This window comes from Aplidium turbinatum, chromosome 18, assembly GCF_918807975.1.
Source record: "Aplidium turbinatum chromosome 18, kaAplTurb1.1, whole genome shotgun sequence".
Taxonomy (NCBI): Eukaryota; Metazoa; Chordata; class Ascidiacea; order Aplousobranchia; family Polyclinidae; genus Aplidium; species Aplidium turbinatum.
The window spans coordinates 12,862,223-13,006,401 of NC_137489.1; the positions used below are offsets into that span (position 1 = coordinate 12,862,223).

The 144,179-nt window shown below is 38.1% G+C and overlaps 5 protein-coding genes across 5 annotated transcripts; 2 read left to right on the forward strand and 3 right to left on the reverse strand.

Moving 5' to 3' along the window:
• Positions 1-7,500: 7,500 nt before the first annotated feature.
• Positions 7,501-11,694, reverse strand: LOC145787187 (uncharacterized). Its single transcript, XM_082598910.1, has one exon. The coding sequence runs from the start codon at positions 11,692-11,694 to the stop codon at positions 7,501-7,503; it is 4,194 nt and encodes a 1,397-aa protein (XP_082455036.1).
• A 17,760-nt stretch (positions 11,695-29,454) lies between these two features.
• Positions 29,455-31,641, forward strand: LOC145787188 (NXPE family member 3-like). The gene is made up of 2 exons (XM_082598911.1): positions 29,455-29,999; positions 30,681-31,641. Exons 1-2 carry the CDS (start codon positions 29,455-29,457, stop codon positions 31,639-31,641), a joined length of 1,506 nt encoding a protein of 501 aa, XP_082455037.1.
• Positions 31,642-38,791: 7,150 nt separating this feature from the next.
• LOC145787503 (uncharacterized) lies at positions 38,792-64,315 on the reverse strand. The gene is made up of 3 exons (XM_082599259.1): positions 64,040-64,315; positions 42,096-42,212; positions 38,792-41,362 (listed from the first exon to the last, which is right to left on the reverse strand). Exons 1-3 carry the CDS (start codon positions 64,250-64,252, stop codon positions 41,186-41,188), a joined length of 507 nt encoding a protein of 168 aa, XP_082455385.1. The 5' UTR covers positions 64,253-64,315; the 3' UTR covers positions 38,792-41,185.
• Positions 64,316-65,795: 1,480 nt separating this feature from the next.
• LOC145787579 (uncharacterized) lies at positions 65,796-76,383 on the reverse strand. The gene is made up of 16 exons (XM_082599346.1): positions 75,922-76,383; positions 75,460-75,557; positions 74,831-75,028; positions 74,446-74,611; positions 73,715-73,891; positions 73,132-73,308; positions 72,376-72,512; positions 71,901-72,046; positions 71,127-71,279; positions 70,208-70,343; positions 69,576-69,686; positions 69,210-69,384; positions 68,749-68,866; positions 68,145-68,271; positions 67,536-67,662; positions 65,796-66,825 (listed from the first exon to the last, which is right to left on the reverse strand). The coding sequence occupies exons 1-16, from the start codon at positions 76,366-76,368 to the stop codon at positions 66,613-66,615; spliced, it is 2,706 nt and encodes a 901-aa protein (XP_082455472.1). The 5' UTR covers positions 76,369-76,383; the 3' UTR covers positions 65,796-66,612.
• A 39,594-nt stretch (positions 76,384-115,977) lies between these two features.
• On the forward strand, positions 115,978-120,203 carry LOC145787189 (uncharacterized). Its single transcript, XM_082598912.1, has 3 exons — positions 115,978-116,065; positions 116,848-117,033; positions 119,863-120,203. The coding sequence occupies exons 1-3, from the start codon at positions 115,978-115,980 to the stop codon at positions 120,201-120,203; spliced, it is 615 nt and encodes a 204-aa protein (XP_082455038.1).
• Positions 120,204-144,179: the final 23,976 nt, after the last annotated feature.

Sequence of the window (144,179 nt, forward strand, 5' to 3'; positions counted from 1 at the left end):
TAATAAGTCAAACCTCCAGTAGCCTACTAGTTTGAACTGTATGTAATTTAGCTGTAGCCTACCTTCCTCATTAGGCTAAGGTAAGGCCATTCAAAAAATAAATTATTAGGCTCTACGTAATGTCACCATAACTTCAAAGGTGGATAAAAACTTTGAACTCTAACTTATACAGAAATCGAATTCCGATGATTATTATGCCCCAATGCAAAGTGTGCGTAACAAAAAATCGTTTGTAAGCCTGAGCTGCAGAGTGTGTCAAGTTTGTCAAAAACAATTTTGGAGGCAAGTGCCCGCACCAAACAAATTGTTTTTTCTTTGAACCTCAAATTTTAATACAAGATTTTCGATTTTACTTATACCTGCTTAACAATGCCGTTTTGTTATATACAACAGTGAGTTTGTTTTTCTGTTGGTAAATTTTGTCGTGGGACAAGTTTATCTTTGAAAGGAAAATACTTTTTGAGCCCAACTTTTTCATTTTCACAAAAAAAACCTTAAACTTGTCAAAAGCCGAAACAGTCAACTTGCCAAACTACAGAATAGTTTTACTACATTTTTGCAGCAGAATAGCTTTGATAGTTTTCGTGCAAGTTATAATAGTTTTGCTTGTTTCGTTTGGATACAAATGTGACATCTCATAATTTGTGATATTTACTCTTGCTCGTTCTTTTTCTTTAGATGCAGTTCATTATTACTTTTTCTTGATATTCTGCACCCCCAACTTTGTTATCTGTTTCGCAGAAGGGGGCATCCGGCCAGTGCCGGTCTTAGGGCATTTCAGGCCCTGTGCGAAATATGCTTTGCGGGTCCCAATGACAATGATCCAATTCAGTATCGTAACTAGGTATTTTGAAAGAGGGGGTGTGGGTGGTTTGACGGCCGGCGAGCAAAGACACCCAGTGATGGGGGTCTGGGGGGCCTCCCCCAGAAAATTTTGAAAAATTACTTTGAATTTGGGGCATTCTGAGAGCATGTTCAACAAAAATTTGGGTGTGAATGTTACTGTAAAATGGTGCTGTCTGGTGGCATGGCAAAAGGATAAGATCGTGCTTTCTTTGGCATTTTTCGGAAATAAAGCTATGTCTCTATGTTGAGTGTGGATACAACCTATTTCGTCCCCTGAAAAATTCGTATCCCGATTTCGTACCCTGAAATCGGAGTAACAAAATCAAATTTCGATCTATTTCGTCCCCTGAAAAGATCGAGAGAAATTTTGAAATGTTTGCGGGAACTCCGATCAGCGACTTCGGCTCTGTTTTTTTTTCTCGATCTTTTCAGGGTACGAAATGTTCAGGAGACGAAATAGGTTGCACCCGTTGAGTCTCTATGTTTTCTTGTTGGTAATCCCTTTGCTGAATTTTTCCATTGGAAATGACAAAATTACTGCATTTTCTGAGTAAATTGCGGGCCCCTAATTTGCGGGCCCTGTGCGATCGCACGGTTTGTACACCCCAAAGACCGGCACTGATCCGGCATCCGCTACTTTAAAAGGAGGGCGTTCCGCTATAATAAAGTAAAAGAGCGGCGCTACCGCTACTCAGACCAAACGTAACGCGCGTTACCGCTACTTCAATGGGTACTGTTGTCTTAAACTGCCACTGGATAGCTTTATTTAAGTACTTGCGAAGTCAAAATGACCTTGAAACTGAATGATATCACCTTTCAGTACCATATTAGTTTGCACTGCTGTTTCAACAAGTTTTAGGTGAAATTTTATTCTTATGCTCTAGTATATCCATCAAAAATCTCTAAAACGCTTTCTTTTTTTTAAACTTTCAATTGGAATGTAGCTGAAGTACGACTGAAGCAAATGTAGCGTCTTTCGGCTTCCGCTACATTGGAAAAACGTAGCGCGCTACGGCCCACTTCTGAGCGTTGATATTGTAGCGTCTGTGGCTTTTGGTTTGGTTTTGAATCTTTATCCTCGGACTGACAAAGCCTTGATAGGTTATTCCTGGTAGTTTCGCATACCTGTAGAGTGTAGAGGCTCTTGACCAGGGCTCGATTAACCACGAGGCACAGGCCTCAGGCAGAACGCAATATTTCTGTTATTTCACTTTTAATGTAAAATTTCATGCTAGCATACACTGAAATGCCCACCGAGGCATAGTATAATACTATTATTATTATTACTGCTTGCATGGTCTTGGGCACATTTGCTACTTGAAAAGTTACTTGCTTTGTTAGGCTTTAGTTGAGCACTGCTGCTCTGCATCGAAAGCGATTGCCAATAGGAGCCCCTAAACTTAGCTGTGCCTCGGGCCCTCGAGAGCCTTAATCAGGCCCTGCTCTTGACGCAGGGCCGGTTACCGAAATTGGCAGAGTGAAGTTTTCCGATTGTTGAAGTGTTGTTGCCGTGGAATTATTCTATTCACTAGGTGCCGCTGAATGGAGAGCAGTCCTGAAAGCGCGTTGCTCAAGCGAAAACCCCGAGAGTCGAACCAGTGTCGCGTGATCTTGAGCCGGCGTAACCACTGAGCTAACGTTGCTTTTTTTATGTTTCCTTGTGTCTTATTGCCGTTGCGAAAGCTGAAGGCCATTTAGGTCCCTTCGGTTCTGCTATTAGAATTTGTGCGTTCTCTTGCAATCGGCAGTTTGATACACATGTAGGCTACGTAGTTTTACAACTGTTTAGCGTTGTGTAGCTTAATTGAAGCAGATGAAACCACAAAGCAATATCATGGCATTCATCACGCAAAGAAAATCAATAAAAGTTCATTGCTTCCACGTCTTCAATTGCTGAAACAATGTAAAAAAACTGATTTGCTGTCTGAGAGATTTCATGTCTTGTCTGCATGTTATTTTGTTCCCAACGGAGAAAACAATAGGCTTACTAACAAACAGAATCCTTTTTTTTGTAAAGATTCACTGAGCTATAAATACACAGCGAAAAATCATAGTTGATGTGATTTTCTGACATTAAGTTAACGTGAAACAACAACGCATCAATTCTGGTTTTTGGTCGAGTTGTCCTACGTGAAGTGAGCCATATATCTAAATATTGTTGATCATCTGCTTGAGTATAGTGATGTAAATATCGCACCAAGGGAGGGCTCAAGGAGTTGCTGAACCACCATGTTGCGCTACTGTAGCCTATATCAGTCGGAAAAAATGTCACTTACTTCGTTGTACTGAAGTGGTGTGTTCAAAAGTATGAAAATGGAGACATGTCATATTTGAAAATATCTTCGGCATTACAGTATTTTGTTAAGTATATCAACTGTTGCATTACCTGGTGGCGCATCATCGACTCTTCAGCATGGCCTCGCTATGAACAATGATACTACGACATATACGATATGCTATGAACATTAAAACAGCTATTTTCCTAAGCATGCAAAGTAAACTTGAAATTTGATTTAAAACCCTGTATGCAGTGTCCATGACCAGTTGGATATTTGTATGTTTGCAGGCATATACGGTAATTGATTGAAAGTATCATCATCATCATCATCACGTGCCGTCTCCGATCCGAAGGTTGACTGTCATTTTCTTTCACAAGTCACGTTCTTCCGCTACTCTTTTTGTTTCTCCAATGCAGTGATTCTCAAACTGTGTGCCGCGGCACACTAGTGTGCCGCCACAGATTCTCAAGTGTGCCGCGAATCTTTTTGAAATTTTGGAAAAGAACTGTATAAATATTTAAAATAAGCAATTCAGACAAGCATAATGCGACTTAAAAGCGCTTTAACTCTTTCAATAGATGATGAATAAGTATATGTGACGATGAAACCAATTATGGCATTGCCGATACAGCAGGGTAATTGCCACGTCACTATTGGGCTGCTATGTTAGCTATTGCTATTGCTAACATTACTTCCCACCATTTGGAAGCAATGAATCAAGCAATCTTTCTGCAGAAGAAGAACAGCTCATTGATTTACGAAACGACTCATTTTTTCAAACGCTGTTGCCACAAAAAACTTGGATGCGTTTTGGCTGTCTGCTTCGAAATTCTATTTCATGATCCGTGCAAAAGCAATCAAAATTATATTATCATTTGCCTCTTCATGGCTATGTGAACATGGCTTTCCTGTTTTGACTGAAATTAAAAGCTGTAAACGAGAGAGACTGCTTGGAATTGACGATGAAATTCGGGTATATGTTTGTCAACCATGCAACCTCGTTTCAGTCGAAGCTTATATTGGTATAAAGAAGCATTGACACGCATTGACATTGACATCCATCGCATTGACACGTGAAAATAATTTTTTTTAAAGCAACTTTTCTTCTTTTGTAAGTGTGCCGCGTGCGTTTTATCTTTTTTCTAATGTGCCACAAGCTAAAAAAGTTTGAGAACCACTGCTCCAATGCTTGACAAATCAGCCCACTGTATAATAGGGTGGGTCGATTTCTCCATTTATCATATAAATTTGAACACAGGTGCCACTTTACCTTCTAAACATTTCCTCAAAGTTTAAAATCGTTTTGTGCACAGCAACCCATTACCCCAATGACCTGCTGTTTCTATAACAGGGTTGCCAGATTGGGCGAAAAGTTGAGGAAATTTTGTCATTTTATCTCATTTTTTTGCCCAATCCGGCAATCCTGCGCAGTGAGCGAACTTACAATAGTTGTGCGGTTTAGAACACCACAAAAAAGCTTTGTGAAATTGATTCTTTATCTTATTTATCCGATAATGATCCGAGTTTCATGGAGAGTGTCTCAACAAGTAGTGCCTACAATACCATCCCAATTCCATGTGTTGCAAGGGAAGCCCATCAAAAGATGGTTTCTGACAAAACATTTGCTGCTACCGCCACTGCTACTTTGCAGGATGCGTTAGGAAAAGACTTCTCCACAGACATCATTATTGACCCACGGAAAGTGAGACATAGCCGAGTCAAGGGGCGTACTTGATTGAAACCAACCCAACATATCGTCAATAATTTGATATCGCTCTATTTGTTTGTTTGTTTTGTTTGTTTGTTTATCTTTATCCTGCATTGCGGGAAAGCGGACTTGAGCGCTATGCATCGGTGTACGCCTTCCGACATACACCTGACCCACGCTGCAGCCGACGGCAATGTCAGTTTCCGGTTGTCTACTCTACTTATGACTTAAATTTCGTACTACCCATTACTCGAAATCGATCACTAGGTAGAGGCAATTATCGTTAAGTTTCTTGCCCAGAGAAACAACAGCAAGTGCGGGTGGCTGGAGTCGAACATGCAGGCTCTCGACTGCGAGCCCAACGCGCTAACCACTCGGCCACGGCTGCCGACATTTTCGATGGGAGAAATATTTCGATGGGAGAAAGGATGAATCATATGTCTTTGATGACTACCACCACAGGAGAAAAATAAAAGAATACCATTACGTTTTACTGACACAACCTGGTGACATCTACATCTCTCATGTCACAACACCAAGTGGTCGTTCAGTTGACATTTTAAAATGTATGATCGACGAGAATGTGAACATGGATGTAATTCGAATAACATGTTGTGACGGGACAGCAGTGAACACTGGAAATCGTAATGGAGTAATTGGTAGAATAGAAGATCATATCCATTATCCAGTATGAAGGTCAGTGGAATATATGTTGGCCTATGCTGCCCATCAATGAGTTACCATTGCGGCATCTATTTGGATTATTTGGAAAGACATCTGGTCCAGAAACATTCATTGGTAAAATTGGCGATATTCTGTGGTCAAACCTTATAGCCTTGGAGATCGCATTATTTGATAAAATTGAAACTCCCCATTTGCCAAAATTGGACAATTTAAAGATCTAAGCACAGACCAGATGTACCTTTTGGAAATCTGCCATGCAATCAGTTCTGGGGAATGCTCTGAAACACTCTTACACAAAGATCTTGGGAAATATAGCCTAATCATTCACAGCAGCAAATCGAATGTGCCGCATTATGTTGTTAGGCGAATTCTGAAAGCACGAAAGCTTTCATCTACAATAGCCTACTTTGAAGATTCCATCGTCCTGCTGATCAACTTAATCTTAATGCAATAGATTATATTGATATGATCGACTGGACACAGATTGACGTAACTGAACTACCATTATTATCATCTAACTTAAGAACTAAGAGTGAGGATGAACTTTGAGATGCAATAAAGTCAGTCCCAGTAAAGTCGTCATACACACCACAGACTCATGCCGTTGAAAGAAAGATTTGTGTGGTCGCTGAGGACAGCCTCAAAACTGTCGGAAAGGAGAAAAGGAACCCTATGATTTATTCTATCTTAAATACAAGGAAGCAGCGGCGTATATTTGAATCAAAGAAAGACTGTGTTGTTTAGTTTAACATCCAGGTGTGGCTTTAACTCATTACATTTCAATTGTGTTTCATTTTCACTGTAGAATAGCTATTGAATATAATTTACCGTGAAGTACAAAATTGTATTTTTCCATACCACCTGGGGTAAGTGGTTAGCAGCACACCATCACATTGAAATTTTAACACTTTATTTAGTATGGCAAGCCTCACCTAAATACCGATTTATGCGACAATCCGACAATTTTATGTGAAAATCGACCCACCCTACAACGTCATCTCCCCATGTTCGTCTCCTTCTTCCCCTGCACCTCTTTCCTTCCACCATACCTTCAATGACCAATTGATGTAGCTGTCCTGCCGATCCTCTCAAAATATGTCCCGCAAATTTCATTTTTTGTTTTGCTAAGTCGTTTGCCCATCTATCTTGCTGTAACGTCCGCTTTGTCTATTTGATTGCTACGTTACAGTGACGTATTTTGTTTGTCGTTGACCTTCGCTCTATTGAACTGCCTGGTCAGTTTCTTCTGTCTAGATTGCTTCCAACAACACGACACATGAATTTGAATTGGTTTTCACGTGTTCTTTTAATGTGCGTTTTTAGACAATCTTTTAAACACAGGTAACTTTGAGATTTCTTAATTTGCGACCGTCCAGAGAAAAGCAATTTTGTAGAATGAAACAAATCGATTTACAGTACAATTTACGAATTCCCTTTCTCAAGGATTGACAATTATTGAAAAACGAATAGGTCATAATGGTTGTATAATTCAATGAAAACTGACGTTGTATCGTCGACTAATAAGTTACTGATTTAACGAAAACAGACCACAGGTGCCAAACGCATATGCGAAAGAGGCCAAACAATATAAAAGAGAAACAAAAACAGGTGGCTTTTTTAGTACAGTGGTCGGCAAAAGAGAAAAAATCCAAATATTAACAAACGAGTCACAAATGAACGCAGAGGGCTTAACTTAAGAAAATTGGCAGTAACATTCCCTCCCCTTTAAGGCCTCGTACATTTGTTCAAATACACAGGTATAAACAACATGAGAAAACAAAATCAGCACAAATTTACATTGGTTTTGCAGGAACGATCAAGCATAACTTTTGAATTGGTCTGACAATCAAGGACTGTTTAGTTTGAACGCTAACGCTACGGACAATGCCATTTTTGTCGGGAAACGTTTGAATTACGCGACCCATGAGCCAATTGTTTCGGGGTGTGTTATCTGCGATTAAAACTATGTCCCCCACAGTCAGATTAGGAGATTTTTTGGTCCACTTTTGTTTTTGCTGGAGCAAAGGTAAGTACTCTTTTACCCACCGTGTCCAAAAGACGTCGGCCATGTATTGGATTTGTCTCCAGCGTTTTCGAGAGTAAAGCTCTTTTTTGTTTGTGAATGAGCCTGGAGGAAGGTTTATTTGCTGTTTTAGAAGAAGCAAAATGGTTCGGTGTGAGAGCCTCCATGTCATTAGGATCGTCTGACGATTTTGTAAGTGGACGACTGTTAATAATGTTTTCTACTTCACACATGAAGGTAGTCAGCGTTTCATCTGTTAAAGTTTGGCCTTTACAGATAACTGATAAGATTTTCCTAATGGATCTGATTTGTCTTTCCCACACACCACCATGATGGGATGCACTTGGAGAGTTAAAGATCCATTTGATGCTTTTCTGTGTTAAAGCATCTTCGATCTGACTGTTGTTCCATGATTTGATGGCTTCTCTCATTTCTCGTTCACCACCAACAAAGTTTGAACCATTGTCAGATCTAATTTCTTCTACTTGCCCTCTTCTTGCGATGAATCGTCGTAGAGCGAGTATAAAAGATGAAGTGTCAAGAGAGTTTGCGATTTCAATGTGTACGGCTCTTATTACAAGGCAAGTAAAAATGACACCGTATCTTTTATGTTCTGTTCTACCCTTTTTAATAATAAATGGGCCAAAATAGTCTACACCAACATAGGTGAATGGAGGTTTGTCTGGTGTCAATCTGTTTTTAGGAAGATCAGCCATTTTTTGTGTGCTGAGTTTTCCGCTTCTTTTGCGGCAATCAACACATTTGGATAAAACCTTGCGGACTGCTGAATTGGCTTTTATAATCCATAGATTTTTGCGCAGGGCAGACAGGACGTGTTCCCTGCCACTGTGACCAAATGTGTCGTGCATTTCTTGAATGATGAGAGGAACTATTTGGGAGCGATTTGGAAGGATAATTTGATGTTTTGCATCGTGTTTGAGAGGTGCAGCTTTGATGCGGCCACCAATTCTTAGTAAATTGTTTTCTAAGAAAGGGTCGAATTTTATTAAGCTACTGCAGTTGTTTAATGGCTTTTGTGCTTTCAGTTGGCTGATTTCGTTGGCAAAGTGTTTTGACTGAACAAAGGTAAAAATAAAGTCTTGTGCCTTTGTGAGCTCATCTGGAGACAAGCAAAGATTGTGTGCTGGGGCATTTTGTTTATTTGCAAGGTTAGTGAGTCTTAAAGTCAGAAATTTATGCTTACAACGGAAAAGCCAAGCAACGATTCTTTTCAGCTTGTACCAAGAAGAATACTTACCCAAAAGATCTTCCAGAAAGTGGGATTCGCTTTGGGTTGCAAAACACGTTTGCTTTGGTTGTTTAATTTCTGGGTCATTGTCCACGACTTCGAGAAATTTTGGTTGCTTAGGCCATTGAGATTGTGGTTTCCATAGAAATTCAGGGCCGTTTTTCCATTGATTGCATTGAAGAAAGTTTGGAATTGAGAGACCCCTTGAAGCATGATCAGCAGGATTACATTTAGTGGGAACGTATCTCCATTGGGAAATTGTTGAAGCATCTTTAATCTGTTGAACTCGATTTGAGACGAAGGTATGAAACGCTTTGTTTGAGTTGTTGAGATAGCGCAAGACAGTTGTGCTGTCGGTCCAAAAAATTGACTCTTTATTAAGATAAGGTACCTTTAACTCTCTTTGTAGTATTTTTTCAGAGCTAATTGAGATTGTAGCAGCTGATAACTCCAATCGAGGAATCGTCATTGCCTTCATTGGTGCAAGTCGAGTTTGGTAGTGCGAGTCTTCCAAAAGTTTGATACTAGAGTTAACAGATTTCATGAATTGAGCTTGTTGAACAGATAATTCGGGTTTACAGTTAACAATTGAGTCAACAGCGTCAAAGCACATGTCGCACATTGGATGGGTAGAAGTTTTGGTAAAGAAATTTTTAGTTTTACTTTGATCCTGTTTGCTGTTAGGACAATTCACTAGCCAGCCAACGGCCGTTTTGATGGCATAATAGCCACCTTTTGCTTGTATTACTTCTTGTGGTTGGAGAACGTACGGATTGTCATTGCCGATAAGAAGTCCTACCTCTGCGTCAACATCGGGAATCGAGATGTTTGCAAATTCTGGAAAGTGTTTAGTGTCTTCTAGGGTAGGAATATCTGTATTTGAAACAGGAATTTGAAAAGTGGAGTAAAGAGAGCTTAGAGAAATGTATTTGTTTTCGTCAAAATCTGACATTTCGACATTTGTGACCACCTTTACCTTGTTACGTTTGCCAGTGTTGTTTAGCGTGATGGTACAAATATTAGTTTCTTGACAGTCGGCAATTTGCAACTTTTCTATCAAATCATTTGTTATGAAAGATGTTGTACTTCCACTGTCCAAAAACGCTTGTGTAGTGATAGTTTGATTACTTCCTTGCAGGCGAACCTTTACTGGGATTATGGGAAGCAGACTGCGAGAATTTGTTCGTGTGTTGACAAACCCATTGCGTATTGCTTGTGTAGGTTGATTGATATTAATTTTTTGAGTTGTGTCTTTAGGTGTGATATTTGTGGTGATTTGTGTTGCATCTGGGGGATGCAAGAGAGTAGTGTGGCGTTCAGTGCATCCTAGTTTTATGCAAGGGTCCTTCCTTTTACATTGATATGCCCAGTGACCAGCATTTAAACAGCACTTGCAGAGTTTGTTGTCGATTACAAATTTAAGCCTTTGGTCAATATTCATCATTCGAAATTGTTTGCATTGATTGAGAAAATGTTTATCTCTGCACAGATGGCATGTCCTTTCATGGTTCGACGATTTTATTAGCGTTGCAAAGGTTACGCTGCTCCTACGTTTGGAGTTGGAATCATCGAATTGTTTTTTAGTAGATTTTAGAATATCGCATGCCAAATTGGTCGTTTCTCTCGTTTTGCGCGAGACGTACCGTGAGAGATCTGAAAGGCTTATTTCTTGATTTCTTTCATGCAAAATTACGTCAACTTCGCGTAACCAGCTAGAATACCAGCCACTTGGCAAGCGTCTTATTATTTTTGTTATGGTATCCATGTTGTCCATTTTCTGTAAGTAATTCATGCCAGACAAAGTACATATGCAGGAAGTTAGTTCCGAAGAGAACTTGATTAGAGAATCCTTGTTAGAATTTTGAAGAGATGGGCCGTTTATGACGGAATCAACACATGCGCGAGCTATTTGAAATTTTTGACCGAAGGTTTGTTGTAGCAAAGCTCTTGCTTTTGTGTAACCTTCGTGGGGAAGCATGTATTGACACCCTTTTACCAAAGTGTGCGCAGAGCCTTTGGTGTATTGCAACAGATAAAAAAGTTTACGTTTAGGCTCTGTGAAATTACAATCAATTAACGTATCAAATGCGTCTATAAAACCACAGTATTCAGCAGAATTTCCATCAAAGATTGGGGGTTCTACAGACAACAGTGGGGACGGGTTGATAGTAATATTTGGAATTTGTTTCGAGTTTACTGATTGATTATTGTTTATTTGATTTAGTACAGGGGTCTGGGCATACGACGTACTCGGCTCATGTCTCACAAACGATTTATTTGTTACTGTTTGTGAAGGATTAATTTTGTTTGAAACGACAATAGATTCGTGAATGTTAGACCTGGCTTCTACGCCACTCAACGTTAATTGGGATAACATAGGATACACAGAATTATTGTTTACATTAGTTGCTAAATTCGATTGAAATTGTCCGTTTATATCAACATTGTCTTTAGACATTTTATAGCGCTCACCAGCATCTTCTTCCGATTCTTCCGAAAGTTGGGCAATTGTCTCTTGGAGCTCTGCCTTTAGTTTAGCTTCCTGGACTTGTTGCAGGAATTTTCTTTCTTGTTCTTCACGTAGCTGACTTTGTTTTAGGACCATTGTTTCAAATTCTGCCCTTGCTTTCGCTTGCTCTTGTTCCAACTCGCAGATCCTTTTTTGTGATTCCAATCGAGCTAATATTACCGCCTTCTTAATTTTAGCGCTCATTGTAGAGGAGCGGCTTTTGCTGGAAACTTTGCTGGTGCTGTCGCTTGGGTGCAGACTGCCATTTTCTGCTTGGTAGAGCATTTTTGATTGTGATCTTGTTGTCACCTTTGATGTTTGGGGTTCTGGATTTGTTGATTCTTCGGCATTTGATTTATCTGCCACGTCTGTCGCCTTTACAGAATTTGTTGCCATTTTCTTGGCATTCAACTTCGCTCACTGTCAACAACGACGACTTTCTTGATTGAAATGTCTAAAAACTGAATGTAACGTCCGCTTTGTCTATTTGATTGCTACGTTACAGTGACGTATTTTGTTTGTCGTTGACCTTCGCTCTATTGAACTGCCTGGTCAGTTTCTTCTGTCTAGATTGCTTCCAACAACACGACACATGAATTTGAATTGGTTTTCACGTGTTCTTTTAATGTGCGTTTTTAGACAATCTTTTAAACACAGGTAACTTTGAGATTTCTTAATTTGCGACCGTCCAGAGAAAAGCAATTTTGTAGAATGAAACAAATCGATTTACAGTACAATTTACGAATTCCCTTTCTCAAGGATTGACAATTATTGAAAAACGAATAGGTCATAATGGTTGTATAATTCAATGAAAACTGACGTTGTATCGTCGACTAATAAGTTACTGATTTAACGAAAACAGACCACAGGTGCCAAACGCATATGCGAAAGAGGCCAAACAATATAAAAGAGAAACAAAAACAGGTGGCTTTTTTAGTACAGTGGTCGGCAAAAGAGAAAAAATCCAAATATTAACAAACGAGTCACAAATGAACGCAGAGGGCTTAACTTAAGAAAATTGGCAGTAACACTTGCATTCCAATTCTTTTCCTAATTGCTTCGTTTGTAATGTGTTTTTTATATGATATTTTTAATATTCTTCTGTAGCACCAGAGTTGAAAAGCATTAATTTTTTTTGTGAATTTCTTTGCTGTAGGTCAAACTTTCACTTCCATATGACATGACTGGTTTGATGTAATTGTAAATTTATTTCTCCTCTTAAAAATTCCTTGCATTTCCAAAATGACGCTTTTGCTTGACCGATTCTTCTTTTTACATCATTGGTGCATCTTCCATCTTGTGTACTGAGGGACCCTAGGTGTGTGTACGTGGTGACCTGATCCAATTGTTATCCTTCCAGCTTAATTTTTATTTTATTATTTCCATTGCTTTTTTCGATCAGCATTGTGTTTGTTTTCTTCATATTGAGTTTCATTCCGTATTTTTTACTGATTTCATTGATTTTGTCCATGCTTTCTTGTAGTTATTCTTCTGTGTCGGCGAGAATGACAGTGTCATCTGCGTATCGTATGTTTACAGGCATATACGGTAATATTGATTGAAAGTGTCATGAAGACTAAAAACTGTAAAACAGCCATTCAAGGTTTCAGATTGTTTCAACTGACGTCATTTGGCTCAGCGTTGGTTTCAGCTGAGTCAGTTCCAACAAATGTTGCTATTAAAATGTATTTGAAGTTGTATGAAAAAAAATAACGGAGTCTGATCGATGGACAATTTCAACCATAATAACAACAAAAATTATCCTCCCCGGGATAAGTTAAGTCCGCTGTGGGACTAATGACTAATATCAGCTGTTTAGAAGCATATCAAATCATTTGATGTGGAAAATTATGATTTCAACAATTCCTCACAAAATTTTGGGGGAGAGGCCCGCTCCCGCATAAATCCGCACCTAAGCCTACAGTATAAGTTCATAATGCTGTTAGACAGTTTCGCATACTTGTAGAGGCCTTGAACCGCTGCCGCAGGGTTGTTACCGAGATTGACAGAGTGAGGTTTCCTCTTGTTGTCTGTGAGCTATTTCACCCACCCGGTACTGCTGAGTGGATAGCAGCCCTGAAATGCGTTGCTCAATCGTGCAGCCCTGCGAGCATTGTGATAATTGCTTGCTCCCAACATTACAAATGTCGGTTCAATTGCAACCGTTATTCGAGTTTAGCGTTTGATGCAACCTGATCATCTTTCTGTGATGCTTTATTGAAACTATGAGAAAATGCGGTCGCACTTTTCGTTTGACATCATCATGTGCCTTCACTTTCAGTTTTGACAAAGCGTCATATGACGTTGTCAATCTAAACATCAGAATATGACCTTTCCGACAAGTTCCTGGCAAGGCTATAGCGAAATCCGACAAGTTCCTGGCAAGGCTATAGCGAGGCCAAAATATCATTTCGCTCATGAGAAGAACAAGTTGCGCAGATGGTCTTTAGCCTAAGCTCACAAAACACCGCACTTTTTACAGAAAAGACATTTGTCGTTATCGTTTTGCAGCACGATCTTATTGCACTAAACTTGTTTTACCATAGTTTTGTAGGAAGGCTACAAAACGCCTCAAAATTTCAAGTAGGCCTCAAAATTTAAGGTAGTACTGTGAAATAGAATATGTGGGTACCGCTAACAAAAGTTTTGTAACCAGCATAATATAAAAAAATGTTGCTTTCTATTCACAGCGTTTGTAGTTTTGCATTTGTTTTCTTAATATTGTCAATCATCTTGGCTGTTTTCTACAGGCAAAGTAGGGTGGTCGTAATGTGAGACTTGTATATTGATCTGTGTTCCATAGACTTTGTTTCCATCTTCATACTCAGCCATGTCGATCATAGGATCTTCATCGTCGTCGTGAACATGCACAAAGGTGTGGTGGCCTCTCCTCGATTTCATCTGTAGCAAAATTGCATTTTGGTGTTTTGCGGTTACTAAAGTTTTTTCGATTCGTTGTGCACAATGTTTTCACCAGCGCAGCGGTCAGACAAAAGATTGCCACTCCGACTACTTGGTTTATAATTGACCAAATCTACAAGTATGCTATGCGAAACTGCCAGGATTATGCTCTGCTGCAAAAAGCTTTCCCAGTCCGAGGATGAAGATTCAATCAATCAACTCTGACTCCGGACACGTCAGAATCCTTCCGCTTCCACAGCCCTGGTTTTTACGCTGTGAACAAGACTCACAGCCAGAGCCAGCCGATTTCTCATTGTTACTTTACAAGTTTACATTTGCCAGCAACTCAATGTAAAAAATCCTTTTTTGCAACAACAAAGCTATTCAAATCTAGTCGGCCAAAAGGCTGCTAACTCTTCGTTTGCTTAGAATAATGCTCTATAAAATGGTAATGTGTAAAAAACATTTGTTAGGCTAATGGTGAAGTGTAGACTTTAGTTAATTAAACGTTGCCAACTTTGAGCGTTACCTAAACTGAAAGTAGGCCCAAGTCTTGGATGAAATAAATCTGCATTTCATTAAAACATTCATGGCCACCTATGCGTTACAATACTCCTATAAGCTTCAGTTTACGAAATTTCTGTCAACACGATGTAGTTTTATATTATAATTTCAGTAGCCTAGTTTTTGGCAGTAGGTTAGCCTAATCTACACACCTTGTACCAATGTACCATGTGCAGGAAGCGAAGAAAGCAAGAACAGCTACTGCGACAACGGAACAGATGACGATGGCAAATATCTCGGTGGGAGTCAGGTAACCTGGCGTTAAGTTTCCAGGATTCTGTAACAAAAAACGTGCTTTGTGGTGTTCAAGTTGACAGGCTAGTTTTAACATGCGTTTACTTGATACCTCTTCACAACCAATAAATACGTTTACAACGTTGGAGATTATTTCAAATCTTCATTTGATGCACATCAGGTAAGGAAAGCTTCTCGGTTTGAGTGAAATAATAATAAAAAGATTGAACCAGACGTAAAGGTTTTATTTAAGTTTACTTTAAATTTTGGTCCTGTTGAGAACCTTTGCCTTAGAGATATCTCTAAGGACAAGATTGATGCGATCAAGCGAATATTTTACGACGATGATGCCGTTATCAGCAGGTAGGCTGCTTACACTGGGAGTTGACCAAATTAACATATAAACTAGAGGCTATATTAAATTTTAATTTGCAACTGCTCAAGGTAGTCGAATTCAAGCATAGTTCATATAAACGTAGCGATACGTTTTCTTTACCGGTGGAAATCTGAAAATCTGATTTGTTGACTATAAAAGCAAATCTAAGTAGCCCTACACAAAATTGTATTAGTGATGACAGCTTAATATATTACAAGGTAGCCTACAATTTAATTTGGGAGAAATTGGCCACCAGGCTTCCCGTAGCTACATTCTTCATGTAAAGTAGGCTAATGATCGAAAGGTCGGTCACAAATTCAAGTTACAGATTTGTAAAATAAAACCGGTTCATCTCGCACTAACGCAATGCAGAAATTTCAACGTCGAGCGATTTAGATTGCTAGAGGCTATGTTGCTAGTAGCTACACCAGTTGCATAAATTTCAGCTATTTGGAAAATTTTGCAATAAAAATATGCCCTTTTTGTAGAATTTTGACTCACTTGCTACGAAAGAGTTTCCAGTGCTCTTAGCCTACTTGATGTAGAGGCAGAGCCCAGTGAATTCATCATTCATTCATTTTCAAAATGGACGTTTGTTTATCAGTTTATCTCTCTTAAAGAAGTAGTTCATGAATAAGTAAGCAGAGAGAGCAGTAAGCCTAGCCAAGCAGCAAGGTGTAAGATAATTCATATATTGTAGGACCGTACTGCAGTATATTACGGAGGTTCAAGTTGTTGCACTAGGCCAGGGATGGCGAACCACTGATCCGCGGGTCACGAAGTGACCCATCACAGATTTTCAGTGACCCACTTGTCTTTTTTAAAATAATGAAATTTAAACAAGTATTTCAGCAAGAATAAATGTTTCACTAAATATTTGCAATAAGACCCCACCCTATTTTAATCTAGTACCGTACCGAATTGCCATATAGCAGTCTGACACAACTTAAGTTGTGGTAATGTTTTACAGCGATTTGTTGAATTGTTGGAAGAAGTATAATACAACTTTTTTTAGCTGAAAAAAAAATCAAAAATATCCAGAGTTAAGTGAAAGTACGTGGTTAAATGATTTACATTTTTTCGCTGATTTCACAATGCATTACAACAAGTTTAAATACTAAATTGCAAGGCTGTGGAAATATTGTATTATCCCTGTTTGAGCAGTTGAGCACATTAAAGCATTTGAGAAGAAACTCGCTATTTTTTCTGTAGACATTGAACAAGGTCAGCTGAAATATTTTCCTCAGTTGTTGAAGCACTTTACCAGCACCAATTTAACTTATGAACAAAAGAAAACTGCACTCAACAAGTATGTTTTACTGACGAAAGAGGCCAAAAATGTAATGTCAGAAAGGTTTACCCAGTTCCGAAAGCTAGATACTACATTACAGTTCATTCTTTTCCTGCATGCAATTCAATTTGAAAATCTTGAATTATCACACTTCGAATGGCTTCGTCTTTACAACTTGGAAATGGAAATGATAGACTTTCGAGAAAGTGCAGTTTGGAAAACAAAATTTGTAGACTTAAATCATCTCCTACAAAAAATTGAAATGAAAACGGATATGGATGGTTGTGACTTTCCTGCTGTTGAAAACCATGCTGAAAATCGTCAGACTAATAAAATAATGGCGTAACTCATTTTTTCTTGTTTTGAGATAATCGAAAAAAACTGTCTACACGGTTGTTTTTATCATATTTATTGTACAGTTAAACGAAAATAGCATGTCGACACAAGTACAATGAGCATGTATATTTTGATTTGTTTCATTTTGCATCCCATAGTGTGCTGGGATGACTTAGGCCATTTTCCGAGTGCACAGACATGACTTAGGCCATTTGATATTTTGAGTTTATCAATATGAGTTTTTTAATGGTGACATAATAACAGTAATTAATATGACTAGAATTATCAGAAAAATCCTTAATAGCAACTCAAATCTAACGATAGGAGTTATATTTCATGCAAGACTGCATATTTCGCCTAAAAACAGTTCAGAGTTGGCAAGACAAGCTGAATAAATTATCAGTGATGAGCCAAATTATCAAAAAAGGAGTGGCACCCTGATGGCATAACATGTTTCATAGATTGGAGGTCATTGCATTTCCTTTATTTGATTGGAAGATGGCTTAAAAAAATAGGAATCCATGTACAGTAGTGTCGCCTAAGTTTGTTTGTGACCGCTGTGGCAGATCCTCCCATTGTGCAGCCTCACATAATGGGACCTTGTACAGTACCTTTCCACTGTTGTCATGATTCAGGCCTCAAAGACCATGAACCGTGGGATCTCCAGCTTTCTTTCCAGGCCTGATACTCAACAAGCATCATCCATCGATTTTCATAAAATTACTGTGTTGCATCCTCTGTGCATTGTTGGGATGCGGTCCTAGCATTCCGGATGATAATTTTCGTATTCTCTCGTCGTAAATGTTGTTTACCAATTTTTGCTCGATAGTACTGTGCATGCTATCGCACTCCATTTGCGTGTGAACAGCCACGAGGTACTTCTTAGTAATAGTGATGCCATGCTTCCATGCAAGGGCACAGTAAGCACTAGAGACACTGGAGTTTCTATTTTGACATCCACACCTATCACTCCAAATAATTATCTCCTCCAGACCGGGGCTTCCAGAAATTACCTGTTCGAAATGATTAAACTGCAAGAAAGCGAATACTTCACTGCGTAAATCACCTTCTGTTTCATTCCAAATAGAGCAACAAGCATCTTTTGATACAACATTAAATAGTGTAAAATTGTGTACCTGTAGCTTGGTTTTATAGTACATACTGCTTGTCTTAGTTTTGGGACACAGAAGTACAGCCTGTGAATCCATTGTCCATACGGATTTTACTGTTCTAGCGGACTCTTTGCATTTCGTCTTCTCATCTCAAGCTTCATTCTTCAACTTGACATGGTCATTGGTCATCGTATCGTTTCTTGGTAATATTACTGTGTTTGAATGAAACACACACGTCGCACTGATCCTTACGTGGTATGAACAGGGCACCCGGCAGCCCGTTGCAACCAGTTCCCCTGAAGCTGCACCTTTCAATCTTATTGGACCGCAGTGGACATGGAGCTGACCAAGAGTGTGTGCGTAGCCCTCGCATAGTTATGGCCACCTTAAACAACCACACAAGCGAATGGCCTTTGTCTCAATTTGGACCTGGACCAAACAAAGCCCAATGGCGATGATATCACTGGTAACGGGGCAGGCTTGGTAAAGTTGGAAGCCTCCAGCCCGGTTTCACACAGTTGAGGCGGATCTATGATGATCGTCTCCCAGTGCCTTTTGCCCAGATCTTTTCCATCATAGATTGGGCCTCCCAACCCACATGCAACATTACCATCCAAAGCCAAATTCAATTTGAAGACAAACCAATGCTCGGACACGAGCTGAAGCCGACGATGAAGATGGAGATGTTCTCATTATTAAATACACTAAAATAGGCTGTGCTCAATGACCGTATTCCTGATGATATCCCTGACGTATTCAGCAAGCACTTTGTATTTCCGATGAAGTTGGATTATGGTAATTCCAGGGTACAAGAATTTTTTTCTTTCTGTATGTTGTGACCTTTCTACAGTAATGGGAATCTACAATAGGCAAGTCATTGAGAAATTTCGCCAAAAAGTGATTTTCTTTTTTTCCCATTTTAGCACATTTACCTACACATAAAAGTCAATTCAAACGTGTTAAAATCTATGTTTACCTATGTTCTCCTTCTCCCATCAGTGAAACTCAAGAATGGTGGCAAAGAACCAGCAACGAGCTTATAAAGTTACTAAGTGTGATATTAAGCTGAGAATTAATTAAGTATCCAACAGTAGCTTTCTACAAAACCTGCCATGGGTGCAAGAGGACTCCGAGATACGTGCATTGAGAAGATCTGACCTGTATCACAGTGTGAGGTGATAAGTGGCACTACCAGAGTGCTAGGAATACGAACCTTCTCAAAGAAACACAAAGAAAACAGATTGATTTAAGTAGGGTAGTTACTTGGAAATGGCCAAGATTACGATACATAGAATAAAAGAAAACATAATTATTTTGTGCTAAATTAATCGTCTGGACTTGTGATGAAGTGGAAGCTCTATTTCTGTACAATTTAGATCGTCGTCTTCTGACCATCTGCTCTGTAGGAAGAAAGCTTTATTTCCAGCAAACGATTAAAGGGATTTGTAAAATGGCCTAAGTCATGCGTTTGAGTTAGGCCATTTGACATTTTTACGAAAATACCGCTTTCTCGTTAACGTAGGTCTTAGAAAATTATGTGGCAGATGCGCTACATTTTATGGACCTACAAAACACTAATATCTCAATTTCGTCAAAAAGTGAGTTACGCCATTATTTTATTAGTCTGACGAAATATAATTCTTACAGAGTGGAACTCCCTGCCAAATTCGTTTGAAACTATGAAAAGATTTGCGGAGCTCTGTTAACGTTGTTTGGTTCTTCATATTCGTGCGAATGTTTATTTTGCACATGAATTTTATACAATCAAGCACACGGAATCGTCTCAGCTCAGGTATGAGTGCTGCATGCTTGAAGCTAAAAACTACGGATTACCAACCAAGGATAATAAGACTTGCAGAGAAAATGCAGCAGCAAGTTTCGCATTAACATGTAGTTTCGCATTAACATGTAATTAAATGTATGACCCACTTTTGCTGTTTCAAGGATTAAGGTCTCTTTTGTGACCCATGCACTAAAAAAGGTTCGCCATCCCTGCACTAGGCCTATACAGTATTAGTGGTTGAGACTAAAATTTAGAGCTATCAAAAATGGTGTGTTCTTTAACAACGTCTCAGTGTGGTCTGGGTAAACTTAACAACCTGGAGTGGTAAAAAGAAGGACCTTCAGCCCCAGAGGCTCTAACAATGAAAGGCGTTATTTTATGTTTATAACATCTTGTAAAAGTCATTAAAGATGAGCCTAGAAAAGGTATGATGGCATCAGGGCAGGATTTAGCTGATTGGGGGCCCGGGGCACTTTTCAATCGGGGGGCCTTTGCGCAAAAAAATTTTCGACTACACAGCATTTTGCAGAAACTTCAAAGGCTGAAAGAAAAAATAATAATAACACAAAATCACATTTTTTCCACGTAGAGGAGCTCTTCAAAAGTCGGGGCGCCCGAGGCACCTGCACCTTCTGCCCCCCTTAAATCCGGGCCTGGATGGCTTAACTCCAAAGCTACGGTACCTAGCCTACGTCATTCAGGTATTATTCAGCGCATATGTTTTCATATTGCTTGAGGTTGCACATTTATAAAGCTCACGATGCAATGCATGCTGGCTTATATTGTGCTGGTCGCAAATCAGTGACATAGATAACGTTTAGGCGTACACGACGCAGGAGCAATAACACTTTTCGGATCTTCTTGATGACGGATTGTTATCAATCCTTGTCTGACTTGGGACATGGGAAAACTGAGACACTCCAATTATTTTCTATGTTTCATGGCCGATCAGATGAAAGGTGACGTCATACTAGTTGATTCACATACCAACGTAAGATAATACGAAGTTGCAGTCAAACAGTCACACGTGATAAAGCTAAAAGGGAAAGTTAGTTCTACGGCCTTTCAAGTTTATTTTAAAAACTTGCCGTATCTAGTTTTGTATGAGAAAAATGTTCTGACCAGAACAATTTAGGCTAATTAATGATAAAAGTTAATGAAATTGTTAGGCTATAGGCTACTCTAGCCGCTAGAGGTTGCCAAAGCCTTGATAGGTTATTTCTGGTAGTTTCGCATACTTGTAGAGGCTCTTGGCCAGGGCTCGATTAACCACGAGGCACAGGCAGGGCCGGATTAAGGCGGGGGCTGACGGGGCTGTAGCCCCAGGCCCACCACAAAAATAGGCCCACCGATAACAACTTGCTAAGAGCAACTGACATGCTTATTGTCAGGATCGAAAGAATAAAGAACGAAAATCATAGAACAAATGCTAACTGTGTAAACCAGTGGTTCTTAACCAGGGGTACGCCTCCCCAGGGGGCATCAGCTAATTTCCAAGGGGGCGCGATACCTAGCTTGCTCTACTACTTAAAACCGTTATTTTAATTGAGTTATGACCTTGCATAATGGAACGGTTTCATAAAACTAGTCGGCTCTGCAGGATAGAAAAATTAAAAAAAAAAGATCTCGATTTCAAGAATTCGAAAAAAAGGGTAGATTATTAAAAGGCTGTCATCATTATATCGAAGAAATTTCAAGAAAGAAGATAAGAAAATTATTCTTGGATAGCGAAGGTGTATCTGAAGACACATCTCTTGATCCATCGAGCAGATGCAAATTTGCCAATCATTATTTGACTCATATTTGCCAATCATTGACCAAATTATTTTGTGCATGAAGTCCCGAATTGCAGCATATCGTCTGCAAATAAGATTTTCGTTTCTGGCGGAATTAAACACCATGTCTAACTGTAAATTTGAAGAAAGTGCTAAAACATTGCTTTACTATTATCCAGATGATCTATTCTAGAAGAATCACTGCCTGAAGAGATGATTCATTTTTCTGCACTGCTATAACAACACTATTTTAACAGAGAATGCAGCGAAGAAACTCAAAAGTTTAGATTCATCAATGAAAATGAGTTTATGATGTAGCCTATGCATTTTCTAACGTATCTGTTGTAGGCCTACTAAGAATATATCTTTGTCTGATCATTTCTAATTGTTCAGGCGAGCGTTCATTTTCAGTGCTTAAAAGAGTAAAGAATCAACTGCGTTCATCCATGGGCCAGAAAAGGTTGCATTCCTTAGCTCTACTCTGCATTGAAAACTAAATTTTGGAAAAAATATACACCGATCATGTTAAGAGCTTTGCTTTGTCTAAATCTAGAAAACATGTCATTTGAATGTGTTTAATAAGTAAATACTGTACTTCGGGTATAATTTTTTTTATTTCATTTTAAGTGTAAATTGGTAGGCTAAAATGAGAGGAATGAAATATAGGCCTCAGATTACCATATAGCCCCAGGTCCATCAAAACCTTAATCCGGCCCTGGGCACAGGCCTCAGGCAGAACACAATATTTCTGTTATTTCACTTTTAATGTAGAATTTCATGCTAGCATATACACTGAAATGCCCATCGAGGCATAGTATTATACTATTATTACTGCTTGCATGGTCTTGGGCACATTTGCTACTTGAAAAGTTACTTGCTTTGTTAGGCTTCAGTTGAGCACTGCTGCTCTGCATCGAAAGCGATTGCCAATATGAGCCCCTAAACTTAGCTGTGCCTCCGGCCCTCGTGAGCCTTAATCAGGCCCTGCTCTTGACGCAGGGCCGGTTGCAACTTTTGAAAAGGTACCATTATAAAATCCCCTTTCAACTTGGTTTGGTAATTACAGAAGAAAAAAGAGCAACAGCTGTGGTGGGAATCAAACCCATGTCAATGTAATTACTACCACCGCCCTAACCCAATGCGCCAAACCAGCCGATGGGGAACGAATGACCAAACTGAGCTAGAATATACGTTTTCCTTTGTTGCTCAGAGGGGAATTTTTTATGGTACCTTTTACAAAGTTGCGGGCCGGTTACCGAAATTGGCAGAGTGAAGTTTTCCGATTGTTGAAGTGTTGTTGCCGTGGAATTATTCTATTCACTAGGTGCCGCTGAATGGAGAGCAGTCCTGAAAGCACGTTGCTCAAGCGAAAACCCCGAGAGCCGAACCAGTGTCGCGTGATCTTGAGCCGGCGTAACCACTGAGCTAACGGAGCTTTTCTTATGTTTCCTTGTGTCTTATTGCCGTTGCGAAAGCTGAAGGCCTTTTAGGTCCCTTCGGTTCTGCTATTAGAATTTGTGCGTTCTCTTGCAATCGGCAGTTTGATACACATGTAGTAGTAGGCTACGTAGTTTTACAACTGTTTAGCATTGTGTAGCTTAATTGATTAAGCAGATGAAACCACAAAGCAATATCATGGCATTCATCACGCAAAGAAAATCAATAAAAGTTCATTGCTTCCACGTCTTCAATTGCTGAAACAATGTAGAAAAAAACTGATTTGCTGTCTGAGAGATTTCATGTCTTGTGTGCATGTTATTTTGTTCCCAACGGAGAAAACAATAGGCTTACTAACAAACAGAATCCTTTTTTTTTGTAAAGATTCACTGAGCCATAATACACAGCGAAAAATCATAGTTGATGTGATTTTCTGACATTAAGTTAACGTGAAACAACAATGCATCAATTCTGGTTTTTGGTCGAGTTGTCCTACGTGAAGTGAGCCATATATCTAAATATTGTTGCTCATCTGCTTGAGTAGTGATGTAAATATCGCACCAAGGGAGGGACCAAGGAGTTGCTGAACCACCATGTTGCGCTACTGTAGCCTATATCGGTCGGAAAAAATGTCACTTACTTCGTTGTACTGAAGTGGTGTGTTCAAAAATATGAAAATGGAGACATGTCACATTTGAAAATATCTTCGGCATTATTTTGTTGAGTATATCAACTGTTGCACTACCTGGTGGCGCGTCATTGACTCTTCAGCATGGCCTCGCTATGAACAATGATACTACGACATATACGATATGCTATAAACATTAAAACAGCTATTTTCCTAAGCATGCAAAGTAAACTTGAAATTTGATTTAAAACCCTGTATGCAGTGTCCATGACCAGTTGGATATTTGTATGTTTGCAGGCATATACGGTAATTGATTGAAAGTATCATCATCATCATCACGTGCCGTCTCCGATCCGAAGGTTGGCTGTCATTCTCTTCCACAAGTCACGTTCTTCCGCTACTCTTTTTGTTTCTCCAATGCTTGACAAATCAGCCCACTGTATAACGTCATCTCCCCATGTTCGTCTCCTTCTCCTGCACCTCTTTCCTTCCACCATACCTTCAATGACCAATTGATGTAGCTGTCCTGCCGATCCTCTCAAAATATGTCCCGCGAATTTCATTTTTTGTTTTGCTAAGTCGTTTGCCCATCTATCTTGCACTCCAATTCTTTTCCTAATTGCTTCGTTTGTAATGTGTTTTTTATATGATATTTTTAATATTCTTCTGTAGCACCAGAGTTGAAAAGCATTAATTTTTTTTGTGAATTTCTTTGCTGTAGGTCAAACTTTCACTTTCATATGACATGACTGGTTTGATGTAATTGTAAATTTATTTCTCCTCTTAAAAATTCCTTGCATTTCCAAAATGACGCTTTTGCTTGACCGATTCTTCTTTTTACATCATTGTGGCATCTATGATCTTCCATCTTGTGTAATAAGGGACCCTAGGTATTATAAGATAACCACTGGCCCTAAGCTGTAGTTACTTTTATTAATGAACGAACTTGACTAATCAGATAGGACAATCAACTAACAGCAGTAACGAAGCTCAAATATAATCTTGACCTTACTACACAAAATGATAAGTGACACGAAAAGGTTTCACAATGAATAATAAGAATAACAAACACTTGGTGTGACGTCATAATCTTACATCCTCCTTTTTACAAATTAAGACGGTTAGGTGGTTTACGTGTTCTACAACTTCTGCGTAGGTTTATCTGAATAGGTTCAGGGAGACAAGAGTTTTGTTCATTTATGTGATTACAAGCAATGTCGGAATTTCCAACATCACTATTATTTGAACTGTTCAACATATTATCACATGGATCAAAAACAGGTACATCAATAACATTCTTTGATATGAGTGGTGCTTCATCACAGGTGACATTTTAATAACTTTGCGACAAGTTTTTGGCTGATTCGACACCACCATCAATTGGTTTTTTGAAAGCTCGGAGAAATCTCCTGTTCCTCTCTAAAATCATACCACTAGGCAATTGCACCAAATAGCGACAGTTATCACCACATTCTTTTATAACACCACAATGATCAAATCGCTTAAATTTTGTGTTTTGCACAACCACTTCATCACCGACCCTAAAAGAAGACAAGTCTTTGGGCTTCAAGGTATTGTAGTATTTTTCACTACGAATCTTAGCCTCATACATTTTTCGATCATTTTCACCCACTTTGTCGCACCAGCACCGCTCAAAGTTTTTTCGGTGTGCTGGGACACAGTCTTGCACCGGATGACCGTAGAGTAAAACGGAAGGGCTTAGCCCAGTAGCTTTATGAGGAGTGTTTCTGATTTGCAATAGACCTTTGGTCCATGCATTCATGTCGATCACTTTGCCGTTCATGCATTTACGAGCTAAACGTTTAGCATTTTTGACTGCTAATTCAGCATAACAGTTCGCTTGTGGATATTTCGGACTACTTGGTACCCACTTAATGGACCAACTCCAAGAATCATAAAACGCTTTTATATCTTCAGATCCGAATGGAGGACCTTGATCACTCCATATTTGATCGGGCACGGCAGTAGCCTATCAACAAAGACTGCTAAGAAAATCTATGAGAAAGTTTGAACCCGCATGTAGCCTATGCTGTCTGTCAACACATAACCTACCACGAGCCGACGATTTTACTGTCTTGTCAATATACTTGTTCCACGGCTCGATTGCCCTCTTTTGGTTTTGAAATTCGTGCCAAAGTTGTATTATGATTATCGGACTGCGGACGCAGGTGTTTTTACTTTATAATTGCTTTTGCAGCCTACCAACTCAAAGATCATTGTGTTTGAGAAGTCACGTAGCCTAGGTACCTTTTTGTGTTGGAAATTCAGTAGGCTACTTCGAGGAAGCAAGAGGATAATAGGACGTCTTCCCAGACATTTGCGATACTAGCTTTGAATTTGGAGCCGTATTGAAGTCCTTAAGTGTGCAAAAAAACAGGTTTTATTCCCACACGTAGGCCTACACTTAATTAAATTAAAAATTAAATGATTGCAAGTAATGTGTGTTGCAGTTGAGCGTGCGAATGAGGAATTTGTAGGACGGCATCAGGCCCCTACAAGAACCAATACTGTCACATGACAAAGTGAAAGGTTCATCAAACGAACAGAATTACGTTACTACTAGCCTTTTTTATACCGGTACTGCTTTTTCTTTAGCAAAGATACAATCAAAACTGTAGTGTTTCAAAAAGCATTATCAATGTTTGTACAGAAATTTTATAGCAGTGAAAAAGTTCAATATGCACTAACAGAAAATTGCACATTTGTTAAAATGTTGATCGCAGTAAAAACGCTATACAATGCCAGAATAAACTAATGAGCACATTTATGAGGAATAAGTGGAAGACTAACTACACAGCTACATGAGTAGTAACGAAAAAAGGTATATTAGAAGGTAGGTTTTTGTTTGGTTATGCTTAATCAATTACACGTTTTAATAAGGAGTTTTCAAAGACAAGTTAGCGTCATTTTGTCACTTTTCTTTATTTCCTTCTTTACAACCTACAAGTCAATTCTCGCTAACCGATGTGAGAATTCTGGTTTCTCCAAAAGCATAATCGTGAGGTAATATTTTAATGACTCTTGAGATGGTTGAGTGAAAAAATAATAGCTCATGCTAGTTATTATTGGAACTATTCTGAAAGGATTTTAGGCTACAACGTTTTCCTAAACAAGTTTTCTGGTCACCTAACCGTTCACCTTGCAAAGGCCAAAATATCATTTCGCCCATGAGAAGAACAAGTTGCGCAGATGGTCTTTACCCTAAGCCCACAAAACACCGCACTTTTTTACAGAAAAGACATTTGTCGGTATCGTTTTGCAGCACCATCTTATAGCACTAAACTTGTTTTACCATAGTTTTGTAGGAAGGCTACAAAACGACTCAAAATTTCAAGTAGGCCTCAAAATTTAGGGTACGGTAGTACAGTTTGTAACTAGCATAATATAAAAAAATGTAGCTTTCTATTCACAGCGTTTGTAATTTTGCATTTGTTTTCCTAATATTGTCAATCATCTTTGCTGTTTTCTACAGGCAAAGTAGGGTGGTCGTAATGTGAGACTTGTATATTGATCTGTGTTCCATATACTTTACTTCCCTCTTCATAATCAGCCATGTCGATCACAGCGTTTGTAATTTTGCATTTGTTTTCCTAATATTGTCAATCATCTTTGCTGTTTTCCAAAGGCAAAGTAGGGTGGTCGTAATGTGAGACTTGTATATTGATCTGTGTTCCATATACTTTACTTCCATCTTCATAATCAGCCATGTCGATCATAGGATCTTCATCGTCGTCGTGAACATGCACAAAGGTGTGGTGGCCTCTCCTCGATTTCATCTGCAACATAAATTGCATTTTGGTGTTTTGCGGTTTCTAAAGTTTTTTCGGTTCATTGCGCACAATGTTTTCACCAGGGCAGTGCTCAGGCAAAATACATACGACTCCGACTCCTTGGTTTATAACTGGCCAAATCTACAAGTATGCTATTCGAAACTACCAGGATTATGCTCTGCTGCAAGAAGCTTTCCTAGTCCGAGGATGAAGATTCAATCAATCAACTTTGACTCCGGACACGTCAAAATCCTTCCGCCTCCACAGCCCTGGTTTTTACGCTGTGAACAAGACTCACAGCTAGAGCCAGCCGACTTCTCATTGTTACTTTACAAGTTTACATTTGCCAGCAACTCAATGTAACAAACCTTTTTTGCAACAACAAAGCTATTCAAATCTAGTCGGCCAAAAGGCTGCTAACTCTTCGTTTGCTTAGAATAATGCTCTATAAAATGATAATGTGTAAAAACATTTGTTAGGTTAATGGTGAAGTGTAGACTTTAGTTAATTAAACGTTGCCAACTTTGAGCATTACCTAAACTGAAAGTAGGGCTAAGTCTTGGATGAAATAAATCTGCATTTCACTAGTGACTAATGCATTCAAGGCCACCGATGCGTTACAATACCCAGGAGTAAATAAGCTTCAGTTTACGAAAGTTCATTCAACACGATGTAGTTTTATACTATAACTTCAGTAGCCTATTTCCATCTGAGCTAACTTACTTTAAATAGAAAAACGAGAACAGAATATAAAACTGTTCACATTCGCCTTTTGAACAAACAGTCAGAGCAGTTCAGCTCCGCTTGTAAAACATCAAATTGATTGTGTACTTTCATGTAACAATTTGGACGACTGTTAAAATATAAAAATTGGTGATAATGTTTCACTGTCTTGTAGTTTCACTATCCTGCAATGTTTAGTTTCAATTTTGTTATAGGCCTACAATATTATATGAACACCTTCTGTTAACTAAAAATTATCATTCGAGCAATAATTGTGTGGAAATAATTATTGGAATCAGATAGTCAAATTAGTTAGAATATCCGTCAGACAGACAGAAAATCATTAGACAGCTAAATTAACATTTTAAACCACCGCTTAACCATCCTTACATCTATAATAAAATAACCACAGCCCTACACAAAATTGTATTAGTGATGACACCTTAATATATTACAAGGTAGCCGACAATTTAATTTTGGGAGAAATTGGCCACCAGGCTTCCCGTAGCTACATTTTTCGTGTAAAGTAGGATAATGATCAAAAAGTAGGTCACAATGTCAAACTACAGATCTGAATACTTAAAATATTATGCGTTTTATTTTTTCTTGCCTTCAATCGCACTGCAGTATATAACCTTGTGAAATTTTATTTTGTATGTTATGCGCTCTGAGGATGCGCATTGTCATGGTGCGCGAAACGTCAGTGAAGCAATAAATCATCTGGGATGTTGCGATTGTAAGCTATATGTAAAATGTATGTTTACAAAGCGATGCAACTAACCAGATGTACTCTCCTGTCACCTTATCCCAAACTGGTAAGTCCCAACATTCAAACTAATGAGTGAATCTTCTTCCTACTGTGTCTCCGAGTAGTGCAATCGCAACCCCTTTGGGGTTTGCTTAACTGTTATTTTAGATTTGTTTTAAATCGTTCCTCTTAGAGTACACAAAAAGTAACAAAAAATGTTTATTGCAGGAATGTTTACTTTTTATCGGTTTTCATCTTAAAAATATTAGTCATGTCGACCTTATGGGTAAAGACACAATTTAAGCTGGTACTTTGTTTTTGTCTTACAATTTTTGCATTTTTTTTTTACTTGATATTTTCAAGTTCAGATACAAGTCCAGACTCCTACGGCGAAATTAATTGGTCCAAAGTTTCGGAGAGTTCTGAAATACTTTCTCCAGATTCAGCATATTATGGAATGCGTTACAAAGATAAATATGCATTGCCATTAAATTGGTTTACGAGCAAGTCTGTCAAATCAAAACACGAAGACTGGACGCCTTACTTCACTACTTTAATCAAGTCGTTTCATAAATATGAATTAGAAAACCCAAATAAGATTAAAAATCGTTTTACAATATCAGCCAGTGTTGTCACAGCAAAGCATTACTACAGAGTGGGAGAAACTTTTACGGCAACACTGCAAGCGAGAGATAGTAAGGGAAGAGTTAAAACATTTGGTGGTGATTATTTTCGTGCGAGGCTGATTAAAGACAGAACAAAGTTTCCAGATGGAATTCCTTGCCGCGTCATAGACAACACCGACGGAACATACACGATTGAAGCGCCTCTTCCTATGAAGGGAAAACTCATCTTGGACATAAAACTTGTTTTGTCCGTTGAAGCAGCACACGAACTCAACACCCAGCAAACTGCCTATGGTTCATGGGGTCGTAATTATATTGGTATTTTTGAAACTGGAGAGTCTTCGAAATGCGACATGGATTTTAATACCAACCAAACGTGAGTAAATCTTAAACAATCATTTTTTTGTGAAGCAATAAATGTAGTTTCGACAAAGATGAAATTTTGAAATATCTACATGCAACTGCTAATGCTTTTCCTAAGTATCTTGGAGTACGAAAATATGTTAAAACTTATCAGGGTCTTCAAGTGAATCTCTTGGGTTACTGATTAGAAAAAATCTCAAACAATGGCATTCAAATATAATTTCGAGGACCGGCACCGGGCCGCGGACGTGCGGTTTAGAACCACTGGTTTAAAGGGGTCCATCGTCCACGGAATAAAAAAAGGTTGAAACTACTGCCTTAGACATTTTAGTTTGTGGCAACAACTTTGTTTACAAATTTAACTATTAGGCCTACTTGTTTCTTTTCAATAAAGCTACTTTAGTTGTGATGGAATCATTTTACTTTTCAAGCACTCTTTTGTTCAGGTAGGCCTACAGTGACAATTTTCAACAAATCTGTCCATCCAATTTTATATCTGCTAAATTTTACTGTATTGAATTTTTATTTGGCATTCGGCTACTTAGCTACTCGATTTCTGGTTGAGCGATTTGGCACAGACTAGGCACACTAAAATAAAAAAATAAAATAATTGCAAGAATTTAAAACGAACAAAACGATTCCCCACCTATAAAATTGTAATTATTATTAATTAAGATTTTGTTTGGTGTTTCAGATTGAGGTCTTACGCAAAGTGTGATTACAGCAATTTACGCAACAACGAACCCTGGTTTTGCCTTATGCCACCTTCAAACCGCTGCACTTCGATAAAGAATCTCGAGAGTTTCAAACCAAATGGAACTTATACGAATGTGATAAACCACTGCGAAAGGCATAGATGCCATGTATCCATAAATACGAGCGTTGAAATTACAGTTTCCAGAAACAGAAGCAACCAGGACCAGCGAGCAAACTTGCCAAAGTGCAACAAAATGTTTTCTAAAAACATGTTTCCAGGTCAAGTAACAGGTTATTTCGAAAACAGTGAATGGAAATCTTTGCAATGTAACAACTTAAAAAAGTTTTCGAGTTTGAATAACAAAATAATATATTTTCTTGGTGACTCAACTATAAGACAATTTTATTATTTTTTTAAAAAAAAATTTAAGTTGAAAGATACTGGGCCTGACAATTCGCATTTCTGGCAGCAACCGCGAATAGCAAAACCAAACCGACCCAATCCGAAAAATTTAACACTATATTATCGGGCCCACGGCCCACCTTTGAGAAATCCTGGCCCCCCGAGTAGTCGACCATATATCAGTGATAGTATTGTCGAAATTCCAGTTGGGGGAAAAAACGTTGTGGTGGTTTTTAACATTGGGGCGCATTTGCTGTGGCGTGATCCATCTGTGTTTCTGCACAGGATCAAAGGAATCAAAGACGCGATAGTGAAGCATCATCAAAAATTTCCAGACACAAAATTTATCGTTCGAAGTCAAAATGTAGTAGAGTATCAATTTGAATGGAACATCCATCGATTTGAGACTCTTTTCAGAAAAACATTTTCAACCATGAAAAATTCCGTTTATTTGTGTGTGTGGGACATAACAGAAATGTGGCCGCTGCTTGGTGTGCATCCCAAGTCAGAAACGTTAAATCAACAAGGTATGCTAATGTTTAGTTTTATGGAATAAAGCTACAGCAACAGTGCCTGTTACAGTCAGTCGTTTCACCAAATCAGACGTCACATAAAACCGTTAAGATCTATTGAACCTGGCGTCTTACGTAATGGAATATTACTAAAAAATGAGCAGAGATTTCATCATCTGTTGTAACACCTGTGAAATATTTCATCATTTTAAATCTTGAATTACGAGATGTTGCGTAAGTCAAATTTACCTGGTGCTAGAATTGCTTCACAATGCTTATCATTATTACCAGAGGTGGGCAGTAACTAGTTACAAAAGTAACTAGTTACTGTAACTAGTTACTTTTTGAGTAACTGTAACGGTAACTTCGTTACTATTTTCCAAAAGTAACGAAACGCGGTAACTAGTTCCTATTTTAGCACTTTTTCAACAGTTACAGTTACAAGTTACTTTTGTATTGAAATTTCTGTTTCTAATTTCCGTCCATTTCTCTGCACATGTTTGTGTCATGCTTTATGCGTGTTTGCTGCGCGTTGCGCAATAATGCATTCTTCTCGCAGCTGTATCGGAGCAGCACTGCCCAACGCTCATGCGCGGCGCTCTTGTTTTGTGATCTTATGGAGCAGGATTGTCATATTGGCGAATTCATCGCCAAAATCTAGAAATCTGGCGATTTTTAAAGACGTTTGGCTTCATATTTATGGTTTGGCGATTTGGCGCTTTTTGAGAACTGGTTTGGCTAAATTAATTGCTTTTGGTAATAGATCAATATGTGACTTCTATGCAATGTTTAGCAAAAGTGTTTGGTAACACTTGATAGCTCAGTTCATGCTTGTCGTATAGCTGCCAGAGGTGTACAGGAGCCGTAGTTTTAGAGTAACCTGAAAATATGTATAAATTGCAATAAATTTAAACTTCTTGAAAGTAACTAACTAACTGACTATAAGCATTCGCCGCCAATGTGCGGGTTCAACTATGGCAAGAGGGACTGGCAGCCGGACCGACATTAGCCAACATGGAGCTCACACCCATGGAGAGCCTTCCTCCCGGAAAACGTGAACCGTGGAAGTATTATGCCTCAACCGCTTAAGAACTGGTATTGGCAGGTGTAAAACTTTGATGAGACACTGGGGGTATTCCATGGGGAGCACAAGTTGCAAATGCAGACAGGAGCAAACAATGCAACATCTGCTCGAATGCCCTGACCTTAAAGCAAGGTGCTCTGCACAGGATTTGGCCGAGTTCAACGATAGAGCAAGAGCCTGCGTGATGCTCTGGGCTACGGCCGTGTGACACACGATGAAGAAGAAGAAGACAATAAGCATAAAAAAACACGCAACGATTATAAGCAATAGTGTGGAAAACAGACAGACGGAAAACAAATTACATTAGGAAAAGGCAACTGCGTAACTAGAAAAGAATTTGCACCACAGGGTGCGTGATACATCTAATAAATGTTGAAGAGAAGAGAATGGAGGCGCCTCCCGCAAATAATTGTTTGTTTAAATTTGGATTGCAGTGTTTGATTAGCCTAATAGCGCTTGCTGAATTTTTGTTTCAAATTGGGATTTGCTTTTGCGTAAAATTTTAAATGAGTCAGTAGAGAATTTTTTAGCTGTGCAAAAAGAACACTCCATGATATGGTCTTTGATGGCATTTTTCTTTAATCTCAAAGTTCAGATGCTCCCATACTCTCGTTTAAAGAGAATGTCCTCACAGATTGATAACCCCTGTTGATAATTTATGCCATAAACAGAGATTTTTAGGCAACTGATCTCAACTGACTGATTTGTTTTGATGCTAAACCAGCTACGTAATGCCCAGTGTGTTGTTATTTATGAGCGCCACTTCGTTTGGTCGTTTGTTTGTGCGTCAGCAAAACCTTACATTTTGTCCACTCTATGGTTCTTGACGTTGAATCAACGTAGTTAGAAGTTTGCGCTGGCAAACGCAGTTTGTACTTTTTGTGCATGACGCTATCATTCGAATCATTTCTCTTCTCTTTTCGTACTATATATGTCTATATGACGTCTGATCTTAGCGAAATTCATAATTTTAATGTTACATTAGTTAACTGCAGTACATGAGGGTACCAGTTCTGTTGAGAATTGATTTAGTAGTTAGAAGAATCGCCCGACAAAATTTCGGTGATGAGTGCATGGGTATTGCTACCCACGCTTGCAATGACTCTAAAAAGGTTGTCTGACATCAAAACCAACAACAGCATTGCTGTGTGCTTGCCGTTGGTGGACGTTCTTGTGGAAGCAATACAAACCAGATTTGGTCATTGGTTTGAGGACAGCGACTCTCAGCTTGCTGCTGCATTCCACCCACAATTTAGACTTACCTGTGTCCAATGGCTGACAAGCGACACTGCTGAATTGAAGACCACAATAAAACAAAACATGCGTCAAGCAATTGAAGAAGCAAACTGCTCTGCTGAAGAGCGGAGCAGCAGCGACACTGAAGTGGATAGTGATAGAGCCACAGAGGAGTTTTTTGCACCACTATATGCAAAAAACAAAAAGAGAAAACAATGCGCGTTGAATCTGTTGCAGGAGTATTTGGAAGCTGACCCTGAGCCCAAGTTAAGCGGTTCCAGATTCACAAGCGGACCGATGAAAAAAATGTTTTTAAAGCATATCACTCCCATTCCGTCAAGTGCTGCAGTGGAAAGGTTGTTTTCATTGGGCAATGATATTTTAAAGCCCAAAAGAGCAGGCCTAAGTGACGAGCATTTGCACTTTAAAATGCTCGTATTTCTCAAAAAAAATAAGTATATTTATACTGAGTAATTTTTTTAAATAAAACATTGTTGGTTTTGTACTTGTGCTGTTATGTTAGCATGGATGGCTATAACACTAGCCTAATAGCCTATATATCAAACATTGCGATTAAACTGGACTTACATGCAGAGCTGGCCAGGTGCAGAACTTTATGTTGAGATTTATAAGTAACTGAAAGTAACTAGTAACTGTAACTAGTAACTGTAACTAGTTACTTTTTTGAAATCGGTAACTGTAACGGTAACTCAGTTACTATTTTGGCCAAGTAACTGTAACTGTAACTCAGTTACTTTTGAAAGTAACTTTGCCCACCTCTGATTATTACGTCACAGCTGCAAGTTATGTGGTTTGAAATATCCAAAGTCAGTTTCGCCATTTTTAGAATTGTCGTTGGAAAGGTTGGTCGATTATTAAAACTGTTTTGCTTGTCCTTACCAACTAAACGAAACTTCCGTCTTTTATCTCAGTAATTTGTATTGTGGTGACAAGTTTAAGTGGGTACGGTGTTGCGCCTCCTTCTTCGACAGCCGCTGGCTATTTTTTGCTGAAATACAATTCTTGAAAAAGACATTTTCAGAAGAGTATTTCTTTTTCGGTGTCATCGCATACAGACGAACGGATCCGGGAATTTTATGTTACAGCTTTCCCACGAAGATATTATGGTTTACCGCTGTGACCAGTACCATAACTAGAGGTTTAGGACAGAGAAGAAAAGAATAGTTAAATATAGCTCGCTGGCTCATTTTGTGCATGTTATATTTTCGACACAAAATATAAGCGATTTCATCGCTCCCTGCCACATTCTTCTTCTTCAATTGCCTTGCCTGAACCAGACATCGAACCAGGGGCGTATTCTCAATGGAAGCAAGGGAAGCATTGCTTCCCCTGTCAAAATTGAAAAAAGAGAAGCTGATATTTTTCAGTAAAACGATTTCGTAATTTCTTTACCTAAATGCGATTTAGAACGGTTTTTAACTCATGCCCCCTGTATGAGTTTGAACTCGGTTTTAATTTTAAAAAAGTTGGAAGCCAACGGAAGCGAAGATTCGTATTGCATCCGTTGCTCTCGTTTTTGCAAAAAGAAGAAACAAGTTTGAAAGAAAGGAAAAAAGCAGCGCAAAGTTTTCGCAATTTACGTTTCTTTTAACTAATCGCTGGAAGCGATTTAAAAATTGCTTCCAGTCGCGGGGTTGCCAGATTAGCCAAATTCCGCGAATTAGTTTTTTTTTAAATAATATTTCAAAATGCATAATAATCAATATTTCTCTAATATTGTAACCTTACCAGATGAAACCATATTCAACATTGTTCAATACATGTTCTATACTTGTTTAATACTCGTAATGTGGCGGATCAAAACTCATCCGCTACTTTTATAGGCTAACTTGCTATTTTTTGGGCTACTTTCAGAATTATTTTTGCTACAATTTATTAAAATCCACTACAAGTTATAAAATATATGTGTCAATTTTATTATTTTTGATAGAAACAGGTAAATATATCCATTTGGCCTTTTTTGTGTAATATTTTCCTTGTTTTGGCCTTTTCTTTGTATTATTTTGGCTTTAAAACTTTTTCATAGTCTGGCAACTCTGCTCTGTTGGATGTTCTGCCAACCGTTGTGCCAGTGAGCTGTGTAATGAGAAAATCTAGGGCACTGTTATGGTTATAATATCGGCCTTGTAAGCAAAAGTTTGAGCCAAATGTTGGCTTTACACTGTTATCCTGGCTGGATAGACTTTGGAATAAGACAGGATATGTGAGGTCTAAGCTAGACTTGACTTTGTAGCTGAGTTTTTGGTGTTCTCTAATTATAGTCGCATTTTTGCCCTTTGCCCGTTCGTGTGTAAGAGCTACCTTTAATAAGTTAATAGCTGTTTATCTGCTAATAAATTTCATACAAAAATTACCCTAAAAGTGTTTCCAGAAAGCAGTATAATTCATTATTTGAGTGTAATTTTGCAAAAATTTTCCGGGGGAGCATGCCCCCGGACCCCCTTAGAAAACACGTGCCTTCGGCACGCTCTATTCCCCCACGAGTTTTATTGCTTCCCTTGCTCAACCAACCAGGATACGCCACTGCATCGAACGGCCTCAGATAAAATTAGACTAAATATTCCTGTTATATGTTGCATGGATAATTGTTTCTGTCTTGTCGTTAAATTGTTTCAAATGAGTTTGTTTTTGTCTGCCAGGTGCACGCTTTCCAAAAAGTTCACCAGATAAAGAGAGCTGCTCCAGTTTTTGCTTTCTTATTAAATGGCCGAGAAATTTATATTGTTTGGTTTTCATATCTTTTAACAGAGATCTGGTTTTAAATCAATCTTATTAGTAATTTCTGAAAAAGGCCAATAGGCCATAACAACCTGAATAGATTTATGTTCTCTACAACGGTGTTGAATAAGAAATAGTTGATTGCGCTAAATATCTAGGCTCTAGAAAGTGATAGTTGGCAACCAACTCTTGTTCGAACCTTACGGTGCTCCACTCTTATGCAAACTTGCTAGAACTGTTGGCATTTTGTCGAAACTGAAATAATTGCTTCGTCTGTGAGACACTGACTTTCCTCCTTCTGAATAGATGCACTGATAGCCTACAATTTATCTATTTGCTAATTACTCTAATTATCTGCTAATTTTTAGATGATAGATGAAATCCTTGAACTAACGAGTGGTTCACCACTTCCAGCAACTAAAGAAGTCAAATTCTGAACAATAAACGTCTTGCAACACCTACTTTACAATTGGCAATTACTTCTACTTTTGGACTGTTTCATCATTCAATATCGGCTACAACTCTATATTACAATCATCTACAGTCTACAGCACTACTCTAATAACATTAATTCTCAAATTCTATTCCCATAACACACAACTCTGATCACATTTATAATCGCAACTGTAATAACAACAATTCTAAAATCACGCAGCTATTTATAACAGGTTGCTTGGACCAGAAACTTCCACAGACTAAGGTAGTATTACACCACAAAATCTCATTCTTCCTGTCAACAAGTCAGAGGAATTTTCTAGAATCGCACGTATGCAGAATCTTCTCGCAGCAGGTTTCACAATAACAGATTGCGTAACTCAGTGGTTCCCAACGCCCCCTAGTAAGCCATAAGCCTTTTTCAAGGGGGCCATGGAAAAATTTGAAAAATAATATTTTTTTTAATTTATTGTCTCTTAATTCACTCTAACACTATATAACAAAAGAAATAAATTAAACTTTAATAAAAATACTAGTACCGGTTACTGTATAAACAAGTTTTTCAATTAAAATGACGTTTCTTAATTTTTTCAAAAGGTTGAAAAAAATAGGGAGGGCCATTGATTTTTCAAAATTTTTAAAGGGGCCACGGTGTAAAAAAGGTTGGGAACCCCTGGCGTAACTAAAGGGGAATATAGGTCAGCAACTGACGAAACATCGCAACAGAATTACATCATTAAAATAGTTCACCTATTCTAGAACAAAAATGCAGCTTGTCGTCCGAACTACGCATATTGATTGTGACACAATCTAAGTATTTTTAATATTCTTTTTTATGTGTTAATCAGACTATTTAGTGAGAAAATATCTGGTAGGACCTATGCATTATTTGATCACTATTGTTGTCGAATAATATTTCACAAAATGTTTACAACTAAATGGCAATAAAAATTTGGTTATTTTCATTGGTTAATTTCAACACTTGCGTGCATACTTCTCGATCACTAATAATTCACTAATGGTATATCAGTGGTTGTTTGAAATAGGCTGCTCGTCTCTATAGCTGTTAGGCTGGATGTTGGGGCCTCGAAAGGAGAATAACCTGGGGCATTTCTTTCTCTAAATCCGGCCCTGTTTCAACGCATCAAATATAACCTCTGTTATCGAATGTTTCCAAATTGATGGATTGACGTGAAGAAAAGCCGTCTATACATTGGCATAGTGCTGTTATACGTTGTTTCAATGCAAGATGGGTTTTTCTTACTTACAAATGTAGTTTTTGCGCCAAATCTGTTACATCATGAGATACTCAGCATATATCTTAACGAATGACTTACTGACGTGACTATGAAGTTTCTATTTCGGCATCAAGTATAGAACTCTGTTCCTAAGGGCTAAGTATAGCCGAACATCGCTTTATTACTGCGGATTCAGCATCACTAGCTCAGAAGCAAACATTTCTTTGCGTCTGTTTTAAATGTTAAAGAATTGTAGTTAAGAAGTTATGATAGATTTTTCTGAGATAGGCCTATTTGTTAAATTATTGTTTCTATTTAGTCGTGATATAATGCTTAGGCAAACCGCCTTGTAATGGAATTCTGGAAAAGAGTGTTGTCAACAAACGGTAAATATAAATCAAATTTAGTATACCGGTTGTTGACAACACTCTTTTCCAGTTGAAGTTAAGTTGAAAGCTTTGTAAACACACAATAGGCCTACAGGCAACGAAAATAGTTCAACCAAGCATTCAATTCAGGAGTGTCCAAACTTTTTCCCACGCGAGCCAGATTTGGTAATAAGTGTTCGCGGGCCAACAGCCACAATAATTTTTTTGAAAACTGCAATTTGAATTTATATGATTTTGTGTGTCTGCAGGCCAAAAATAACACATTGTACAACAGGCGCGGGCCATGCAAAAACGTCTCGTGGGCCGGACTTTGGACATCCCTGATTTAATTCAACCCTTTCTGGAGTTTCGCCATGCAAAGTTACGGATCACAGCATCAAATAATAAAATTTTGCGATGTCTGAATTGATGCACAACATGTATAGTTAGGCTTTTCAATCGGTTTTGAGTCATAGGTCTACTGGAGCGCAAACAATTCTTTACAAATTTCAGTAATTGCTAAAACCACGTTTTCAAAGCGCAACCGTTGGAGGTAGCTACTGGAACACAAAAAATCATAGCAAAAGTATTTGGAAAAACCTTTCGAAAGTTGCAATCAATGATTCCTTGTGTAGAGATTATGGGGTGGTTCGTTCTGGCTTGCAGCTGAAGTGTGCTGTGTGGCTTTCTGTCAAAAGTACCAACTCATCCAAAATGTCTAAAAAAATGTCATTGTTGTAGCCTACAAATGGTTTAAATTTGTCCCACATGCCCGCAACTGCACAACAGACATACGATGAAATTTTCATGGAACTTCAAACTCATCGACGATATGTTTGAGTTTGTTGATACATTTGTCAATTCCAACAACTATCAAATGCTTTGCAATGTACGGTAGAATACATTTCCTTCGATTGATTCAGCTAGTTAAGTGGAGTTATAAAAGCTTTCTGTCCTCAGGAAAAGAAAATCATTTTTATTTAAATTTATAATTGCCACTGCAACTTTAGCTTGCGAGTAGTAGCCTACTCTTCTCAGCTTTCTCTTACTTAGATTACATCTTCCTTTAATTTCATTAAATTTATCAGTGAATCTTGTTTAGGACCGTAATCCACATAATGCAAAGCAGTCACAAATTTAAAGCTGCTAGTTGTATAGGCTACTTTAGCATTGACTCAGCTTCCGATCAAGCTCTTGTTGGTCTTCAATTGCAAAAGGGTAGCCTAATGTAAAGCATTGGACACGCCTTGATTACCCTCTCGAAGCCAACACGCCAATACTAGGGACGGTAGATACCGGGACGCGCAGCTCCGTTGTTCCGCCAACATTAGAAGGGTCAATTGCCAATTTGACATTATTTTCACGCTTTGTTGCTCGCTTGTTTTCAACTAAAAACCTTAAATTACTTTAAAACCAACTTCATTCTTCTTATATAACCTATAAAATGTACATTATTTTGTAAATCAGAAAAAAATCGTAACCCTTCTAGTGTTGCGGATAAGCCAAAAGCGGATGTAGTTGCGCATCCCGATATTCTACTGTCCCTAGCCAATACCTTCCAGTGCTGCGGTTGAAAGAATGTTTTCAATGGGCAAAGAAATATTGAAACCAAACCACAGCAAAATGTTAGATGAACACTTTCAGATGCTTGCGTTTCTTCGTGGAAATTCAAAATAAAACTTGTTTGATTCGAGTGGTTTATACCGTGTGAATGTTTAACACCTAGCAAACAAAATTAGTTTACGCTAGTGTATGCGCTGACGCCGCCAACTTTTTTTACAAGTTAGCCTACGTTGACGCTTACGGCGTATAGTCTTTCGAACGTTTGCGTTTACGCTGACAGCGTCAATATTTTTTGTATGCGCGTACATCACTGATTGTTTGTACGGAAATGTTTATAGCAGTGAAAAAAATCAATAGCCTATGCACTAACAGAAAATTGCATATTCGTTAAAATGTTGATTGCAGCAAAAACGCTAAACAATGGCAGAATAAAACCCCAAAGAGCACATCTATAAGGAGTAGGCTAAGTGGAAGACTAACTACACAGCTACATAAAAGCGGTAACGCAAAAAAGTATATTAGAAGGAAGGTTTTTTGTTTGGTTAATCAATTACACGTTTAATAAGGAGTTTTCAAAGACAAGTTAGCGTCATTTTGTCGTTTTTCTTTATTTCCTTCTTTACCCGATGTGAGGATTCTGGTTTCTCCAAAGGCATAATCGTGAGGTAATAGCGCTCAAGTCCGTTTTCATGCAATGCAGGATAAAGATAATAAAACAAACAAACACTAAACTTGTTTTACCATAGTTTTGTAGGAAGGCTACAAAACGCCTCAAAATTTCAAGTAGGCCTCAAAATTTAAGGTAGTACTGTGAAGTAGAATATGTGGGTGCCGCTAACAAAAGTTTTGTAACCAGCATAATATAAAAAGAATGTAGCTTTCTATTCACAGCGTTTGTAGTTTTGCATTTGTTTTCTTAATATTGTCAATCATCTTGGCTGTTTTCTACAGGCAAAGTAGGGTGGTCGTAATGTGAGACTTGTATATTGATCTGTGTTCCATAGACTTTGTTTCCATCTTCATACTCAGCCATGTCGATCATAGGATCTTCATCGTCGTCGTGAACATGCACAAAGTTGTGATGGCCTCTCCTCGATTTCATCTGTAGCAAAATTGCATTTTGGTGTTTTGCGGTTACTAAAGTTTTTTCGATTCGTTCTGCACAATGTTTTCACCAGGGCAGCGGTCAGACAAAATACATGCCACTCCGACTACTTGGTTTATAACTGACCAACTCTACAAGTATGCTATACGAAACTACCAGGATTATGCTCTGCTGCAAAAAGCTTTCCCAGTCCGAGGATGAAGATTCAATCAATCAACTCTGACTCCGGACACGTCAGAATCCTTCCGCTTCCACAGCCCTGGTTTTTACGCTTTCAACAAGACACACAACCAGAGCCAGCCGACTTCTCATTGTTACTTTACAAGTTTAAATTTGCCAGCAACTCAATGTAACAAACCTTTTTTGCAATAGGCTACATTATATCACAACAAAGCTATTCAAATCTAGTCGGCCAAAAGGCTGCTAACTCTTCGTTTGCTTAGAATAATGCTCTATAAAATGGTAATGTGTAAAAAACATTTGTTAGGCTAACGGTGAAGTGTAGACTTTAGTTAATTAAACGTTGCCAACTTTGAGCGTTACCTAAACTGAAAGTAGGCCCAAGTCTTGGATAAAATAAATCTGCATTTCATTAAAACATTCATGGCCACCTATGCGTTACAACACTCCTATAAGCTTCAGTTTACGAAATTTCTTTCAACACGATGTAGTTTTATACTATAACTTCAGTAGCCTAGTTTTTGGCAGTAGGTTAGCCTAATCTACACACCTTGTACCATGTGCAGGAAACGAAGAAAGCAAGAACAGCTACTGCGACAACGGAACAGATGACGATGGCAAATATCTCTGTAGGAGTCAGGTAACCTGGCGTTAAGTTTCCAGGATTCTGTAACAAAAAACGTGCTTGGTGGTGTTCAAGTTGACAGGCTAGTTTTAACATGAGTTTACTTGATACCTCTTCACAACCAATAAATACGTTTACAACGTTGGAGATCATTTCAAATCTTCATTTGATGCACATCAGGTAAGGAAAGCTTCTCGGTTTGAGTGAAATAATAATAAAAAGATTAAACCAGACGTTTAGGTTTTATTTACGTTTACTTTAAATTTTGGTCCTGTTGAGAATCTTTGCCTTAGAGATATCTCTACGGACAAGATTGATGCGATCAAGCGAATATTTTACGACGATGATGCCGTTATCAGGTAGGCTGTTTACACTGGGAGTAGACCAAATTAACATATAGACTAGACGCTATATTGAATTTTAATTTGCAACTGCTCAAGGTAGTCGAATTCAAGCATAGTTCATATAAACGTAGCGATACGTTTTCTTTACCGGTGGAAATCTGGAAATCTGATTTGTTGACTATAAAAGCAAATCTAAGTAGCCCTACACAAAATTGTATTAGTGATGACAGCTTAATATATTACAAGGTAGCCTACGATTTAATTTGGGAGAAATTGGCCACCAGGCTTCCCGTAGCTACATTCTTCATGTAAAGTAGTCTAATGATCGAAAAGTCGGTCACAATGTCAAGTTACAGATTTGTAAAATAAAACCGGTTCATCTCGCACTAACGCAACGCAGAAATTTCAACGTCGAGCGATTTAGATTGCTAGAGGCTATGTTGCTAGTAGCTACACCAGTTGCATAAATTTCAGCTATTTGGAAAATTTTGCAATAAAAATATGCCCTTTTTGTAGAATTTTGACTCACTTGCTACGAAAGAGTTTCCAGTGCTCTTAGCCTACTTGATGTAGAGACAGAGCCCAGTGAATTCATCATTCATTCATTTTCAAAATGGTCATTTGTTCATCAGTTTATCTCTCTTAAAGAAGTAGTTCATGAATAAGTAAGCAGAGAGAGCAGTAAGCCTAGCCAAGCAGCAAGGTGTAAGATAATTCGTATATTGTAGGACCGTACTGCAGTATATTACGGAGGTTCAAGTTGTTGCACTAGGCCTATACAGTATTAGTGGTTGAGACTAAAATTTAGAGCTATCAAAAATGGTGTGTTCTTTAACAACGTCTCAGTGTGGTCTGGGTAAACTTAAAAACCTGGATTGGTAAAAAGAAGGACCTTCAGCCCCAGAGGCTCTAACAATGAAAGGCGTTATTTTATGTTTATAACATCTTGTAAAAGTCATTAAAGAGGAACCTAGAAAAGGTATGATGGCATCAGGGCAGGATTTAGCTGATTGGGGGCCCGGGGCACTTTTCGATCGGGAGGCCTTTGCGCAAAAAAATTTTCGACTACACAGCATTTTGCAGAAACTTCAAAGGCTGAAAGAAAAAATAATAATAACACAAAATGACATTTTTTCCACGTAGGGGAGCTCTTCAAAAGTCGGGGCACCTGCACCTTCTGCCCCCCTTAAATCCGGGCCTGGATGGCTTAACTCCAAAGCTACGGTACCTAGCCTACGTCAGTCAGGTATTATTCAGCGCATATGTTTTCATATTGCTTGAGGTTGCACATTTATAAAGCTCACGATGCAATGCATGCTGGTTATATTGTGTTGGTCGCAAATCAATGACATAGATAAGGTTTAGGCGTACACGACGCAGGAGCAATAACACTTTTCGGATCTCCTTGATGACGGATTGTTATCAATCCTTGTCTGACTTGGGACATGGGAAAACTGAGACACTCCAGTTTTCTATGTTTCATGGCCGATCAGATGAAAGGTGACGTCATACTAGTTGATTCACATACCAACGTAAGATAATACGAAGTTGCAGTCAAACAGTCACACGTGATAAAGCTAAAAGGAAAAGTTAGTTCTACGGCCTTTCAAGTTTATTTTAAAAACTTGCCGTATCTAGTTTTGTATGAGAAAAATGTTCTGACCAGAACAATTTAGGCTAATTAATGATAAAATCTAATGAAATTGTTAGGCTATACTCTAGCCGCTAGAGGTTTAAAGTAACGGTAAAACGTTTTAATCCTTTCAACGAGGTTTGATGCCGAGGCAGAAAATGGCATATATTGACAAAGTTTTGAGCAATAGGACATGGGGCCCTATTCCCATTTCTCGCTTCGTTTTCTATTGGATATATTTTCATAACAGAGATAAATTTCAACCAATTAGTCTTTAAATAATGGTCTGTCATACCAGGCGACAAAAAAGAGAATGAAATCGTTTTCTTGTTCGTTTTCAATCAACATTTATTAAAGATTTTTGATTGGAATTTTTAGTTCTGTGAAAATGTTGTCAACAAAGTTATTTCACTGCGTGCAATCACGGACTTTTAGCTGCTTAAAATATTAAATTTTGTGAATTTGTACAAGAAGCAACTTGCTGGTAGACAATATGCTCCGGAGGCAATGAATTGCTGACGACGTATGCTGACGCTGCATGTAAACCATTACAACATGACCATAGAATTAACAAGGAAGAAAGAGAAGCATGAGCTATGAAAAAAGTATGGGTTTCGAAAACGACAAATTAAAACTTCTTTCTTGTTAATTCTATGGTCATGTGTGAAAACCTACCGACGCTGCACAGTTTGCAGCATATTTTGACTTCCGGTTTTTGCGATAAGGACACACAAATAAACATCTACAGAACAATTATCAACACATATTTTCACAACGTGAAGACTAAAACACAAAAACAAAACATAGTACAAATTTGAATTAAGTTTGGTAGGAATTTTTGCATGATTGTGACACGCCTGAAAATTAACTTCTTTGACTTGGTGTAAGTTAAACTTTTTAAGAATAAAGCTGTTGTCAAAATGACGTAAATTTGGTTTGTCATATTTTGCTTGTAGAAGAAATAGGATAAGTTTTACGCTTTTTTTATGATGCTATTAAGACTTAATTTATATGTCAATTCGTATAGGGTAAAGGGGCATTCTGTGTAGGACATAAAACTGCAACCAGTGAGGAAACATACGTTTGAGTATGGGGTGCTTTAGGGAATGTAGAGTTAACCTTTAATTCTCATTACTCTCAGGGCTGCTCTGGCCGGGGTAGTAGTAGGCTACCTGCAGGGTTCCAGATGGGTTAAATACCGGAGAATATGATGTGGCTCTTGTAGGTATGATATGTAGGCGCACTGGAAAAATGTACACGCCCTAACATACTTAAACCAAACCAAGTTTATAGCACTGAATCAAAATGCTCCCGTGCTTCCGGGAATAAAAATTCCTAAACTAGAAACTGAGACAAAGCAGTTCTGACATAGGCCTATAACCTACAACACAGGGCCCTCGATGCCTTTGGTCAGCCTGCTGAGCCAGGAAAGATGAACCGTGTGTTTTTTTTTCAATTCATTTTCTTGTGGGATCAGATAAGAATGGACTTTTCACTGTCGGTTCCGATAGGTGTCAGGTTGATTCGATACCAGGTTGTTCCAAATGCTGCGCTTGTTTGTGCTGTGTCCATGTTTTCTTTTCTAATCGTTGTTTTAGGGAGAGGTTAGTCTCCCGAGTTGCATAACTTGTCATTGATGATTGGTGACTTTCTGGTATTTTTGGTAAATAAATGGGATTTCAGTATTGTTTGAATTGCATAGCTTCATTTACTTCCTTTGTGGGTTGGAGGTTTTTGTCGATGAGTTTGGTTTAAGTTTATTGTAATTAAACGATTGAAGGATTTCTTATAAGTTAGTTGTGGGATTTATTATACATTATAGCCAGTCGTAGCTGCTTTAAACTGTATAGGCTACATCGCTACAGTATATAGCAACACTATTTTTAATGTAGACTTTCTAATTTTTCCGTCTTTATGTCTTACGATTGTTACTTCTCTTCCAGGTTACATCAGAGACTTAACAAATCCTGCCTTCTTTCATTTTGATTGGTCTCCGTTCCGGTTTATGTTTGTTTTGGTAAACCTTTCTTTTGATAGGTTTTTGTTTCGTGAAGGCCAGCGCAACAACGATTTTAGTTATAAGCTTGACAATAATTTCATGTAAATAAAATAAACCTGGAGATTATTTTGTTGATAAGATGCAACTTAAAAGTTGTGAAAATACTAACTTTGTCGAAATGAAGTAAGTTTAAATGTGTCGTGTTTTGTTTGTGGAAATACCTTTTGTGTACTTATTTTGTGCTGCCAATGACAGCTAAACAATCACAGCATGATGACAAAATGGCAGGATAACTTTGTTTGCAATAGGCCTACATATTTGTTCAGAGTGGAGATCATAATACATAAAATCAAGCCCAATATTATGCATGACGTATCTCCTATGAGATAATGAGAAGCTCTTTAAATCTGCCAGGAGTATGACGTCATCATAAACGTAGAACTTCCATTCGTGAAAAAAATATTTATTTTAAAATCAGGATCACTCAATGGAATAGTGGTTTGCAGGAGAAGTGTAGGCCTACAGGAGTCGAAGTTTTGGAGTATATGTAGGAGCCGAAGTTGCGGTTTGCGGCAAGAGTTTGAAATTTGCCACAAAAACAGGAGCAGGTTTGGAGCTGGAGTCTGAGTTATTTTACCAGTGATTTTGCCATCACAATTTTAGCGTAAAATTATTTGCGCTGTGCTTGGGACAGTTGATATTTTCGTGTACTTTTAATGGTTTTATTCTTTAAGCAGTTATTTTTCTCATTTCGAATATAATTTTTATTTCATAACACAGGATAGGAAAGGTATAAATTATGGTATCAAAAAATCTGAAGTGTGGTTATGGTTTAAGTTTCAAGTCGAAATGGGGCTTGGGGTCAATATTCCAAAAACATCTGGAGCAGGAAAGCATTTGAAGTGACAGATTTCGAAGTCGGAGTTGAGCAGGAGTCCAGAAAACCTGTCTCCGTAACCTCTGGCTTGCAGTTCGAAGGTGAAATAAAACAAAGCAATATGACCAGATGAGTCGTTATACATTGTAAGACTTAGCAAGTGGCAGCTAAGATCTGGGCTGGATAAATCCACCAAGCATCCTAGATCTCGTACACGCAAGCACAAAAACAAACCCTAGCACCAGTCTATAACAATACGTTTATTTTGAGGTTTTGTGGAAGACATTCAGTTGAGGTTCTATGAGAAACCTGTCAATCAAGCTTTGCAAGCGAGAGAGTAGCCTACTGTTCATGATCAGGTCTGGTGAATCTATGTTAGAGGTTATCAGGTGAGACATTATAGGCCTGTAATGTTCTCAGGTGATGTTCAGTAGAAAGTTTTCAGATGAACGTCTGAGTGTTGTGGTCGTTTAAAACAGGGCTGTGGAGTCGGAAAAAAAATGTACGACTCCGACTTCTCGGTTTATAACTGGCCGATTCCTACTTCTGACACGCCAAAATCCCTCCGACAGCTCTGATTTAAAGCCTCATTTTAAGCTACTTACAATGGTTATGAGACAACAATTGATTATCAAGAGATATTTTTACCTCTTGCAGAACAAATTTTCTTTTACCACAACTTTCTCAAATACCTCCTTTTTCACGCCTTATAAAAAAAATACAATTTATCATAAACCTTTAAAAAATACAAAGTTTTTTTTTATTTTAAAGTTAAATTTATTAGTAAAATCAATTCAAATGTATTATAATAAATTAATTTAAATGTCTTAACAAATTAATTAAAACTAATTATTCATAAAAAAATATAACAATTCCCCTGGAAAATCTCAGATAAAATTTGGTTTAATAAATTTTAAAATAAGTTAATGTCAATAAGTTTTTTACTCTAATCTCCTCCACTTCTTTGTGTATGCCATTAGTTTTAGTTGACATAAAATCATCTGAGATGTTGCGATTGTAAGCCATGTAAAATGTAGGCTATGTTTACAAAGCGATATCAACTAACCAGATGTAGTCTCCTGTCCCCTTATCCCAGACTGGTAAGTCCCAACATTCAAACTAATGAGTGATTTCTTCCTGCTGTGTCTCCGAGTAGTGCAATCGCAACACATTTGGGATTGCTTAACTGTTATTTTAGATTTGTTTCAAAACGTTAAGGTTACATAAAAAGTAACAAAAAATGTTTTGTTTATTGCAGGAACATCATGTTTACTTTCCATCGTTTTTCATCTTAAAAATATTAGTCATGTCGATCTTGACATGGGTGAAGACACAATTTAAGCTGGTACTTTGTTTTTGTCTTACTACTTTTGCATTTCATTTTTACTTGATATTTTCAAGTTCAGATACAAGTCCAGACTCCTACGGCGAAACTGATTGGTACAAAGTTTCGGAGAGTTCTGAAATACTTTCTCCAGATTCAGCATATTATGGAATGCGTTACAAAGATAAATATGCATTGCCATTAAATTGGTTTACGAGCAAGTCTGTCAAATCAAAACACGAAGACTGGACGCCTTACTTCACTACTTTAATTAAGTCGTTTCATAAATATGAATTAGAAAACCCAAACAAGATTAAAAATCGTTTTACAATATCAGCCAGTGTTGTCACAGCAAAGCATTACTACAGAGTGGGAGAAACTTTTACGGCAACACTGCAAGCGAGAGATAGTAAGGGAAGAGTCAAAACATTTGGTGGTGATTATTTTCGTGCGAGGCTGATTAAAGACAGAACAAAGTTTCCAGATGGAATTCCTTGCCGCGTCATAGACAACACCGACGGAACATACACGATTGAAGCGCCTCTTCCTATGAAGGGAAAACTAATCTTGGACATAAAACTTGTTTTGTCCGTTGAAGAAGCACACGAACTCAACACCCAGCAAACTGCCTATGGTTCATGGGACCGTAATTATATTGGTATTTTTGAAACTGGAGAGTCTTCGACGTGCGACATGGATTTTAATACCAACCAAACGTGAGTAAATTTTAAACATTTTTTTTTTCTTGTGAAACAATCAGTGATGTACGCGCATACAAAAAATGTTGACGCCGTCAGCGTAAACGCAAACGTTCGAAAAAACATACGCCGTATGCGTCAACGCAACTTGTAAAAAAAGTTGGCGGCGTCAACGTCAGCGCATACACTAGCGTAAGCTAATTTTATTTGCTAGGTGCCAAACATTCACACGCTATAAACCACTCGAAACAAACAAGTTTTATTTTGAATTTTCACGAAGAAACACAAGCATCTGAAAGTGTTCATCTGACAGTTTGCTGTGTTTTGGTTCCAATATGTCTTTGCCCATTGAAAACATTCTTTCAACCGCAGCGCTGGAAGGTATTGGCGTGTTGTAGCGAAAAAAATACATTAAAAAGTATGCGTTGACTCTATGCGCTAAAAAACCGCGAAAACTTTACGGCGTAGCCTCAAGTGCAAACTATCCAAACAAATGTGGTCGCAAGCGTTAGCATAAACAAAAAGTCTACGCCGCAAGTATGCGGCGTAGAATTTGCGGCGCATACGTACATCTCTGGAAACAATAAATGTAGTTTCGACAAAGATGAAATTTTGAAATATCTACATGCAACTGCTAATGCTTTTCCAAAATAGCTTGGAGTATGAAAATATGTTAAAACTGATCAGAGCCTTCAAGTGACTCTTTTGGGCTACTGATTGGAAAAAATCTCAAAGAATGGCATTCAAGTATGATTTCGAGGACCGGTTGTGCCTTTTCAATACACTCCCACTCATCAATAAATTGACAAGAAATGAAATATAGCCTAATAAGTTTCCCACTGACTGTTAAATTCCAAAATAAACTTTAAGTTTTAAATACACCCTAAGTATTAATTTTATTTAAGTAGGCTACTATTTAAAAAGAATAGTTAAGTAATCATATACAAACTAAACGGCCAATCTTGAAGAGTTTGGATTCCTTTCTTCGTGTACTCGTGTTAAAAGAGCCTTTATAAGCTTAGGCCTAATTTCTAAAGGAGGAATTTAGTTTTGGATAGCAGTTAAAGGGGTCCACCATCCACGGAATAAAAAAAGGTTGAAAACTACTGCCTTAGACATTTTAGTTTGCGGTAACAACTTTGTTTACAAATTTAGCTATTACTTGTTTCTTTACAATAGAGCAGCGTTTCTCAACCTGGGGGTCGCGAAGGTCATTTCATGGGGGTCGCAAAGATATTCATAAAATATTTTCGAAATTGCAAAATTTCCGCATAAATGAAAAATCTTTACAGCAATCACTTTTAGTATACAGTAATGTCGTAGCAAGTGACTACTTGGTTGCACTGTTACGAAAGAGAACGGGTAGCTCGGTTGTAGGCCAATTTATCATCGTTTGTTTAAGTAGAAGGATATTTCTCTGAGCTCAAAGAAAGAGATGCCGCATTTGTACGAAATCCGTTTTCTACTTTGGATGTTGCTTCTTCTCTCGTTTGACTTGTAGTAGCTTAGATTGGCAATGCCTCCTCGTGCAGCCAAGATACGGTAGTTGGGTCCAGTTGTCGAATACCAGTGATTCCACTTGGGGGTCGTAAGATGGAACATTCGTGGAGTATGTGTTGCATTGTTTGTTCTACCGCTCCGCAGACACATATCGGCGAATTATGCAACCCCCACCTAAACAGATTAGCTCCAGTACAGCCAACGTCACATCTGATCCTGTTCAGTGTGACCCATGCCTTTCTTGAGAGGTCTGCTCCAGGAGGGATGGAGAGTGCTGGCATAACTGAAAACTGGGGAGGGATATGTGGCAGCTCGTTCCATTCTTGGGCCCATGTTTCCATGCAGCTGAAGTTCTTATCCACAAGTTGTGTAGCATATCGATGGAATGGGCGCCTTGATGATAGGCGTTGAGGTCTGACTTGTCCATTTGTTTGGGAGTGACTGTGGAGAAGGTGTTGAGGATCGAGTCTCGCATGTAGAGCCAGTTTGTAAGAGGCTTCTTCCCTACGGACATGAGCAGGAGCAATGCCAGCCAAAGTTGGCAGATAAGCAGTAGGTGTGGGGCGGAGACAGCCAGTGATGATGCGCAAGGTGTCGTTAATGCATACATCCATCTTTTTTGTGTGTCTGCTGCGGTTCCACACAGCTGAGGCATATTCGGCTGAGCTGTAGACCAAGGCTAGTGCACTTGTACGCAAGGTTGATGCTCGGGCTCCCCATCCTGTTCCTGCTAGGCTTCTCAAGGGGTTATTTCGCGAGGTAACCTTGGCACGGAGTGACTCGATGTGGGGTCTGTAGGTCAACTGCCGGTCAAGTTTTACTCCAAGGTAAGTTGGGTTTGCAGTGTATGGTAAAGGATTTCCTGTTAGCGAGACAGACAGTTGACGCTGAGATTCCCGATTATTTAGATGGAAAGCAGAGATTGTTGTTTTCGACGCATTCAGTTTGAGCCTCCACTTGTCCAGACGGATGTTGCTGATATTCCAGATGAATTACAAGACCAATTTTATGATCTTCAAAATGATTCTTCCGCATGTGACGTTTTTCATGAAATGCCACTCTCTCAGTTCTGCGGGTGTGCTATGCGTAGGCTAAATCATACCCACAACTATCTGAACTAGCTTTTCGAATAGTATTTCCATTTACCACAACATACCTCTGCGAAAGTGGTTGTTCAGCTCTTGTCCATATCAAAACGAAGGCAAGAAATCGAAGGAAAGTTGAAGATGATATGAGATTGACGTTATTAACCACTCAACCACTAATTTCGAAGTTGGCCAAGCAGTTGCAGAGTCAACCGTCGCATTAAAAGTTGTGACATTCAGCAGTTCTTTGAAATTAAATGTTATTGAAATGTATTTTTGTGCTAATTTGTATATCTATCGAAAACAGCAGGAAGGGGGTCGCAGGCTGTATTAATTACCTAAAAGGGGTCATGAACCACAAAAGGTTGAGAAACACTGCAATAGAGCTACTGCAGTTGTGATGGAATCATTTTACTTTTCAAGCACTCTTTTGTTCAGGTACAGTGACAATTTTCAACAAATCTGTCCATCCAATCTTATATCTGCTGAATTTTACTGTAGGCTATTGAATTTTATTTGGCGTTTGCTACTTAGCTACTCAAATTCTGGTTGAGCCATTTGAAACAGACTAGGCACACTAAAATAAAAAAAACTGCAAGAAGTTAAAACAAACAATTCGATTCCCCACCTATAAAATTGTAGATATTAATTAAAATTTTGTTTGCTGTTTCAGATTGAGGTCTTACGCAAAGTGTGATTACAGCAATTTACGCAACAACGAACCCTGGTTTTGCCTTATGCCACCTTCGAACCGCTGCACTTCGATAAAGAATCTCGAGAGTTTCAAACCAAATGGAACTTATACGAATGTGATAAACCACTGCGAAAGGCATAGGTGCCATGTATCCATAAATACGAGCGTTGAAATTACAGTTTCCAGAAACAGAAGCAACCAGGACCAGCGAGCAAACTTGCCAAAGTGCAACAAAATGTTTTCTAAAAATATGTTTCCAGGTCAAGTAACAGGTTATTTCGAAAACAGTGAATGGAAATCCTTGCAATGTAACAACTTAAAAAAGTTTTCAACTTTGAATAACAAAATAATATATTTTCTTGGCGACTCAACTATAAGACAATTTTTTTTTTTTTTTCAAAGAAAATTTAAGTTGAATGATACTGGGCCTGACAATTCACATTTCTTCCAGCAACCTCGAATAGCAAAACCAAACCCACCCAATCCGAAAAATTTAACACTATATTATCGGGCACACGGCCCACCTTTGAGAAATCCTGGCCCCCCGAGTAGTCGACCATATATCAGTGATAGTATTGTCGAAATTCCAGTTGGGGGAAAAAACGTTGTGGTGGTTTTTAACATTGGGGCGCATTTGCTGTGGCGTGATCCATCTGTGTTTTTGCACAGGATCAAAGGAATCAAAGACGCGATAGTGAAGCATCACCAAAAATTTCCAGACACAAAATTTATCGTTCGAAGTCAAAATGTAGTAGAGTATAAATTTGAATGGAACATCCATCGACTTGAGATCATTTTCAGAAAAACATTTTCAACCATGAAAAATTCTGTTTATTTGTGTGTGTGGGACATAACAGAAGTGTGGCCGATGCCTGATCTGCATCCCAAGTCAGAAATGTTAAATCAACAAAGTATGCTGATGTTTAGTTTTATAGTATAAATCAACAGCAACAGTAACATACAGTAACTAGAGGTTTAGGACAGAGAAGAAAAGAATAGCTAAAAATGGTCCGTTGGCTCATTTTGTGCATGTTATATTTTTGATACAAAATATAGCCTAAGCGATTTGATCACTCCCTGCCACATTCTTTTTCAATTGCCTTGCCTGAACCAGACATCGAACGGCCTCAGATAAAATTAGACCAAATATTCCTATTGCATGTTGCATGGATGATTGTTTCTGTCTTGTCGTTAAATTGTTTCAGATGAGTTTGTCTTTGTCTGCCAGGTGCACGCCTTCCAAAAAGTTTACCAGTTAGAGAGATGCTCCAGTTTTTGCTTTCTTATTACATGGCCGAGAAATTTATAATGTCTGGTTTTCATATTTTTTAACAGAGATCTGGTTTGGTTCACTTAGTGTAAAACTTCTTTATTTGTCTTCTTTGCAAGCAATGAAATACGTTGCATTCTACGTGGGCACATACGCAGCTTAAAAACCAGCAATGCCTAAACTTTATTAACACCAGAAGTGTAGCAAAGGATCTTGGTCATTACAGTTTTGGGAGTCAAGACAAAACTTCCATAACCAACTGTCAAAACTACATTATACATTGAGTTTCGCTTTTAGCAGCATCATCGTTACTTATTTCACAACTGTGGATGCAAACAATCTGTTTTAGCCTGATGCTACACAACTGCTATTGCCATGGCGAATCCGCAGCATTACGCTTAAACAAGATCGTTTGTGTTGTGCCAAAACTATGTTACTATATTTTACTTTTCTGCAGTTTCTGTCTTCAAGATGATGTTTGTCGAGTAAACGTTGACCTAACGCCAATATAAGCTAGCAATCAATGCCTTTAAATCAAACTCATTAGCAATTTCTGAAAAAGGCCATAACAACCTGAATAGATTTATGTTCTTTACAACGGTGTTGAATAAGAAACAGTTGATTGCGCTAAATATTTACACTGTTAATCAAAAGGGTGGAAACCTTGGGGTGGAAATTTCCATGGGTGGAAACCTCTCGCGGCAAGGGTGGAAAGCGAAAAGAATGGTGGATATTTTCACCGTTTAGTATTCAATCCACCCTAAACTGTCGAAATACACACGCTGTTAACAACGAGGGTGGATAGGCTGAGTTGGAAATTATTGAGGGTGGTTATTTCTCGCGGCAAGGGTGGAATGAAGGAAAGGGTGGATTGTTCCACCCATCTGAAATTTGTTCATATCACAAAATAGAGACAATTAACGTATAGCATCAGTAGCTTTGCGGTAATCATTCTTTTTTTAATTTAAATTAAATTTTAATGCAACGTTATATGATTTCCTGCGAATATGAATAATTTGGAATAATTTTTTTTGCAAATTAAGCTTGATAGAGTTCCTATTTCTACTAGCGTTCAGCGTTCCTAGCAATTGAATTCGAACCACGAATCTATCGGAAAATATTCTAACTTATTTTTCATGTAATAGAGTACGATCATATTTTGTCGGTGGTTCAGGTTTTTGACGATGCTGACTGCACGTTTGGCTCACCATCGGAAACAACAAACACAGTGATGCAAAACAATATAAGGATTCTGAAGTAATGTAAATATCGAATGACTAACTTTGAACTTACAGAATCAAGACCAAAACAAATATTGATTGCCAAAGCCTATTGCTCACTATCCCTATGGAAAACCATGTTCTGCTGACACATAAAGTGTTCCGTGGCTCAAAGAAGGTTGAAAAACACTTGTGCAAGGAACACTTTTCACGCAACCTGGCGGATTGGGAGGTAGAAATACAACGAAAAAATACAGCAACACGGAATTTTTGCGATAAACAAACGGTCTGAATTATAGAGTGGACATTTCCACTTCAAGCAAAAGGAATAAGGTAAAAATAGGACCATCTTAAAGGGTGGAGCACCGGTGGCTCAGTGGTTATCGCCTTCGGCTCTGGTGCTGGTAGCCCTGGGTTCGATTCCAGGTCGGGTCATACCAAAGACTTCAAAAAATGGTACCGATTGTGTTCTTTCTTGCATAAGGCAGTGAGGATAAATCGGGTAATAATCTAGTGACATATCATCCTCTCCCAATCTGCCTTGAGCCAGCATGGAAGCAGTACGGCTCATAAAATCACATGGAACCCTGTCAAGTAACCCATGTTGATGCGCAATCTGCTGCAAGCGGAGATAGGAGAATGATTATTAAAGGGTGGAAATTTAGACAGCCTGAAAGTGGATGCTGCTGAGGTGGAAATTTCCACCTCAGATGAAGGGTGGAATTTTGCAGCTTTTGTGATGGAAATATCCACCCTATAAGTGTATAGGGTGGGTGGAAGTTTCCACAGTTTAGGGTGGATTTTGTTGGGGGTGGAAATCTCCACCATTGGTCAAGGGTGGAAATATCCACCATTTTTGGTGGAACGATCCACCCTACAAACGCATAGGGTGGAAAACAGAGACCACCCCTAGGGGTGGAAATTTATACACCTTTCACTTAACAGTGTAGGCTCTAGGAAGTGATAGTTAACAATCAGCTCTTGTTCGAACCTTACGTTGTTCCTCTCTTATCCAAACTTGCTGGAACTGTTGGCATTTTGCCGAAAATGAAATAATTGCTTCCTCTCTGAGACACTGACTTTCTTCCTTCTGAATAGATGCACTGACAGCCTACAATTTATCTATTTGCTCGCCCTAATATACTGCAAAAGCTGCAGCCTACCCTCGTCAATTAATTATTGGTGAATGTCGTTATATTTTCGGGTTAATGCATCAGAATAAATAGCAAAATCTTAAACTTTCTATTTGTAATTTTGCATAACTTTTATATTTTTTGGCAATGTTTTTCTCTCCTTTTTAACTGTTGAAATAGGCTATATGCTTCATTTCAGGTTTCATGACTTCACGACAGATACTATTTTCCTTTTTTACTTTACTGTCTTCGCAAAATTTAACTTCAATTCAGTTGTTTTTTTATATCTGACCATCATATCAAAAACAATACACGTCAACATAGCAAAGGTCGAGAAAAAGGTAGAAGCGACAAAACGCGAACGTTAAAACGTGCTTGCGACCGAAGTAAGTTATTGAGTTGAAAGAAATTTGGCACTTGAGTTTAGGCTGCAGGTGTTGGGACCCAGAAAAAGAGTGTTGCAATAAAACGAGAGAACGTTTGGTGTCGAACAACAACTTTCCAAAATAACTTATCTTTGTAGCGTAATGAAAATAGAGCGTTCGACAAACTAAGAGATAGCCTACAGTTAAATTAACATAATGGTAATTTCTATTCTGTGCTTTTTCTAACCAAACTGTTTAAAAAAATTGTTTGTAATCGCCCAACTATTTAACGATCATTACTTTGTACCTAGAACTCCAACAAAGCATCAAATGCAGTGGAGATAAAATAAGGAACGCTTGAGATCAAAAACTCTCATTCTATGTATTTAAGTAGGCTAACCATACAAACATTGTATTGCTGAACACTATAGTGATCAGGCCCGGATTTAGGGGGGGGGCAGAGGGGGCAGTTGCCCCGGGCCCCCCGACTTTTGAAGGGCCCCCTATGTGGAAAAAAATGTGATTTTATGTTATTTTATTCCTTTTGACCTTTAAAGTTTCTGCAAAATGCTGTGCAGTACTGGACTGATGCTACTGTAGACGTAGAGATGGTTTTTACGCGCCGTAGGCGCGAAAAAATTTTTTGCACGGGGGCCCCCCGATCTAAAAGTGCCCCGGGCCCCCCATCAGCTAAATCCGGCCCTGATAGTGATGGTTGTAACATAGCATACTAGTGCAATTTATTGCTGCGTACCCACTACCTATTAATAGTTTTTGTGTATTTTATCGTTGATTGCGAGCACCGAGCAATATAGGCCTATCCTTGCCAACGTGCGAACCTAGGCCTATAGCCTACCTTATTAAGGCTTACAACAATGACTCGAGGTCGATATGACTTTGATTTTGAACCCTAATATTTTTTTAAAATGATAGTTTTGAGAATCCAAATTGCTATAGTGTGATCACTGATCAGTTTGTTTTTTTTTAACTGAAAGAAACTGATCAGTGATCATTGAATCTTAAATCACTGTAGGCTACAACTCGTAGGTTGACGTTAAAACATTAACAATTTTTTCCCTGCTATCAGTGTAGCCAGATGTTTTTCGAGTTACCAATAAGTAAAGCAAAGGTGCCCCATAATTAGGCTTGCCATTTTTTAGAAATGCAATACCGGGACGCATATTGAAAACTGCGAATGAACTTAATGTTGATGGATTGAATGTTTATCCTCGGACAGGGAATGTTTCTTGCAGAGCTAAATCCTGGCAGTTTCGCATAGGCTACGTAGATGTAGAGGCTTTGAATTACTGACGCAGGCCCGGTGTAGGCCTAATAATGTAGGTATCATACAAAAGAATTTAATGGGCTTTAATAGGATTTTGGAATTTAATACTAGTTAATTAATATGGGCAAATTACTAATATATGTAGGCTAGGCCTATTTCACCAACGAAAACAAAAGAACTTAATATTATTTGTGCGAATGAATCAGGCCTAATAATATTTTTGTATGCTATAAGCACCTTTTTCAAAAGTACAGCGTTCGATTTTATCTTTTCATAGAATTCACTACATGTCAAATCAACATTAATTTTGCAAGTGAGGAGAGCTTTGACATTCTATTCTAGCATTTGGCCTCTGTCATTAGTCCACATATTGTTTATAATCGAAAAAATTCGCTCAACTTGTGCTGATGTCCCAGGTAAACAAAGCACAAACTTGACAAGTTTTTGAAGTTTGGAATGGTTATGTTTTTGTTGATAAAAGTTTGGAACAATCGGACCCACTTTTGTTCAAGAGATGTCGTTGCATTTTGCCATGATTCTTTCCTTTCACTCTCAGACATGTATTTCTTTACCGCAACGTGCTAATCGAAAAGGAAGTCGATGTTGATCATTTGCTTCTGAAACGTTTTCTTGATATTTTCCGCAGACCCACTTGAGAAAGAATTGCTAAAATGGCCAACTCAAGATCTTTTTTTTGCAAATCTCAAATTGAAAATTCTGGGACAAACTGGTTAACGGGACAAGGTCTTTAAATCGGGACTGTCCTGGCTAAACTGGGACGTATGGCAAGCCTACTAATTGATTTCAAAGTGTCGGGATGAGAAAATAAGGATCTCATTGTAGGCTACTAACTAAGCTTTCGTCACAAAAGACAGTAATGTGGCCAGTTCCTTTCTCCGGCAGCTTTTCCTTGAGAAATTATGCCCACCCTGAGTAGAGATGAGTGATGTTTTCAATAACCAGCTTAGGCCGCGATTCGAACCAGGTTTGTCTTTTCTGCTGCGCGATCCCACTGTCGCCGGGTTGCCAGTGAGCTACAAGTGCCAAAATGTAGTCCATCGTTTGTATGGTAGCAACATCACAAAGTAGTTCAAAATCACACAAAGTATGCAAAAGATTATATTTATTAACTGTTACTCAAAACGTCAACTTATGCAAGCGATTTTGACTGCTATCAAGGGTAGCAGATCGGCCTCCAGTCAAACTTGTAGCCTGCACGTTTATATGGCCTGTGCATGAATGCCGCCATGCATGGCTTAGCTTTACTAGACGTAGCGATGCCTTTTTCATTTCTTTAGGTGAATTATATTTGTGAGCTTATTTCTTTGTTGATTTTTGGTGCTATGGATAGGTAATGCAGCCTACAGTGGGTGCTACACCAATCAATTAATAGGCTATATATTCAATCCCTTTTGTAACATTTCAAAGTCAACTATTATTTGCTATTCAACCGGCTATTCAACGAATAACATTACAGCTCAACGCAAATTTGTTGCTAAAAACTAACTTAATTTTGAAACAATAAAAAACTTAAATGTCTGACTTTGACTGTCAATGAACCTCACAAGCAACTTTCAGATCTAAAATATAGTGAGTCAAAACGGAAATATAGATCAAAAGTGGTTTAAAATGTACTGTAATGGTGTGACGAACCTATCCGTCACATCCAGCAGCGCATCTACAAAAAAAGTTTTGAGGGACATCAGAGTTTAAAAGAAGCAAACTGTTAAGAAAAATGAACGATGCAAAAGATGAGGTCTGAAATTTTGAAAAAATTTACTTTATTTTGGTCGCTTTTGCGTATATTGTGTCCCAATACACCTGTCTTGTTGTTCAGCCAGTAGGGCTGCACTATATGTATTTAATCAAACTTATGATGTTAAAAACAGATGGAAATTTTTTAAAATTATAGCCTACTATAAAGTAAAGATCTTACAATATACGGTTATCCTAAAATCAGGGCTAAAGTTGGAATTAAAATTAATCACCTTCTTTAGTTATATACGCTTAAAGAAATATGCGGTGCTAATGCACTAGAACCGTGGAACATCACTTTTGTGATTATAAAATTGTGCAAGTGAATTCAAAATTTTTCTATCTGCAAAAATACATGTATTTCCTCTTTTGCCTGCAATGCTCGAAAAAAAACAACCAAGAGTAGTAACTATCTTGGATTCCGACAGTTTCCACACTCAAAAAGAGTCTATGCGCCCTTTAGACGTAAAATGGTATCAGTATTTCAAAAATTGTACTATTTTTAACTTCCAACGCAGTGCCGGACTTACCATTAGACTAGAAAGATTGAAGCCTAAGGCCTCAAGATTTAGGAGCCTCAAAATTTAAGATGTACCGGTACCACGTATATTTAAAAACGTTAAGCATATCCTATTACTGTACTTGTAAAAACTATCACGTGGTAGCCTAATAAGGTGAAATTTATGGCAACCAGTTGTGAAAACATGCTTTTTACTTCCTGTATGTAAGGAATTTTCTTTAGTCCGAGTAAACCAATACCCATAAGTTGTGGCGCATTGACAAGTAAAAGTATTTAGCTTAAAGGTGAGTACAGGTTTAGCCCACCCAAGCTGAGCTTCATCATCATCGTCATTTTCAGCCTGTGAGAGCCCACTGCAGAGCGTAAGCCTTCCCCTTTTCATGCCAATTTACATGATTATGTGCTAGTTGGTACCAATTGGTTGTATTGCATTGTTTGTCAATGTCGTCCCTCCATCTCACTTTTGGTCTTCCTTTCTTTCTTTTGGTTTCTCGTGGTGTCCATGTTGTTAATTTTTTAGTCCATCTATTGTCCTGATATCTTGCTATATGACCTGCCCAGGACCATTTTAGTTTCTTGATTGTGCTTAATATATCTCGTAATTTCGTTTGGTTTCCGATCCATTCGGCAGTCTTTTTATCTTGCCATGTTAAACCCATCATGATGCGTTCATGTGCTCTCTGCATAGTTCTTAGTTTAAGTGTTAATTTCTTTGTAAGGTTCCAAGTTTCTGCACTATATGTAGCGGTTGAAAGGATGCATTGATCGTAGACTTGTTTCTTGAGAGAAAGAGGCAGTTTTGACTTAAATATCGAACTTGCTCTTCCGAAGGCTTGCCATCCAAGTGATATTCTTCTTTTGATTTCATCTTCTTTTCAGCTGAGCTTACACAAGTTAAAATGTCATTTTTTTCATTTATTGACTATGTGGGATCAATGGAACAGACTATTTCAAAGCGTTTTATCGGACCCTTGTCTTTTAGGTTATGCTTATTATCTTTACCCCAAATAAATCAAAAAACGTCTATTTTCTGAACAACAACTGCAGAAAACCATAACTGATGTGTTTTCAAGTACAATGAGCCCAAGTTTGCATTGTGCGTTTATTTCTTTTTATATTTTTTTTATTTATTGATTTTGTGTTCTTTTATTTTTATTTATAATACTGGTTATTATTTAAAATAAATACGTACTGCAACTTATCAGAAATTATTAAAACTCATGATTATGTTAGTAAGAAATGCAAGGTTAAAAAGCATGCATGGTGCTATATGGGACCTTTAAAGGCCTACTAAATGAAAATTTCAAACGGGAATTAAGCATTAAAATGCGTAAACTGAACATTCAAGAATACATTTCAAGAAAAATTACCGAAAAAAATTTGTTTTCAATGGCGCTGGCAAGGCCCAAAGTCCAATGTTTCATTTATTTTCATTTTTTTTCAAAATAACCAAAAGTGCAAACACTGCTCGAGAATACGTCACAAAAGACAGCAATAACAAAAGCCACGTTACCACATCTGATGTTTTGAGCAAACTGTCTGATGTTTTGATGTTGAAATCTGATGTTTTGATACAATGATATCATATATGTTAGGAAAAAAATTATCAAGTAATGCTTACTATTGTTACGTAAATTGCTGTGTAAATTTTTTTTAGAAATTGCTTGAGAAATAAACTTTTTAGCCTTGAAAAACCTACTTTTGGTTCAAAGGTCCCAAATCTCCCCTATGTGGCTCTCTTGTTTTGTTTGCTAAACCTGTTTTGCAAATGATACAGAAATATAAAACACCAGATTGCATGTTTTACAGGAGTGTTTAAACACTGTTTCAAAGGACTCATTGGGTGTTGCATTGGGGACACATGGATGGGACCTTTAGAACAATTGACAACTTTTTAAAAGTTTCTTGTCAGTTGTCACACACTATTAAAATAAAAAAAATTGAAAATTAATTAGCTGTGGAGTCTCACAACAATGTAGAAAGAAAAATTAGAAAATTTTAATTTAATTTGTAGACATAGTGGCCAATTAACAGCAACCGTTTCATGAGTCCCACACTTCCCCTACATTTTTAACTATTACTTAGCAAATGGCTTGACTGTTATTAGTCATTGAGAAAATTATGTTCTAATTTTTAGATGATAGATAAAATCCTTGAACTAATGAATAGTTCACGACTTCCAGCGCGTAAAGAAATCAAATTCTAAACAGTAAACGTCTTGCAACAGCTACTTTACAATTGGCAATAACTTCCACTTTTGAAGTATTTCATCATTCAATATCGGCGACAACTCTATAATACAATCATCCACAGCACTACTCTAATAATGTTAACTCTCAAATTCTAATCCCAAAATACACAACTCTGATCATAACTGTAATAGCAACAACTCTAAAATTACGCAGCTATTTATAACAGGGTTGCTTGGACCAGAAGCTTCCGCAGACTAGGGTAATATTACATCACAAAATCTCATTCTTCCAGACAAAAAGTCAGAGGAATTTTCGAGAATCGCACGTGTGCAGAATCTTCTCGCAGCAGGTTTCACAATAACAGATTGCGTAACTAAAGGTTACTATAGGTCAGAAATTGACGAAACTTCACAACAAAATTACACAATTAAAATAGTTTACCTATTCTAGAACAAAAATGCAGCTTGTCGTCCGAACTACGTATATTGATTGTGAAACTATCTAAGTATTTTTAATAATAATAGTTCTTTTTTTATAATGTTTTAAATCAGACCATTTATTGAGAAAATATTTGGAAGGATCTATGCATTATGTAATCACTATCGTTGTCAAGTAGCTTAATATTTCACAAAATGTTCACAATTAAATTGCAAAAGTTGGATATTTTCAAATGGTAAATTTCAACACTTGCGTCCATATTTTTCCATCACTAATAATTCACTATGGTATCAGTGATTGTTTGAAATAGGCTGATTGTCTCTATGGCTGTTAGGATGGATGTTGGGGCCTCAAAAGGAGAATAGCCTAGGGCCTTTCTTTCTCTAAATCCGGCCCTGTTCCAACTCATCAAATATAACCTAGCTGTTATCGGATGTTTTCAAATTGATGGATTGACGCGAAAGGAAGCTGTCTATACATTGGCATAGCGCTGTTTTACGTTGTTTCAATGCAAGATGGGTTTTGCTCACTGTAGTTTTACTCACTGTACTTTGCTCACTGTACTCACTGTACTTTTTGCGCCAAATCTGTTGCATCATGAAATACTCAGAATCTACCTTAACGAATGACTTACTGATGTGACTATGACGTTTCTATTTCGGCATCAAGTATAGAACTCTGTTCCTAAAGGTTTTAAATAGCGGAGCATCGCTTTATTACTGCCAATTCAGCATCACCAGCTCAGTTATATGCAAACATTTCTTTGCGTCTGTTTTACACGTTAACGAATAGAATTGCTTAGCTGTTTAGTAATATCACATTTGTTAAATGAGCTATCGAAAAGAACCTTTTTTTTTCATATTGTAATTTAAGGAAGGTTATGATAGATTTTTCTGAAATATTTGTTAATTATAATTGTTTCTATTTAGTTGTGATATAATGCTTAGGTATACCACCTTGAAATTGAATTCTGGAAAAGAGGGTTGTCAACAACCGGTAAATATGATTTTCATTTTTATTCATAGCTTGTCTAATTTGTTAACCAACTGTGTACCTCATATCAAATTTAGTATACCGTAATGTATGATGTCCTTATTTTACTACAGTTGTTTTTATTTATGTTTTCGTATTTATAAAGTCACGATTATTTTCCCAAGAGAAAATCCGCGACCTGACGAAGACAATATTGAGTGAGACCAGACAATAGCGCGTTTTTCCAACATAGAACAACTTATTCAGCTTGGTGGTGGTATGCGAGCAGATGATTCAAGTGAAATCATCTCAGTGTACTGTAGAACTGTAGATTGACTCAGCCAGACTAATTGAAAGCTTTAGAAGGATTTGTTCCAATCAGAGGATCAAAAATAATCTTTTCATTGATCAACAGAAATGTTGTTAAAAATTGCTTCCATAGCCAAAATTAGTTGTGATGATGCTGGTATATATCCTCGCTCTTACGGTTCGCATAGCCTACAAACTATAGGCCTACCCAAATTAGCCTTTTCCATAAGCTATAGCCTATAGTTATGCCACTTACCGAGCCACCACCGCCATCACCATCATCCCCACTCCCACTATTCTGAAACGTCATCTGATCATTGTTCTGGTAAATTGATCTCTCATTTCGATTGACAATTTCCACATCTTGGTTCATAATTTCTAATATGCTTTGTTCATAATAATCAATATTCTTACTTGTATTGGACAGTGTCACACAAACAATCAGTAAATATATGTACCGAAACATCATTTACTATCTGTGCGCTTTTAACTGAAAGTTAAAAAGTTAAAAAAAATTTACTATCTGTGCGCTTTTAACTGAAAGTTAAAAATAAGAAAAAAATTGGTCTGCAATTTAACATTTTTAATATTTGCAAGATTGGTAGCCTAGCATTTTTAATAACGTACTTTTAATAGGTACCACGACACATTAACTGGGCTACGCCAACACTTTTTTTCGAATTAATTAGTTTCACTAACTTGTTAATCCAAGCTGTCTGCCATAGCCTATGTTTAGCAAGCTACACATGATAGAAGTTGCTTAAAGTTAGCTTTATTTTAATCATTGCGGTATATAGACTAGCACAGTGCTACTCAAAATTTATAATACCGCGTAGCTAAGCCTGTGACGTTTGGCTTCGATCACCGCAAGCCCGCGCGAGAAACTAAATTAGTCTCGCGCTTGCCTTCAGATGATCTCACATTTTTTGTAAGTTACACGTTTCATTTTTTGACTACGTTCAGCAAAATTCATTAGTTTTTTCAGTTTGGTTGAGGTAAAGAATGGTCGTTTGTTTGCTTGTCACTCCAGTTTGAAAAAAGGAAGCAATAAAACAAAAGGTGCACAATAATTTCGATTTAATTAGATAGCGTCAAAACTTAGAAGAAAGAAAACAGAGAAGAACAAGCCCACCGGTAAAGGTAGGCTACTATTTTTATTCAATATAGGCCTACCGGTCACACATTTCAAACAAAAAAGAACTGACATTAACAAGTCCAATTTTGGTTTTACATGTTTACAAAGTGCAATTTTACAAGTAGTTTTTCACTGAGATTTTATCAACGGTGTGTAATTTTCAAGATGTAGCAATCCAGAGATGGCCGATGCTTGAATTAAAAACTAAACAACATGAGTTTTTAAGGCATTCTACTATTCCTAACTCAAAGCATTTTTTTGTATAATTAATTGTTTGTCTGACAAAAATAGCAGCTGCCCTACTTGTACGCCTATCGTCCAACCACTCGAAAGCCTGCGGTAGTTTGATTTTTGGCAAATGAGTAAGATTCATAAAGCACGATAGCCTATCATAAGGCAAACAAAAGATGCAGGCCTGACAAGAACTTAGCGTAGACTCATTAACTTACAGGACTCTTGCTAAATAACTTTTCGTTTTGCACTTACCTGTAGGTAGGCTACAATGTAAGGATATCTTTAAATTTAGACCCTATAAAACAAGCAAACAACTCCGCAATTGCCTAGCCTACTTGCACTTTATAGATCATACCTTATTTCAAGTGATTGTTTTCACATTGACTATCACCTGATTACCATTTCTTTTTGAAACAATCCTTTTATTATTTGCTTAGATTTGTAACCATGTAACGTTAGGCGACCAAATCAATCCTGCCAATGTCAACAACGCTTAGTTTGTTGACTGCCTACCTAGTGCATGCATCACGCGCATGTGGTTAATGATCAACTCACTTTTTGTAACGACACAAACAATGCACGACAATATTTGGCTTCATAAGTTCTCCTTACTCTGCGAAACACGTCACGATGTTGCGCCATTGAGGCTATTTACACATCCAGGGGGGTTAAGATAATTTGGGCTTGGTACCAATAGCGACAAGATAATGGGCTCCCAATTTAGACACTTTTAAGAAAAACGCACGAGATCCAAAAAATATGCGGTGGTATCTTCAAGTTCCCGAGCCCCTCCAAAAGTTCTCCCTGTACCCACATGTCATCGTTACTGTACACAACTACACATCATTTGACGTGGGGTTTTCTTTTCACTTAGCTCTTACTCCAATAGCATTCATGAACAAGGTTTGTGTTTATTGTGTTCATTTCGCGTTGTAACCTGCCTACCATACATACTACATAGGCTATGAGGCTTCACAAGGACCGTGAAACGCAATCAATCATTCCCAATCGACATAGGATGATATTGATAAATACAGTACAACCTCAGAGAATAATATTTTGTTAAACCATTTGGGCCAGTGATGCTCTCCTTTGTAATAAGAAATAAAATTGGCAAATTCGACAAAAAAAAATATCTAAAGATAAAACTGACCAGGTCTAGCCTGCTGACATGCAAAAAAAAAACTACAGTCTACAAAAACATGAACTGTGGCAAACGTCTTCCGAAGTTTTCACTGATAAAAAATTAGCGCACACAGTGCGAAGCGTAGAACAGTGCCTGATGAACAACTACAATAGAAATGTATCAAAATGAAACTTTACAGTTAGAATTTTAACGCTGACGTATCTTTGAGTGTACAAAATAAACCCGGTACAAAAAGTAATTGCGTGATAAAGATGAAAATAATATTTAAAAAAATGAAAATCGGAATAGCCACGATGCAGAATAGTGGCAAACTTCAATCACTGTCCGCAAGCAGTTTTTCACTGAGATTCGTCAAATCTTGAAGCATCTTGTCAACGTCAGTCGGATGTTGCGCTTTACTGGCATCTTCTTGCTTGGGAGGAGTGGTGAAGTGGACCCGTTTAGGAGGCGCTTCCTCCTCAATTGTTATTGTTTGGGCTCGAGCTGCCTTGAAAGCCGACACTAAACCTTCTTGTCGGAGGGTGGTCTGTACAATGACAATGATTTTTGTTTTGAAAACATTGCAACAGCGTAGTAGGTCTACATTACGAATCACGTGAAATTAGCAATAGCCTAACACAAGTAGATATTGTCTTAGACAACAAAGTAGGGTACAAACTGCAACACTATATCTCATGCAATTGAATTACTCAGTGTATCTTGCAGTTATCAATGCAGCAGCACCAGCGCACTTCAAATTTAAGATTTACTGATAATGCTACTTTTATAAATATTTTTGTTATCCCCTACAAAGTATCGAACCCAGATCTAAGGTGTCGGAGACGAGTACACTATCCACTAAACTAGTGAATTGGAATCATAAGGGTGCAAAAAGTAAAAATTGTAACAAAAGACAACCAGGTCATTAGATACTTGTTAGCTTCATACGTGAAGATTTATAGTGGATGCAGCTGAGACATACCAATTATTACAAGTAAAAAAACAGCAATTTCTGTCAAGCTAATAAAGAAGTCCTTGTTTGCTTCTGTAGAATTGCAGTTGTTGAATCAATTAAAAATAAATGCAAGCTGGTTCAAGGCAGGTGGTTACACACTTAGCAAAAACAGCGTTAATTTTGATGGATTTTGAACTTTTAGAACTTGGGGCGGGGGGTGCCAGTGAAACATGCAAAACTGCAGGTCGTGGCTTTTTACCTCTACATTAGGGAATGTCGAATCAAAAATAATGCAATCTAACCATTAAAAGATTGTTGTCCTTTTGGAAATTCTTGATTTCATTGCGCAGTTTTTCTTCTTCAGACAACCAAGACCTTCTCTCAAGTTCCAGTTGCTCGGACAATCGGTTTCTTTCTCTGACCGCAGCCCTAAGTATTAAAAAAAAAACTGAGCAGTTTCCACAGAAGGGTTTTGGCTGGAAATAAACCACTGTCTACGGGTTACATACGTGGATCATTCAACTGTCTGGCATTTCAATTCGTGCTAAAGCAACTTTATGCTCTTGAGAGGAAAATACTGCAGTTTTCCGCATTATATGCTTTTCCTCTAAGACAAACAAGCCGAGATGACTTTATTTGAATTGACCGCGTACGGCTTTTGTAGGTTTAGCACAACGATTTACTCCATTTTATTTGTGCTTAATATTGTTACTATACAACACTAAGCCAATACGCCCAGATTGAGAATTCCATTAAAAAAACGATTAACTGTAAACATGTTGCGTAAGAGAGCTATTAAAATAAAGATGTTATATTGACAGAGGCTTATGGTGACAATTTGCTTTGGAGTTACAGCATCAACAAAGATGACCAATCAGCAAAAAACCTACAGTACTGAAGTGATCTCGTACCGTTCAGCCTGACGAAGAGCGACCACCGATTTCGTCAACTCTCTTTTCGCTTGAGTCAAAGCCGCTTCTTTTTCCTGCAGTTCTTCGTAATGATTCGCCTTCTCCTCTTCAACTAACTTTTCTCTTTCTAAAAATTTGTATTTTTAGTTTTTCTTAAAACTGTGATCAAGCAAGAAAAAAGTAAAAGATTTGCTTCCATACAGCTCATACTGCAGTTGTTCCAACACAAGTGAAACCGAAAAAAAAGTACAAAGCTTGAACTAACAAGATTACTTAGGCGCAACTAAAAAGATTGCTGAGCAGACAGTCTTATATTTGAAGTGGCCACAAATGCACCTCTGGACAACTCGTAAAGTGACGTCCTTGGAACTAGGTGGGAGATGACAAGTACAAACTGTAGTGTACATTGTGTACAAACTATTTCTTAAAGGAATTCATGGATTTAGTTAAGTTTTCTTGTGGAGAATATTAATTTTCACGCTCATGCAAAAGTATATTCAACAAGAAAAGTTCAAAATAATCCACACCAATATCAAAAGACGCTGCCAGTTGTCACTCAGATATTAGGTTAAATATTTGTTCACAGTTGTCAGTTGTCACTCACCCTGCTCTTTTTTCTTGTTTATTTTTTTCAACTCATCCAGGAGCGCTTCTTTTTCGTACTTTTCATCCTCCAGCGTCGAGTTTAAATCACAAATTTTATTCGACAGTTCGTTTATTTTCTAAAAAAAAACGCAATAAACCGAAAATGTGAGTTTACACACTTAGTTGCTTGCAGCTGTGATTCCAGGAGTGTTTGCATCTTTATTGATGCACGTGGTTCTATGAAGAAATGTTAAAAAAATAGATTATTTGGTTACAGACAGTATTGTTGTGGTAAAGATGAGAATGAACAGGGATGTTTGGAAAAACTTTGTTGATGGTGTCCGAGTACGCTCAAATGAATGGTGATGATGAAAGATGGGAAAAAGAGTCTTCCTAACAAGGATATAGGAATTTAAAATGTCCACCAGGTCCTTAAATTTTTGTCGAAGTGACGGAAGTTGCAATAGAACTACACTGTACCTCTTCACAACTGATGATTTGTTTTTCCAGCTTGTTGTTGGCTTGCTTAAAGTTGTTTTCGTCTTTTTTCATGCTTCTGATCGTCTGTTCAAATTGTGCAGCGTCATGGGCAAGTTGCTGACTCAGCAAATCTCGTTCCTCGGTCAAGTGTAAAATTTCCATACTGAGATCAGATCTGTAAAAAGCAATGTTTGAATTTCGATGACACGCTCATGGATATTGTCTTCAGCAAAGAAGCACAAAATTTTAAAATGCCGGACTATGCCATTTAAAGTCAGAGTTTTTGAAGGGTTGATTTATGACATTGTCAACGGTTCTTTTAAAAATTGAATCAAAGTGAAAGATTGGTTCGTTCAGGTTTGTTACTTGTGTTTCAAACTTGTAGCATCAGCATCGTCCTCCTTGTGATTGACTTGTTGCAGTCGTACGCGCCACATGGCGTCACGCCGTTTCAATAAATCACCGACCGTACGAATCCTGAAAGAACTCAATCAGTGTGAATGAAAATCATACAGAAACCAAATCAAGCGCATTTCTAATGAGACGCAACAAAATTTTTGATTTGTTCATCAAAAAGATGCTTTTTGTAAAAACTTTCATAGACAGGCAAAGATTTTGGTAACAAAGTGTCGTTGTGCGAGTAGACAGACGTTTCACCATCAGAATCACTTTTTCTCGTCGGCTGAAAGAAATTTAGTTACCACTTTTCATCCTAATCCGCGCAGAATATTTAAAAACACTGTTTAAGTTGACTGATAGATGCAAAAACTTGTCCTATAACTGACATTTCTAGCATTAAATGACTAATAAAGGTTTTAAAACTTTCCACAAATAAATGAGCTTTACATAAGTCAGGAGCTTTAAAATACACACAAAAAAATTGTTTTCACAATACAAGTATAAACAAACGGGCAATGAAAATTGACAAAAATCTGACATACACTTTAATAATGTTGTCTTGCAACATTACATCACTAACAGAATATTCTGGAACAAACCTGTTATTGGCGAAAGCTAATCGCTGTTCAAGCCGCAAACATTTCTCCATCACTGAAGACAAATACGTTTCATATGTTGCAAGTACTGTCTTCTTCATGGTTGTCGCAAGCTCACGTATTTTTCTTTCAGTGGCATCTGCAGCGACATAAACTCACATCATAAAAGATATATAACCTCACGTGACTTTATAAAATTAATATAATAATGGCGAATGATACAGCAGACAATCTTGCATGGGTTTTTAACCAAAACGTTGCAAATATTGTCTCTTTGCTCATATTGCCGTATTAACAATTAAAACGTATGAGTCTTTGCCTTGCCACTTCATTTTGCTTCAAAGAAGCCTGGCCTTCATTCCAAGACATCAGGGTCGACCAGTTGTCTGCAGCGACTCTTTCATTTCTCTCTATCGTTGGTATCTTTAATTTTTAACTTTCTCTCAGTCAGGTCATCTTTCAAGGTGTCATCCCACGTTTTCTTTGTTCTTCCTTTTCTCATCACTACTTTCTTCCAAACTCACTGTCAAATTGTTCTTATTTATCCATTCAAAATGGCCAATCCATCTCAGACGATGTCCATGCAAGTAATCCTCAGTTTACTCAATATTTGTCCTCTCAAAACACCATATTTATAATTTTGTTGAAAAGTGTTAGACCTAATTTATTTTTTAAATAATTATTTGATTTTAAGCACAGTTTTTAATTCTGAAGTCGACTTCAACAACAGCACAGTGTGAGATTCAGAATAAATCCAAAATTCGTATTTTATGCAAAAGCGTTTCAGCAAAAAACCTGACCAAAAATCATGAGGAAAGCGCACACAGCAAAATTTGCAAAATATTGTAAAAATAACACGTTAAAACATTGCGCAGATTCAACAAAACTGCAGCTTTTCCTTGCACTGAGTTGAAACACTTGCCTTGATCTTCAACTTTTATCGTCCATCGCTGTAAGTCTTCTTTTAATTTATCGTTTTGGCTTTCCAAAGTTTGATTGACGTGACCTTTCAACTGGAGCTGTGCTTCTACGTCACTCAAACGGTTTGCTAAAATCTCTTTTTCTCGAGTTTGGTCTGAAAGAAGAAATAAAATATTGATCTCAAAGTTTAGAAACTTGTTGTGAAGCTGGCGAGCAATGTGTCAAGGCTCACTGGTATAGCTGACAGTCAATTCATCTGGACAGCGTGCTTAGCTTGTGACTTTTTTCTACTGTCAGCTTAAAGTTTAGTGCCCATTACATCAGCTCGCAATGAGTGTTGCTCACCATAGCAATGAGCCTTGAGGTTGTGACTGAAGGAGTCACGGATGGCTTACTGAGCGAAATTTTGTATGTAAGTGACTTGGTCTTGACCAGTGATGGTATGGAGGGATTGAAAACAAATTCGAGAAATAGAAGGAAGAATTCGAAAGAAAGGGTATGAAGGTAAATTTTGAAAAAAATAAAACTAATGGTGAGTGGTACAGAAGGCATAGTTGTAAAAAGCAAAGCGAAACCGTGCGCAACATTGCTAAAAGAAATATTATCATAAGATGAAGAAATTTTCGAAATTAATTTTAAATCGTTAAATCGCATTTTTTTGCTGCCTTATTTACCCAAAAATATTCACGACTTCACCGTTAAAATAGCCGAAAAATTATTTTTGTGTTAATTAAACAATGAATGTATGATTTATTTCCAGTCAAAAGATACAGACCTTCCAAGCGGGTGTTGAGATCTTTCAAGGCAATTTTATGTTTCGACGATTCCTCCAACAAAACGATGTCCTGCGACTTGCACTGAACCATCAGCTCGAAAACTTTCATCCTCCAACGTGAAGTGACGACTGCTGCTTTGTTTTGGCTGAAAACAGTTTTAAAGATTTGATTCGGCCAAATGCATAAGTTTCCTAGTTAGAAAACTCGAACACTTTTACCGCTGCCATGCGGTAAAACAACATCAAAACTTCCTCCTTGGACATACCGCTCCTCTTTCGTCAGATATCCATTAACTGGCGTTGCTTTATCTGTTTGACAAAGTAACAAGGATCTGCTTTTGGGTAAAAATATTTGTGGAGATTTGGGCCATAACGTCATTCGGACTGAGACTAAAACTAAAAGTTATCACGGGTTGAAAACATCAATAATTTTGACTTCAGCACATGACGTGACAACTACATTTCAGAAGGATACCTTTGAGGATCTGGGATGGCTGTTGTATGGGCTACAATAGACTCCTCCTGCATTTGTAGAATCTTAGACACCGATTGAAACCTCACATTCAGCATCTCCAATGTCTTTTTCAACTCTTCTTTTTCTTCCTCGGATCTCTGAAAGCAGTATCATATCTTTAAAATCAAGAATCAGCATAACTTGTAAGTTAGTTTGGTTAGCGTCACAATAAAGTAAAAATCGGTGAAAAAAATCACAGCATTCCAAAATCGTGTTTCTTGACAAAGGGTGGTATTGAACTAAAACGGTTAAGGATTGTGTGGAAGGCGTTAGATTTCGTAAATGCAAATCTTGAAAAAAAAACAGCGACAATGATAAAATGCTGGATTCAATTTAAGCCAAGAAGCGCAACCGCATTGTGAAGGATTTCAAAATATTTTTTGTAAGAATCATTCATTCATGTAACGCGGGCCCTCATATGCAAAGCAACAAGAAGCTGGTGATGCAATGCACAAATGTTTGCTCATCGGATGCCGTTGTAGTGAGTTGTTTTATCTTCATCACACTGTGATTGAAAAGTCGATGCAAATGAGAGGCAGAAAGTAAAAAGATCAGACAGTTTTGAAAGACTGGACATGAACCTCTACGCGTGTAAATATTAGCTGAAGATAAAACGGTGTTACAAACGATTGTGAACAACCTCCAAAGCGATGATGACACTGGATCAATAGATAATAATGCTAATTGCTAATAGTGTATCTTAAATTCTTAATTTACTTCAATTTTTTCGTTGAGTTTTTGTTTTTCACTTTTCCACTGAGCCACTGCATGCTCGTCCGCCTGCACTTGTGATATGTACGCTTTCAGTGTTGCCACTGAGTCTTTTTCACTTTTGAGTGTCTCTTGTAGCTCTTCCATCTTGCATTGTTGTTGCCTTCTGCTCTTGTCTGCTTCCTAAAAGATTTTTCAACTTTGAAACGTTAAAATTGTCAAATAAGAATAAAACATTGTTACAACAGCCAATTGCACCACTTATAATTAAAATTTTTATTGACCTAGGCCTACATACAAGTTAATTGCTGGCAGGGCACAATAACGTTACATTCAGAACACTTTTTGTGTTATATTTCCAATGCAAGTTGCAATGTAAACTTTTACCACTTCACCATGCTGAGTTTGTCAACCATGCTGTGTTTGGTCATGCATCAGTAGTTCACATTTCTATGAGAGCAAACAGAAAGGTTTAAGGCTAAGCATCAGCAAAAGTGTCCTCAGTCAAGGCGAAAACATTTTACAAAAACCGGGAAACAATGTCAAACTTGAAGCTGGATCTTCAAATATCAGATTTTCTTTAACAAACCTTCAATTGCTCTTCCAGCTGGCCCATTCCTAGTTTCAGGCTAGCATTGTCTTTTTCCATTTCTGATATTTGATTTTCCAGTGACTTTTTCCGTTCCTTCATTCGAATTTTCTCTTTTTCAATTTCTTGTAAGTTTGCTTGAATCGACGACTCGTAACCAGCAGAAACGTTTTCATGCTGTAAAAATGCAGCATAAAACCTTGGATTGAGCTTTCTACAATTTGCAGTCTACATTAAACACAAACAAGGTTATTCGAAGTGCAATTAATAACAACATTTTATTTAGCAAATGCTGAAAAAGGCTATAGGCAATTCTGTGTGTGTTCCTGTATCGTTTTGCGTATTCACAAAGTTTCATTTTTTTAAAGCGTGCATAAGTAAAATTGCTACAAACACTTATAGTTAGTCTTTTATTGATTTGTTCTTTGAGCACCCTTTTGATCAAAGTTAGGTCGATATCAAAAGTCCAAGGGGCTTAGTACAGAGCTTGCCAGCTTGAACCGAAAATATGTGTTCATCATTGGAGATGCTTGAGTGCATCTCCAGAAATTATAGCACACAACTTGCCATAGCAACACACTTGCATTCATCAATTGAAGCTGCTATAGATGTGAATGCTATTGACAGAAGTTCAATCATGCTCCAAAAGAAAATGTCATAAAATTTTCTACTTGTGTTAACATTGACAAGATACAATAAAAAAGTTTTAACATGCAGCCAAATTGACAAACCTTTAATTCCCATTCTTTTAATAGTTTTGCCTTATCCTTCTCCCATGATTTTCTTTCATTTTCAAACTGCCTTTCCATTTCCTCTCTAATTTTTTTGGCATTTTCATTGACATTATGTAACTCTTCAGCATGGTCTTGGCTCATGAGCAACAGTTTTTCATCATGCCTTTGGTATAAAAAAACAACTTAAAATGGGAATAGCTTTTAGAATTGTATATAGCATTGGAAATTATCATGACATCAAACAGTGTGTTATTGAAGACAAGTATTACAGTGTTAAAGCAATATTACCCAAATAAATAGAATGGCAGCAGCAGCACTTTACAAATGGTCCAGACACAACAAAACAAACTTTAGCAGATTTAATTCATAATATTTCTATTACACTTTCTGTAGCTTTTGCTGATTTTCCTCAGTTACAGCCAAGTTTGCTTTCAACTCCGCAATGACATTTAATAGCTTGAGCTTTTCCTCTTCTTCTAGCCGCATGTTTTCCTTCAGTTTCTTTACTTCAAGAACATGTTGCTGACATTGAAGATTTGCTTCTTGAATTTGCAATTGTTGCTTTGAAAGTTGCTCTTCACTGAAAAATTATGGAACTCAAAATGAAATTGTCACACAAAAAGCAGGTTAAAGTACAGAATTTGCTATGATTACGTTGACGTTGTACGCAATCATGGTAAATGGAATTATGTACAAGACCAGGGTCCAGGATACTTCAGACCAAATGGTGTCTTATGTGTACTCCAACCTGCCTTTTTCAATGAAGCTGTGATGTGTTATCAGGACAACAAACAATTTAACTTAAGATGATTTCTGCACTCTGCAGCCTATGAAAAGTTATTTAGGGTCTTGTGTGACTTGCAAATATGGAAGCGTCAGTTTAAGCTACACTTATGTTATTAACTTTGAAGTTAAAATTATGAAGCACATTTACTTTACACAAGATTTGATAGATCGTTTTTTGTTTATCCATCACAATATTCTGATTCCTGTACCAACAATCCAACATACCTGCATTTGAACCTGTTTGATGCTTCAGATAAATCATGCTGCAGTCTTTCAATATATTGAACTTGGTGAGTAATGACATTTATATTTGATTTTGAATCCTGAAATCAAAAACTGGTAAGTGGTAACAATAACACAATGTGTATAATATATAATAATTGTATATCATAATTTAAATAGTTTATGTTTAAAATTTTACCCTAATTTACTTTTGCTGTGAAATAGTAAAATGACATACAGTACTAATGCTTTTATAAACATCACATTCTTATGATAAATTACAATTAATAACTTTAAAAGTATTATTCAGAAATCGAAATAAAGTTTTTAAAATATATTTACTGCCATGCATCTTTTTAAATATATATATATAGCTTAAAAGTTAAAAAGTTAACTTTTATATTATAATAGTTTTGAATCATGTGTGAAAATAACAATAAAAGTGTATGGTAACCAGAGTTGTACCTTTTCCGATTCATGATTCATAAATATTTCTTTAAGTTTTTTGTTTTCTTTTTGGATCGCTTTTAAGAATAAAGCTGTTTCATTTTCAGCATTACATGTTGCTCTGAAATTTGGCAAGTTAACTTTGTTTTCAATGGAATCAGACGACTCATCTGGACTTTGAAGCATACCAAATCTAGCATATGGGGATGTTGGAATAACAGAAGACACATTAGCTGAATAGCTTGAACTGCTTGTTACAGTTTGAGCATTTGTTGGAGGAAGCATAAAGTCATGAGGTGTTTTCAACACTGCATTACGAGGTGAATCTTTTATCAAAGCATGTCTTGGTGGGAAAGAGCAGGAGGATCTATGATCTTTGGGAGAGGAGTCCAATGAGTCTACGTCAAAATGGGAAGGAGGAACAAGGTTTCTTGAATTCATTTGATTTAATTGCGAGCCAATCATAAAACACTTCACTCATTACTTCCTGTATATAACACAAATAAAACTTCATGGTAAATTTAGCAGCTGCATACTTCAAAATAAAGTGGTCTTCGCTTGCTAAGCCTGCTTCAAAAACAGAAAATTTTGGTCTTATTAACCGAGCACGCTGATAAACTGGGGAGTGAATTTTTTGCTAATGTTGTGCGCACTAGATAAACAAAATAGCTGCATGTACTATGGTTAAAAGTTGCCACTTGCTAAGTCCGCATCCGCATCAAGACCAAACAATTTTGATCTTTTTCTGGAAGAGAGAACTAGAGGAGTAAATTTTTGCCAATATTGTGTGCACTGAACAAATGCAAATAGCTAAATAAACTAGGGATGTGCCGATTACAAAATTTTTGCCGATTCCGATTCTTAAATATTTGCCAATTCCGATGCCGACATCGATTCCGATTCTTTGGTTAAATGATTAAAGCTGCTTTTAGTTGACGCTCTACAAGTGGTTGCAATTTTGTTACAAGTTATTGCCTTTGAAATGTCTAAAAGCATTCACTTTGTCACCTGCTCTAGACAGCATGATTTTTTATGGTAGTTCATCACTTCTTGCGCGCTACAAAGTGGCGAAAGACACGCGTTTTATTTGTCGCGGAAATCAGTTAGAAGAGAAAACTTGCCATTGCTCACAGAGCGCAAAATCAACGTACTAGCTTAATGCAGTGTGCAAAATATTATCTTGTGCAGTTTGCAGTATTTTTCTCACAGAATTCAAGAAGGTGCCAGAAACAAGAAGAGAAAAAGACTAAAGTGTAAAAGAAAATGAACGCAGCGATATTGAATATACAAAAACCTTTAAAAAAGTAACACACCAGCCTTGCATTCAAAGTGCACAATAGGCGAAAAAAGAAAAACATCTTGTGAAGAAATTAGTATTGTTTGATTGGTATTTCCACACGCTCGGTCTATTTTTGATTAGGAAACTTTGATAAAGAATCAGCAATTTTTTTCGATGCCGATTCCGATTCTCCAAAATTGCCGATACCTGCCAATTCCGATTAATCGGCACATCCTTAAAATAAACTATGGCTAAAAATTGCCGTTTGCTAAGTCTGCATCAAGAGCGAACAGCTTTGGTCTTCTAGAACAGTGGTTCTTAACCTTTTAACAGTGGGGGACCGGCAAAATTTTTAAAAAATGTTCGCGGACCGGCAACCAAAGATTGTAGTGAATAGAATGAATATTTGTAACATTTTGTTAACCAAAGTTGTCGTTGTGCACCATAATGCAAGGTTTTAGCATATGATTTGTATTCAGGATGATTCATGTTACGCGAAATGAATCGTTAAAATTGTTAGCCAACTCTTTCAATTGTTGACTCACAACGCTCAGCACCTCTTTTTACTTTTTTCACCACTCCATTTCACTAGCATTTTCCAGAGCAAATCGGCTTGTCTTCATTCCATTCTTTGAAAAACAAGACCTTTGCTTTCTCAAACTCCGGTTCTGGCAAATTTCCATTGCAGGCCTGACTTTATCCTGGAACTTCAAACTTATCTAATTCCAAATTTTCGTCTCCAACGACTTTGAAATTTTTCAAAATCAAGGACAAAATTCCCCATTTGTTTATGTATTTCTGTGTTTCAAAACTTTTTGCAAACTATTATGCAATTTGTCACAAAAACATTATCAACGGCACAGAATTAGGTCATCAAAAAGTTCACCTTTATTATCAAACAACTTTATGTGGAGATATGTCAGTTTTACAGCTGTGCATGTTTCACAGTGCGATTACAATTTTACAATATGCTAATGACTCCACATTAAAATAAGCTTTGCAGAAAGTAAGATCTTTTGCGGACCGGCAAAAAAATTACACGGACCGGCACCGGTCCGAGGACTGGCGGTTAAGAACCACTGTTCTAGAAGAGAGAAGAACTGGGAGAGTGAATTTTTGTTAATGTTGTCCTCTGGAGAAACGAAAATAGCTGAATGTACTATCGTTAAAAGTTTCCAAATATCGGTATATTAACATTTTACACAACAATGAAATCATCAGCAGTATTTTTGTTTACTAGTAAACAAATATTTATATTATAACGACATTAAAAGTACCGTAAGTATCTTAGACAAGGCTATGTCAATGTTTCCGCACTATTTAGAACAGTTACCTAACAAGATAAAATGGTTCTTACAGACATGTTAGATCAGGTACAAATAGGAATGCGAGTAGTGTATGTACAATGTTTTTTTTTTTGCTTAAACAATCAGTCTAAAATATATATGCTAGAACAAAATTTGCACGTTTGCTTCTCTGAAGTATTATTAAATCTTCGTTTGACTTAACCAAAGATCTAAAAGGATTGCGTAGTGATATAAAAAGAAATTTAAAAAAGTAGAGAGTACCACACTAAATTGACAAATTCAAGTTTATTAAACTAGAATTAAATTAATTTAAACTTGCCAATTTAGTGTGGTACCCTCTACTTTTTCATCAATAAGCTAACCTGTATCAGTCAACTAGACTACAGTTTCATCAATTAGACTTTGAAGAACATTCAATTGAATGTTGAATCGGCTAATAATAATAATGTTTGTTTTTATATAGTACTGTATCCGTCGCAGAATGCATTGCTCCTCGAGCTTTACAATTACAAAGCAGACAGTGTCAATGCAGCCGTATAGAGGTGCAGCTGAGTACATTATATCACCCAAATCCATTCCATTGCAGAGTGCCAAGCAAGAATTATATATATTCAATATAATACCATTTTTAAAGTCTTTGGTATGACCCGATAGGGCAGGGGACGGGAACCTATAGCTCTTTTGATGACAGCATCTGGCTCGCAAAAAATCCAATCTTCTAAAGTGCAAACAGCAAAAGTTCTATCTTAACTTTTCATTACAATTTAGAGCTGAAAATACGCTCAGAATGCACCAAATTAATTGTAATTTTTCATTTTTTTTTGGTATGGGAGACCGCCTAAACCCCTCGCTGTTTTTCTCTTCTTGCGAAGACGCGTTCCCACTTTCACCAGTGCCACCACGTGTTAATTGTATTAAGTGTTAAAGCATTACAGTATAACCTATGGCTCTCACAAAAATGTAGCTTTAATGGCTCTCTTACTCAAAAAGGTTCCCGACCACTGGCCACTGCGGTAGGGTATCAAACCTATGCCTGGTATTGAACCGATTCAGAAGCGGGCCTACTAACCATTAAGTCACCGAGCCGGTTTAAAAAGCATTCATTCAAAAGGAGAGGAGTGAAACTAATGTTTTTATCATAATTAATTGTGGGAGTCCTTATATTCATTAACTTCTTTGAGGGCTTAATCCTAGCAGTTTCGCATATTTGTAGTAGACACTTTGAACGACTGACACGTCCAGTCACTCAGATTAACAGAGTGAAGTTTCTGTTTGTTGTCTGTAATTATCCTATCTAGTATCCACTAGTGGCTGCTGAATAGAGAGCTGTCCTTAAAATGCGTTGCTCAAGTGCACATTCCAAGAGTCAAACCAGAGCCACTTTAACTTGAGTTTCTTCGCTCATTAAATCAATTAAGTGCTTAACTAACTAAACTGTTGATTGATTGAATCTTTATCTTCGGACTGGGAAAGCTTCTTGCAGAGCTTACCGGTAATCCTGGCAGTTTTGCATACTTGTAGAGGCTTTGAATCATTGACGCAGGCCAGGTCACCGAGATTGACAGAGTGAAGTTTCCGATTGTTGCCGGGGAATTATTCCATCCATTAGATGCCGCTGAATGGAGAGCAGTCCTTAACGTGTGTTGCTCAAACGCACACCCCGAGAGTCGAACCAGCGTCGCTTGATCTTGAAGCTTCTTTGATCCAGAAGTCACGCGCTAACCAATTGAGCTATCAGGGCACACATAGAAGAATTACTCAAAACGTTTAGGTACAGGTATTGTTGAAATAAGTTTGATAATGTTGTGTCAGGTTTACAGTTAAGGACCTAACAAGCTATTAACTCATAACTTACGACTTAGAGTAAGGCCATAGTGTGAAAGTACAAATTCAAATCGCCCGAATTTTAAATCGAAACCTCAGTTTGAATTGTGCGGATCTAAGACGGGGAATTACCTGCAGGAATCAATCAACTGTGTAAACATCTCAGCTGGAACGAACTACTAAGAAAAGGGTTTAATTCAAAGCAGAGAGAGAAACCTTAATTTCTCGTCTATTGCAAAAATAGTATGGTACAACTATAAACAATACTAATAAAATATTACCATAGCAATATAGATACCACAACGGACAGGAAAAACTTGAAGAAGTTTCGAACTTGGCTTCAAAGCACATTGTACGAAAAATGTATAAAAAAAAAATGCTGCCGAATGAGAGTTTTTCAAATTTCAAGTTTTAATTTTTTTACATTTTTTTTTATACGTTTGCCTACGTTTGGAAAATTTTCTTGTACCGTACATTGATGTTCGATAACATATTGTTCAAGTTGAGTAACATCGCTCTACAATGGTTGGTTGGTTTTGAATCTTTATCCTCGGACTGACAAAGCCTTGACAGATTATTCCTGGTTGTTACGCATACTTGTAGTGGCTTTTGACGCAGGGCCAGTTACCGAGGCTGGCAGAGTAAAGTTTTCCGATTGTTAAAGTGTAAGTTGTTGCCGGGGAATTATTCCATTCACTAGGTGCAGCTGAATAAAAAGCAGTTTTGAAATGCGTTGCTCAAGCCCAATTTGGTCCGGTCGGGAAATAACCTACTCTCACTGTCTCACTCATTCCTGTAATAAAAAATGCTTTAAAACACAAAACCTCCCTTAATAAACCAAATTTTTGATCTCATTTGCTTGAATTTGTGCAAAAAAGCGGCACAGTTTACTATTTTCTGTCTTGCTTTTGACCATTTCACGTTTTATAACGCTGCTGTCTTCATTTTTTTTTATTACAAACCGTTTAACCTAGATCTCCTTTCACTGGGCTAAACAAAATACTGCTCAATCAATCATTTGTTTTTCGTCATTAACGTATATGAAACAAAACAAAAAAACTAGGCCTAATAGCCTACTGGCTGCAATAGTCGAAATACCAGCACGTCAATGAACGTAATTAAGTGGCTCGTTGCTGAATGCTGGCAGAACTTGGAGAAAACGCAATTTTCGGAAAAAACCGATCGTTGTGTGCAGTTGTTTACGTATTTAGCAACTTTTAGCCATATTTTAGTCCGCTATAGTCAATTATACGTACAGGAGTTGCAGAAATTCGTCCCCGCTTAACAGAGATGTACGGGGAAAGTGGTGTAACGTGGACCAGTGTGTAATTTGGACCAGTCCCCTAACTCAAAAAATAAAAATCGTTTTGTCAGTATTTTTAAACAGCTTGAAAGAAAAAATAATAATAGCCCGGATGTGAAAAACTCCGCTCATTAGGTTTAGAAACGTGGACGGGAGATTGGAATTTGTGGTTTTGGGTATGCTGATGTTATTTTGGGGAGTTGATTGCTAAGCGCTGAGACGTTATTGGCATGACGTTTGAGTCTGATATGATGTTGGTATTATCTTTAACCTATAAGGAGATGTTGTGCTCAATTACAAGACTTGTAACCAAGTGCGGAAGTCATAGTTGGTAATTTTTAACAGTGCATGACAGTGTGTAATTTGGACCAGTCATCTCACCTATGCAGCATCGCGTCAGTTCAAAATTCCCAAAGCTGTAGTGTTAAAACATGTCCATAACAGGCTACCAATAAATATGCTACACAAGTGTCAAAAACCATTGGTCGGCAACTTGATCTTCCCGAAAATATTGAAGGTCAACTAGTCAAACATGTTTTGGAAATGGAGTGAAGATTTTATGGTTTAGGGGCCATAGATTTAAGAAAGCTTGCATATGACATTGCGTCTGCCAATAATATCAATACCCGCTTCAACAGTGAAAAGGGTCTGGCTGAAAAAGATTGGCTTAAGGGATTCTTGAACCGTCATCCAGAAATTTCATTTCGAAGACCTCAAGCAACTTCAGTTGAAATTACATACTCCAATGGTCCAAAATACACACCCCAATGGTCCCAAATACACACCATATGTGTAATTTGGACCATTTTTGAACATTTTTTATTGCTTAATTATTCTGTATTTTTTTATTGTATGTGATTTATATTTTCTACACTGGTTTGCAAGTACCTAGACTGTATCTGGGTGAAAAATAATACACATTGACCGGAAGTTGGATGAGTTGTGCTTATTTTTCTTTAAGGGTTCAAAATACACACCTTTCTCCTATACGCCGCAAATTCTATGCCAACCGCAGACTTGCGGCGTAGACTTTTTGTTTGCGCTAACGCTTACGGCAACATTTTTTTGGATAGTTGCCGCTTGAGGCTGCGCCGCAAAGTTTTTGCGATTTTTTAGCGCATAGCGTCAACGCATACTTTTTAATGTCTTTAGTTGTTGTTTGCATTTTTTTTTATCAAACTTTCCAAATTTGAATAAGTTGAAAAAATGTTTTCAATGGGCAAAGACCATGGCTTACTTAATACAGGCCTTGCCATCGTGCGAGCTGGAGTCCAAGCTGGAGGCGAACAAAAAATCATGTCTATAACTGGCCAAACACACTTTTCAAGGCTTGTTTGCCCATTTTGTTAAATCCTGCTCGATTGATACCATATCAGTAAATAATAATCAATTTTTTTTAATTGAATTGATAAGTTATATGCATTCTACGTTTGATTTACAATGAATGACCCATTTAAATAAAGCACATAGTAGAATAAAAGGTGTTAAATGAAACGGTACAAATGCACACAAGAAAACAATATTTCTTGGTCAAGCATAATCTGCTATTATTAACGTTGATTTAACGTCAGTAACGCAAATACAAGCACAACACAAAAGCACAATGAAAGACAATATGTATGGGCCATTCTATTATAATACAGTCGAAATTTTGTAACCCATCCTCTCAGAATTTCTTCATTTTTTTAATATGTTAGAGCTATTAGGAAAAGATGAAGATTGGCATTTGCACTGTCAAAATCCATCAAGCGGTTTTCAAGATATCAACGATTATATTTTTGCCACTAGAAGCGCTATTTTCATATCACGAAAAAAAAATAGCTTAGAATTCTTATTTTTTATGATACAGAAATAATAAAAATATGTATTCTTATAGTTTTTGGGGCAAGGAATTGAAATATGTTATTACATTTGTAAAAAGAGCAAAGGAAAACACTTTTTTATTGTACAAAAGTTTTGGGGTACTCCATTTCAATGCCCCATATCTCAAATCTGCAAAAAAAAATTTTCCCCCAACTAATGCATGCTAAACTGTCACGAAAAGCTACGTGCTTCATGTAGAAAAGTATGATAAATACATTGTTGCAAGCTTCTGCAATTGACATGAATTTTTCATTGCTACAGTATATTCATAATGTATAAGTATATTCATAATGTCAGTACCTTAATTGTATGACAGCTTGAAGTGTCATACAATTAAGGTACTAATGATGCTCTACAGTAGTAGAGTGAAATGCAAATGCCATAAATAGGGCACTGCTGATTATGGATTTTTTAATAAAAAATACATGATCACACAGCATATGCATCATGATGTCATAGTAAATGTTCAATTTGATTGGTGACAGATTTTGATTTAAAAGACTTTCATTAAGTGCACCTTCGTTATCTGTAATTTCAAATTCTGATCTGTCTGCTTCAGATGTACTTGAAGATTAGCATGCATCATCACACTCATCCGTGTCAGACGAGTTGCCCTTGGCTAGAATATCAAGCTCTTTTTTTGCTTGTCTTTGGCAAGTGATGCATAATTTCAATCCGGGTGTAATTGCATTGTGGGTTTTTATCAAACTTCTTGACATGAGTATTTAATGTAATTGATTGGCGTGCTTTGGGAAGCTTAACTCCAAAATGGAGTTGTAAGAGATTGCAGCATCTTGTTTGTCTCTTTTCAAATCGCGCAATATGTATACTTAATAATGATAAAGGCATTGTTCCAGACGGTTGTTCGCCTGGTCAAACGTCATATAAAAACCGTTCAAGTCTACTGAATATTACGTCATGGAAATTCCTAAAACATGAGCCAAAATTGCGCCATCGTTCGTAAGACCTGTGTCAAACCTGTTGAAACCTGTTTAAACATGAAATATTGCGTCACACGAACTGCTGATGTGCCTTTGAGTTATCACAAATTTTTCTGATTCATTCTCGAAGTTGTTTGTTGGAAGTCGGTCGCACATTTAACTGGTTTATTTGGTGCTTGCTAGCTGGACAAATTCTCCGTCTTTTATCCAAGTAATCTGTTCTGTAGTGACAGTTTTAGTGGTGTATCGCGTTGCACCCCATTTCGATAGCCGCGGGCTAATTTTACAGGAATACACTTTTTGAATAGACGTTTCGAGGAGTGTTTATTTTTCGGTCACTACATGCAGACAAACGGATTCGGGAACTTTATGTTACAATTTTCCCACGAAGAGATTATGGTTTACCGCTGTGACCATAAAAAATAAAAGACGATTTCTGTTAGCTGGTAGGCCAAGAAGCACTTGAAGGCATAAAAATAAACGACGTGTTTGTTGTCAGCTAGTGCAGAAGAACTACTTAGAAGTACAAGAAATAATAAAAGAAGATTTGTTGGTTGGTAGTCTACACTCTTACAGAAGCAAAGAAAAGTAAAGACATTTCTTCTCAGTTTGGTACTGAAGAAAAATAACTTTGACATTCATTGGCAAGAAAGAAGATTAAAGACAATCCATCTGTGCTTGTAGATTCAAGTGGAAGAATCCAAGCAAGTTTGTGGACTTTAGGACTTCATACTCGTACAGCTACGGTATCGTGCATTTAAATTCTTTTTTGTATTTTTACGGTCTTTGCAGTTAAGTTTTTTATAACTACTGTAGCCTAATAATTTTGTGTGTTTGTGTAACTTAATTTTTTTTTTATTGTTAATTTAGCCCCAACATTTAATATGTCTACACTCGGTGGCGACAGGGACTCGACCGCCGTAGACTCGACTGAGTTTAAGCCTGATGATGTTCTTTGCGGTCGGGCAGGCCATTCTGGGGAGGGACCCAGTAACGATGAGGCTAAGTCAGTTCGAGAGGCCCGGCATCTTAGAAGGGATATTTTGACTGAAATTGGGGAACTTTCTGTAGCCCTAGGTTCTTTGAGTGATAAGCAGGAACTGTTAATTTTTAGATCTAAGTTATCTACTTTAGAAGAGGAATTACGGCATTTCCATGCTCTTTTGAGTAAAATCTTTAACTCTGCAATCTTGGCAGAACTTCGTGATAGGGTAGATCCCGAATTTAACTCGTTAAAAAATAACTTTGAACAAAAAGAAAGTGAGTTCTCAGATATGTTGGATGCTGACATACATCCTGAGGATAGCGCCTCAAATGTAAGCACTAGGATGTCTAGGAGTTCGTCTCGGATAGTGGCACAAATTAACCTGCAGCTAAGACGAGAGGAGCTCCAGATACAAGCTGAAGCCGAAGCGAGAGCTGCTGAGGCTGCCGCGAGAGCTGAGGCCATACGAACTGAGGCTGCCGCGAGAGCTGAGGCCATTCGAGCTGAGGCTGCCGCGAGAGCTGAGGCCGAAGCGAGAGCAGCTGAGGCCGCCACGAGAGCTGCTGAGTTCGCACTCAAAGACGCTCAGTTGAGGGCTGAACAACGTAAAGAGGTAGTTTTAGCTGAATATCGATCAGAGGTGGGCTCTCGGCGTAGCTCTAAGAAGGGCTCTTCTAGGCATTCCAGAAATGAACATCAATCGCAGTTTAATTTACATAACCTTTTCCAAACGCCCGTTCAACCTGTGAGTGGACCAGGGCAATCCACACGTTTTCCAGCTGTTTCAGGAGGTCTCGGGGCCGCGGCTAAGGGTCTTCCGAATGCTGTAGAGCCAAGGTCTGCGAATTACAACCGAACTCCTCCCCCAGAGCGTACAGGTCACGGGGCCGCCTTTAGTAGTAATGCTTTGCCCCCTTCACAGTTTTCTGCGCCGCTAGGTTTTGATCGCCCAGCTACACGTAATTTGGGTGGTTGTGAGAGGCGTATCGCGTCTCCTGATTTTAACGTGTGTGAGGATCGTGATCGGGCTGTGCATGTGACTGAGCCCACTCAGCCCCTTAAGGGATATACCCGCACAACAACGTGTCGTTGGTCCAACGTTAGACCATCGGAAACGTCCCGTGGGCCCTCCGTTGGTTTCCGACGTTGGCGCGTAACAAATTTGGCCAGCGGGCCACCTTGGGCGAATCGTCAGTCACAAAAATCGGTTGGTTAAACGTCGATCCCCCGGTGGCACTCTGTTGGCCAACCCTTTCCCGACCATTTGCCACCTGCGACCAACCTGCGACCAAACGCTTTCGTTGGTTCGACGTGGGATCCATGACGCAATTTACAACTATCCTCACTGTGGCGAAAAAAGGCTTGGCTAATCGTAGACCCAACGTTGATGCACTGTTGGCCAACCCTTTCCCGACCATTTGCCACCTGCGACCAACCTGACGACCAAACGCTTTCGTCGGTTCGACGTGGAATCCACGACGCAATTTACAACTATCCTCACTGTGGCGAAAAAAGGTTTGGCTAATCGTAGACCCAACGTTGATGCACTGTTGGCCAACCCTTTCCCGACCATTTGCCACCTACGATCAAACGCTTTCGTCGGTTCGACGTAGAATCCATGACGCAATTTACAACTATCCTTACTGTGGCAAAAAAAAATGCTTGGCTAATCGTAGACCCAACCTTGGTGCACTGTTGGCCAACCTGACGACCAAACGCTTTCGTTGGTTCGACGTGGGATCCACGACGCAATTTAGCCTACAACTATCCTCACTGTTGCAAAAAAGAGTTGTTTAATCGTAGAACCAACGTTAGTGCACTGTTGGCCAACCTACGACCAAACGCTTTCGTTGGGTCGACGTGGAAGACGCAATTTACAATCATCCCCTCTGTGGCGAAAACGATTTGGTTACTCGTGGGCCTATAGCGTTGGCTATCATTTGCTCACCAAACCGAAAACGTTTCTTAACTTTGACCACATGGTGGCGTGTTGTTAACTCACTTTTTTCGAGTTAATCTGTGCTGAAAATGATGACCACGAAGACGTGGGATCGAGGCCTCAATTCGCAGTAAACCTTATCACCTACCATACTAGCATTCCACTCGGTACAACATTGCTAGAAAAGGCACTCATACAAGCAAAAAGTAGGACAGATGGCAGTTAAGTTTGTTTTTATTTCTAACCATCACAGCAAAAACAAAGAACATGCTAAATATAACAGCGGTCTAGAAAAGGGCATGAGGCAAATTAAATCAAATTTCCTGTCTTCCTCTTCTCAAACTTCTCAATCCTCATCTCTTGCGTATTTCTGCCAGTCTGAAATAGCGGCATGGATATTTCAATTTGTTGCTGTGGACAAGTTATGGGTTCTTCGTACTCCATCTAAAAATAATAATGTCATTGGGATAAATTGCCAATACCTGGTCCAAACCAATATGTCTAGTGGAAAAGGTTGGTTGCTGAAGCCACGTAACTAACTCTAACAAGCAACTTTTTCCCATAAAGCAATAAACTAATCACACTGAAAAAGCTCTGAAAGTATGTCCCATGGATAAACTCAGAATTACATTGATTACAACAGTCTGGAAAAGAAAATGAGAATTATCCTGCTACAAATAAACTTTGAAATCATTTCTTCAAAGATTTTGCGAATTACTTCTATTACAAATACAAAATTATGATTTTTCGTCACTGTAATAAACACCTTTTTCATGCAACCGTGCATTAAATTTACTACAGAAGCTTTGTCTGTAGTTATTATTCATTAAAAACTGAGAGTTTGTTGAAAAAGAAACATAAGGTAAAGGGGTAAATGCTTAAGCTGACCATGCTTGTGCTTGGAGTGAAAAAGGATTATCGAAATCTGATGTAGCCTCATCATCATCCGTCATCACCATCATCCATTATCATCAGCCTATTCCTCACAAATAGAGCAAGTTTTCATCGACCTGAATATTCAAAACAATTTAGCCTACTTTAAAATGTGAAAATGACCTTAATGACCTAACAAAAACTTGACCAAATAATTTAGTGTTTTTTTAGATTTTAGGTTAAAACTAATTGCTTTTAATCAATTAGATCGTACCAAAATTGCAAAATTGCGATACATTGTCTGAGCCACAAAACTGGCGACATAAAAATAAACAAATTATTGAGGGTGAGCTTTTTTTATCAATGTAGGAGGAAACACTTTGCTTACCAGTGTCCACTTAAAACAAACTGACTTGAAATAAGTAATGGTATTGAATTTACTTTTCATTGATCTATTAAACAAGCATCTGGAAACTTTTCGTTACTTTCAGAATCCTTACAAAAAACGCACCGCGCAAGCTTGCTACAAAAAGTTGACTTCATTGAAAAAACAGGAGATAAGCTATTTAGTATTATCGAAACTAACACAAAAATCAATGTACTGCACAGTACACACCCAGGTGTGTCCTAAAATCTAAATTTATGAATAATTATGTATCGGTATTGCATTATAATTAATTATAGTAGGCTACTACATTGAACTAATTGAACCATCTCATGCTTTATCAAAAATGCTAACAACAATAAAAACAGCGATATGCAGTACCTAGTATACACTCACCAATGCTTTTCCAGGCGACTAATGATATTATTCGAGGCTGGAGCTTGTAGGCTTAAAATCTTTCGCAATTTCATTGGTTGGACCTTGCTGACATACCAAAGCACCGCAATATTATCTTTGTAATCCGTACAAGCCCTCAAGCCGTCACAACTCACTGTGAATAAATTTGAAAGCAGGGCAGCATGGGAAAAAAATGAAAAAAGAAGAGGATGACCTAATTAACACCAATGCATGACCTAATTAACAAAGAGCTGTTTATTGCCAGCCAGCAAAGCATGCTTTTGTATCAACATCTGTGAACGTTGAATCAATGAAAATCAATTTCTGCTCTGTTGTCCGGGTGAAGCTAGTAATTAAATTTAATTCAATTCAATCAAACTTTGGATTTAATTAAACCACAATTCTATTTGGGTTAAATCACTGGCGAACAAAATCAGGCATTTTACATTGATTCAACATCTTCAAACATTGGATGAATGTGAAAAAATTGGACTTTGCTTTTCAAAAGAAACTTTTAGGTTGAAACGAAATACTTCGAAAATTCGAAGCAAACGAGATGAGAACAACAAGTTTTGTGGCTAAAGGAAGTAATTTGTATTGAACACTCGAAAGTCTGAATGGTTGAGAAATAGTTTTTGCCCACCACAAACATTCATATGATCATTTGTAGGCTACTTTATGGGGGATATTTGCGGTTATTGTAAAAACATGATGAAATCATTTTTTTGGTCCAAATTAAATTATTTTATTTTGACGTAGTTAATTCTAGTCAAACGTTAAATACGGAAGATGTAGGCTAATGAAAATCCTTATCTTCAAACAAGACAAAATTTTTGCATTTTGAGTTTTCTTGGTTGTATTTTCAACAAAATATTATTTTTATATGAATGTTTGGCAACGGCTTATATTTCATTTCCAAAAATTTCCGATATCCAACCGATTTACTGACTTATAAACTATTGAAAAGCTGTAAAAACGTTTATCAAAAGATGAATTTCTTTAATCAAATTTATGCAGCATTTGGTCATGCAACATTTTAATATAGGCTATTTGTATGAGTGATTGTAACACTTTGTTTCGTAAGACTTGTGTTTTCTCTAATTGAAAACTATTTGATTCAATTGCATAGGCTAAGCATTTTGAATTCTATGGACTTTGAGTCTGATTGCAAATAAATAAATAAAATAAAATTAAGATTTTTTGGCAAAAGGTTTGCTCACAACCGAATGCCCACGGCGACGAACGCGCTGTGGGGCCCACCATTGGCTCAACGTCGCGTCAACAAACTATTTTTATATAGCGTTTTTGTTAGAATAAACCTTTGTTCACTTTAATTTCGTCAAATTGTAACATATACTGGCCAATGCTTCGAATTATTTTGTTGTGAATACAAAAAATGATATTTGTTGTAGAAAGGTTGATTCACAACCGAATGCCCACGGCGACGAACGCGCTGTGGGGCCCACCATTGGCTCAACGTCGCTTCAACAAAATATTTTTTATATAGCGTTTTTGTTAGAATAAACCTTTGTTCACTTTAATTTCGTCAAATTGTAACATATACTGGCCAATACTTCGAATTATTTTGTTGTGAATACAAAAAATGATATTTGTTGTAGAAAGGTTGATTCACAACCGAATGCCCACGGTGACGAACGCGCTGTGGGGTCCACCATTGGCTCAACGTCGCTTAAACAAAATATTTTTTATATAGCGTTTTTGTTAGAATAAACCTTTGTTCACTTTAATTTCGTCAAATTGTAACATATACTGGCCAATACTTCGAATTATTTTGTTGTGAATACAAAAAATGATATTTGTTGTAGAAAGGTTGATTCACAACCGAATGCCCACGGTGACGAACGCGCTGTGGGGTCCACCATTGGCTCAACGTCGCTTCAACAAAATATTTTTTATATAGCGTTTTTGTTAGAATAAACCTTTGTTCACTTTAATTTCGTCAAATTGTAACATATACTGGCCAATACTTCGAATTATTTTGTTGTGAATACAAAAAATGATATTTGTTGTAGAAAGGTTGATTCACAACCGAATGCCCACGGTGACGAACGCGCTGTGGGGTCCACCATTGGCTCAACGTCGCTTAAACAAAATATTTTTTATATAGCGTTTTTGTTAGAATAAACCTTTGTTCACTTTAATTTCGTCAAATTGTAACATATACTGGCCAATGCTTCGAATTATTTTGTTGTGAATACAAAAAATGATATTTGTTGTAGAAAGGTTGATTCACAACCGAATGCCCACGGCGACGAACGCGCTGTGGGGTCCACCATTGGCACAACGTGGCGTCAACAACTATATTAGTCATATTAAATTTTTGTTGAAATAAACTTTAAAAATTCTTCATTTCACAGAATTATAATACATACTTGCCATATTTCTTAATTCGTTTGCCAGAAACACCAAAATTGAGATTTATTCTCAAAAGGTTGACTGACAACCGAATGCCCACGGTGACGTACGTGACATTGGTTCTTCGTTGGTTCAACGTTGTGTTAACAACCTATTTATGATATTGACGTTTGTTGAAATAAAAATTTATAAAAGCTTCAATTCACAGAATTGTAATGGGTACGTTTCATTATGTAAGATTATTTCACCCGGAATATCAAAATAAACAATCGGTGGCTGGAGGTTGGTTTTCAACTGAATGCCCACGAGGACAACTGCGACGTTGGCCCACCATTGTCTTAGCATTGTGTCCACAACCAAGTTTTACACAATATATATTTGGTAAAAAAAATGTTTTATGTGGTTTATATCACCAAATTATAACATGTTGTACCCTTTTTTACTGATTCTTTGTTTAGTTAAAGAAATAATGTTAGTTGGCAAATGGTTGTTTTGCGGCAAAAAGCCGACCGCGACGTTCGCGACCGTTGGCCAACGATCAGCCGACATTGTTTGCTGTGCGGGTAGCTTGTCTTCTCCCGCTAAATCGAGTTCTCAACAGCAGGATTGCTTTTTTGAATACCAAAATAGTAGGACGTTTTTCGATAAGGCGGCCTTGATTGGTTACGATGGTAATAATATGCCATTTATCTTCTTTAAAAATCGTGTTACGGCCTTAATGGCAGCTTCGCCCTTTAAGGGGACTCGTTTGACTTTGTTACAAGCAGCTTGTGTTAGGAGAGCTGCGCAAACGATTGCTAATTTGGTTTCTGACACCCCTGGCTTGTCAGAGGAAGACAGGATAGAAATGTCGTTAGCTCGCTTGTCCCAGCGTTTTGGGGTTCGTGGAGGTCTTTTCGCAGAACCAGAAATTAGAAAGTATCGCTATGGTAGCAAATTGACTTCGACCTCTTCCAGTGATCTGAAAGAGTTTAAAGATGAATTATCGCAGTGTTTGCTTTACACGCAAGCTTATGGTCAGCGTGACAAATTGGAAGGACGTTTTGTTTTGGATTTGGCTAAGCGACTCCCGTTTGACGCTAAGCAGCGTTATCTTGACTTTTTAGGTGATCAGTATGGTGGCACTGATGAGCCTACCTTTCAGAGTTTGTTTGAATTTGTAGTACGGGAGGAAACGCGTAAGTCGACTGATTTTAGCATTATGCTAATGGGCGATTCTGGTGAGTCGCAGCAATTTAAAAAGTTTGGCAAAAGAAAATTGCCTTCATGTCCGGTTAGGCAGACGTCCGTAAAACCCCATGATGATGTGATGTCAGGGAGTTCGCAGTACTCGACTGTTGTTGGCGCACCGCGCGGTGGTGAGGCTAGACGTAAAGACCTGCCGGCATGCATTTGTTGTTCGTCACGTGGTCAAGTTGAATATCATTTTTTGTCTAATTGTAAAGAATTTTTGCGCTTGACACCTAAAGATCGGAGAGATGTCATTGTGAAAGCTGGCAAATGCTTGAATTGTTTGCGCCAGCATATGATTAGGGATTGCGTTCATGCAAATAACTGTCGTAAGTGTGGGCCTAACAACGATAGGAAACACTATTTTCTTCTGCATGATTTTTATGTGACGTCACGTGATTCTCTGGATTCTGTTGGGAAAGATGATGCTCGTGCCAGAGTTCCTGTGCGTAATGTTAAGATTGGAAATGTTAAAGCAGCTTTTAACCGCGTTACTGCTGCTCGTGTTTTGAATCCAATGACTGGCAAATCGAAGTTGGTGTATTGTCAGCATGATCCTGGTTCGCAGTTGACGTTTGTTTCGAGTGATTTGGTGTGTGAACTTGATCTTAAACCGTACGATAAAGCGTCGTTTAAAATGGATACCCTGGCTGGTCAGAAAGCTACTTGTGCTGACCTTGTCAAACTCAACATCCAGTCGTTAGAGACAGATGAACTGTTTTGTGATATAACTTCGGTGGTTAACCCAGCTTGGGCTGACGATGTTAAAACTTTACCGCATAAACAAGATTTAAATGGTTTCCGTCATTTTCATGACGTGAATATGTTTCATTTGAATGATTGTAGTACTGTAGATGTACTGATTGGCAACGACAACGCTTATTTGATGTGTGCAAAAAAAGAGCGTGTTGGTGAAAATCGTAGTGAACCACATGCTTTGCTCACTCCTCTCGGTTGGTTGGCTTGTGGTGGTAAGTCACCCTTAGATGAAAGCGTTGCTAAAGTGTGCAGAGTGCAGACGTCTTCAGAGTCGGATGTCATCTCTGGCTTTCAGCGTAAAATTGAGTCTCGCGATATGGAAATAGCAGACCTGAATAAAGTCATTCAGGATTTGACCTTGCAAAATGAAACCTGTGAATTGTCTCGCAATGACATTTTGGCTAGAGAACTTGTTGAACCGAATATTGAGTTGAAAGATGGTCGATTTGAGATACCTGTTCCGTTGAAGGAAGATATTGATCTACCTAACAATTTTGTGTTGGCGTCAGATAGAGTTGCTGCTTTAAGGAAGAAGGCTTTAAAACAACCTGAACTTCGTGATTTCCTTACTGACACCATGAAAGATCTTAAATCAAATGGCTATATTGAGCGTACTGGTGAAGCAGGAAATGTCAAGGGATTTGAATGGTATTTACCATACTTTGTGACGTCACAATTAAAAAAGCGCATTGTTTACGATGGCAAGTCTGAATTTCGAGGAACTTGTGTTAATGATGTAATGTTTTCGGGTCCTGACTTGTTAAACCCTCTGGTAGATGTCTTGGCTAGATTTCGGCTTGGTAGATTTGGTCTCATGTCTGATGTGACTAAATGCTTCTTTTAAAAGAAGTTACCCGAGTTGATAGAATCAGCTGAATTTCACAACGCCCTGAGACAGAGAGAGATAAACTGGGAATTTATACCTCCGTATGCTCCGGCGCAAGGTGGCGCCTGGGAGGCAATGGTTAAACAATTTAAAATTGCATTTTTTCACATTTTGGACTCTTCAATTCGTAAGCCCAATTTTATTGAACTGCTTACGTACACAGGCAGTGCGGTTCGGATCGTGAACGAACGCCCTTTGGTACCTTTGAGTGACGACCCTAGGGATTTTACTGTTATCACCCCTGCCTCACTTTTGACCCCATACTTAGACCCATACTGTGCTGTTGGGCAACCACATGATCGTGACCAATTAAGAAGGGATTATCGGTTCAATTTGTCACTTTCTCAGCAGTTTTGGAGTAAATGGATCGATTTTTACTTGCCAGGTCTTCAGGGCCGGAAAAAATGGCTAAAAATGGCCGAGAATTTGGAGCCTGGTCAACTTGTAGTGGTAGGTTCTCTCCAGGACATTGGTAAACGTGGGAAGTATCAACTTGGGAGGGTGCATGAGGTAGTTCCACAAATTAGGAAAGGGAAGCCTGTGGTTCGTAGAGCTAAAGTTGCCGTCTGCAACTATGATGAGAGTACGGGGAAAGTGAAAGTAGACTATGTGTTGAGGGATATTTCGTGCCTCGCCCCCGTAAAGAACACCTAAGTGTTAGGGTTTGAGCCTGGTTTTGTCTGCGGTGGCCGACACTTGTCTGAGCCCAGAACAGTCGGTTATTATCGCAACCATTGTATATAGCGTCATTTTTTGCGTGTACCTACTACCTATGGTACCAATTTCATGTATCGTCGTGTTTATTCTTATTGCTGTTCATTCTTTGCATGCCCTTTGTATTTGCGTATTAACATAAACGTGAGTGATGCAAACAATTTGTGTATCATGTGTTTTTATTCATTGGCTCACAATTGTCGTCAATTTTTTTTTTAGTTATGCCATGTCAGACTGTCATAACTAGGGGCCGCTATGTTCCAGACGGTTGTTCGCCTGGTCAAACGTCATATAAAAACCGTTCAAGTCTACTGAATATTACGTCATGGAAATTCCTAAAACATGAGCCAAAATTGCGCCATCGTTCGTAAGACCTGTGTCAAACCTGTTGAAACCTGTTTAAACATGAAATATTGCGTCACACGAACTGCTGATGTGCCTTTGAGTTATCACAAATTTTTCTGATTCATTCTCGAAGTTGTTTGTTGGAAGTCGGTCGCACATTTAACTAGTTTATTTGGTGCTTGCTAGCTGGACAAATTCTCCGTCTTTTATCCAAGTAATCTGTTCTGTAGTGACAGTTTTAGTGGTGTATCGCGTTGCACCCCATTTCGATAGCCGCGGGCTAATTTTACAGGAATACACTTTTTGAATAGACGTTTCGAGGAGTGTTTATTTTTCGGTCACTACATGCAGACAAACGGATCCGGGAACTTTATGTTACAATTTTCCCACGAAGAGATTATGGTTTACCGCTGTGTCCAGGCATATCTTTGCACTCAAGTCGAAAATGCAATCTTCCACATTGACTCCCGCTCTCCATTATGCAAGTTTTAGTTCGTTTCGTTTCAACTGTGTAATGGGTAACAATTCTTGTCGTTTGGTATACCACGTGTTATGACATTCATCAGACTCCTTTGATTTTCCAATAAAGCACTTCTCCAGTTCCATAACTTTGACGCGTAAATTGTAGCAATAATGTTGTGTATTGTACAGTATGTTCTACAATAAGTTATTTGCCTAATTCCAAAACGTCATGATAGTAACACACAACACATTGAGCACTCTGAAAGCATTGATCACTATCATATACAATAGTAGTAGTAGTCAAAGTCTCATTAACGACGAGAATTAAAGCAAATAGCCTTGTCATTTTGTTGTTGATGATTTAGCTAGCTTTCTGTATTTCTTAATAGGAAGTAGCTATTTTTCCACACTTAATACCATTGTTACAATCAGCTGTTGCCAGAGTTAGGATTAAAGTTAGGGAGGGTTAAGGTAGGGTTTAGAGTTAGGAATAAGATTAAGGTTTTGATCTTTGCCCATGACTAAAAAAATTTCCAAACTACAAGTTTTTGTTTTCAACAACTTTAATCTTTTCTCAAATTAAGGCAGAATTCCTTATTTGGCAACACTATTGAGGCTATTATTACACTATATACCGGTAGTGTAAATATAACCACAGCCTTCTTAATAACTAAATAACTATTGTTAAATTGATTTAACAAATTCAGTCAAGCTTCACAAGTCATTCCATTCATTGTATGAAAAAAATGATAAATTTTTGCAATGAACAATAGACATTCATACTAAGTAACCAACTGCAAAAGTTTACAAGACTACACATTTATCATATCTTTGGCAAGAAGTAAGTAATAATTGCAATTCATCACACAACATTTACGCCCCATTATGAATTAATTGTTATTAAGTTACCTAAATATAACATGCGAGTAGTTAATTATATGATTTTATTTAAGCATAGGCTTACCTTATAGGTTCCTTATAGCCTATTAACCTATTCCTGATCAGTAACATATAAAAAAACTAAAGTTTTAATCTCTTGCTTTGACCTAGCCCTGCGCAAAGATAGCCTACTCTCTTGGTAAAATTCTCTGTCAAAAAAAAACATGCATTAAGAGTAACTTCTACTCTGTAATTTGTTTATTAAAATTTTTATCAAATCTTGATTGCTGAGAACCTGGCTGTACCGTATTAATAGTAGGGAAGTCCTCTTTGATGTTTTGACTGTTCAAGGTTCAGATATAATGAAAAAACTACTCCTATCTAGCAACTTAATGATTGTGAGAAATCTAATGCACGTACAACAGTTAGTGACTATTCACCAGCTACAACATTAGCTTATAACATTACCAACATTAATAACTTGTATTAGTAGACTATAGCCTACTTTGCTGTTGTCAAAAATTCGCATCTTCTTACTTGCAGCATAGATTCCTGTTTTCCCAATCATTATCTTCACCAAGACCGATTCAACATGTGGCGTGGTTGTTAATAACTCGAATAAATGGCTACTTTAATATACGCACTGGCGTAGCTAGGGAATGTGCCGCCCGGGGCGGATTCAGATTTTGCCGCCCCTTCAAAAAAAAGCATGTGAAAATGAAATGCGTTTTTTTTATCAGCACTGCAATACGCAACGTGCTATTTTCAATTTGCGGTGTAAAGTCAGACGAACGTACCATTATCAGTAGCGTAGCCAGGAATTGTGAAAGGGAGAGGTTTTGACAGCCGTCGGGCGAAGCCCGATGGCGTGTTCGCCGAAGGCGACACTTAGCGGTGGGGGGTCTGGGGGGCCTCCCCCAGAAAATTTTGAAAAATTACTTTGAATTTGGTGCATTCTGAGAGCATTTTCAACAAAAATGTGGGTATGAATATTCCTGTAAAATGGTGCTGTCCGGTGGCATAGCAAAAGAATAAGATCATGTTTTCTTCGGCATTTTTCGAAAATAAAGCTGAAGTCTTTATGTTTTCTTGTTGCTAATTCCTGACTGAGATATTTGAATGTTTGGTATTGGAAAAACTAGCTCTTTTAATGCAGTTTCGTTTAAAATTAGGCAAACTTTTTTTTAGAGACATAGGTTGATTGCTTTTTTTTTGCGAGATTATTACAGTTTTATTATTTATCAATTTTCTCCTTAGTTGATCCAAAAAACGATCTTCTTCCGGTAATTAAGTCACTAACTTTTATGTTTTAAAGTTAACCCGAAGTTTAAAAAATGTAACGTCATAGACGTCATACATCTTAATGAGTGTCAGACAAAAAGCTTTGAGACAAAGAAGTTACTTTATTTCTGATATATTCAAGTTTTGTATAACGAATCACTGGAATCGGGTATAGGCTATAAAAGGTTAGTGCAATTTTTCACAGCTGTAGATATTGCGGTGTTTCCATCGACTGCACGAGTTAGCTGCATACCATGGATACTGAACAGTTGTAGAGCGGTCACACCCTGTTATATGAAAGGTCATTCGAATTATAAAGCATATGACACACAAGTTCTTACTCATTTTAAAAGATAAAGCACCAGAATTGCTTTAACATGTCGAATTAGTAGAATCATGCTTACAGCTCACAGTAACAGCTATGAAGATTTCATCAACACAAGCAATAAGAATGCAAAAAATCATTGATACTGATGAAACTAAAGGGAAAAAGAAAGTCGACGAACCTTTTCACACATCTTGTTAATGACATTCTCAACAGTTGGGACCAATTTTCTATACAGATTAAGCAAAGCCAAACCATTTAATCGGTTTTCAGAGGTTGAATTTCTTAAATAAGTTTAAGTCTTCGAAGAGCAGAAAAAGATCTTTCATTGGTGCAAGTGGTAGGCTAACTGGAAGAGTAGCCAGAATGCGGAGTAAAATATTAATGTTTGGAAACGTTGACTGCGGACAAAATGGCAATGCACTTACAGCACTTTTTGGCAAGCTGGTTTGGGAAGAATTGAAAAGACATCGATACCACATATACGCAGTTCAGATATAATAGCAAGGGCGTTTATACACGGCAGATCTGCTTCGCAAAATTATTCAAAAAGTGATTCAGTTTTCTTCATTTAGTTTCTCTCCAAAGGGGGGGGCTGAACCCCCAACCCTCCCCCCCCCTCTTGGCTACGCCACTGACCACTATAATTTAGTAATATACTGAATGCAAAAGCACAAAAACTGCTGCAGAATTAAAATAATCAATTTGTAACCTTTTACAAGGCTACCCAAGTTTGAAGAGCATGTTTCCGCCTCTGCTTAATAAAAGCTAATAGGAATTGTGTAACGTATTAAAAACATAACGGCAGAAAAATTTATGAAAATTTGAAACGTTTTTAGATGTTTAAGATGTTTTGAACGTTGCCATTCTGTTTGCTTTTATTTTGCGTGTACTTTTGCATTATCAAAAAAAACAAAAAAACGTCCTGTCTGAAAGTGCCGCCCCCCAGACGTGCCGCCCGGGGTGGACCGCCCCCCCCCCCTAGCTACGCCACTGAATATACGTTTGTACAAATTATGCTTCTAAAAGTTACACATACAGTAATAAATAAAACAATTGTTCAAAATAAAAAAAATTAACACTACATTGCTATTTCATAACCAAAATTAGAAAAACGCCCCCTTCTAGTTAGTTGGCTATTTTCATAAAAAAATTTTCTGAATCAATCGTTGTGACGATACATGAGAGAAATACTACGAGATCGCGGAGGGGCAATTTTTTTTCTTTTTGTTTATTATCTTATCGAATCTGAGAGATCTCTTTACTGCAAACAGTGTAGAAGCAAGCTTCGCCTCCAGCTTGGACTCCAGCCTGCACGATGGCAAGGCCTGTAGCCTATTACATAAGCCATGGCAAAGACATATTGAAACCAAAATGCAGCAAAATGTCAGATGAACACTTTCAGATGCTTGTGTTTCTTCGTGGAAATTCAAAATAAAACTTGTTTGTTTCGAGTGGTTTATACCATGTGAATGTTTGGCACCTAGCAAACAAAATGAGCTTTTGCTAGTGTAGGCTATGCGTTGACGCTGCCAACTTTTTTTACAAGTTAGGCTGCGTTGACGCATAGCCTACGGCGTATGGTTTTTCGAACGTTTGCGTTTGCGCTGACGGCGTCAATATTTTTTGTATGCGCGTACATCACTGCCGCATAATAGGCCCACCCGCTTAGGCTAAGCCCAAAATTGTCCGGTCTCAAAGTTGGCTTCATAAGTCGGACTATAGCCTACTGCAATACTACAAAAGGTGCTCAAAAAGCCAAGCAAAGCGAATTATCTCAAATTAAGTTACTAGGCTACTCACTAAAAACTTTTAGTCGAGATTCATCGAACATGCATAACTGTCTTCAGCATGCAAAAACGTCACACAAAAAATGGCGCATGTATGTTTCCTTATACCATCCAGGGATATCTTGACACTAAGACATCCCTGATCAGCCTGATACCATCCCAGTGGAACTGCTATTTTGCATTTATCAAATGCTGGCATTTGCACAGCAATCACACCAGGAATGGTTGAAGAAAACAAACATGCGCCGTTTTTGGATGCTGAAGACAGTTTTTTATGTTCGATTTGAATCTCGCCTAACTGTTTCACCTTATTTAGATCAACAGAAGGAACTTATTCAATAGGAAGAATAGATTGATAGATTCCACTTGAATAAGTTCATTTTGATGATGCTAATAAAGTGAAACAGGCTCTTAAGGTTTTTGTGAGTAGGCCTATTATTTCCAAAAAACTTAACGTTTTCGACGGAGCACCTGCAAATACTCATGCTTTCTTTAATACCGTATTAAATTTGAAGAAAGCTAAATCTGGATTTCAAACCTTCAAACTCTAATATGTTATACAATTCAGTTCAGTTGTTTTTATTTCTGACAATCATATCAAAAACAATACACGTCAACATAGCAAAGGTCGAGAAAAAGGTAGAAGCGACAAAATGCGAACGTTAAAACGTGCTTGTGACCAAAGTAAATTGTTGAGTTGAAAAAGATTAGGCACGGTCGTAACACCTTCAGAAAAATGATGTAAAGGGAAAATAAAAAAGAAAATGTTACAAAAAAATAAAAAAACATAAATTTAGGCTATAACTTTATTAGCCTACATAGCTTTAGCTGATATATTTAAAATTTGTATGGACAGTTGCTATGAAGATCGGCCATGGTGCGTTATCAAGAGTGCTGATGGTCGTGAGGGGAACACGTCTTTATGCGTTTAGCTCATAGCAAAGAAGAGCAAGGCAGGCAAAGAAAACCCCACAAAGAAATCTTACCACGGGCAAAGCCATTTCAAGCGCAACGCACCATGCCTTGCACGAATCACAAAATAGATAGGCCATAACTTGACGACATGAAAACAATGACAAAAACAAACAAAACAAACTAGCAAAAACAACATCTTCATCTTGCGGAAATCCAATTATACCGTACCCAGGAAAGTTATGTCTTGAAGATATCAAGTGTGCTTTGTTATAAAGTTGCGTTGATAAAGCGATAATTTTATACCTCAGTCAGCTAAACTCGTTACCACCACACCGATCCAACGTTAGCAAACGTTGAATTGATGCAAAAATGAGAGGCATCGCTAGCTGGGATGTAGTACTGTAGTAGAGGCATGTCACAGTACTGTAATATGAGAAATTTGGGTTGCCGTATGTTTTACACGTTAAACCAAAAAAAAATCCAATTCGGCATATTACGTAAAAAAAAATTGCTCAATCACATGTCAGTGTTAATGTCTCTAGTTTCCTGTTTTTTCTATAGCCTATAATCTGAAAAAACTACAACTTGAAACATGGGCGCCGATCCCTATAGGACAGTGGGGACATGTCCCCACCATCTTTTTACATGTCCCCGCCATCTTTTTACATTATTTTTATAACGTAAAGGTTTCTGGGAAATTCAAGCACCTGTACCTGAATCTTTATTCTGAAGAGTCTTTGCCTCAGGCTGCATCAAAACTGAAGCCAATTTGTCCAACAAGATGGCTCACACGTGCAGCTGCTGTAAAAGCAGTGCTTGATAATTACAAGTCAGTATTGGAAGCTTTGGAAGTAGCCGTGAGTCAATTTGATTCCAATGTAGCAACAAGTGCAAGTTGGCTTTTGAAATCGTTTTCTCGTGGGTCAAGTGTGCTTGGGTTATTAGCTAATAACCAATAATTAGTGGCATTGTCTGCATTCAGTGTCTGGAACTTTTTAACAAAGCCTTGCAAGGTTGCATGGTGACTGTGGCTGGCATGCTTGAAGGTGCTAAACTCCGCCATCTACGCAGTGAAGAAGAATTTCATCGTGTCTTTGTAAATGCTGAGAGGCTTGAGTCATTGAATCTGTCAAGTCCCAAAAAGATCTCAAATCGTCTTCAACATGGGCATGGTCAACCTCCTCAACTTCAAACACCAGAGACGAAATATCGGTCAGAGTATTTTGCAGTCAATGACAGCGGCAAGCAAAATCTTACTGACTATTTCAAGTCGACCGATCTTGAGCACTACAAAATTCTACAAGAGGCACTCTTTAGTGGAAAGCTACAATTGCATGTGGTAGATAATTATCCTGAGTTCTATAACACAGAGTCTCTTACAGAAGAACTATGCTTCTTTCGAATACAGTACAATGGAAAGTCGGTGGAAGATTTTCGAATGATATTTAAGAAGATGCCATCCGCTGATCTGCAGATGTTTCCGCTATTTCCGCAAGTGGAACTTTCTTTGCGACTTTTGCTCATTTCACCAGCCAGCTCGTGTTCAGCTGAACGGTCAGTTTCAACTTTGCGACGTGTCAAAACTTGGTTACGATCTACCATGACACAGAAACAGCTAAATCATGCAATGGTCTGCCATGTGCACAACACAGTTTTGAACTGGATCAACCACCATGATCTCTCCAAGGACTTCTTTTTTAATTCACCGGAGACTCGTTGTCGAGTGTTTGAACGTCTGCTGTCCAATGCGGACACAGACAATTAAAATATATATACATCGCATTAGACTTGAACCAACTGTGTTTGCTTGTTTGTCAGAACAGACCCCCGTTCTTTCTAGCTCGCTTCGCTTGTCGCCCCTTCCTACTTTCTTTAGTAAATGTCCCCACCAATTTTATAGAGCGATTGGCGCCCATGACTTGAAAGACTAGTTGGCTTTGAAAAAAGTCCGTTGCCTTGCTGTTGCTGGAAAAATCTATAGCAAGCGTTTGGCAACATGGTTTGATTAATTTGACCAAGAAAATGAAATCTCATGTGCATCTGACAGACTTCCAGTGTTTCCACTTTTAGGGAAATTTCCCGAAATTTCCCTTAATTAGGGAAATTTGGAGTAAATTTTTGGCTGTAGGGAAATTTTTAGGGAATTGCTTGTTTTAGGGAAATATTTAGGGAAATTTAAATTTTACAAAACGAAATCAATTTTTTTTTATAAATTAGAATTTGGCTGGTAATTTAAAAAAAAAAGCTTTAAATTTAGGTTTTTCAATTTTATTTTGAAACACTGGAATTTCGCAGGAAATTTTCAGGCCAGGAGTCAACAAAGTTGAAAATTTAAATGGCCTTGCACTGATTCGCTACGGTATAGAATTTATCGAAGCTGGCTGCTGCGAAGTGCCTTCAAAAGTTCAAATTGTGTTTTAGGCAGCCCATTTTTGAAAACGTGTTTGTTTAAGTATCACTTGTATTTTGTTGTAACTTTTTATTTGGTGGAGTCTTCTCTGACATCAAAATTCATTTTTAAAAGTGCCCTTAAAATAAGAAGTTTAGAAAACTTGTTATAATTTTAATTTCTTTTCAATTTTATTTTTCATTGCTGGCACAAACATGTAGTGAACAGCAAAGTAACAAAAGGGAAACTAGCAAAATAACAAAACGTAATTTGCCGATGCTTGACATTTGTCACATTAAAAACAGGGAAGCTGACTCGATGACTGATTTCTTTTGTTGCTTCCTGTCTGTTGTGGTATCTAGATTGCTATGGTGCTATCTTATTCATATTGTATATAATTGTACCGTACTACTCTCGCAACAGACAAATTAAAGTTTTCTCTCTGTATGGTCGTTACCCGGACATTTTGCCGAAAGACATTTTGCCGAAAGACATTTTGCCGAAACCCATTTTGCCGAAACCCATTTTGCCGAAAGACATTTTGCCGAATGGACATTTTGCCGAAACTCATTTTGCCGAAAGGACTAATTGCCGAAAGGACTAAATGACGAATGGACAAATTGCCGAAATTATACAAATGCATTATAATGTATTATCATAACCTAATAACACATAAATGTCATTCACAAACAGATTTCACTCACAAATTATGTGCGACAGCGCGTAAGTATCCGACAGAAATGTTATATAAGCAAACGTCTAATACTGATCTCCAAAACCAGTGGAGACTGCATATATACTTATAGATGGGACTTGGTGTCACTTAAACTAATACTGATTTCCAAAACTGTGGAGACTGTATATAAAGCAATTTTTAGGCAAACAACAGTAGCAAAGTAATTACTACTTCAAAGCCACTGCTTGCATGGTAACGAGACTTGGTGTCACTTCAAAATAATTACCAGTTTAAAGGCACTGCTTGCATAGCATGAGACTTGCGACTTGGTGTCACTTCAAAATAATTACCAGCTCAAAGGCACTGCTTGCATAGTAACGAGACTTTGTGTCACTTCAAAGTAATTTTTTTCCAAATTGTTTCGGCAATTTGTCCATTCGGCAACAGGGGCGTTGACAGGGGGGTCTAGGTGGTACTTTTGGACCCGGGCCCGTAATATTTAGGGGGCCCGGATTTAAAATATTCCCCGCGCCTTCAAACATTATCAAGATTTTAATATAATCAGATCTAAAGGAATTGCCATCAGAGGTTAAAACAGCCACTTCAGCTGTCAGATGGTAAAGTACCGGGCCCCCTTCCGGGTATAGTGATTTCCCTAACCACGATTTTTTTTTAAAAAATACGAAATATTTTTCTTCACCCACTCTTTAATTCTGAATATATATATTTTTTGGTGGTAATCACTTCTAGCTAATTGCATCTACATCATAGCCGTAGGAGATGGGGGCAGAGAAGCAGTCGCTAACCCGCTGAAAAAAAATGTCGCAAATTTGGCCAAAAATGTCCAGTTATTTGGGCAAATCAAACTTACCACAATGTTTCGACGCCTCACCAGTTTAAAAACTTTATGTACATATGGTAATTGTTGTAATTTATGAGATACATTAATATTTTCCAATGAATGTAAATGTATTATCACTGACTTTGAAAACTGTTGCATGTGGTATTGCAATCTGGGTAGAATGATAAGTTTCGATTCGACAACTGCAAAATAGAACTGTAAAATAGCACAGCTGGGAAACAGAGGTAAGTTTATTACTGATATTCACTAACATGTAGGCTGCATTTCTTCATAGGTAAGATTTAAAAGCCTACTGTGTACTGGAAACTTTATGAGGTTTTTTGTTTTTTTCTCAATATCCTACTAATGTAGTTGATTATAAAAATCATTTGGGCAAAAATGTCTAGTTATTTGGACAAATCAATTTTTACCATAAGTTTTCAACATTCTACCAGTTTATAGTGTTACCTACTTTATAGTGTATAGTGTTACCTACTTTATAGTGTTGCATTTTGTATAAAAAATATTTTGCTTTGAATGTAAAACAGAGTATCAACAATTTTGAAAACTTTTATATTTGGTATTAAAATTTGGGCAGAATGTTAAGCTTCGATTCAGTATTTGCAGAAAAAAATGCAAAATAATGCTTCGACAAGCTGAGATAAGCTTATTACAGATGTTCATTAGAATATCACACTAGCCTACATTCCTTCATTGGTAGAATTTTGAAACCCTGCTGGGTTCTGGTGAGCTTATAAAGTTTTTGTTTTTTCTCTATATCCCACTAATGTAGTTGTTTGTAAAAATATTTGGGCAAAAATATCCAATTATTGGATAAGTCAATTTTACCATGAGTTATGCTATGCTCGCAAAACTTGACTTAAATACTACAAAGATAGCTTATCATTTTTAGATATGGTCAAACAAAATAAGCATTTGTTATAAACTTTAATAATCAACAGTTGTGAGGCCACATATACACCATTTTGTGAGCGTTGATCCCAGCCACTAACTATAGTTATGTACAAAGTGAAAAAGTATATTAAATGAAAACAACTTGTGAATTTTCCTGTATTTAATTTCATGTTTTTGTGAGCTATGGTTTAACTTCTTTCTATATTGAATTTTTTTGTATAAACTGGTGTTTGTCTTTGCCAGTCCCAGGGTTGATATGCTCAGCTATTTACTATCTATGACACAGTATTAGAGCAACAACAATCAAATATAAAGACACATGTTATGTTGTTTTGTCATCCAATTTATGCAGTTAATATATCTGACAAAGTAAACAGTGCTATTTTTGTGTCATGTTTTTGTAATGTGGTCTGTACTTTGTGACAACGATTGAGTTTGAAGTTATTATCTGGGAATCATTTTTCTTCAGTGCTTGTGATTTGAGTAGGCCTAGCTGCTTCATTGTGAAGTAAGATTTTCTTTGTAATGATCTTCTGAAAAAAAACATTGACTATGATTTCATTGTAATATAATATCAATATTTTTGGTATCAAAAGTAGTTTTGTTCAAAGGTGAAAATTTGATGCACATAGCATGGTAAACTGTCAAATTCTTTTCAGGCTGTAGGATTTGAAGCAGCATGGATTAAGTAATGTTACTGGTTTGATAAGTTTCGGATTGTCATTTTAGTTTTTTTCAATGCAAAATGACAAATATTGAGTTTTTGGACTATCCTTGAATTGAAAAGATTGAGCTACTTTTGGTCAGGCCTTTTATTGAAGTTGGGCTGGAGATTTTCATATAATCTGGTGAAATGAATATTCAGCAATTATTGTTATCCAGGTATTGGTGAAGTCTCAGTTCAAATCTTTTTGAATCCAGTTAGGCTTAATATACTAGCCTGTATACTTTTTTGCGATAAGAATGTATTCATTTGATGGTTTATTTAATTGGGACACAGACAGGTCTATGAACGTAGATTAAAGTAAGTTCAGCCTTGTTTTGCTGTTGTACGTGTTTTTTTGGCTGTGGCTATATTTACACTATATAGTGTAAGAATAGCCTCAATAGTGTTGCCAGATAAGGAATTCTTCCCTAACTTGAGCAAAGTTTAAAGCTGTTGAAAACAAAAACTTGTACTTGGAAATTTTTTTAGTCCTGGGGAGTGGGCAAAGATCAATACCCTAAACTTATTCCTAACTCTAGCCCTTACCTTAACCCTTCCTAACTTTAATCCTAACTCTGGCAACACCTCATTGTGTAAAAATAACCACTTCCTTTTTTTTGCTTGTGTTTCGTACATGGCCAAGTTGATGACTCTCAGAGATTGTGAGTAATTTTGTATTTATGAAAATATATACGCAAAGACAAAATTTGGGCAAATTTTGAAAAATTTGGCCAAATTATGTTCGCCCCCCCAAAATGTTTTACTCTCCTATGGCTACTCTACTTTACAAAGAATTAATTTCAGCCGAAAAATCCAACAATTTTAAACATACCGACAAAGATCGTAATTGAGAGCAAGGATTTTGTGGTTTACGGAGAAATCCCTAAATGCGTAAAATTGCACAGTTGGGGAAATGCGGGGATACAACGAATCTTTGAGAATATATAAATGATATTCCTCTTAATTTTCTACTTTGAACGGCATGTGTCATCCTCATTTTAACAGCACATCAATAAAAGCTTGTACACAACCTTTATATTCATAACATTGTCGATGAAGGGGGCCCGAAAATAAATGGGTACCGGGCCCAAGAAATCCTGTCAACGGCCCTGTTCGGCAATTAGTCCTTTCGGCAATTAGTCCGTTCGGCAATTTGTCCATTCGGCAAAATGTCTTTCGACATACTGTCCTTTCGCCAAAATGTCTTTCGGCAAAATGGGTTTCGGCAAAATGTCTTTCGGCAAAATGTCCGCGCACGGTATGGTCACAGCGGTAAACCATAATCTCTTCGTGGGAAAATTGTAACATAATGTTCCCGAATCCGTTCGTCTGTATGTAATGACCGAAAAAGAAACACTCTTTCGATACGTCTATTCAAAATTGTATTTCCGTAAAAATAGCCTCAAAGCTGTCGAAATTGGATGCAACGCCGTACACCACTAAAACTTGTCACTACAGAACAGATTACTTAGATAAAAGACGGAAAATTTGTCCAGCTAGCAAGCACCAAGCAAACAGTTAAACTTGCGACTGACTTCCAACAAACAATTTTACGAATGACCAGAATAGATAGCAATATCTCAAATGCACGTACGCAGTAGGCTACTGTGACGCAATAGTGAAAGACATTGTCACGCAATTCAAACCGGTGTTCAAAGGTAGTGATGCAATATTTCATCAGGTCTTACGACCGATGGTGCAATATTTGGACATTTTCTAGCAACTTCCATGACGTAAGATGCCAGCTAGGTTAAGTAGACCATAACGGTTTTTATATGACGTTTGATTTGGTGAACAAAATTGTCGGGAACATAGCGGCCCCTAGTTATGACAGTCTAGCATGGCATAACTAAAAAAGAATTGACGACAATTGTGAGCCAATGAATAAAAACACACGATACACAAATTGTTTGAATCACTCACTTTAAGTTAATATGCAAATACAAAGGGCATGCAAAGAAAGAACAACAATACGGGATAATACACGACGATACATGAAATTGGTACCATAGGTACATGATAAAATGACGCTATATACAATGGTTGCGATAATAACCGATTGTTCTGGGCTCAGACAAGTGTCGGCCACCGCAGACAAAACCAGGCTCAAACCCTAACACTTAAGTGTTCTTTACGGGGGCGAGGCACGAAATATCCCTCAACACATAGTCTACTTTCACTTTCCCCGTACTCTCATCATAGTTGCAGACGGCAACTTTAGCTCTACGAACCACAGGCTTCCCTTTCCTAATTTGTGGAACTACCTCATGCACCTTCCCAAGTTGATACTTCCCACGTTTACCAATGTCCTGGAGAGAACCTACCACTACAAGTTGACCAGGCTCCAAATTCTCGGCCATTTTTAACCATTTTTTCCGGCCCTGAAGACCTGGCAAGTAAAAATCTATCCATTTGCTTCAAAACTGCTGAGAAAGTGACAAATTGAACCGATAATCCCTTGTTAGTTGGTCACGATCATGTGGTTGCCCAACAGCACAGTATGGGTCTAAGTATGGGGTCAAAAGTGAGGCAGGGGTGATGACAGTAAAGTCCCTAGGGTCGTCACTCAAAGGTACCAAAGGGCGTTCGTTCACGATCGGAACGGCACTGCTGGTGTACGTAAGCAGTTCAATAAAATTGGGCTTACGAATTGAAGAGTCCAAAATGTGAAAAAAGTATTTAATCACATCGGCCATGAAACCAAACCTTTCAAGCCGAAATCTAGCCAAGAGATCTGCCAGAAAGTTTAACAAATCAGGACACGAAAACATTACATCATTAACACAAGTTCCTCAAAATTCAGACTTGCCATCGTAAACAATACGCTTTTTTAATTGTGACGTCACAAAGTATGGTAAATACCATTCAAATCCTTTTACATTTTCTGCTTCACCAGCACGCTCAATATAGCCATTAGATTTAAGATCTTTCATGGTGTCAGTAAGGAAATCACGAAGTTCAGGTTGTTTTAAAGCCTTCTTCCTTAAAGCAGCAGCTCTATCTGACGCCAACACAAAATTGTTAGGTAAATCAATATCTTCCTTCAACGTAACAGGTATCTCAAATCGACCATCTTTCAACTCAATATTCGGTTCGACAACTTCTCTAGCCAAAATGTCATTGCGAGACAATTCACAGGTTTCATTTTGCAAGGTCAAATCCTGAATGACTTTATTCAGGTCTGCTATTTCCATATCACGAAACTCAATTTTACGCTGAAAGCCAGAGATGACATCCGACTCTGAAGACGTTTGCACTCTGCACACGTTAGCAACGCTTTCATCTAAGGGTGACTTACCACCACAAGCCAACCAACCGAGAGGAGTGAGCAAAGCATGTGGTTCACTACGATTTTCACCAACACGCTCTTCTTTAGCACACATCAAATAAGCGTTGTCGTTGCCAATCAGCACATCTACAGTACTACAATCATTCAAATGAAACATATTCACGTCATGAAAATGACGGAAACCTCTTAAATCCTGCTTATGGGGTAACGTTTTAACATCGTCAGCCCAAGCTGGGTTAACCACCGAAGTTATATCACAAAACAGTTCATTCGTCTCTAACGACTGGATGTTGAGTTTAACAAGGTTAGCACAAGTAGGTTTCTGACCAGCCAGGGTATCCATTTTAAACGACGCTTTGTCATACGGTTTAAGACCAAGTTCACACACCAAATCACTCGAAACAAACGTCAACTGCGAACCAGGATCATGCTGACAATACACCAACTTCGATTTGCCAGTCATTAGATTCAAAACACGAGCAGCAGTAACGCGGTTAAAAGCTGCTTTAACATTTCCAATCTTAACATTACGCACTGGAACTCTGGCACCAGCATCATCTTTGCCAACAGAATCCAGAGAATCACGTGACGTCACATAAAAATCATGCAGAAGAAAATAGTGTTTCCTATCGTTGTTAGGGCCACACTTACGACAGTTGTTTGCATGAACGCAATCCCTAACCATATGCTGGCGCAAACAATTCAAGCATTTGCCAGCTTTTACAATGACATCTCTCCGATCTTTAGGTGTCAAGCGCAAAAATTCTTTACAATTAGACAAAAAATGATATTCAACTTGACCACGTGACGAACAATAAATACATGACGGTAGGTCTTTACATCTAGCCTCACCACCGCGCGGTGCGCCAACAGCAGTCGAGTACTGCGAACTCCCTGAAATCACATTATCATGGGGTTTTACGGACGTCTGCCTAACCGGACATGAAGGCAATTTTCCTTTGCCAAACTTTTTAAAATGCTGCGACTCACCAGAATCGCGTATAGCATAATGCTAAAATCAGTCGACTTGCGCGTTTCCTCCCGTACTACAAATTCAAACAAACTCTGAAAAGTAGGCTCATCAGTACCACCATACTGATCACCTAAAAAGTCAAGATAACGCTGCTTAGCGTCAAACGGGAGTCGCTTAGCCAAATCCAAAACAAAACGTCCTTCCAATTTATCACGCTGACCATAAGCTTGCGCGTAAAGCAAACACTGCGATAATTCATCTTTAAACTCTTTCAAATCACTGGAAAAAATCGAAGTCAATTTGCTACCATAGCGATACTTTCTAATTTCGGTTCGGCGAAAAGACCTCCATGAACCCCAAAACGCTGGGACAAGCGAGCTAACGACATTTCTATCCTGTCTTCCTCTGACAAGCCAGGAGTGTCGGAAACCAAATTAGCAATCGTTTGCGCAGCTGTTCTAACACAAGCTGCTTGTAACAAAGTCAAACGAGTTTCCTTAAAGGGCGAAGCTGCCATTAAGACCGTAATACAATTTTTAAAGAAGATAAATGGCATATTATTACCATCGTAACCAATCAAGGCCGCCTTATCGAAAAACGTCCTACTATTTTGGTATTCAAAAAAGCAATCTTGTTGTTGAGAACTCGATTTAGCGGGAGAAGACAAGCTGTATCCCTTAAGGGGCTGGTGGGGCTCAGTCACATGCACAGCCCGATCACGATCCTCACAAACGTTAAAATCAGGAGACGCGTTACGCCTCTCACAATCACCCAAATTACGTGTAGCTGGGCGATCAAAAACTAGCGGCGCAGAAAACTGTGAAGGGGGCAAGACATTACTTCTGATAGCGGCCCCGTGACCTGTACGCCCTGGGGGAGAAGTTAGGTTATAATTCACAGGCCTTGGCTCTACAGCATTCGGAAGAACCTTAGCCGCGGCCCCGAGACCTCCTGAAACAGCTTGAAAACGTGTGGATTGCCCTGGTCCACTCACGGACTGAACATGCGCCTGGAAAAGGTTATGTAAATTAAATTGCGATTGATGTTCACTTCTGGAATGGCTAGAAGAGCCTTTCTTAGAACTACGCCGGGAGCCCAACTCCGATCTATATTCAGCTAAAACTACCTCTTTACGTTGTTCAGCCCTCAACTGTGCGTCTTTGAGTGCGAACTCAGCAGCTCTCGCTTCGGCTTTCGCGGCGGCCTCAGCAGCTCTCGCTTCGGCCTCAGCTCTCGCGTCGGCCTCTGCTCGTACGGCCTCAGCAGCTCTCGCGTCGGCCTCAGCTCTCGCGGCGGCCTCTGCTCGTACAGCCTCAGCAGCTCTCGCGTCGGCCTCAGCTCTCGCGGCAGCCTCAGCTCGTATGGCCTCAGCTCTCGCGATGGCCTCAGCAGCTCTTGCTTCGGCCTCAGCTTGGATCTGGAGCTCCTCTCGTCTTAGCTGTAGGTTAATTTGTGCCACTATCCGAGACGAACTCCTAGACATCCTAGTGCTTATATTTGAGGCACTATCCTCAGGATGTATGTCAGCATCCAACATTTCGGAGTACTTACTTTCTTTTTGTTCGAAGTTATTTTTTAACGAGTTAAATTCGGGATCTACCCTATCACGAAGTTCTGCCAAAATTGCAGAGTTAAAAATTTTAGTCAAAAGAGCATGGAAATGCCGTAATTCCTCTTCTAAAATAGATAACTTAGATCTAAAAATTAACAGTTCTTGCTTATCACTCATAGAACCTAGGGCTACAGAAAGTTCCCCAATTTGAGTCAAAATATCCCGTCTAAGATGCCGGGCCTCTCGAACTGACTTAGCCTCATCGTTACTGGGTCCCTCCCCAGAATGGCCTGCCCGACCGCAAAGAACATCATCAGGCTTAAACTCAGTCGAGTCGACGGCGGTCGAGTCCCTGTCGCCACCGAGTGTAGACATATTAAATGTTGGGGCTAAATTTAACAATTAAAAAATTAAGCTACACAAACACACAAAGTTAAGTTATAAAAAACTTAAATGCAAAGACAATAAAATACAAAAAGAATTTAAATGCACGATACCGTAGCTGTACGGGTATATGAAGTCCTAAAGTCCACAAAACTTGCTTGGATTCGTTCACTTGAATCTTCAAGCACAGATCGATTGTCTTTAATCTTTTTTCTTCAAATGAATGTCAATGTTGTTTTTTTCTTCAGAACCAACAAAGAAACGCCTTTAATTTTTAACTTGAAGTTCTTCAGTACCAACTGAAAAGAAATGTCTTTAATTTTCTTTGCTTCTGTAGACTACCAACCAACAAGATCTTCTTTTATTATTTCTTTGCTTCAGTACCAAACACTAGACAGAGCCACGTCTTTTATTATTTATGTGCTTCTAGTGCTTCTTGGCCTACCAGCTAACAAGTCACGTCTTTTATTTTTTATGGTCGGCAGCCGTGGCTGAGTGGTTAGCGCGTTGGGCTCGCAGTCGAGAGTCTGCATGTTCGACTCCAGCCACCCGCACTTGCTGTTGTTTCTCTGGGCAAGAAACTTTACGATAATTGCCTCTACCTAGTGATCGATTTCGAGTAATGGGTAGTACCAAATTTAAGTCATAAGTAGAGTAGACAACCGGAAACAGACATTGCCGTCGGCTGCAGCGTGGGTCAGGTGTATGTCGGAAGGCGTACACCGATGCATAGCGCTCAAGTCCGCTTTCCCGCAATGCAGGATAAAGATAAACAAACAAACAAACAAAAATGGTCACAGCGGTAAACCATCATCTCTTCGTGGGAAAATTGTAACATAAAGTTCCCGGATCCGTTCGTCTGTATGTAATGACCGAAAAAGAAACACTCCTTCGAAACGTCTATTCAAAATTGTATTTCCGTAAAAATAGCCTCAAAGCTGTCGAAATTGGATGCAACGCCGTACACCACTAAAACTTGTCACTACAGAACAGATTACTTAGATAAAAGACGGAAAATTTGTCCAGCTAGCAAGCACCAAACAAACAGTTAAACTTGCGACTGACTTCCAACAAACAATTTTACGAATGACCAGAATAGATAGCAATATCTCAAATGCACGTACGCAGTAGGCTACTGTGACGCAATAGTGAAAGACATTGTCACGCAATTCAAACCGGTGTTCAAAGGTAGTGATGCAATATTTCATCAGGTCTTACGACCGATGGTGCAATATTTGGACATTTTCTAGCAATTTCCATGACGTAAGATGCCAGCTAGGTTAAGTAGACCATAACGGTTTTTATATGACGTTTGATTTGGTGAACAAAATTGTCGGGAACACTGTAATATCAATGAATTGATATTAAATGGCTCACACCAACGAGATATAACACAATGGGTGGAAACTCACTCTTCTCTTAGTGTTTCTCTTTTATCTCTCTCGTTTCTCTACGTCGTTCGTTTCATGGTTCACTGCTTGCACATGGAAGGCTACAGACTGCGACCGTACGGGTGTACAGCGTGCTATGAATGCACTAAAGCAAGGCTAAAGTGACAGCGAATACCACGAAGCAATTGGACTGTTCCGACCATAGTATTATTGTTAGGTGGTTTAAAAGTTTATTTTCGTTACCGCTTGTCTTTTCAGATTATTGTGTGAAATTTTGAAGTAGGTTAATCAGGATGTTACAGGTCAATAAGCAGGGTAAATACATAGGCTCTTGCTAACAACAATATTAAATTAGTATAGGGTAGCAAAGGTCTACGAAATACGATACAAAACGACTGACTGTAGGCTATATGGTTATCAAAGTTTATCTTATCCAGCTATAAACAACCAACAGGGCTAGAAGAAGTTTGGCTTTTTATAACAGTGCAATGGAAAACAGTTCTGATAATTTAACCGTCGAGTATCTTGTGGAAATAATCGAAGATGAAGAATTTCAAAGTATTCCCACTTCAACGAGCGCGTCTACAGTGCAACGTGAATTTGGGTAAGAAAGCGTTTCAAAGGACCTCGCACCTCTAATTAAATTGTGCAGTTGTGTGTTGAAAGCTGAATAAAATAGACCGATCCATCGCCTAGCAACGCTCAGCCAATCAGAGCGAAGGAGAGCAAGCTATCTTTCCAAGCCCACTATCTAGCATTGCTTTTATGCAGTTTCCATCACATTTATGCTGTGATTTTTTAGAAGTAGATTTTTCTTCTGCGGTACTTGCAGGTTTGACAGCAAATACCTATTTGAGATGTCTTAAAAAACTTAAAATCGTAAACCTGCTGCAAATAGTGCTTTCTAAGACACAGTTTAACTGGGTTGTTAGAGCCATGCAGTGTTATCAATGGTTTGAATAGTTGATCATATTTTTATAGAAGAAGTTATATAGCCTGGATGGTGCGTTGTGCTGCAACTGCTACGTTGTTTGTTTGATTTGTTACAATTCACTGGAGTGAAAAATTAATCTATAGGCCAAATCTTTTAAATGAAACCCACTTCTTAGCCTGCAAAGAGTCAAAAGTGGCTGATTTTCCAAAGACAATTTCAAACATTTTTCTTTGCATTCTTTGTATTTAATGGCACTTGTGGCATTTTACATCAAAAAATCAAACAGGGTTTTAAATTGCACGTGACTTAAACCAGTATAGGCCTAATATGCAAACAATTCACTAACAGGAGAATTTAAAATGGATCTTACACTAAAAAATGACCCTTCTTGCAATTGTAGCAAAAGAAGAGATTGTGATTCATGTTGCATTTTTAGAGCACAAAGTTCTTCTTTCAAAGCTTGATTTTCAGTTATCAGCTTGCATGATTCTGCAATGAATAGCATAGCCTGTAAACTATGGTTGTTTAAATTCAATGGTTGCATAAGATAAAAAAAATGAACTGAAACATATAATACCAATGGTAGCCTAGTAGCCTACCGTAAGCTACCAGTAGCCTAATTAATTCATACAAATCAAGAAATAAACCATAGTCCAACCCATTGCAAACTGACTAAATGAGATGTCATGGATAATTATAACCTACTAGGCTAATGTTTTGTGCTTTTGAAATACTTTTTTGCTTCTTTTGTAGCCTACATAGTCATCTCATTCACTGTTCATTGCATCATTATTATGCAATGCAATAATGCATTATGTAAGCTGATAACTAGATGCTGATAACTATGCTAGATAGTGGGCTTGGAAAGATAGCTTGCTCTCCTTCGCTCTGATTGGCTGAGCGTTGCTAGGCGATGGATCGGTCTATTGTTTGGATATATTATCCGGTATTTTTGCAGATGTCACTTATGTCCGAAAACTTACAAAACCAACGGGAATTGCGTTTTCATGTCAAGTCAAAGCACGCTGGAAACACATGTAATAACACCAGAAAAGGTATGGTACTACAGTTCCGCATATTACCTGCCTGTAGACCGGCAAGACAACTTTATAGCCTGAATCGTCCATTTACACATTGTTTCTACGTCTGGCGACGACGGATCAACGTTAAAATCTGACTGCAGTCAGCCACTTGTGTGTAACAATTGCTGTGGTAGGCATATCCAGTCTGCCAAATTAAAACATATCCCAAATATTGCATCTATTCAACACCTGCCTACGTCGAATCGACGTAAAAAGGGGAAATTGTTAGACCACATTCCAGACGTCAAAATAGCAAAATGAGGCCCCTAATTTCTTGAAACGGAGGCCCATACCCCCTTCAGGTTGCAACTAAGACATCATATATCGCGTTTTCGTTTGCAGAGGGGGCATTGGTCCCCCTGACCCCCCTCTCGAGAGCCCTGATTCTACTGAATAGCGTCATTACACTAATATATAATGGAAACATAAGCTACCGGGACGCATCTTTTGAAAATGTACCATTACATAGGTGTATAGAGGGAATGGACCAATCAGAGGGTTAGGGAAAAGGATAGTAAAAATATAGTTGCTAAGATCGAGTTTTCGACCAACCAACATGGCGTAGAGAGTATGCTATTGGCCAGAAGACTGGAGGTCGTTGGTTTGAATCCTCTATTTTGGATAAGATGTCTTTGATTTGGGAATTTGTAGACAAGTTTCCTTTTAGGAAACGTATTGTGGTACACTTTCAAAAGGTGCTACCGGGACATCCGCCACTCCATGTAGTATTCATTACACACTTTGTATTTTTTTAGTGTCTGAATCAACAGTACAGAAGATGTGGTTACAAATTGGTGGTTCACTTGATAACTTCACTGATGCAGCTCTTCAATATTACATTCGTGCATTCGAATCCACCACAAATGGGAGCGAACTTTTTCACAAGTTTAGCTGTGATGCAATTGAAGTGATCCCAGGTTTATTTCATGGAAAACTTCAACGTATGGAAGCAGTGGAGCAAACAAGAAAATTGTTTGATGTGTTTCTGAGGTCTTCTTCTTCTTCTCTCGTTTGACTTGTAGTAGCTTAGATTGGCAATGCCTCCTCGTGCAGCCAAGATACGGTAGTTGGGTCCAGTTGTCGGATACCAGTGATTCCACTTGGGGGTCGTAAGATGGGACATTCGTGGAGTATGTGTTGCATTGTTTGTTCTACCGCTCCGCAGACACATATCGGCGAATTATGCAACCCCCACCTAAACAGATTAGCTCCAGTACAGCCAACGTCACATCTGATCCTGTTCAATGTGACCCATGCCTTTCTTGAGAGGTCTGCTCCAGGAGGGATGGAGAGTGCTGGCATAACTGAAAACTGGGGAGGGATATGTGGCAGCTCGTTCCATTCTTGGGCCCATGTTTCCATGCAGCTGAAGTTCTTATCCACAAGTTGTGTAGCATATCGATGGAATGGGCGCCTTGATGATAGGCGTTGAGGTCTGACTAGTCCATTTGTTTGGGAGTGACTGTAGAGAAGGTGTTGAGGATCGAGTCTCGCATGTAGAGCCAGTTTGTGAGAGGCTTCTTCCCTACGGACATGAGCAGGAGCAATGCCAGCCAAAGTTGGCAGATAAGCAGTAGGTGTGGGGCGGAGACAGCCAGTGATGATGCGCAAGGTGTCGTTAATGCACACATCCATCTTTTTTGTGTGTCTGCTGCGGTTCCATACAGCTGAGGCATATTCGGCTGAGCTGTAGACCAAGGCTAGTGCACTTGTACGCAAGGTTGATGCTCGGGCTCCCCATCCTGTTCCTGCTAGGCTTCTCAAGAGGTTATTTCGCGAGGTAACCTTGGCACGGAGTGACTCGATGTGGGGTCTGTAGGTCAAGTTTCTGAGGTCAAGTTTCTGAGGTAAAAACCAAACATATAGTGGCATTTTCATTCTATACCGATGCTGTAGAATTTTGACGCAAATTCTACGTTAAAGAATATCTTTCTCACTGGCGCCAAACAGTGGATTGGATTATTATATGCGTCGCTCAGTTAATACGGTTATGCGCCTACAACAGACAGAAAAACAAGCCAAGTAGATTGAATCTGAACGCGGTCTTGAGTTCTGTTAGTTTATTGTGGCAGATAGGTTGCAAGATTACAAGTCAGAAGATCACAAGGTCACAAGATCACAAGTTGCAAGTCGAAGGTTCAGTCACATAGGTTGCAGGTCGCAAGGTCGGCCACAAGGTTGCAGGTCGCAAGGTCGGCCACAAGGTTGCAGGTCGCAAGGTCTACGGGGTTGCAGGTCGCAAGGTCGGCCACAAGGTTGCAGGTCGCAAGGTCGTTTAACAAACTTAGTGGGCAGATATAGGCTATTTCAATTCTAGATAGAGCTGGTGATTATAGTTCAGACTCACCGAGACAGCAATCAGGGCTTGAAGTGATAATCCGTACAAACAATAATCCAAATAATAATAGTCGTAACAGTCATACAGCAATTGATTCTACTAGTGCATCTTATTCAAATAGAATACAAAATTTACAGTTAGTAAATGGTCAAGAAATATTTAACATAAAGTTTCTCAATTTATGCTTTAAGAGTTAAGATTTAAACATCTCGTTTTACCAAATGCAGCTAATACAAAACTCAAAGAGAATTTCTGGTCTACGCTCTCAAACGTTCGCTTTGCTAAGCCTTTTATGCTGAATTGCTGATATTGCAAAACACAAAGAAGATGCGCTATATAAAGACAACGATAAGAAAAAATAGCTTCAGTAATATGCCTTGGTTGAAGAAAGCAAGCGGATAACAATCGTTCGCTGACGTTCATACAACATCTTTCAAGATGCGGCGAAAGCTTCGAAGAAATGTTGTGCTACACCAAGTATTTACAATTCACATACAGACAACGACATTTAGACGTTGAATTACCGTTGGCCGTGCTATGCCAACGTTTAAATGGATGATGAAAAACAACGATTAGTTCTCAGCCCACAAGATGACATAAATTGTTTTTTAGAGCAATAGAAGTTAAAAATAGCATTTTAAAACAACACACTACAGATATTCTGGTGCCGTTTCATGAGTCACAATCCCTGCAAGCCCAGTCTCTTGTCTAGAAACTGACAGCAATTATTTAACTTGTTTTTTCGGGAAGAATAAGGAATTGCTAAAAATGTAAATTGTTTTTGTACAATTCGATAGACAACTAACTCCGTGGAGAGAGATATATGGATTTAAGTAAACACAAGCTTTATGTCTGTAAAAGTAACGTAATAATTCTATCAACACGAAAACACGATTGACGTTTCAGAGGTTTTCTTAAAACAACAAAGAATAGAGTGGCTGCTACTTGACATGTTATTCAAGTCGATTATAAAATTAACACGATGCTATAGCTTGTTTAACCAATGTAGCTTATCAACAGTGATTTACATTTATTTCAATCATGTCTGGTACGACGAACGACAGTTCTGCCAGATTTCAGAAACTGCCTTCAATGATTAATATGCTTATCCAGTGATCTCGTGGGATTGCTGTTGACTGAGCCAATCCCAATCTCTCCGTCTTATCTTCAAGTACGAAACTTGTCTTAATTCAGTCTGTATTTATTGGTCGATATCCAAAAACTTCATATAAAGTCGCCAAATAGATAACGCAATTGTCTATACCAGCCAGTAAATGAGACATACTCAAGATGCATAAAACGGGGCAAGATGCATATTTTAACTTTGCCTACATTACCGTAAAAAATAGCACGAATTTACGATTTGTATACCATTAAATACTCTTGCCAGCATCTATGTTCAATACACAAACATTAACGTTTTGAAATTTACATTTCAGAGATGAAAATAGCAAAGTTTCACAACAACAACAAACGACTAATACGGTGCTTACAACTGATGAAATACACATAATAGAATATATTGGGGGATACGTGTTACGAAAATTGAAGCGCAGTGCCACAGATGAACAACAAGGCATTTTGTCTAAACTAGAAAGTGACACCAGTTGCACAGCGGGTTCATCTATGATTGACACACTACAAAACGACGAATACGGAACATTACTGAAGCCAAGTCCTACTCTGATGAAAATTTTGCTGAGGCTGGAAGTGGATTTTCGAAAACATTTCAGCTTTTGTAATACAATGCAGACTGTGTTTAAGGAGATATAAATGCTATCATTATTATTATTATTATAATTTCACGATTCAACTAGCAACAGTGCAAGACTATAGCCTAAGGTTTTAAAAACATTGTATGACTTACGACGCTAGTCTAGACGGCTTATTAGAAATTCAGGTCCTTCAAAATTGATTAAGTTGCTGACAGGCTAACAGTAGCCTGGCTGGGTTAACTTTAGGGCTGCACTAGAGTTTAATTTTAGGCTTCTGACAATAACATAATGTTAAATAATAGGTTGAAAATAGCCTAACATGTGGACAGCACCTTACCCATGGTACAAAACTATATTACTAATTAGCCAAGCACCTTAGGCGGTGAGATAGCTCAGTGGTAGAGCTCAACGCACATAAAATCGAAGGAACATCCCATCTAAAACTCTTGTGATGTCCGTTTAATCTACTGCGCAAGTGTCTGTAGTGAAGCGTGACGGCCGACACGCAAAACGGAGCAAAAAGAGGAGTTTCCACTCATTGTGTTATATCTCGTTGCTCACACCGTATGAAGAAGCAAGAGAACTCAGAACAAAATTTTGGCTGGTTTGTAATTGTGTATATTGTAAATGCATAATTGTGGCAGTAGCAAATCCTGAAACAATTGGATAATTTTAAAAAGTTCTGTTGATTGAGCGAGATTCTTTTGTTGTTTCATTTTTTGTGTGCTTATCAAATTCTCATGTGTATCTATCATTCGTTGTTTTTTTTTATCTGTCGCTACATATAGAAACCTGTTTTTTTTATGCTTTTTTCAACACATATTTGTTCTTTTATTTTAGGGAAATTTTTAGGGAATTTCAAGGTTTGATTTAGGGAAATTTAAGCAAACTGTACACTAAATTTAGGGAAAATAAAAATTTGAAAGTGGAAGCACTGCAGACTTCTAACTTCTATTTGAATAAGCTTAACTGAAGATGATCTCGCTGCTAGCTGATTGAATTGATTCGTGTGAAAATAAATTCGTTTGTATTATTAATTTAATTGATTGTGATTAGATTTTTTGAAAGCTTAATCTTGGCAGTTATGCAATGCATGCTTGTAAAGGTTTTGAACCACTGATGACTGACGCAGGCCTGGTCATGGAGATTGACAGAGTGAAGTTTTCTTGTTGTCTGTAGGTTCCATTCAATGGTGAACTGTCCTTGAAATGTATTTTGCAGCGCACACCTCTGGAATTGAACCAGCACTGTTTGATTTTGTCGCTTTTTTTGGGTGCTAAACTACCTAACTGAGCTATCGGGTTGCCTATTCTTTACAAAGGAACTAAATCAAAACAAAATTAAAGCAAGTTCTGTGTCCATATTTTTGTTTGGAAAGATGTTAAAGAACTGACCAGTCTAGTAAGACAGTGGTTCTAGTACAAATATACAATGAAGGCTGCAGCAGTTGGCATTTAAAATGATAGGAAAACTTAATGGACTTGTCCACTGCACCATCACACTGCTCACAGCACAGACAGTATGGTACAATAGTATATATTTGGGTGCAAGTATAGAATCCGCCACCCTAGTCAACATGACGTCACAAAACGGACGCAACTACTACATAAGGGGTGAAAAAAAGGATGCTGAAAAGCGGCGGAATGAAGGTGATAAAGCGGAATGGATATGGATTTTTTAACAATTTTACTGTGTTTTTACAATAAAAACATTAAACCAACGTCGAGTGTTGAATATAACTACCTAGAATGACATAAAATTTACCAAATTGCATCAATTCAGCTAAAAATTTACCCAATTAAACTTTAAAAATAAAAATATGAAACGTTTGCAACTAAATGTGTTGTAGCTATCTAAGTTCAGCTCGCATTTTAATTTTTACAATAAAAGTACCAATCTAACGCAACTGCAAAGAGTATGTCTTGCTTTATGCACCTGGAAAGTTTCAGGTTTATATCTTATCTACAAAACGGGCAATCGTCGTTCAAACGTAGCCGCTCGGCGACACTTTTTTCCAATGCATTGTAAAGGCGAATCGATCCTTATTCAGTAGCCTATAAGCCACCCCCTGTTTGCAGTGATCGGTAAATAGTGCTTTCACTAAACTTGCTGTAGTTTTCTCGTTTCTGCTCGGATTTTAACAATTTTGCCATCGTTGGAAAGCAAGATCATACATCTACACGAATCAATTAAACAGTAGCACAAAATAGGTACTAGCTTTATCTTGTAATAACTTAAACTTCACCAACTTGTAACGATTCTCAGCAATTTAATTTTTACAATAAAATCATTAAATCTTTGCAAACTAAAAGAGTATGTCTTGCTTTATGCACATGAAAACTTTCAGGTTTATATCTTATCCACAAAACTGGCAATCGTCGTTCAAACGTAGCCGCTCGGCGACACTTTTTTCCAATGCATTGTAAAGGCAAATCGATCCTTATTCAGTATACGCCACCCCCTGTTTGCAGTGATCGGTAAATAGTGCTTCCACTAAACTTGCTGTAGTTTTCTTGTTTCTGCTCGGATTTGAACAATTTTGCCATCGTTGGAAAGCACAATCATACATCTACCCGAATCAATTGGCTACAAATCCAAAACAAGTCCTATCTTTATCTTGTAATAACTTAAACTTCACCAAATTGTACCAATTCTCAGCAATTTAATTTTTACAATAAAATCATTAATCCTTTACAAATTGAAAGAGTATGTCTTACTTTATTCACCTAAAAAGTTTCAGGTTCATATCTTATCTACCAAACGAGCAATCGTCGTTCAAACTTAACCGCCCAGCAAAGCTTTTTTTCAATGCATTGTAAAGGCGAATCGATCCTTATTCAGTATACGCCACCCCTGTTTGCAGTGATCGGTAAATAGTGCTTCCACTAAACTTGCTGTAGTTTTCTTGTTTCTGCTCGGGTTTGAACAATTTTGCCATCGTTGGAAAGCACAATCATACATCTAAACGAATCAATTGGCTACAAATCCAAAACAAGTACTATCTTTATCTTGTAATAACTTAAACTTCACCAATTTGTACCGATTCTCAGCAATTTAATTTTTACAATAAAATCATTAATATTTTACAAATTGAAAGGGTATGTCTTGTTTTATTCCCCTGAAAAGTTTCAGGTTTATATCTCATCTACCAAACGAGCAATCGTCGTTCAAACTTAACCGCCCAGCAAAGCTTTTTTCAGTGCATTGTGAAGGCGAATCGATCATTATTCAGTAGGCTATACGCCACCCCCTGTTTGCAGTGATCGGTAAATAGTGCTTCCACTAAACTTGCTGTAGTTTTCTCGTTTCTGCTCGGATTTGCCACCGTTGGAAAGTACAATTATATATCTACCCGAATCAATTAAACACAAGCACAAAGTAAGTACTATCTTTATCTTGTGATAACTTAAACTTCACCAACTTGCACCAATTCTCAGCAATTTAATTTTTACAATAAAATCATTAATATTTTACAAATTCAAAGAGTATGTCTTGCTTTATTCACCTGAAAAGTTTCAGGTTTATATCTCATCTACCAAGCGAGCAATCGTCGTTCAAACTTAACCGCCCAGCGAAGCTTTTTTCAATGCATTGTAAAGGCGAATCGATCCTTATTCAGTATACGCCACCCCCTGCTTGCTGTGATCGTTAAATAGTGCTTCCACTAAACTTGCTGTAGTTTTCTCGTTTCTGCTCGGATTTTAACAATTTTGCCATCGTTGGAAAGTACAATTATATATCTACTTGAATCAATTAAACACAAGCACAAAATACGTACTAATTTTATCTTGTGATAACTTAAACTTCACCAACTTGTACCAATTCTAAGCAGTTTAATTTTTACAATAAAATCATTAATATTTTGCAAATGAAAAGAGTATGTTTTGTTTTATGCACCTGAAAAGTTTCAGATTTATATCTCATCTACCAAACGAGCAATCGTCGTTCAAACTTAACCGCCCAGCGAAGCTTTTTTTCAATGCATTGTAAAGGCGAATCAATCCTTATTCAGTATACGCCACCCCCTGTTTGCAGTGATCGTTAAATAGTGCTTCCACTAAACTTGCTGTAGTTTTCTCGTTTCTGCTCGGATTTTAACTATTTTGCCATCGTTGGAAAGGAAGATCATACATCTAAACGAATCAATTGGCTACGAATCCAGAACAAGTACTAACTTTATCTTGTAATAACTTAAACTTCACCAATTTTTACCAATTCTCAGCAATTTAATTTTTACAATAAAATCATTAATATTTTGCAAATGGAAAGAGTATGTCTTGCTTTGTGCACCTGAAAAGTTTCAGATTTATATCTCATCTACCAAACGAGCAATCGTTGTTCAAACTTAACCGCCCAGCAAAGCTTTTTTTCAATGCATTGTAAAGGCGAATCAATCCTTATTCAGTATACGCCACCCCCTGTTTGCAGTGATCGGTAGATAGTGCTTCCACTAAACTTGCGGTAGTTTTCTCGTTTCTGCTCGGATTTTAACAATTTTGCCATCGTTGGAAAGGAAGATCATACATCTAAACGAATCAATTGGCTACGAATCCAGAACAAGTACTAACTTTATCTTGTAATAACTTAAACTTCACCAATTTGTACCGATTCTCAGCAATTTAATTTTTACAATAAAATCATTAAACCTTAGCAAATTGAAAGGGTATGTCTTGCTTCATGCAACTGAAAAGTTCAGGTTTATGTCTTATCTATAAAGCGAGCAATCGTCCTTCGTATTTGGACAACACTGATACATGTCACATCTAGGAAAAGAGCAAGATGCTAGCCGTTTTTGTCATTCGTCCAGTTCAAAGAACACCCAACACAATTTAAACCCTTTGAATTGGGATTGTTTGGAGGGTAGCTCATAGCCTTCCTACCAGTTCTGTAGCCAAGGGGGGGGGGGGGGGGTTGGGGGTTACAACCCCCCTTTAGCACGCGTATGACGTCACGATATTGAAAATGATGCTTTCAGTCTTTACGTCTCTAAAACAAAGTTTGCCTAATTTTAAACGAAACTGCATTAAAAGAGCGAGTTTTGCCAATACCAAACATTCAAATATCTCAACCAGGAATACGCAACAAGAAAACATAGCGACTTAGCTCTATTACCAAAAAATGTTACGTTTGAACGACGATTGCCAGTTTTGTGGATAAGATATAAACTTGAAACTTTTCATGTGAATAAAGTAAGACATACTCTTTCAATTTGCAAAAGTTTAATAATTTTATTGTATAAAGTAAATTTCTGAGAATCGGTACAAGTTGGTGAAGTTTAAGTTATCACAAGAAAAAGATGGTACTTGTTTTGGATTTGTAGCCAATTGATTCGTGTAGATCAGGGGTGCACAACCTTTTTGCTATTGCCGGCCGCATTCCGATTAATTCTATAAAGCACGGCCGCCAGTGAGTTTTAAATGATCTTTTTTTTCAATTTGCGTTATCTAAGAGAAGAATTTATTCGTTAATATTTACTAAACTTATCATACTTTGGCTATACCTAATAGTACCATGAAGTATCAAACATTTTGAAATGAATTTATTCAATAAAAGTCTGCGACATTGCAACTCCCTTGATTTTGCATACGAGCACCGGTTAAGACACCAGTCTCAGTTAGCCTGATTTGTTCGGTACTCGTTTTTGTAGGTACTTCATTCGTGAAAAGGCAGACTCACACTTTTCTTCAAATTTTCGACACAGATTTTCCTAGACTCGCCTTCCAATTTTGCATAATGGTGTGACATATGACGACAAAAATGCTGTTTTGCATTATTTCCTTTAACAGTTTTAACCACTTGACTGCATGTTAGACACATCATAGTATGCGCTGCCGTCTCCATCATGAAATAACCCAACTCCCATTTGGAATTGAATACCCTTTTCTCCTCTGCTAGTGTTCTTTTTCTTTTTAAGGACATAATGCAATGTAGGCAGTGCCGGTCTTAGGATATTTCGGGCCCTGTGGGGAATATGCTTTGCGGGCCCTAATGACAGTGATCCAATTCAGTAGCGTAGCTAGGTATTTGAAAGGGGAGGGGGTTTTGACGGCGTGTTCGCCGAAGGCGACACCCAGCGTCTGGACTGGAATGCCTCAGAAATTTTTGAAAAATTACTTTGAATTTAGTGCATTCTGAGAGCATGTTCAACAAAAATTTGGGTATGAATATTACTGTAAAATGGTGCTTGCCTCACCCTCACCCTCAGCACTTGCCTCACCCTAAAGCCGCAACTATGACTTCAAGGAATGGGCTACCGGTACTTGCTTGTGAATCGAATTGAATTTTTTTCCATTGGAAATGACAAAAATTACTGCATTTTTTGAGTAGCCTAAATTGCGGGGCCCCCTAATTTTCGGGCACTGTGCGATCGCACGATTTGCACACCCCAAAGACCGGCACTGAATGTAGGCTACCGTTACAATGAAATTAGGTTGAGGAAAAAGTTTTGTCTCAAAACGATTTTAACAATATAGCCTATAGCTTCAAAAACTTATGATGAGAATGTTTTTCAAGTTTTAAAATTTGAAATATTATATATAATTACAAGCTACAAGGGTATCCAGTGGTTCTAGATATCCCTGTATAATATATAAAATACATTTCATTTTTATTAATGAAATAATTTTTTTATTTTAAAAACAGGGCACGGCCGCCAACACATGCTTATTAAATTACGTGTTAACGGCCGCAGCTTGAACACCGTTGGTGTAGATGTATGCTCTTGCTTTCCAACGATGGCAAAATTGTTAAAATCCGAGCAGAAACGAGAAAATTACCGCACGTTCAGTGGAAGCACTATTTACCGATCACTGCAAACAGGGGGTGGCGTATACTGAATAAGGATCGATTCGCCTTTACAATCCATTAAAAAAGCTTCGCTGGGCGGTTAAGTTTGAACAACGATTGCTCGTTTGGTAGATAAGATATAAACCTGAAACTTTTTATGTGAATAAAGTAAGACATACTCTTTCCATTTGCAAAAGTTTAATAATTTTGTTGTATAAAGTAAATTGCTGAGAATCGGTACAAGTTGGTGAAGTTTAAGTTATCACAGGAAAAAGATGGTACTTGTTTAGAGTTTGTAGCCAATTGATTCGTGTAGATGTATGCTCTTGCTTTCCAACGATGGCAAAATTGTTCAAATCCGAGCAGAAACGAGAAAACTACAGCACGTTTAGTGGAAGCACTATTTACCGATCACTGCAAACAGGGGGTGGCGTATACTGAATAAGGATCGATTCGCCTTTACAATGCATTGAAAAAAACTTCGCTGGGCGGTGAAGTTTTAACGACGATTGCTCGTTTGGTAGATGAGATATAAACCCGAAACTTTTCAGGTGCATAAAGCAAGACATGCTCTTTCAACTTATAAAGGATTAATGATTTTTTTTGTGAAAATTAAATTGCTGAGAATCGGTACAAGTTGGTGAAGTTTAAGTTATCACAAGATCAATCTGGTACTTACTTTGTGCTTGCATTTAATTGATTCGGGTATATAATATAATTTTACTTTCCAACGATGGCAAAATTGTTAAAATCCGAGCAGAAACGAGAAAACTACAGCAAGTTTAGTAGAAGCATTATTTACCGATCACAGCAAACAGGGGGTGGCGTATACTGAATAAGGATCGATTCGCCTTTCCAACGCATTGGAAAAAAGTGTCGCCGAGCGGCTACGTTTGAACGACGATTGCCAGTTTTGTAGATAAGATATAAACTTGAAACTTTCTAGGTGCATAAAGCAAGACATACCCTTTCAATTTGCACAGGCTTAATAATTTTAATGTATAAAGTAAATTGCTGAGAATTGGTACAATTTGGTGAAGTTTAAGTTATCACAAGATAAAACCAATACTTACTTTGTGCTACTGTTTAATTGATTCGTGTAGATGTATGATCGTGCTTTCCAACGATGGCAAAGTTGTTAAAATCCGAGCAGAAACAAGAAAACTACAGCAAGTTTAATGGAAGCACTATTTACCGATCACAGCAAGCAGGGGGTGGCGTATACTGAATAAGGATCGATTCGCCTTTACAATGCATTGAAAAAAAGCTTCGCCGAGCGTCTACGTTTGAACGACGATTGCTCGTTTGGTAGATGAGATATAAACCTGAAACTTTTCAGGTGATTAACGCAAGACATACTCTTTCAATTTGCAGAATATTAATGATTTTATTGTAAAAATTAAATTGCTGAGAATTGGTACATGTTGGTGAAGTTTAAGTTATCACAAGATAAAGTTAGTACTTACTTTGTGCTTGTGTTTAATTGATTCCGGTAGATGTATAATTGTGCTTTCCAACGATGGCAAAGTTGTTAAAATCCAAGCAGAAACAAGAAAACTACAGCAAGTTTAGTGGAAGCACTATTTACCGATCACAGCAAGCAGGGGGTGGCGTATACTGAATAAGGATCGATTCGCCTTTACAATGCATTGAAAAAAAGCTTTGCTGGGCGGTTAAGTTTGAACGACGATTGCCCGTTTGGTAGATGAGATATAAACCTGAAACTTTTCAGGTGAATAAAGCAAGACATACTCTTTCCATTTTCAGAATATTAATGATTTTATTGTAAAAATTAAATTGCTGAGAATCGGTACAAATTGGTGAAGTTTAAGTTATTACAAGATAAAGATAGTACTTGTTCTGGATTTGTAGCCAACTGATTCGGGTAGATGTATGATTGTGCTTTCCAACGATGGTAAAATTGTTCAAATCCGAGCAGAAACAAGAAAACTACAGCAAGTTTAGTTGAAGCACTATTTACCGATCACTGCAAACAGGGGGTGGCGTATACTGATTACTGAATAAGGATCGATTCGCCTTTACAATGCATTGAAAAAAGCTTCGCTGGGCGGTGAAGTTTTAATGACGATTGCTCGTTTGGTAGATGAGATATACACCTGAAACTTTTCAGGTGCATAAAGCAAGACATGCTCTTTCAAGTTGTAAAAGATTAATGATTTTCTTGTGAAAATTAAATTGCTGAGAATCGTTACAATTTGGTGAAGTTTAAGTTATCACAAGATAAATCTGGTGCTTAATTTGTGCTTGCATTTAATTGATTCGGGTTCAGGCGCGGATCTAGGAGTTTATTTTGGGGGGGGCCAGAAAATTTGAAAATGAATTAAAAAGTAAGAAAAAGATAAAACAGATAGCCTATGAACAATCAGTGGCGTAGCCAGGAATTTGGGGGTTTTTGACGGCGTGTTCGCCAAAGACGACACCCAGCGGCGGGGGGTCTGGGGGACCTCCCCCAGAAAATTTTGAAAAATTACTTTGAATTTCGTGCATTCTGAGAGCATTTTCAACAAAAATATGGGTATAAATATTCCTGTAAAATGGTGCTGTCCGGTGGCATAGCAAAAGGATAAGATCATGTTTTCTTCGGCACTTTTTCGGTAGTAAAGCTAAGCATCTATGTTTTCTTGTTGCTAATTCCTGGCTGAGATGTTTGAATGCTTGGTATTGGCAAAACTCGCTCTTGTAATGCAGTTTCGCTTAAAATTAGGTACACTTTGTTTTAGAGACATGGAGACTGAAAGCATCATTCTCAATCTCGTGACGTCACACGCGTGCCAAAGGGGGGGTTGTAAGTCAGCTGTGGGACTAATATCAGCTGTTTAGAAGCATATCAAACCATTCAACAATTTCTCACAAAATTTCGGGGGGGCCCGGGCCCCTTGAGCCTCCCCCCATAAATCCGCGCCTGTTCGGGTATATATATAATTTTACTTTCCAACGATGGCAAAATTGTTAAAATCCGAGCAGAAACGAGAAAACTACAGCAAGTTTAGTAGAAGCACTATTTACCGATCACAGCAAACAGGGGGTGGCGTATACTGAATAAGGATCGATTCGTCTTTACAATGCATTGAAAAAAAGCTTCGCTGGGCGGTTAAGTTTGAACGACGATTGCTCGCTTGGTAGATAAGATATAAACCTGAAACTTTTCAGGTGAATAAAGCAAGACATACTCTTTCCATTTGCAGAATATTAATGATTTTATTGTAAAAATTAAATTGCTGAGAATTGGTGCATGTTGGTGAAGTTTAAGTTATCACAAGATAAAGATAGTACTTACTTTGTGCTTGTGTTTAATTGATTCGGGTAGATATATAATTGTACTTTCCAACGGTGGCAAAGTTGTTAAAATCCGAGCAGAAACGAGAAAACTACAGCAAGTTTAGTGGAAGGACTATTTACCGATCACTGCAAACAGGAGGGGTGGCGTATAGCCTACTGAATAAGGATCGATTCGCCTTCACAATGCATTGAAAAAAAGCTTTGCTGGGCGGTTAAGTTTGAACGACGATTGCTCGTTTGGTAGATGAGATATAAACCTGAAACTTTTCAGGTGAATAAAGCAAGACATACTCTTTCAATTTGTAAAGGATTAATGATTTTATTGTAAAAATTAAATTGCTGAGAATCGGTACAAATTGGTGAAGTTTAAGTTATTACAAGATAAAGATAGTACTTGTTTTGGATTTGTAGCCAATTGATTCGGGTAGATGTATGATTGTGCTTTCCAACGATGGCAAAATTGTTCAAATCCGAGCAGAAACAAGAAAACTACAGCAAGTTTAGTTGAAGCACTATTTACCGATCACAGCAAACAGGAGGTGGCGTATATTGAATAAGGATCGATTCGCCTTTACAATGCATTGAAAAAAGCTTCGCTGGGCGGTGAAGTTTTAACGACGATTGCTCGTTTGGTAGATGAGATATAAACCTGAAACTTTTCAGGTGCATAAAGCAAGACATGCTCTTTCAATTTGTAAAGTATTAATGATTTTATTGTGAAAATTAAATTGCTGAGAATCGTTACAATTTGGTGAAGTGTAAGTTATCACAAGATAAATCTGGTGCTTAATTTGTGCTTGCATTTAATTGATTCGGGTATATATATAATTTTACTTTCCAACGATGGCAAAATTGTTAAAATCCGAGCAGAAACGAGAAAACTACAGCAAGTTTAGTGGAAGCACTATTTACCGATCACAGCAAACAGGGGGTGGCGTATACTGAATAAGGATCGATTCGCCTTTACAATGCATTGAAAAAAAGCTTTGCTGGGCGGTTAAGTTTGAACGACGATTGCTCGTTTGGTAGATAAGATATGAACCCGAAACTTTTTAGGTGAATAAAGCAAGACATACTCTTTCAATTTGTAAAGGATTAATAATTTTATTGTAAAAATTAAATTGCTTAGAATTGGTACAAATTGGTGAAGTTTAAGTTATTACAAGATAAAGATAGGACTTGTTTTAGATTTGTAGCCAATTGATTCGGGTAGATGTATGATTGTGCTTTCCAACGATGGCAAAATTGTTCAAATCCGAGCAGAAACAAGAAAACTACAGCAAGTTTAGTGGAAGCACTATTTACCGATCACTGCAAACAGGGGGTGGCGTATACTGAATAAGGATCGATTTGCCTTTACAATGCATTGGAAAAAAGTGTCGCCGAGCGGCTACGTTTGAACGACGATTGCCAGTTTTGTAGATAAGATATAAACCTGAAAGTTTTCATGTGCATAAAGCAAGACATATTCTTTTAGTTTGCAAAGATTTAATGATATTATTGTAAAAATTAAAATGCTGAGAATCGTTACAAGTTGGTGAAGTTTAAGTTATTACAAGATAAAGCTAGTACCTATTTTGTGCTACTGTTTAATTGATTCGTGTAGATGTATGATCTTGCTTTCCAACGATGGCAAAATTGTTAAAATCCGAGCAGAAATGAGAAAACTACAGCAAGTTTAGTTGAAGCATTATTTACCGATCACAGCAAACAGGGGGTGGCTTATACTGAATAAGGATCGATTCGCCTTTACAATGCATTGGAAAAAAGTGTCGCCGAGCGGCTACGTTTGAACGACGATTGCCCGTTTTGTAGATAAGATATAAACCTGAAATTTTCCAGGTGCATAAAGCAAGACATACTCTTTGCAGTTGCGTTAGATTGGTACTTTTATTGTAAAAATTAAAATGCGAGCTGAACTTAGATAGCTTCTACAACACATTTAGTTGCAAACGTTTCATATTTTTATTTTTAAAGTTTAATTGGGTAAATTTTTAGCTGAATTAATGCAATTTGGTAAATTTTATGTCATTTTAGGTAGTTATATTCAACACTCGACGTTGGTTTAAAACACAGTAAAATTGTTAAAAAATCCATATCATTCCGCTTTATCACCTTCATTCCGCCGTTTTTCAGCATCCTTTTTTTCACCCCTTATGTAGTAGTTGCGTCCGTTTTGTGACGTCATGTTGACTAGGGTGGCGGATTCTATACTTGCACCTATATTTGTCAGTTGTCACTATTGTGAAAACTCAACGTTTTGTTTGTACTAAACCTTCAAGGATGCTGGATTACTGCATCAGAAAAATAGTTGTATATGTATGGAAGTGGCTATTTTTCCACACTTAATGCCATGGTTAGTGGTTACAATCAGGTGTTGCCAGAGTTAGGATCAAACTTACGAAAGGTTAAGGTAAGGGTTTGCAGGCCTCGAAATTCGTTTTTGTTGACGGCGGACATACGTGTCCGGTCTGAGCAGCTATCTCGGCGGACAAATTAAGTCTCACGGCGGACACACCAGTTTTGACGTCGATCGTCATGCTTAATCACTTTAACATGATATTTCTTCGCCATTTGAGAACTATAACTATATGGTTTAGAAGACTTTAAATTTCAGTGAAGTCACTCTGAAAGGCTTTCATCAGACCAACGACGTGCACTTGAAGAGTAAAAGCGCCGTGTAGCTGCTTATTACGCAGCATAACTGGTTAACTTCCACCGAACGAGGTCGCGTGGCTTCTTGCGTCACAATCTGGGTTTCTGTTGTTTATCGGTGATTGACCAATTTTTTAGCAAAACGTCTGAAAAAAATATAGTCAATTTGGTTAAAATGTCCGAAAAAATATGTAGTCAATTCGAACAAAATGTCCGAAAAAAATATAACTTAGTCAATTCGGTCAAAAAGTTCGAAAAAATATATAGTCATAGTCAATGTCTGCGGCCGGGTGTTGCAAGGTTGAGTTTCGCTGATGAACATTGAAGAAACGTTTGTCTGCTTTAACTTTTCTCAGATAAAACACGACAACGTTTCTCAGCGAAACTTAATGTTGTGGCTAGTCAGAAAGTGCAAATTTTGGGTTGTATCACTCAGCTACTTGAAAGGAAATATTTTCATCAGAAAAAATGACCGAAATAAATAAGAAATGACCGAATTTTTTCAAGTCATTTCGGACAAATAACCGAAAAGTCTCAGCAAAAAAAAACCCAGGTCACAATGCTCTGGGCACAAGTCGGAAAACTTCTACACTAACGCTACTATTTTCTGCTGTGCAAAGCATCACTAATCACTAGGCATTTTTAAGGTTTATTTTTGCGTGTCATGTGAGCGAAAGTGAATTTTCCCTGGGCTTTTTCTTACTGTAAAACCAAAACTTAACAACTGTTGCTGTATCTTGCTGTAATAGCCCACTCGCATTTCTAATTTTGTAACCAACCTTTCTTTATCAATATTACTCGGAGATCAAAGCCAGACATTGTGACATAAGACATGAACTAAGTTGCGCGTGATTAGTGTAGAAGTACCCGTAGGCCTACTCCCATCGATTCTTTGCGAAGAATTCACGTAATGTTACGATGATTCAATGTCATCAATCGTTGAAACAACGTAAAAATCAAAAGTTTTCTGACTTGAATGAAAGCTAAGGGATTATAAGGGATACAGTATTCACATTTTCTAGATGCGCGGGAAATTGTATTCTCGCAACAATTGTTCGTGCTATGCAATGACGATTTGTATTAGTTTCTGTGTTATTTTTCGGCGGACAAATATGACCGATCTAGATGGTACTTCCCGCGGACATCACATGCTGTGACGGCGGACATGTCCGCGGTGTCCGCCGTGAATTTCGAGGCCTGGGTTTGAGTTAGGAATAATGTTAGGGTTTTGATTTTTGCTAGAGAGGTAAAAAAACGTTTTTTTTTGTTTTAAAAAAAAGCAAGCTCGTTTTTTTTGTTTTTTATTGTTTTTTTTTTGTTTTTTATTTGTTTTGTTTTTTTTAATTATTTTAACATTAAATGTCACAATATGTAGCAATTAAGGTAAACTCGTTGCAATAACACAACAGATTATTCATCTGAGAACTCTGATCTTGCATAACTACCGTACTTCGTAGCAGACAAATAGACTCTTACTACATCAGTTTTTTGTTAGTTTCATTAAATTTGTTCTTGTTCCCAAATAAAATAAGTTTTCATCTTTGATGTTTGTTTTGTGTCTTTCTCCTGCATTGCGGAAATATGGGTAAAACTTTATACTTGTCAGGAAAAGTATTATGAAGCATTTATTCACTATGTGAACACTGAGCAGTGCTAAAAAACTCCACTGTAAAGGAAAAATTTCTTCCTTCAGGCTTGGTAGTTACTAGCAATAGTCAACATGGGTGGTGGGCATTTCAAAGGAACATTAACCTAAACCTTGTCTGACAAATGCACTTACTTCTGACAGCTAAAAATATCAGTGATAAGATCTCTTGCATTATGTCACAAATGATCTGTAAGAAGCATCAATGACAAAGTGTCTAAGACCTTACAACACACGAAAGGAATACGGTACTTCTGTTTCAACATTTATAAAGCATATATATATAATACATCGTTGCTAAGCTATCAGTTAAAAAAACATGTTTAAACAAGCTATTGGCAGTAGCTTGCATTAGTAAATTACCACAAACAAGGTAATGTGTGTTCTGAATACTGCCATCCAGTGGCATAGCCAAGGGGGGTTTTGGGGGTTTCAACCCCCCCTTTGGCACGCCTGTGACGTCACGATATTGAGCATGATGCTTTTAGTCTCTTTTTGTCTCTAAAATAAAGTTTGCCTAATTTTAAACGAAACTGCATTAAAAGAGCGAGTTTTGCCAATACCAAACATTCAAATATCAGAAGAAAACATAAAGACTTACCTTTATTTCAGAAAAATGACGAAGAAAACATTATCTTATCCTTTTGCTATGCCATCGGACAGCACTATTTTACAGGAATATTCATATCCACATTTTTGTTGAAAATGCTCTCAGAATGCACCAAATTCAAAGTAATTTTTCAAAGTTTTCTGGGGGAGGCCCCCCACCGCTGGGTGTAGTCTGAGGCAAACACGCCGACGGGCTTCGCCCGCCGGCCGTCAAAACCCTTTCCTTTCAAAGTTTCTGGCTACGCCACTGCAGTGCCTTCTTGTTTTTGCCAACTTTTTGTCAACCGATTGAGTGTGTACAAGAATAACCAGTACCAGTACACTTGGTCACAGCGGTAAACCATAATCTCTTCGTGGGAAAATTGTAACATAGGATTCCCGGATCTGTTCGTCAGCATGCAATGACCGAAAAGAAACACTCTTTTGAAACGTATATTCAAAAAACGTATTTCTGTAAAATTAGCCCGTGGCTATCGAAAATGGGGTGCAACGCGATACACCACTAAAAACTTGTCACTACAATCCAAACTACTTAGATAAAAGACGGAAACTTTGTCCAGCTAGCAAGCACTAAGGGAACGTTCAAATATTACGTAACGCTTTTTTTCCGAATTTTTGACCCCCCCCCCTCCCCCATGTAACGCCAACGTAACGCTTTTTTCAATCCCCCCCTCCCCCATGTAACGCTTTTTCACTACGAATTCAGCACAAAAAACTACCATTCCGTACTCGAAAGCGTTACGTAACGTTTTGCTTGAACCCCCTCCCCCCCGATGTGACGCTAACGTAACGCTTTGCATAAACCCCCCCCTCCCCCTGGAAGGCGTTACGTAATATTTGAACGTTCCCTAAGCGAAACAGTTAAATTTGCGACCAACTTTCAAGCAACAACCTTACGAAATGATCAGAATAATTTGCGATATCTCAAACTCACGTAAACAGTCACTGTGACGCAATAATGAAAGGAATTGTGAAGCAATTCAAACAGGTGTTCAAAGGTGATGATGCAATGTTTCATCAGGTCTTACAAACGATGGTGCAATATTGGCTCATTTTTTAGGAAAAATTCCATGACGTAATACGCTAAGATTCAGTAGACCTGAACGGTTTTATATGACGTTTGATTTGGTGAAAATTGTCCGTAACATAGCGGCCTCTAGTTATGACAGTCTAACATGGCATAACTAAAAAAGAATTTAAGGACAATTTTGAGCCAATGAATAAAAACACACGATATATACAAATTGTTTGAATCACTCACGTTTAAGTTAATATGCAAATACAAAGGGCATGCAAAGAATGAACAACAATACGAATAATACCCGACGATACATGAAATTGGTACCATAGGTACACACTAAAATGACGCTATATACAATAGTTGCGATAATAACCGACTGTTCTGGGATCAGACAAGTGTCGGCCACCACAGACAAAACCAGGCTCAAACCCTAACACTTAAGTGTTCTTTACGGGGGCGAGGCACGAAATATCCCTCAACACGTAGTCTACTTTCACTTTCCCCGTACTCTCATCATAGCTGCAGACGGCAACTTTAGCTGTACGAACCACAGGCTTCCCTTTCCTAATTTGTGGGACCACCTCATGCACCCTCCCAAGTTGATACTTCCCATGTTTACCAATGTCTTGGAGAGAACCCACCACTACAAGTTGACCAGGATCCAAATTCTCAGCCATTTTTAGCCATTTTTTCCGGCCCTGAAGCCCTGGCAAGTAAAAATCTATCCATTTGCTCTAAAACTGCTGAGAAAGTGACATATTGAACCGATAATCCCTTCTTAGTTGGTCACGATCATGTGGTTTCCCAACAGCACAGTATGGGGTCAAAAGAGGCAGGGGTGATGACAGTAAAATCCCTAGGGTCGTCACTTAAAGGTACCAAAGGGCGTTCGTTCACGACCTGAACGGCACTGCCTGTGTACGTAAGCAGTTCAATAAAATTGGGCTTACATATTGAAGAGTTCAAAATGTGAAAAAAGTACTTGGTCATATCGGCCACAAAACCAAATCTACTCAGCCGAAATCTAGCCAAGAGATCTGCCAGAAGGTTTAACAAGTCAGGACCCGAAAACATTACATCATTAACACAAGTTCCTCGAAATTCAGATTGTTTTAAAGCCTTCTTCCGTAAAGCAGCAGCTCTATCTGACGCCAACACAAAATTGTTAGGTAAATCAATATCTTCCTTCAACGGTACAGGTATCTCAAATCGACCATCTTTCAACTTAATATTCGGTTCAACAAGTTCTCTAGCCAAAATGTCATTGCGAGACAATTCACAGGTTTCATTTTGCAACGTCAAATCCTGAATGACTTTATTCAGGTCTGCTATTTCCACATCACGAGACTCAATTTTACGCTGAAAGCCAGAGATGATATCCGACTCTAAAGACGTTTGCACTCTGCACACGTTAGCAACGCTTTCGTCTAAGGGTGACTTACCACCACAAGCCAACCAACCGAGAGGGGGTCTGCTACTATTAGGTGAGTCCGATTCGGAGAGTCTGATTCGGAGAGTCCGATTCGGAGAGTCCGATTCGGAGAGTTCCGTATTCGGAGACAGCCTTTTTCGGAGAGTTCCCTATTCGGAGATTTTTAGAAATTTTTTTTGAAAATTATTGGGAACCGTAGCCTAATTATCATTGCCGCTTTTACATCGTTTTAACGTGGCTAAACGTTCAAATCGTGCAGAAAAAAAATTAGAAATAAAATGTGTGAACAATTAAATGAAAATTCGTCATGTCAGTTCAGTTGAATTGTTTTTATTTGTGACCATCATATCAAAAACAATACACGTCAACATAGCAAAGATATTTAAGATATGAAGTGAGCATTCTGTTGCTCCGGTTTTCTTTGGTAAAGTTATGAATATGGAACGTACCATAAGGTCTTTCCGGTGTCATAATTATGATTTAAGATCTCAGTGGTTAGGTCTAAACCCCACTCATCTAAAGCTTCGAGAATTTCAACTATAAAAGAAACGATATTGTGGAATAAAATACAAAATTCTCTACTGTAAATAAACAGAAGGCGTCGTTGGATTTAGAATTTTGTACTAGGTGAGGATTCTAATAAGTAATATATTCTAAGTTTGCATGCAGAAGGCGACGCAGGATACATGTCAATTTTATCTGAGCAAACATTAATAGTTCAAAAATAAATTTAATTCGCTTTTTAGTCTTAAGATCTCAATGGTTAGGTCTAAACCCCACTCATCTACAGCTTCCACTATTTTTTTCTGCACGATTTCAACGTTTGGCGACGTTAAAACGATGTAAAAGCGGCAATGATAATTAGGCTACGATACCAACAAATTTTCATTTAATTGTTCAAACATTTTATTTCTATTTTTTTCTGCACGATTTAAACGTTTAGCGACGTTAAAACGATGTAACAGCGGCAATGATAATTAGGCTACGGTATCGACAAATTTTCATTTAATTGTACAAACATTTTATTTCTATTTTTTTCTGCAGGATTTGAACGTTTAGCGACGTTAAAACGATGTAAAAGTGGTAATAATAATTAAGCTACTATATATACCGACGAATTTTCATTTAATTGTTCAAACATTTTATTTCTATTTTTTCTGCACGATTTGAACGTTTAGCGACGTTAAAACGATTTAACAGCGGTAATGATAATTAGGCTACGGTACCGACGAATTTTCGTTTAATTGTTCAAACATTTTATTTCTATTTTTTTCTGCACGATTTGAACGTTTAGCGACGTTAAAACGATGTAAAAGCGGCAATGATAATTAGGCTACGATACCCAATAATTTTTAAAAAAAATTTCAAAAAATCTCCGAATAGGGAACTCTCCGAAAAAGGCTGTCTCCGAATAGGGAACTCTCCGAATCGGACTCTCCAAATTAGACTCACCGAAACGGGCCATTCCGCCGAGAGGAGTGAGTAAAGCGTGCGGTTCACTACGATTCTCACCAACACGCTCTTCTTTAGCCCACATCATATAAGCGTTGTCGTTGCAAATCAGCACATCTACAGTACTACAATCATTCAAATGAAACATATTCACGTCATGAAAATGACGGAAACTACTTAAATCCTGCTTATGCGGTAAAGTTTTAACATTGTCAGGTCAGCCCAAGCTGGGTTAACCACCGAAGTTATATCACAAAACAGTTCATCCGTCTCTAACGACTGGATGTTGAATTTAACAAGGTTAGCACAAGTAGGTTTCTGACCAGCCAGAGTATCCATTTTAAACGACGTTTTATCATACGGTTTAACGCCAAGTTTGCAGACCAAATCACTCGAAACAAACGTCAACTGCGAACCAGGATCATGCTGACAATACACCAACTTCGATTTGCCAGTCATTGGATTCAAAACACGAGCAGCAGTAATGCGGTTAAAGGCTGCTTTAACATTTCCAATCTTAACATTACGCACAGGAACTCTGGCACCAGCATCCTCTTTGCCGACCGAATCCAGAGAATCACGTGACGGCACATAAAAATCATGCAGAAGAAAATAGTGTTTCCTATCGTTGTTAGGCCCACATTGACGACAGTTATTTGCATGATTACAGTCCCTAACCATATGCTGGCGCAAACAATTCAAGCATTTTCCAGCTTTCACAATAACATCTCTCCGATCCTTAGATGTCAAGCGCAGAAAATCTTTACAGTTAGACAAACAATGATATTCAACTTGACCACGACGAACAATAAATACATGCCGGCATGTCTCTACGTCTGGCCACACCACCGCGCGGTGCGCCAACAGCAGTCGAGTACTGCAAACTCCCTGAAATCACATTATCATGGGGTTTTATCGACGTCTGCCTAACCGGACATGAAGGCAATTTTTCTTTGCCAAACTTTTTAAAATGCTGCGACTCACCAGAATCGCCCATTAGCATAATAGCAAAATCAGTCGACTTGCGCGTTTCCTCCCGTACTACAAAATCAAACAAACTCTGAAAAGTAGGTTCCTCAGTGCTACCATACTGATCACCTAAAAAGTCAAGATAACGCTGCTTAGCATCAAACGGGAGTCGCTTAGCTAAATCCAAAACAAAACGTCCTTCCAATTTGTCACGCTGACCATAAGCTTGCGCGTAAAGCAGACACTGCGACAATTCATCTTTAAACTCTTTCAAATCACTGGAAGAGATTGAAGTCAATTTGCTACCATAGCGATACTTTCTAATTTCCGGTTCGGCGAAAAGACCTCCATGAACCCCAAAACGCTGGGACAAGCGAGCTAACGACATTTCTATCCTGTCTTCCTCTGACATTTGTATTTGTAAACGTTAAATTTATGTAGATTTGCTGACTGTGGGTTATTTCACATTTCCTTTGTTTACGCACGTTCCTCAATTCGCTGTTGCATTATTTCGACGCTGGCGGCAATTCGCTGTTGCATTATTTCGAATTGATTGACACAATCCTCAATAAAAAGTGAGCTTCGAACTTAGCTTTGTTGATATAAATGCTGTATTTTTTGTGGATGTAATTTATGAGTCATGTTTATAAACACCCGTAAGCGAAATGACTTATGATGTGGCCTGCATGATATTTGTGATGCGACTTGACACAAATCCACAATTTCAAAAGCACCTAATTTGAACTTAGAAATTTCAGATAATTTCAACAACTTGTTCAACTGTCTTCTCTCTACTAAAAATATTCATACTACAAACTCAATTGTAGACCTAAATACACAAACGAAGATGTAAACAGCTATTCAAGCAGGCTAAGGTGTTACTTATGAGAAATTTGGTTCCATAAAACTAGAAGCTAGCCATGAGTTTGGGAATGCATTAGTTTAGGATAAAAATGTAAGACAACAAACGCAGTTTTGTTTTTTTTTCAAATTCGTGTAACAATGTTACTTTGATTGTAACTATTTTAGAATCAGTGAGTAGCTTACAATAAGATTTGCTCGCAAGTCGTAAATTCTAATCAATGCAATGATTCGGCACACCGCACACACACTTCGTGCGTTCGATCGAGCTCTTTGTTATTCAGAAGTTTGCATGAAATCGGATTAGCACGGTAATTAAATAGCGGCAAGTTAAATCAAAATTGTCGTTTTTGGGTACCTTTGCAAAAATTGAAATATCAAGTTTAACATATAAAATTTTAAAATAATGACTTTTCAAACTTATATACAAATGATTTGCTTTCACACCAGTGCAACTTCTGTTCAAATAGCATCAGCGGATAACACGTAACAGCTGATTGAATTTGATCCAAAAACGGCCCCCCCTTGAGCAGTTAACTTCCAAAAAAACGTTGAAAAGCAAAGGGTTAAAATTAGTAGACGCGACACGCCTCTCACAACCACTCAAATTACGTGTAGCTGGGCGATCAAAAACTAGCGGCGCAGAAAACTGTGAAGAGGGCAAAGCATTACTGCTAATGGCGGCCCCGTGACCTATACGCTCTGGGGGAGGAGTTCTGTTGTAATTCGCAGGCCTTGGCTCTACAGCCTTCGGAAGACCCTTAGCCGCGGCCCCAAGACCTCCTGAAACAGCTGGAAAACGTGTGGATGGCACTGGTACACTCACGGACTGACCAGGCGTCTGGAAAAGGTTATGTAAATTAAACTGCGATTGATGTTCACTTGTAGAATGGCTAGAAGAGCCCTTAGAACTACGCCGGGAGCCCAACTCTGAACGATATTCAGCTAAAACTACCTCTTTACGTTGATCAGCCCTCAACTGAGTGTCTTTGAGTGCGAACTCAGCAGCTCTAGCTTCGGCTCTCGCGGCGGTCTCAGCAGCTCTCGCTTCGGCCTCAGCTCTCGCAATGGCCTCAGCAGCTTTCGCGTCGGCCTCAGCAGCTCTCACGGCAGCCTCAGCTCGTATGGCCTCAGCTCTCGCCATGGCCTCAGCAGCTTTTGCTTCGGCCTCAGCTTGTATCTGGAGCTCCTCTCGTCTTAGCTGTAGGTTAAATTGTGCAACTATCCGAGACGAACTGTTAGACATCCTAGTGCTTACATTTGAGGCGCTATCCTCAGGATATATGTCAGCATCCAACATATCTGAGAACTCACTTACTTTTTGTTTGAAGTTATTTTTCAACGAGTTAAATTCGGGATCTACCCTATCACGAAGTTCTGCCAAAATTGCAGAGTTGAAAATTTTACTCATAAGAGCATGGAAATGCCGTAATTCCTCTTCTAAAGTAGATAACTTAGATCTAAAAATTAACAATTCTTGCTTATCACCCAAAGAACCTAGGGCTACAGAAAGTTCCCCAATTTGAGTCAAAATATCCCTTCTAAGATGCCGGGCCTCTCGAACTGACTTAGCCTTATCGTTACTGGGTCCCTCCCCAGAATGGCCTGCCCGACCGCAAAGAACATCATCAGGCTTAAACTCAGTCGAGTCAACGGCGGTCGAGTCCCTGTTGCCACCAAGTGTAGACATATTAAATGTTGGGGCTAAATTTAACAATTAAAAAAATTACGTTACACAAACACACAAAATTAAGTTATAAAAAACTTAACTGCAAAGACCGTAAAAATACATAAAGAATTTAAATGCACAATACCGTAGTTGTACAGGTATATGAAGTCCTAAAGTTCCACAAAACTTGCATGGATTCATCCACTTGAATCTTCAAGCACAGATGGATTGTCTTTTATCTTCTTTCTTGCCAATGAATGTCAAAGTTGTTTTCCTTCAGAACCAACAAAGAAACGCCTTTAATTTTTAACTTGATGTTCTTCAGTACCAACTGAGAAGAAATGTCTTTAATTTTCATTTGCTTTTGTCGACTACCAACCAACAAGATCTTCTTTTATTATTTCTTTGCTTCTGAAGCCTATCAACCAACAACTTCATCTTTTATTGTTTTGCTTCTGTACCAAACACTAGACAGAGTAACGTCTTTTATTATTTTTGCTTCTGCAGCCTACCAACTGACAAGAACTCGCCTTTTATTATTTCTGCTTCTGTAGCCTACCAACCGACAAGAACTCGTCTTTTATTATTTTGTGCAGGGCTGCGATTTTTTCTTTCTTGTTGAACGACCAAAAATTCTGCGTTTGTTTGTCGAATAGTAATATGTCGTCACAAGAGTCAGATTATAAGCGTTTGGCCGCGAGTTACCGCACAAGTTGTGTGGTATCAGAGTCACTTACTTAAGCTTTTAATCGCACGCTGGTTGAGTGATTGCAAAGGAGTATCAAGCGCTAAGTTATGTACCTACCGGACATGTATACAAATTGCCTTCGAAATTAGCTTGTATCTACGACGGCAAAAACATTGCCGTCGCCAAATCAACAAACCTTGGATTACGGCGGCAATTGCCGTATGCTTTAATGTTTAATCAAACGAAATTTTATGCGTTTCTTCATCGCGTGTCACACGGCGGTAGCCCATAGCATCATGCAAGCTATTTTATGCGCTGACAATGCTCTTATGAACTGTGAAAAGTTTGCAACCTTATAAATACCGCTTATTGTTATGCAAAAGTTATTTTTTCATCGAATGCTTATTGTTTATCGATGTCGTTGCGAATATAGATTATAGTGACAGAAGATACACTTAAAAAGTAGAATTTACCTGCTATAGATTATCAAACAGAAGGAAAAGTTAGTGTGGTATTTTGCAAAATTTGTAAAGAATTTTATGACGGAAACAAACTGGAATTAGAAAAGCTGCGGGGTCAAGTTAAAAAAGTAGTACGAAATTCGATAAGTGGTTCTTGGGCAGTAAAGTACGGTAATGCTTCCGATCATATGGCATCGCGCGTTCATGAACGGGCAGTTTTGCGTCTTCAAGTATTCCAGTGACGACGCGACAACCTCATCCTCCGATACAGCATCTGATAATTCCGATTCTGACAGCTAGTTGTTTATCAAACAGACTCGTGTTTGCTCGCAGTATCCCAATTGTGCCGAAATTATGTTAGTGTAAACGTAAATCGAGGCAATCATCTCGCAGTGAGCTATTAATTTGTTACCGGTACCTGGTTGAACAATTAACGTTATTTTATGATAATTCAATTCAACGTCGCTAGATGTCGAATTAATGTCA

Bases quoted from the DNA above. Each gene is read 5' to 3' on its own strand.
- LOC145787579 (XM_082599346.1), bottom strand. From the start codon at position 76,368: ATGATTGGCTCGCAATTAAATCAAATGAATTCAAGAAACCTTGTTCCT. The intron at 75,558-75,921 runs GTACAACTCTGG...TTTTGATTTCAG, and splicing joins TGAATCATGAATCGGAAAAG to GATTCAAAATCAAATATAAA. The intron at 70,344-71,126 runs GCAAGTGTTTCA...ATGTCGCTGCAG, and splicing joins GATAAAAGTTGAAGATCAAG to ATGCCACTGAAAGAAAAATA.
- LOC145787187 (XM_082598910.1), bottom strand. From the start codon at position 11,694: ATGGCAACAAATTCTGTAAAGGCGACAGACGTGGCAGATAAATCAAAT.
- LOC145787503 (XM_082599259.1), bottom strand. From the start codon at position 64,252: ATGATGTTTCGGTACATATATTTACTGATTGTTTGTGTGACACTGTCC. The intron at 42,213-64,039 runs GTAAGTGGCATA...TTTTTGTTACAG, and splicing joins GTGATGGCGGTGGTGGCTCG to AATCCTGGAAACTTAACGCC. The intron at 41,363-42,095 runs GTGTGTAGATTA...ATTTTGCTACAG, and splicing joins TTTCCTGCACATGGTACAAG to ATGAAATCGAGGAGAGGCCA.
- LOC145787188 (XM_082598911.1), top strand. From the start codon at position 29,455: ATGCGTTACAAAGATAAATATGCATTGCCATTAAATTGGTTTACGAGC. The intron at 30,000-30,680 runs GTGAGTAAATCT...TTGGTGTTTCAG, and splicing joins GATTTTAATACCAACCAAAC to ATTGAGGTCTTACGCAAAGT.
- LOC145787189 (XM_082598912.1), top strand. From the start codon at position 115,978: ATGTCCGAAAACTTACAAAACCAACGGGAATTGCGTTTTCATGTCAAG. The intron at 116,066-116,847 runs GTATGGTACTAC...GTATTTTTTTAG, and splicing joins ATGTAATAACACCAGAAAAG to TGTCTGAATCAACAGTACAG. The intron at 117,034-119,862 runs GTATGGAAGCAG...TTTGAAATTTAC, and splicing joins ATTTCATGGAAAACTTCAAC to ATTTCAGAGATGAAAATAGC.